Source organism: Suncus etruscus, chromosome 7 (assembly GCF_024139225.1).
Source record: "Suncus etruscus isolate mSunEtr1 chromosome 7, mSunEtr1.pri.cur, whole genome shotgun sequence".
Taxonomy (NCBI): Eukaryota; Metazoa; Chordata; class Mammalia; order Eulipotyphla; family Soricidae; genus Suncus; species Suncus etruscus.
In genome coordinates this window covers 59582664-59726081 of record NC_064854.1, presented here as the reverse complement: position 1 = coordinate 59726081, position 143418 = coordinate 59582664, and the positions used below count along the sequence as shown (strand labels likewise).

Here is a 143418-nt window from a genome sequence, read left to right as displayed (position 1 = left end):
AAAAAAGTATTTTAGGGGCCAGAGTAGTGGCACAAGTCTTACATGCACTAACCTAGGACAGACCACAGTTTGATCCCCCGGCGTCCCATATGGTACCCCTAGCCAGAAGTGATTTCTGAATGCATAGCCAGGAGTAACCACTGAGCATCACCAAGTGTGGCCCAAAAAACAAACAAAAAAAAGTCACTAAAAAAGTATTTTATATATCCCTGAACAGGGCAGGGCCCAAGCAGCACCACATCGTTGCAGGGCCCGAGCTTTTAAATCATGTAGTTCTAAGCATTGCTTGGGACCCCTCCTCCCAACAACAGAAAATGAAGGCAATGAGACATCCTATAGGTAACATCCTAGCTTTTCCTCTTGGGAATTTCCTTGCTTTTCTCTCAACACACTTCCCTCCTGATACCACTGATCACCCAAGGTGAAGACATCACCCACAGCCGCAATCCCTGTGACCACTGCTTCAAGGCCTGATGGGAGAAAGAAACCATCTCAACACAAATGTGGACAAAACTAAAGGTGGAGGAAACCATATTGACACCTGTGTGCTAGCTGCACAAGCATCACCTAGAGATATAGATTGACAACACTGATTCTGCCATGTGTGTCTAGAGCCAAAGAACCATGGGTAGTAGGAGCCTAGCATCTAGTACAGGAATGCTGGAATGAAAGTAACAAATTAAGGGCCATAGTAATAGCACAGTAGGTAACTTTTGTGTTGCATGTGGCTAACCCAAGTCCAACCTGGGTTTGATCCCCGGAATCCCATATGGTCCCCAAGCCTGCTAGGAGTGATTTGTAAGTGCAGAGCCTAGAGTAAATCCTGAGTGCCGCCAGGTCTGCTCCCAAAAGTGACAAATTAGTAAAAAGAGATGTTGAGAATCATCCTAGAGGTGTCAGATAGGAGGGGAGACTCCAGTATGGGCTCATAATGAGTTCCCCATGATGGCTGCATACAGAAGTATCAATGTGTACACACAGATGTTGCATACAGTGAAAAGGAAATAAAAAGCCACAATATCCCAGTACCCATAAATCACCACCAGTTACCTACAATCTTAGTTTTCACCCACATTTTTTAATTAGAGAAATCAAGGGCTTCTTTTGGGTCTGTGGAGAAGGAAATACAAAAGATGATCTTACGCATCAGGTAAAAAGGAAGGAAATGCTCAAAATACTCAGACTCATAGAGTAGAAAGTTGTTATTCCCATTCCAGCAAGAGCTTGCTTACCAGTCCCAAGCTTAATACATAAGAGGTGTTAGAGAAACAGGGAAAAGAGACGAAATGATTTATTTTCCCCTGGAAAATGTTTAGCAGTTTGCTTAACTGTCTTACAACTTTACATACATCTTTTGTTTTGTTTTGTTTTTGTTTTTGTGTCACACTCGGCGATGTGCTAGGGGTTATTCCTGGCTATGTGCTCAGAAATCGCTCCTGGCTTGGGGGAACATATGGGATTCCCCAGGATCGAACTGAGGTCAGTCCTGGATCAGCCGCATGCAAGGCAAATGCCCTACAACTGCGCTATTGTTCCGGCCCCTTCACATAAATTTTTTAAGTAATTCATAGTCAAAGAAGGGGCAAGGATATGGCCCTATGGAACCTGCACATGTACCGCTGCATGTATGAGGTCTTAGGTTCTTTTCCCAGAACTCAAATGAGAAAAAATAAACTCAGGATGGTAGCCTTTACTCTAATTTTTTGGTATGTCCTGAAAAATGCATATTTAAAGCCAATTTGACTCTAGGAAGTAAAACATGTTTGTTTTCTTTTTTGTTTATTTGTTTTGGTTTTGTTTGTTTGGTTTTTGGGTCACAGCTGGCATCGCTCAGGGGTTACTCCTGGCTCTATGCTCAGAAATCGCTCCAGGTAGGCTCAGGGACCATATGGGATGCTGGGATGCCGGGATTCAAACCACCAACCTTCCGCATGCATGGCAAATGCCTTACCTCCATGCTCTCTCTCCGGCCCCCATCTGTTTGTTTTCTAAGAAAAAGAACCAACTGGGGCCAGAACAATAGCACAGCACTCAGTCAACCTTGGGACGAACCTGGGTTCAATCACCAGCGTCCCATATGGTCCCCAAAGCCTACTAGGAGCTGTAAACCAGGAGTAACTCCTGAACGCCTCTAGGTGTGCCCCTCCCCCCCAAAAAAGAACCAACTAGTCATTTTTTCTACTTGTCCAGAAATCCTGTTTTTATATTTGGAATGAGTTATTTCCATATAAGGCTGAAGGCAGCTTTAAAAATCAAAATCTTAAAATAAAATCAGAAATTACTAAGAACATTATTTCTAGCTTCCTTGTGAAAGTAGTACTATATCAATCTTAGACTTAAGTTTGGTCTCACAAAACAGACTATAGCCTAGGCCCAGTTCTCTTTGTTTTATATCCTAGAAAATAGCTCTGGTTTATGTTCCTGAATATTAACCCAAGAAAATAAGATAATGATGGGAAATCTCCTGGTGAATCATTTCAAAACAGCACCGTGTCTGAAAACCACCTTTACCTTTAGAGGGAAGCAGCATACATAGAGAAAAATGTGATTGGGACACATCAGAAATGAAAGGTACCACAGCATTTATTCATCTTTGCAATTCAGTTTGTCACACAAAATATAGGCAGACAGTTATGGCTCTTAGAAAGTATATTGATCTTTGTGGATATATTTTATACTTCATATTTAATTTAATTTTACATATGTGTATATAGAATACATCTATGCTGGCAATATGTCACTATTTTTTAAAATAAAATATGGTGGCTGGGGGCCAGAGAGATAGTATGGAGGTAAGGCATTTGCCTTAGAAGGACAATGGTTCGAATCCTGGCATCCCATATGGTCCCCCAAGCCTGCCAGGAGCGATTTCTGAGCATAGAGCCAGGAGGCACCCCTGAGAGCTGCTGGGTGTGACTCAAAACAACAACAACAACAACAACAAATATATGGAGGCTAAAGATATAATATAGAGGATAGGGTACTTGCCTTGCATACTGTCAAACCAGGTTTGATCCCTGGTACCACATATGATCCCCCCGACCCACTAGGAGTGATCCCTACGCAGATATTCAGGAGTAAGCCTTGAATATATCTGGATGTGGCACCCCCCAATGAAAAGAATTCTTAATTTTACATGTAAAATTAAAAGTTGACGGGCCCGGAGAGATAGCACAGTGGTGTTTGCCTTGCAAGCAGCCGATCCAGGACCAAAGGTGGTTGGTTCGAATCCCGGTGTCCCATATGGTCCCCCATGCCTACCAGGAGCTATTTCTGAGCAGACAGCCAGGAGTAACCCCTGAGCACCGCTGGGTGTGGCCCAAAAACCAAAAAAAAAAAAATTAAAAGTTGACAATATAAATTTATACCATTCAATTAAAACTATTGGTGGTATAATTAAATATTACTATATTTAATATGTTAGTTATGCACTAAATATAAAACTGGCTAAAGAAATGTTCATGTAAAATTTTATCATGTATCATCCATTTTATGATATTTTAAGTTCCTGAAGGAAAAAGCTTTATTTTCAGCATAATTTCTTATAAGTGCTGTGTGCTTGCATCTTGGATTAATGTTTTAAATATAAATTGAAAATGCAATTTGAGGGCCCGGAGAGATAGCATAGTGGCGTTTGCCTTGAAAGCAGCCGATTCAGGACCAAAGGTGGTTGGTTCGAATCCCGGTGTTCCATATGGTCCCCTGTGCCTGCCAGGAGCTATTTCTGAGCAGACAGCCAGGAGTAACCCCTGAGCACTGTGGCCCAAAAACCAAAAAAAAAAAAAAGAAAAGAAAATGCGATTTGAATCCCATCACCAAGCAAGCCATGTCCACATTTCATGTTGGGCCACTTCAGGCAGTTCTACACTCATGCTTCTCATGACAGCATTGTTGCAATCCACATATGGTGGGGTTACCTCTTTGTTCACTTAGCGAGCCAATGTTGTTCCTTGGAATAAATACTCCTCTTCACCATCAGGCTTTCAGGCTGCACACTCGTCTATTTTGAGTGCTTACAAATGTTCATTATTTATGATGTTTCTGTTTTCCCCTAACATATACAACTCACTTTATAAATAAATTCTGGCATCATTCATATTTTCCAAGGGTTTCCAACAAAGAAGAATTGACTGGTTTTCCCCACATGCTATGCAGCTGCTTGCAATAGGAGCAACTGAACTCACCTCCCTTCTGAAGATTTTGGTTACAAGACACATCCAAAAAAATAAAAGCACCTCCTCTCTATCATGAGGATGAATCCAAGATCAACCGTTGTCCACATGTCCCAATTCATGGACTTCTGCTCCTGTCTCCTTGCCTGCCTGTACTACAAAGCTGTTCAGGTCTTCTACCAGGTTCCTGTCCTACATACCCAAGTCCTAGTCACTGTGAGCCAGAGAGAGCAGGCTCAGAGATCATTTGCCTGTTGTAAACCAAGGAGGCAGCTCTTATACACCAGGCTATCTGCAAGCGGTGTACTGGTGAATCAGATGATGGTGAAATATTCCAAAAGACATGGTTGCTATGGCAGAAGTGAGGTGATCTGGAACCCAGTAGCACAAAGATTTGATAAATTTCCCAGCTACCCTCTTGAAGGCCACTAAGCCAATGGTTGGGGAATCTTATTTTAGGAGCCAGAGGCCCAAGGTCTAATTCTTCAGTCCTTCTTACAATGATTAGTAAATAATTGGATATGAGTTTACAGCTCTTTTGGATGGAGTGGGTTCCATTATCTGCAGCTCACCCACATTAATGGTAAATTAAGAAAATTGCACCAACATGTCCAGCTATTTCAACACTTCCAAACTCTCAAACCACTCAGGTAAATCTAGATCCTAGAGACCCTGTAAATAGCACCTAACATTCTTCCCTCAGCACTAGCACAACCACCTTAAACTCTAATAACCCTGTTATGGGATTTGGAACAATGGCGCAAGTGGTAAGGCATCTGCCTTGCCGGTGCTAGCCTAGAATGGACCGCAGTTCGATTCCCCCGGCATCCCATATGGTCCCCCATGCCAGGAGCTATTTCTGAGCACATGACCAGGCCAGGAGTAACACCTGAGCATCACTGGGTGTGGCCCCAAAAAAATAATGAAGACAAAACAAAACAAAAAAAACCAAAAACACTGTTACCCAACGTGTTAAATTAATATGTATTCTAATGCAGGAAGATCTGATACTTAAAAATGGAAGCTTAGTTCTGGAGTGATAGCATAGCAGGTAGGGCATTTATTTGCCTTACATGTGGCCAATCTTGGGTTCCATCTATGGCATCCCATATAGTCCACTGAACTCCACAGAATGACCCTGAGTAGAGTCAGAAGTAACCCCTGAGCACTACTGAGTGTGGCCCCAAAACAAAACAAAAAAATCCCAGAAGCTGGAAAGCTTGAGTTGTAGCTCTCAGATGGAGCACTTGCTGAGTGAAGCCCCACACTTCCAAAAAATTAAACACATAGGGCATTCAAACTATTCCCTTGCTGTCCTTTTCCCCCCTTTGGGGGGCATCTCACCTAGTATCCTCAGGGCTAACTCCTCACACTGAGCTCAGGGATTACTCCTAGTGGGGCTTGGGGGTCCATATGGGATGTTTGGAATAGAATTCAGGCTGACTTCCTGCAAAGCAAGTGACCACCCTGCTACTATTGTTCCAGCCCCTCACTTGCTGAAGTGAACTGAGTGGTTTGGATGACGTGGGGGGGGGGAGGGTTTGCCGCAGATTGCTCAGCCATCAGAAGGCTCCTCGGAAGATAGGTGAGCCAGGGGTCGGCATAACAAAAGACTCAAATTCTTGGGTCCTGGAAAGTGGCTAAGAGCTTTGGCTTGAGCCTCCACTACAGAACAACTGCATTTATTTCTCTAGGTTGTTTTTTTTATATATATACATTTAACAGCAGGATATTGGGAAAAAATCAAAATACATCAACTTACAGGTTCCTCATTTCAACACATTATTAAATATTTTCTAAGCATGCTGACCTCATCAAGAATCAAATCTTACATGACTGAAACCCAACTATAATCATATTTGTAATCAAGGTGTTTAAATAAAGATATTAAAAAATCGGGGCCAGAGAGATAGCACAGCGATTAAGGCTTTTGCCTTGCATGCAGAAGGACCGTGGTTCGAATCCCGAATCCATATGGCCCCCTAAGCCTGCCGGGGGGCAATTTCTGAGTGTAGAGCCAGGAGTAGCCCCTGAGCACTGCCAGGTGTGACCCAAAAACAAAAAAAAAAACAAAAACAAATCAATAAAAAAAAGATATTAAAAAATATCAGATCTAATCTTACTATTTTTAAACAATGTCACTCTGGTGATTGTCTATATTAACTATATGACCTAAGACTAGTGGTTAATCTTTACTTGATTTTAGAAACCTGACCAGGCTAAGCTGTGAGCAGGATTTTGATTATATTTAATATGTTATAAATCCACTATTTTAAATCTATGTCTGGAGGTCCAGGTTTAGGTCTCCAATCTTGTACTGATTTGGTCCAAGCCTTTCACAGCCTCCTTTATTTGCCTTTTTAGTAAATCCTTATGTTCCTGTATAAGATAACATTAAAGAGGCATTGCTCTTATTAATATTTCTAAAAAGGGCAATTTATAAGATGTTCTTTTTCCTTCATGCACCACTCCTCTGTTACCTGCCTCATCATACACTCCTGTATAAGGTAAGGGATCAGGTGTAGTTAATCCTATGTTATGTGGGTCACAGTCTAGTCCTATATATAGGTGGTTCCCATCTTTTACCCTGTATTAGATATAACCATCGCGTGACTTGCTTTTTCTTAGGAACATAAGAAATCCTGTTTCCTTTACCTGACCTATTTCTGCCTTATTCTAGGGACACTCATATGAATCTGTCATAGTCTTTCAAGTATCTCCAGCTGTCAGGTTTTGTGCTATGGGCTTTACCCTAGATTCTTCTATCAGACACTTTTCTGTGTGTGGCTAAATGATTCTTATTATTATTATTCCTTTTTTGGGGGGTCACACCGGCATCGCTCAGGAGTTGCTCCTGGCTCTACGCTCCTGGCAAGCTAGGGAGACCATATGGGGTGCCAGGATTCAAACCACTGACCTGCAAGCAAAGCAAACGCCTTACTTCCATGCTATCTCTCCAGCCTCCACAAATTTGGTGATGGGAATTCCCCTGATTCTATGTTAATATGTACCTAAAATATTACTGTGAAAGATATGTAAGCCAATATGGTCAAAATTTATAATTAAAAAAAAAGAATATTAGAGAATGCCATCTAGTCCAACCTTTATGGAAAGTGATATGGAGATTCCTCCAAAAAGTGAAATTGAGCTCCCAAACGATCCAGCTATACCATTCCTAGGGATATACCCTAGGAACACAAAAATACAATACAAAAATCCCTTCCTCACACCTATATTCATTGCAGCGCTATTTACAATAGCCAGACTCCAGAAACAACCAAGATGCCCTTCAACAAATGAATGGCTAAAGAAATTGTGTACATATACACAATGGAGGGGCCGGAGAGATAGCACAGCGGTGTTTGCCTTGCAAACAGGCGATCCAGGACCTAAGGTGGTTGGTTCAAATCCCATATGGTCCCCTGTGCCTGCCAGGAGCTATTTCTTTTCTTTTCTTTTCTTTTTTTTTTGGTTTTTGGGCCACACCCATTTGACACTCAGGGGTTACTCCTGATTATGCGCTCAGAAATCGCTCCTGGCTTGGGGGCACCATATGGGACACTAGGGGATCTAACCGCGGTCCATCCTACGGTAGCGCTTGCAAGGCAGACACCTTACCTCTAGCGCCGCCACCTCTCCGGCCCTGCCAGGAGCTATTTCTAAGCAGATAGCCAGGAGTAATCCCTGAGCACCGCTGGGTGTGGGCCCCCCCCCCAAAAAAATAACCACATATACACAATGGAATATTATGCAGCCATCAGAAGAGATGAAGTTATGAAATTTTCCTATACATAGATGTACATGGAATCTATTATGCTGAATGAAATAAGTCAGAGGGAGAGAGATAGACGCAGAATAGTTTCACTCATTTATGGGTTTTAAGAAAAATAAAAAATATTTTTGCAATAATTTTCAGAGACAAAGAGAGGAGAGCTAGAAGGTCCAGCTCACAAAATGAAGCTCACCACAAAGAGTGGTGAGTGCAGTTAGAGAAATAACTACACTGAGAACTATCATAACAATGTGAATGAATGAGGGAAGTAGAAAGCCTGTCTCAGATGGGGGGGAGGAGAGAGATTTGGGACACTGGTGATGAGAATGTTGCACTGGTGAAGGGGGGTGTTCTTTACATGACTGAAACCCAACTACAATTATATTTGTAATCAAGGTGTCTAAATAAAGATATTAATAAAATACATTTAAAAAAGAATATTAGTGATAGCTTTTAGGCAAAATTCCTTAATTTTCTGTTAAAGGCTTCTTTTCTATAAAATCATTCTCGGAAGTTTCTGTGTGATTTGTAAAATTATTAACATACTCTCAAATAATCATGTTGTGGGTTTTCTATAGAACCCAGTATTCCCAGGTTACTGTAGCATGGAGTAAGAAAAACAATCATCATTTTTCCCAGAAGCTGTACATGATGTGAGGAATATTTTCTTGCTCAGGGACCACCTGCGGCTGTTCCAGGAGATAAACTTCCGTGAAGCTTTTGCCTCAGGTCTGAGAGCATGGCTTCCGCCATGTCACATAGACTCCACTGGAACTGCCGTGGATTGAATGATGAGAATTACAAAGTGAAAAATCAAATGTATTAGCCTAAAATGCCTAACTGTGCACATTCTGGCAGCATAGAGAAGGACTCAATAGTAAGATTTCAGGAAATTTCCATCAAGGTTGGAATAGTTCAAAATGTACCCAAGGAGAAAGATGAAAAGCATTAAAGAAAAACCCTCCAATACTTAAGTACCCCTAAGGAATCAATATACTTCTATGGGCAGTAATGACATCTCTTTCTGTGCCAAATCACAAGAGAAAAGAAGTAAGCTCATGGCCCTAGTCTCCCACATAGAGGGCCATTCAGGCTCTGCTCAGATCTTTGCAAAAAGAGCAGGGCAATGAACTCTGCCACTCAGCATTAAGTCCCATCTCTAAGTCTTGCAGGAAACTGTGGTTAGGCTGATTCACCTGTAGCACCTGGTAGACTGGACCCAGGTCACCTTTACCACTGGTATTTTTCATAAATCGGTTTTTGCAAAGGAATTCAAGCCATTCCCAACTTGAATTTTATTTTGATTTTGTTTTTTGTTTTTTGTTTTTGGGCTCAGGGGTTACTCCTGGCTTTGCATTCAGACATCATTCCTGGCAGAATCGAGCCACATGGGATGCTAAGGATCAAACCCGGATCTGTCCCAGTTTGTCAGCATGCAAGGCAAATGTAAGGCACAGCCTTACTGCTGTGCTATCACTCCAGCCCCTTGGAAATATTTTTGTTTGTTTTTTTTGTTTTGTTTTGTTTTTTTTTTAACTTGTTTTCTAACTTGAAAATTTGTTTGTTTTAGATCACACCCTGAGGTGCTCAGGAGTTACTCCTGGCTTTGTGCTCAGAAATCGCTCCTGGCTCGAGGGACCATATGGGATGCTGGGGCATCGAACCCTTTGGTCCTGGATCAGCCACATGCAAGGCAAACACCCTACCACTGTGCTATCACTCCAGCCCCTTGGAAAAATTTTTGTTTGTTTGTTTGTTTTTTTGGGTTTTTTTGGGGGGGGGCCACACTCCTGGCTCTACACTCAGAAACCACTCCTGGCAGGCTCAGGGGACCATATGGGATGCCAGGATTCAAACCACCATCCTTCTGCATGCAAGGCAAATGCCCCTACCTCCATGCTATCTCTCCAGCCCCTCCTTGGAAATTTTTTAAATGCTAAAATGTCCAGGAATCTTCTCCATGATTTTATGATCTTTCAACCTGTGTCACAAGTTTTATTAATTGCCAAGGAGAGGCCAGAAAAGGGAAATAAGACCAACCCCCATGAAAGAAAGAGAACAGGGGTGGGAGATCTTGACACCACCCCACCCCTGCCCAATTACAAGCAAGGCAAATGAAACACATTTAACTTTCCACAGACTATGCCTAATCTTCCGAATGGCTGGACAGCTGATCTTGAAGCCCCTTTATTTTGTTCTTCTTTGTAAGGTATCCCTTCCCCCAGTGCCCTTACCTAAACTTCCTTTTGAAATTGTCAGACCCAAGTCCAGAGATATATTTTGAAGTTAAACTATAACTTTATTTTTAGGCTCTCTCAGAACCTCATTAGGCAGCCAAAGATAAGGTAATTTGCTCCAAGGACTATGCTGGGAATCACTATCATTGTCTGCAGGGGGGTATGAACCAGAGAACTAGCAAGTGAAGGAATGGCACACAAGGCAGTGGAGTAAGGGAAGACCCATGCCAAAAGACCCCACACTCATCTGCACTACATTTATCATCAGCCTGCCTGAAACTTTACCACAGGGCCAACCTCATAGAAATGAATGAGGCAATTCTCTTCTTGGGAATTTGTATTTCTCGGCTCAACAGCTAAATGTCAAAGAATTGGGTTAATGAGAACTCAGGGTGGAGGGAAGCAGCCAAAGAAAGAACCAAAGGCAGAGACATGGGTGTCGAGGGTAGGCACAGAGGCCTGACAAAAACTACCTTCAGTAGAGGTACCTGGTACTTGATGGTTCTTTTTGAGAAATACTGAGTTTCTAGGTTATCTGTATTCCTACATGTGTCTTCTTGCTTTAGCATCTACCTTGAATGATTTAAATGGAAATTAGCACCTCTATAGGGGCTGGCGAGGTGGCGCTAGAGGTAAGGTATCTGCCTTGCAAGCACTAGCCAAGGCAAGATCGTGACCGCTGTTCGATCCCCCGGCGTCCCATATGGTCCCCCCAAGCCAGGGGCAACTTCTGAGTGCTTAGCCAGGAGTAACCCCTGAGCATCAGACGGGTGTGGGCCGAAAAACAAAAAAAACAAAAAACAAAAAGGAAATTAGCACTTCTATAAAAGATGAAATGGGAGGGCCAGAGATATAGCACAGCAGTAAGGCGTTTGCCTTGCACACAGCCAATTCAGGACAGATGGTGGTTCGAATCCTGGCATCTCATATGCATATGGTCCCCCGTGCCTGCCAGGAGCAATTTCTGAGTGCAGAGCCAGGAGTAACCTCTGAGCACTGCCAGGTATGACCCCAAAAAATTTTAAAAAAAAGATGAAATAGGAAGGGAGGTAAAGGAAACAAAAGATAGCCTAATTTCTACACTTAGCAACAATAAATCCAACCCTGCTCCAAAAATGCATATTATAGAAAAAGACAAAGGTGGAGTCCTCATCTTGGGTAAATTCAACTTCTACACATAAGACACTTCAATGAAGGTGAATTTATAATCCTTGGCTTTAATCCTTGTAATCCTTGGCTTTAAACATCTGTTTGAGAATCTGGGAGATGGCACATGCATTGCAAATGGATGATGTACTTTTGGTCCCCAGTAACAGCCCACATGTACTTAAACACAGTCCAGGCAACATTACCATTTGGAATCCCTGACACCATAAAAAAAAGTACAGAATCAATAGTGAGAGAAATAGTACAGTGGAGACAGAGCTTGTCTTGAATGCACTTCCTATGGTTCAATCCACAGCATCCCATATGATCCCCTAAGCCTCCCAGGAGTGATTCCTGAGTGCAAGCCAGGAGTAACCTCTGAGCACCACCAGGTGTCGCCCAAACACACACACACACACACACACACACACACACACACACCACACACACACACACACACACACACACACACACACACACACACACACACCCTCTCTCTCCTCTCTCATCACACACACACACACACACCCTCTCTCTCCTCTCTCCTTTCCTTTCTTCTCCTTTCCTCTCTTCTCTCCTCTCCTTTCCTCTCTTCTCCTTTGCTCTCTTCTCCTCTCCTCTCTTCTCTCCTCTTCTTTCCTCTCTTCTCTCCTCTCCTTTCTCTCTTCTCCTCACCTCTCCTCTCCTCTACCTGTCTCTCTCTGTCTCTTCCCCTCTTTCTCTCCCTCTCACAGACACACACACACCTTTATCATCTCAGGAAAGATGAACACTTGGTTATTTGGCAGTCTGGTCTGCATCATGATTATAACTTGGAAAATAATTTCAAGTTCAACTTTCTCCCATTCTGTGGGTGGTTTTTGTATCCTAGGCATTATTTCCTTTGAGGTGCAGAAGTTTCTCAGCTTAATATAGTCCCATCTGTTTATCTCTGCTTTTACTTGTCTAGAGAGTGCTGTTTTCTCTTTTATGATGCCTTTAGTTTCAATATCTTGGAGTGTTTTACCTACATGCTGTTCTATATATCTTATAGTTTCCGGTCTACTATCAAGGTCTTTAATCCATTTGCATTTGACCTTTGTGCAATGTGTTAGATGGAGATCTGAGTTCATTTTTTTTTTTTTGCAAGTAGCTGACCAGGTGTCCCAACACCACTGTTGAAGAGACTTTCCTTACTCCATCTTGCATTTCTTGCCCCTTTATAAAAGATATAATTTATTGTATATCTGGGGAGCATTCTATGAATATTAAGCTATTCCACTGATCTAAGGGTCTATCTTTACTCCAATACCATGCTGTTTAATAACTATAGTTTTGTAACACAGTTTAAAGCTGGGGAAAGTGATGCCTCCCATATTCCTTTCCCCAAGGGTTGCTCTAACTATTTGTGGGTGGTTATTGTTCCAGATGAATTTCAGGAGTGTTTGATCCATCTCTTTGAAGAATGTCATGGGTACTCTTAGAGGGATTGCATTAAATCTGTACACTACTTTGGGGAGTATTGACATTTTTATGATATTAATCCTCCCAATCCATGGGCAGGGTATGTGTCTCCATTTTCTTGTATCCTCTTTTATTTCTTGAAGCAGAGTTTTGTAATTTTCTTTGTATAAGTTCTTCACATCTTTAGTTAAGTTGACTCCAAGATATTTGAGTTTGTGTGGCACTAAAGTGAGTGGGATTTTTTTTAATATCTATTTCCTTTCTGTCATTATTGGTATATAAGAAGGCCATTAATTTTTGTGTGTTAATTTTGTAGCCTGCCACTTTGCTATATGAATCTATTGTATCTAGAAGCTTTTTCATAGAGTCTTTAGGGTTTTCTAGATATAGTATCATGTCCTCTGCAAACAGTGAGAGCTTGACTTCTTCCTTTCCTATCTGAATGCCCTTAATATCTTTTTCTTGCCTAATTGCTATAGCAAGAACTTCCAGCACTATGTTGAAGAGGAGTGGTGAGAAAGGGCAGCCTTGTCTTATACCAGATTTTAGAGAAAAGGCCTTTAGTTTATCTCCTTTGAGAATAATATTTGCCATTGGCTTGTGGTAGATGACCTTGACCATATTGAGAAAAGTTCTTTCCATTCCCATCTTGATGAGAGTTTTTTTTTTATCAACAATGAGTGTTGGACCTTATTGAGTGCTTTCTCTGCATCTATTGATATGATCATATGATTTTTATATTTTGGGGGGGCCACACTGGTGATGCTCAGGGGTTACTCATGGTTATGCACTCAGAAATTGCTCCTGGCTTGGAGGATCATATGGGATGCTGGGGGATCAAACTATGGTCTGTCATAGGTCAGCTGCGTGTAAAGCAAACACCCTACCACTGCGCCATTGCTCCGGCCCCTATTTTTCTTTTTGTTGATATGGTGTATTTTGTTGATTGATTTATGTATGTTAAACCATCTTTGCATTCCTGGAATGAAACCTACTTGGTCATGGTGTATGACCTTCTTGATGAAGTATTGGATCCTATTTGCTAAAATTTTGTTGATCACCCAACATCCACCAGATAAGGGGCTAATATCTAAGATATACAATGTACTGACAGAACTTTATAAGAAAAAAATCATCTAACCCCATCAAAAATTGGGAGAAGAAATAAACAGACATTTCCTAAAAAAATAAAGATGGACAAAAGACACATGAAAAAATGTTTGACATCACTAATCAAAGCAACAATGAGGTACCATCTCACACCACAGAGACTGGCACACACCACAAAGAACTAGAACAATCATTGCTGGTGGGGATGTGGGGACACTCTAATTCACTGCTGGTGGGAATACCATCTATGTCTAGCCCTTATAGAAAACAATATGGAGATTCCTCAAAAAACTGGATATTGAGCTTTCTCCATATGATCCAGCTATACCACTCATAGGGATATACCCTAAGAACTCAAAAATGCAATACAAAAATCCCTTCCTCACATCTATATTTATTGCAGCACTATTTACAATAGCCAGACTCTGGAAACAGATAAGATGCCCTTCAACAGATGAATGGCTAAAGAAACTGTGGTACATATACACAACAGAATATTATACAGCTGTAAGGAAAGATGAGGTCATGAAATTTTCCTTTGTATAGAAATACATGGAATCTATTATGCTGAGTGAAATAAGTTGGAGGGTGAGAGCTACAGAATATTCTCGCTGATCTATGGATTTTAAGAAAAATAAAAGGTATCATTTAAATAATTCCCAGAGATGAGAGCTAGAAGGACTGGCTTATGATATGAAGCTCACCATAAAAAAATGGTGAGTGCAGTTAGAGAAATAACTACATTAAGAATTATAAGCCAGAGAGATAGCACAATAGTGTTTGCCTTGCAAGCAGCCAATCCAGGACCTAAGGTGGTTGGTTCAAACCCCGTCATCCCATATGGTCCCCCGTGCCTGCCAGGAGCTATTTCTGAGCAGATAGCCAGGAGTGGGGCCGGGTAGGTGGCGCTGGAGGTAAGGTGTCTGCCTTGCAAGCGCTAGCCAAGGAAGGACCGCGGTTCGATCCCCCGGCGTCCCATATGGTCCCCCCAAGCCAGGGGCGATTTCTGAGCACATAGCCAGGAGTAACCCCTGAGCATCAAACGGGTGTGGCCCAAAAACCAAAAAAAAAATAAAATAAAAAAGATAGCCAGGAGTAACCCCTGAGCACCGCCGGGTGTGGCCCCAAAACCAAAAAAAAATTTTTAAATAAAAAAAATAAACTTTGGTCCGGAGAGATAGCATGAAGGTAAGGCATTTGTCTTTCATGCAAAAGGATGGTGGTTCGAATCCCGGCATCCTATATGGTCCCCTGTGCCTGCCAGGGATGATTTCTGAACCTAGAGCCAGGAGTAACCCCTGAGCACTGCCAGATGTGACCCAAAAACCAAAAAAAAAAAAAAAAAAAAAGAATTATCATAACAATGTCAATGAGTGAGAGAAGTAGAAAGCCTGTCTCGAATACAGGCGGGAGGGGGGAAATAGGGCCATCGGTTGTGGGAATATTGCACTGATGAAGGGAAGTGTTCTTTTTATGACTGAAACCTAACTATAATCATGTTTGTAATCACAGTGTTTAAATAAATATATTATTTATTTTAAAGAAGTTCGACTTTCTGTTACAAAAGAGCATTCTCTTGAGATTCCAGGAAAATGATACTGCTTGGAGTCCTAACTCAAATGTGAATGTTTCTGCTATTTTCCCTAACCTTCCTTCAACCCTCTAAGAATGTCTTATCATCTCTCAGATGTTCCCCATGTCCCAAACACACACCTGAGTTGCCCAAGAAGCAGAATGCAAGTTTGAGGGATAATTGGGACCTGTGTACCAGCTGGAAGTTGGCAGTGTGGAGGCACCTTGCCAACTCTCAGATAAAGGGAGAGGAATAAAGCATAATAACCACCAAAACCTGCAGGCTCTTTATTTCTAGAATAAAGCATAACTGGTGCAGGACCATTAACTCATTAAGACTAGCATTTCCCATACTCTTTTTTGGCAGGTAGAAAGTAAGTCTAATAGTTGAGACTGGAGCTCCATGACAGAGTACATGCCTGTTGTCTCCTGACTCCCATGTGGAAGGCTCAAGTTCAATTCCTGGCACTGGGGGAGAAATAAGAGTGGGTCACAAGTGTGATCTCTGAGCACAAAGCAAGGAATAAGCCCTAAATATCATTGGGTGTGAGACATAAACCAAAAACTAAACAAAAAATTTTTAAATAACTAAAATTTCTAAAATTTAAAGTCATAGGAAATACAATTATGCTGTATCGCTACCCCACATTTGATTACCCTGCACTAGCGCAAAGTAGTGCATTTGGAAGCTCAGGTTTCCCAAAGTACTCCTGCTTGGGAAATATCTACCAACTAGACAACTATCCAGTACACCATGTAGTTTTCTAATCTGTAGTGGCACATTCATGTCAGTGAAATAATCTCAATTGAAGCTTCACTCAATTCCTAACACTAATAAAGATGCAGGCAACACACTAACTTTCCAGGAGAACTGTAGAGACCATGTCCATTGAGAGGAGCCTGCATTTGGTTTTGCTTAAGAGCCACTGAGTTTTTAGTTTGCCTTTTCTTTGTTTTGTTTGCTTTGTTTTTTTGTTTTATTTTTTTTTTTATTTTTGGTTTTTGGGCCACACCGGTGACCCTCTGGGTTTACTCCTGGCTATGCATTCAGAAATCACTCCTGGCTTGGGGAACCATATGGGGCGCCGGGGGATCGAACCGAGGTCCATCCTAGGTTAGTGCATGCAAGGCAAACACCTTACCTCTTGTGTCACCATTCCTGCCCCTTGTTTGTTTTTTAAATCAGGTCTGTCACAGTAATGCATCCATTTCTTCTTGGAGTTATAGGTATCAAGAAGAGGTGGTGAATACAAATTTGATTATATTTCTGGCACCCCATTTCTCAGCCATACATCCAGGTTTCTCCCTGATTTCCCTCTATCTCACTGACCCACATAGCCTCTCTTTTGATGATATCTGGGGAAAACTTGTGATTTTTAGTATGTGAGGTCACTCAGAATCACACCTCCTTCAGCACATACCTAGTCTCTGACCAAGCTCTTCCCTGCAACTCTAGACTTCTCCATGTTTTGAGTGTTTGTGCATGCCATTCCTTCCCCAGACTCTCTTCCAACTTTCTCTCTTCCCAAACCCCTAAAAGGCTTCAGGCCCACCCAAGTCATTTTCTAGTGAACTTTTTTCTTTTCTTTTCTTTTTTTGTTTTGGGGCTACATACAAAAATAATGAGGATTTAGTCCTAGCTCTGCACTCAGGAGTTACTCCTGGTGGTACTCATGGGACCCTATGGGTTCCAGGCATTGAACCTAAGTTGACTATGTGCAAGGCAAATGCTTTACCCACAGTCCTATTGCTCCAACCCCAGAGAACTTTCTGGTTTTTTTGTTTGTTTGTTTGTTTGTTTTGAGCCACATCCGGCAGTACTCAGGGGTTACTCCTGGCTGTCTGCTCAGAAATAGCTCCTGGCAGGCACGGGGGACCATATGGGACACCGGGATTCGAACCAACCACCTTTGGTCCTGCATCAGCTGCTTGCAAGGCAAACGCTGCTGTGCTATCTCTCCGGGCCCCAGAGAACTTTCTGAAGCAGGCTTTCTGTTTGTACTGTTTCCCTCTAGATGAGACATAGGAGACAGGCTTCTATGCTGGGACACAAAGGAATGAATGCTTTTATTTTATTCTACAGTTTTAGGCTGTCTTCTGATTTGTCCTATCTTATCTTTCCCCCAAAATAATATCATTTGTAGTGCAGGGAACAGATTCTTTGGGATTCCTCGTCTACTTTGTAAAGTAGTGGGAGGACAGTCAATATCCAGTCAAAACCTGCTTACCTAGAGCTTAGTGCCCCACCTTCTCCTTCAGGATCTAAGTGAGGACTCTGCAGAACATGAGCAATGCATGAATAACTTCAGAGGTGAGGGGCCGGGTGGTGGCACTAGAGGTAAGGTGCCTGCCTTGCCTGCGCTAGCCTTGGACGGACCGCGGTTCGATCCCCCGGTGTCCCATATGGTCCCCCAAGCCAGGAGCGACTTCTGAGCGCATAGCCAGGAGTAACCCCTGAGTGTCACTGGGTGTGGCCCAAAAACCAAAAAAAAAAAAAAAAAAAACAAAAAACTTCAGAGGTGAGCAAGGACCACAGTAAGAATTGCTGGTCATTAGCCTGTTTGCAATGAAAATATGAATAGTGACTTTGAACTGACCCAATTAATGTTCATGTTATATAATGCTTTTTCTTAGGGATACAGGAGGCTTTACTTAGCATAGCAAATATAGTACTTGCCTTGCATGTAGTTGACACAAGTTTAATCCCTGGCACCCCAGATGATTCCCTAATTCTTGACAGGAATAAACCCTGAGCACAGAGCCCGGAGTAAGCCTTGTGCACCATGGCATGTGGCCCAAAAAGAAATGAATGGAATGGAATGGAGAGATAGTACAGGGATCAAAGTACTTGCTTTGCATTCAGCTGTAATCCCTAATACTTCATATGGTCCCCCAGCATTCACCGTGAGTAATCTCTGAGCACAGAACCAGGAGTAAGTCCTGAGCACCCAAATCCCCCATTCCCCTCAAAAAGGAAGTTACTCATGAAGGAAGTAATTGGGAACTTTTTTTACTCCTTCTTGCTCTGTAATTGCTCCATCAGTGAGAGAAACTCAGTTCTCCCCTCCACAGAGCTCCCTTGGCTACATGCATTATGGATACATACTATAATTTTGCCTGCCTGAGTGGTCTGAGGGGTGGCAGCCCTATTTTTAAACTGCACAGGGGTTTGGGAAGGCATGGCAGAAAGAGGCTGGAGCAATTCTAGCACAGCGCTGTCTCTTACTGGAAAATTTCCACTCCTTCACGGCAGGCACAAGTGGCAGCATCACAATGGGAAACAGGAAAAATCGCTTGAGTTGGTTCCAAATCCTGGAGGGCATTTCCCTGTCTGCCTCTTGGCCCCAGGCAGAGCACAGAAAGGAGAATGCATGGCATGCCATGCACTGGCTATGCTCAGGGACTCACTTTCAGCTTTGCTAGGGAGAGTAGATCCTGGGGCCAGGATGGGGGGATTCCCAAGTAAGACAGATCTAAGAGACTGTCTACTAGGAAGTACCATCTCTCTCTTTTCCCTGAGCCCTGAGATGTGTCCTTGTAAGAAATGCCTCTCTGTCAACACTCTGACCAGGTAGAAAGATCAGGACCTTCATCTGCATGGAAGAGAAATGGACCAGTGAGAACCTGTTTGGGGAATAAGTCATCCATTGACTTCAGTGTTTGGGGCCACAACTAATAGTGTTCAGAGACTACCCCTGGCAGCCTAGTACCCCAGACTACCATGGTTGGATGCATGAACCCTGTATTTCTGTCCAGCCTCCAGGATCTTTTTTGTTTGTTTCTGGGTCACACCCAGCAATGGTTAGGATTTACGCCTGGCTCTCTACTCATGAATTACTCATAGCTGGTGGTACTTGAGAGACCACAGAAGAAGGCCGGGATTGAACCCAGGTCAATCCCCAAACAAGGACAAGGAATTTCCCCAACCCCTAGGATCTTTATGTTTGGAAACTATCTATTCAATTATTGGTATTACTACAATTATTGGTATTATCTACAATTATTAGTAGATACTTCTTTTCTATGACCTTATATTTGCTTCTACTTGACTTTATCATTTAGTTTCTGTGGCCAATGTCTCCATAGAAATGAAGAAATGAGGCACATGTGCTACCTGGGTACATAGTACCTAGGCACATATGGCCCATATATCCCTGTTGTCATACATCTCTTTACATCTACTTTTTACTTTAGTCTTTTATGAGTTAATTAGCACAAGTACCATTAATTATGTCAACCCAGAGCCTCAGGAGATAAACTCTGGCTAATAGAAGTGGCAGAGAAAGCAGCAGAAAGCTAGAAGCGTGGCTATCTCAATAAGATCCAAGAAACTGTGCAACACCACCACCACCCCCTGGCCGAAATGCATCTTTCCCCGTAATTTTATCTGATTTCTTGTGTGAAACTGCAAACTGAGACCTCACATATACTTTTCTGAGATGATGGACATTTTTACTTTCATGTTGCCTGTGTACCAGCATTCTCTCCACCATTGGTGAAGCCCACGTTCTCTCTTGAGCACATTTCTCCTTACTCTTTTTCTTATCCTCTCCTTCCCCTTCTTCAGTATTCTGTACCTCCAAACAAACTGTCTTTATTTAAAAAAATAAATGAAGAAAGGAATAACTGACATGTATGAAACTACCTCAAATCTTTTGTAGGAAAGCAATATATAAATCAATTTTAAATTAAATAGTTTTCTGTGGGGCCGGGCGGTGGCGCTACAGGTAAAGTGCCTGCCTTGCCTGAGCTAGCCTTGGACGAACCGCAGTTCGATCCCCCGGTGTCCCATATGGTCCCCCAAGCCAGGAGCAACTTCTGAGCGCATAGCCAGGAGTAACCCCTGATCGTTACTGGGTGTGGCCCAAAAACCAAAAAAAAAAAAAAAAATAGTTTTCTGTGCAGGGAGGAAAACTCACTTCTTAAGAATTAAAGGACAGCTGCTCTTAAATTAAGGAGACCTGCAAGATTTTAAATAGGGAATTATTCATTTCATTATATGAAATTATTTAGGCTTAAAAAAGTGTTTTCAATTAGAACTGCAAACTACAGGGGCTGGAGTGATAGCACAGCAATAGAGCTTTTGCCTTGCACTCAGCTGACCAGGATGGACACAGTTTGATCCCTGGCATCCCCCCTGGCATCCCCCAACCCTGCCAGAAGCAATTTCTGAGCACTGAGCCAGGAGAAACCCCTCCAGTGTGGCCCCTCCCCCCAAAAACGCCAAGTTACCTAAGGAAAAAATTGGAGACTAGAGAGATAGCACAGAGGTTAATGGTGCTTGCTTCGTATTGCATATGCCCCCCCATCACCACCAGGAATGATCCCTGAGCACTACAAGATGTGACCCAAACAATAACAAATCAACAATATATACGTACATATAATATATAAACATATATGTATATGTATAAAATCATCAAACAAAGGAATAACCATAGGTTTCAACTATTTCATAGGCATTCAACCATTCAGAGATGACACATTAAGTACATTTCTTTTCAGGAGGGGGCAACCCCCCGGTGATGCTCAGCAATTACTTCTCCCTCTGTGATCAGAAATCGCTCCAGGCAGGCTTGGTGGACCATATGGGATGCCGGGAATTGAACTGAATCCCTCCCGGGTCTGAAGCATGCAATGCAAACACCTTACTGCTGTTCTATCTCTTCAGCCCCACATTAAGTACATGTTTCTATGGCTGTGTAGTAGTTCTCATACATAATGTACTAAACCTCAACACCTCATGTAAGTTTTACAACAGAGTAAAGTGTCATTGCCACCTGGAATGTGCTCTGAGACTTCTGTTAAGGTGACTGCAAGCATAAAATACATATCATGTCCTCTGAGTAGTCACAATCCATGGTATGAGAAACAGTGCTCTAGACCAGTATCAATCCCTGCCCTCATCTACTTTGCTAAAGGGAGAAAAACATAGTTGGGGGAAGTGTTTTGTACAGAATCTCGGGGTGAATGCATTTAATCGGCTTCTGTTATATACCCCACATAAGGGAAAATGATAAGTGAGGCATACCTCCCAACTTCACAGAAGCGGACGGCAGAACTCTGAAAGATAAGGACTACTGAAAAGGAGTCTCTGCTCAGGGAGAGCAGAAGAGGTTCAAGGAATCATGATGCAGACTAGTTCAGCCAGCTCTCACTACCCCTTCTCCTAGATTACCAGGCTATTTCTTCCACCCCTAGATAGGTATATACCAAACCTACCTCAAACTACTACTCACAAACACACTAACTTTGGAGTGCTAAGATCATCTGGGTTACTCCTTCAATGCTCCCTACAAGAGACAAATCCACTAATCCAAGTTTTCTGCCCCTGAGTTCTTCAAGTTAGAAAATATTCAAAAGGGGCCAGAGAGATAGCATGGAGGTAAGGCATTTGCCTTGCATGCAGAAGGATGGTGGTTTGAATCCCGGCATTCCGTATGGTCCCCTGAGCCTGCCAGGAGCAACTTCTGAGCGCAGGGCCAGAAGTAACTTCTGAGTGTTGCTGGGTGTGAACCCCCCCCAAAAAAAAAGAAAAAAAGAAAATATTCAAAGAAGATCAATCCAAAGTCTCACACACACACACAAACAAGAAATTTCAGGGGGGGTATTTTTTACTTTTTGGATAAAACACAGTATCTTAGAATCCATCAGTATCACGAGTGTACAAATTGCTTAACAAGGGGCTGGAGCAATAATACAGAGGACAAGTGCTTGCTTTGTAGATCCCTGGCAATCCATGTGGTTCTCTGAGCCCACTAAGAGTGACCCCTGAGCATAGCTGGGTGTGGGTCCCTTTCCCTAACCCACACACAAAGCGAAAAAATTGCTTAACAGGTCTTTCTAGATAAGAGTGCAAAAATAATGGGGCCAGAGAGATAGCATGGAGGTAAGGCATTTGCCTTTCATGCAGAAGGTCATTGGTTCGAATCCCGGCATCCATATGGTCCCCTGAGCCTGCCAGGAGTGATTTCTGAGTGTGGAGTCAGGAGTAACCCCTGAGCACTGCTGGGTGTGACCCAAAAAACAAACAAAAAAAAAAGTGCAAAAAAAGGCCACCAATCTGTTTTGTTTTTGTTTTTGGGTCACACCCGGCAGTGCTCAGGAGTTACTCCTGGCTCTATGCTCAGAAATTGCTCCTGGCAGGCTCAGGGGACCATATGGGATGCTGGGATTCAAACCACGTTCCTTCTGCTTGCAAGGCAAATGCCCTACCTCCATGCTATCTCTCTAGCCCCATGTAACCAATCTGACTGTTGCCCAGGACATGGTACTCAAAAGATTATGAAGATGAGAGATCCAGAAAGCAGACTGTAGGCCTTTCCCCTCCCTTCTTTCCAATGGATATAAACAAGGCTCTTGGGTTTTGTGAATCAGGAAACTAAAATGTATGCATGAGAGTACACACACATCCCATACACATACACAAACACACCAAGTCCTAAGCCTCTCCTACAAAGAGATCTGAAGTCAGTCGTACACTAACCTTTTGAAGCACACCTACCGTCCCACAAAAATAGTTAACTAGAAGCTATCCCTATTATCCCAGATAATTTGAGTCTCGATGGAATCATCTAATTAGAAGACAAACCTCATCTCTTCACCAACTCATCTCTTTCCTAAAAGTCACAATTTACTCTGCCAGATTCCTGATTGAAGCCCAAGAAACAACCTGCTCTCTATCTCTTACAATTATACATGCAGCAAAAGGTAAGCTATTTCACAGCCAGTCCTCTGTTGAGAGTCATAATGAAGGGGTGACAGATGGGGATTTTCCAGTGGGAGGCCAGATCAGCCCAATGGAAGGGCATGTGAAATGTAGGAGGCAGTGTACAGTGTGAAGGAGACACTGGCAAACAATAAGAGGAGACACTTTAAAACAATAAGGAAGACCTTGAACTCATGCCACGTCTCCCCGTCCTGAACATCCCGTTCCCAAACTCAACACTCCTTAGCTCGGTCTCTGCATCCCAGTGGAGTTCCAGGAAGGGGGCAGAAATGGAGCCAGTAGAACATTTCTTCCAGAACGCCCTGTAAGATGCCAGCCTGTGCTGCCAATTACAGAAAAGCAAAGCTCCCTACCACCTCCCTCTTATCCCCCCCCCCAAATTCTCAGGTGATATGAATAAACCCTCTAATTTGCTCCACAAAGTCTGACTCGAGCAATATGGTTCATTTCATGTCTGCCTCTCTGCATTCATTTCCCCAAAACACAAGGTTTCAGGCCAGGGAGATGGCTCAAAGGGCTGGAACACAGAGATTGTATGCGGAAGTTCCAGGTTTGATCCCCAGCACCTCCTGGTGCTGGAAAGAATTTCCAAGCATAAACAGATGTGCCCCCGCTCCCATAAAATAATATGTTTCTCAGGCTTGCCCTTGGGACATTTTCCGTGATATTTTTGGGGTTTTTTTTGGGTTTTTGTTGTTGTTGTTGTTTTTGGGTCACACCCCTGAGCTGACTCTGTGCTCAGAAATCACCCCTGGCAGGCTCCAGGGACCATATGGGATGTCTGGATTCGAACTGCTGACTGACGTGCAAGGCAAACACCTTACCACTGTGCAATTGCTTCGGCCCCCATTTTGTGTAATATTTTTGCCTTTTACTGTGCAGCATTTATTAAAGACTATTGAAAGAACAGATCCCACCTCACTAGAGAGGTAGGAAGGTGAGCCCTGGAGAAGCACCTGTACTGGAATCTGACCTCCCTTTATGCACCATCCTTGATGGAACCTGCTTGGCATTTTTCATCTCTTCGGCCCCTTTTCTTGCCCATGGCTCTTCTCTAGGGTGTTCTCACACCAGTGTGCCGTGTTATCTCTCAAGGATAAGCATATTTCAATTCAATGCCTTCTTGTTGAATTAGGCGCAGATCACCACCTCCCTGCTTTGACATGGATACTTAGGCCCCACAGTCTTGAGCTGAAACAATGTGGGCTGCCCTGTGACTCAGGCACATGGCATCAGGATATTCTCACTTAGTTTCCAATTCCAGTTTAGATGTTTCCATTTTTTTTAAGTGGAGTATGTTATTTTAGTCCCTTTAGTTTCATTCCACCTAACTGCCTTTATTTAACAACTCATTAGAAAATGTTGGCTCACATCCTTTATGCCATTGGCTCTTTTATGATACATATGGGCTTTTTTTAACCTATAAATGCCCTTCTATAGTTTTATGTTTGATTGGTTAGTTAGTTTTGAGGATTTTCTTTTGATTCACAACTGGTGGTGCTTAGGGCTTACTTCTGCTTTACACTCCAGGGATCATGCATGGCAGGTTCTAGATAAAACCCAGGTCAACCTGGCAAATGCCCCACCTGCTGTACTATTTCTCTGGGCCCTCCCTTGTATGTTCTTACCCAGGAGAATGAAAACTCCAAGACTTGACTTATCCTTTGAGTTCCAGAGTCAGAGCCAAAGCTAAAGCCTACATTGATCACTTGCTGGCATAGGAACCTGCCCAAATTTATAGTTCCTTGAACCCTGAGGTTCTGTCCTGAAGGAGACAGGAGTAAAAAACAGGTCAGGTATGGAAGGCACAGTCTGTCTTAGCAATGTCTGTGTCTGCCACCACTGTAACTAAACCAACACTGGTCTCCTCCTACTCCCTCACATCTCAGAAACCTTGTTCAGAGTTTCACATGAGTGGGCAGTGTGAGCAGGAATAAAGACCACTTAGAGCAAGGCAGAACTTGAGCTACAGAGAAGGTAGTCCAAATTGGATTATTCTATACCATACATTAGCCTACAGCACTCTGTATATTGACTCTGAGGAAAAGGAAGAAATTTCTTTCTTTCTTGTTGCGTACATCCCTCTCTTAAAATTAAATTGTAATCATAAGTAAAAAAAAAAAACCAGGGCCGGAGAGATAGCATGGAGGTAAAGCGCTTGCCTTTCATGCAAAAGGTCATCAGTTCGAATCCCGGAGTCCCATATGGTCCCCGGTGCCTGCCAGGAGCAATTTCTGAGCATGGAGCCAGGAATAACCCCTGAGCACTGCTGGGTGTGACCCAAAAACCACAAAAAAAAAAAAAAAAAACACATAATTTTGGAGAGATAGCACAGCAGCGTTTGCCTTGCAAGCAGCCAATCCAGGACCAAAGGTGGTTGGTTCGAATCCCGGTGTCCCATATGGTCCCCCGTGCCTGCCAGGAGCTATTTCTGAGCAGACAGCCAGGAGTAACCCATGAGCACCGCCGGGTGTGACCCAAAAAACAAAAAACAAAAACAAAAACAAAAAACCATAATTTAATTCTAATTCTTAGTCCTGAAAATATGCTACTTGAGAAAAAATATCTAATATAATAAATGGGGCCGGGAAGGTGGTGCTAGAGGTAAGGTGTCTGCCTTGCAAGCGCTAGCATAGGACGGACGGTGGTTCGATCCCTCGGCGTCCCATATGGTCCCCCCAAGCCAGGGGCGATTTCTGAGCGCATAGCCAGGAGTAACCCCTGAGCGTCAAACGGGTGTGGCCCAAAAACCAAAAAAAAAAAAAATCTTAAAAAAAAAAATAAATAAATAAATGTACCTTGGGTAGGTAGCCAACCCTTCATCTATCATGGTTGATTATTAATTCCTACTCCTCCAAAGTTATGAATGACTGTCCAACTACATCCCTAATAAAAGTATCAAGTGCATTTTTTGATATTTGTTAATCATAAGTCAGTTTCAAAATGGAACTAATCCTATCTGGTTAAGTGCAACTAGTAGTACTGTTGCTCATATGTTATTAATAAAAAGATAATCAATTTAGGGGCCGAAGAGATAGCATGAAGGTAAAGCGTTTGCCTTGCATACAGAAGGTTGATGGTTCAAATCCCGTCATCCCATATGGTCCCCCGAGCCTGCCAGGAGCGATGCGATTTCTGAGCGTAGAGCCACGAGTGACCCCTGAACGCTGCCATGTGTGATCCCCCCCAAAAAAAGATAATCAATTTTTAACTGAAAATCTATGATAATCTAAAAGCATATTTTGATTTTTTTTTTTTTGGTTTTTTTTTTTTTTGGGTCACACCCGGCGTGCTCAGGGGTTACTCCTGGCTGTCTGCTCAGAAATAGCTCCCGGCAGGCACGGGGGACCACATGGGACACCGGGATTCGAACCAACCACCTTTGGTCCTGGATTGGCTGCTTGTAAGGCAAACGCCGCTGTGCTATCTCTCCGGGCCCCATATTTTGATTTTTTTAAATGAAAATTACTTCCTTGTTTTTCAGCAACATATTTACAAATAACCCATATGAAAATGTAAAAAAAGCATATTACATCTTCACATGCCCTCTGTATTAACTGAATAAAGCTTAGTGATATTATCTGCAAATCTGTAGTTAATTGTACTGACTTTTTTTTTTTTTTGGTGGTTTTTGGGTTACACCTGACAGTGCTCAGGGGTTATTCCTGGCTCCACGCTCATGAGTTGCTCCTGGCAGGCATGGGGACCATATGGGACGCCGGGATTCAAACCGATGACCTCCTGCATAAAAGGCAAACACCTTACCTCCATGCTATCTCTCCGGCCCCTGTACTGACATTTTATGCATTAAAATATACATAATTAGGGGCCGGCGAGGTGGCGCTAGAGGTAAGGTGTCTAACTTGCAAGTGCTAGCCAAGAAAGGACTGCGGTTCGAATCCCCAGAGTCCCGTATGGTCCCCTCAAGCCAGGGGCAATTTCTGAGAGCTTAGCCAGGAGTAACCGCTGAGCATCAAAAGGGTGTGGCCCGAAAAACCAAAAAAATAAATAAATAAATAAAATAAAATGTACATAATTTAAAATAAATGACATAACACAATTTATAAAGTGACATCAACAAAATTTCTCAAATCTCTGTAACTATTTAAATAAAATAAATATTTAGGTAATTAAATTAATAAAAAACAAAACTAGAGTATTATAATTTATAGAAAGGGGTTACTCCTGGCTGTATGCTCAGTAATCATTCCTGGCAGGCTCGGTGGATCATATGGGATGCTGGGATTCGAACCAACATCCTTCTGTATACAAGGCAAGCGACTTACCCCCATGCTATCTCTCTGGCCCTTAATGTTCATTTTTAAAAAATAAATTCAGGGCTGGAAAGAAAGCATAGTAGTAGGGCATTTGCCTTGCACACAGCCAACCCAGGATGAATGGTGGTTCTAGTCCCAGCATCCCATGTGGTCCCCTGAGCCTGCCAGGAGTGATTTCTGAGTGTAGAGCCAGGAGTAACCCCTGAGCACCACCGAGTGTGACCCCAGACCCAAAAATAAATAAGAATAAAAAATAAATTCAGGGGGCCGGAGAGATGGCATAGAGGTAGGGCTTTTGCCTTGAATGCAGAAGGATGGTGGTTTGAATCCCAGCACCCCATATGGTCCTCCCCTTGAGACTGCCAAGAGCAATTTCTGAGCGTGGAGCCAGGAGTCACCCCTGAGCGCTGCCAGGTATGATTCAAAAAAATAATAATAATAAACTCAGATTTCTGAATAAATAGTTGGGAAAAGTTTAATTATTGAATTCAAAATAGGGTATCTTAGAAACTATTGCTTAAAAAAAACTCTACAGGGTCGGAGAGATAGCATGGAGGTAGTGCATTTACCTTGCATGCAGAAGGATGGTGGTTCAAATCCCAGCATCCCATAGGGTCCCCCAAGCCTGCCAGGAGCGATTTCTGAGCGTAGACTGAGGAATAACTTCTGAGCACTGCCCAGTGTGACCAAAAAAAAACAAAACAAAAACTCTACAAACATAACATTAAGATTGACAGCCAATTATATTATGAATGTTTTAATTTATAAAAGCCACAATTCCCAGAAACAAAAGAAAAATCTGTTTTAAGATCTGACTTGGTAGATAAAGCATAACAATTAAGTCATTTAATATTTATTTTACTCATTCATAAAAGCATATTTTCTAATGCTAATTTAGCAAAACAGTCTTGGAAATTTTAGGTTCTAGCAGCTCATTGTTGAAGAAAAAAATTTGTGTTTCTAATAATTTATTTGAAAAAACTGTATTGGTTGATGGTGTGTTCATGTTGGCACTAGAGGTAAGGTGCCTGCCTTGCCCGCGCTAGCCTTGGACAGACCACAGTTTGATCCCCCGGCGTCCCATATGGTCCCCCAAGCCAGGAGCGACTTCTGAACACATAGCCAGGAATAACCCCTGAGCATCACAGGGTGTGGCCCAAAAACCAAAAAAAAAAAAAATTCAGTCAGTGACTCTTAAAAGAGTGCCCATTATGGGGCTGGAGCAGTGGCCAAAGCAGTAGGGCATTTGCCTTGCTACACACTAACCTAGGACAGACCACGGTTCGATCCCCAGTGTCCCATAAGGTCCTCCAAGTCAGGAGCAATTTCTGAGTACAAAGCCAGGAGTAACCCTTGAGCATCACCGGGTATGGCCCAAAAATAAAAAAAAAAATTCATATCACCATTCATATCACTTTGACAATGGCATAAAATGGCTCCCTTTTATAGTTCTTCTAAAAAACAACCTTAATTAGACCATACAACCAAACACATTTATATTATTGGACTGTTTCTACACTGATAAAAAACTTCTCTCAACAGAGTCACTTTCTAAAATTCTTTCCATAGGGTAGCTGGAGAGACAGTACAATAGGTGATTGTCTTGCAGTGCATAAAGTTCCCTGAATACCATCAGGAATAATCCCTGAGCACTGAGGCATTAGGAAGCATAGGTGCTCACCCTCACTTCCATGAAAGCAATAACAATAACAACAACAACCAGAAACAAACAAACAAAAAAAAAACAACCTCTATTAGTTCCCACTAATCAGAAAACCTACTCATATGAATAAAACTGGAGTCTATTTCCCACTCAGACTAGACTAAAACTTGCAGAGTCATCTGCCTATATAATTAGCAGGAAAGAACTTATGTCTAGCAAGTATATCATTAAAAACATGTACACATGAGCAACCAGTACAGTTTTTCACTTAGTACTTTTTTTTTACTTAGTACTTTTATAAACAAGTTATAGGCACTCGAAACACATACTTAAACAATCCAATTATATCCTAGAGCATCATTCAAGAAGCTGTAATATGGCAAAGGAAATACATATCTTTTTGCTGGGGGGTTGGGCCTTACCTGGTGATGCTCAGGGGTTACTCCTGGTTCTGCGCTCAGAAATCGCTCCTGGCAGGTTCAGGGGACCATTGGAATGCCAGGGATCAAAACCAGGTTGGTCACATCAAGGCAAACACCCTAATCACTGTGATATCAATCCAGCCCCTGAAATACATACCTTTTTTTTTGTTTATTTTTGAGTCACATCCAGCAGCAATCAAAGGCTACTCCTGGCTCTATGCTCAGAAACTGCTCCTGGCAGGCTTGGGGACCATATGGGATGCCAGGATTTGAACCACCATCCTTCTGCATGCAAGGCAAATTCCCTACTCCATGCTATCTCTCTGGCCCCATGAAATATATATCTTTTTTTTTTTTTTTTTGGTTTTTGGGCCACACCCGGCGGTGCTCAGGGGTTACTCCTGGCTGTCTGCTCAGAAATAGCTCCTGGCAGGCACGGGGGACCATATGGGACACCGGGATTCGAACCAACCACCTTTGGTCCTGGATTGGCTGCTTGCAAGGCAAACGCCGCTGTGCTATCTCTCCGGGCCCGAAATACATATCTTTTAACTAATGTAACTTCTACCTCATATCCTTCATGAAATGAGTCAAGATAGAAATTCCGGGGCTGGAGAGATAGCATGGAGGTAAGGCATTTACCTTTCATGCAGAAGGTCATCAGTTCAAATCCCGGCATCCCATATGGTCCCCCGTGCCTGCCAGGAGCAATTTCTGAGCACGGAGCCAGGAAATACCTTGAGCACTGCCGGGTGTGACCCACAAAAAAAAAAAAAAAAGATAGAAATTCCTAAATAGGGGCCGGCGGGGTGGCGCTAGAGGTAAGGTGTCTGCTTTGCCAATGCTAGCCTAGAACAGACCGTGGTTCGATCCCCTGGCGTCTCATATGGTCCCCCAAGCCAGGAGCGACTTCTGAGCGTATAGCCAAAAGTAACCCCTGAGTGTCACCGGGTGTGGCCCAAAAACCAAAAAAAAAGAAAAGAAATTTCTAAATAAATAGGAGCAAAAGTATATGTATAGAGCAAATTATTTATGTAGGCAATGCTTTGAAGTATAGTCAAATGGACTAAAGTATTTATCAGAGGACTTGATAAAATATAATATGAAGGGAGCTATATGGTCCTTCACAGTTTTAGAAGTGAGGCTGGGCCGGAGAGATAGCATGGAGGTAAGGCATTTACCTTTCATGCAGAAGGTCATCAGTTCGAATCCCGGCGTCCCATATGGTCCCCCGTGCCTGCCAGGAGCAATTTCTGAGCATGGAGCGAGGAGTAACCCCTGAGCACTGCCGGGTGTGACCCAAAAACCACAAAAAAAAAAAAAAAAAAAAGTGAGGCTATTGGGCCCAGACTTCTCAAGTTCTCAATGCCTTACTTCTCAATGCCACTATTCTTTTTTTTTTTTTTTGGGGGGGTGTGGGGGTCCACACCCTGCAGCACTCAGGAGTTATTCCTGAGCCCGGAGAGATAGCACAGCGATGTTTGCCTTGCAAGCAGCCGTTCCAGGACCAAAGATGGTTGGTTCGAATCCCGGTGTCCCATATGGTCCCCTGTGCCTGCCAGGAGCTATTTCTGAGCAGACAGTCAGGAGTAACCCCTGAGCAACACCGGGTGTGGCCCAAAAACCAAAAAAAAAAAAAAAAAAAAAAAAAAAAAAAGTTACTCCTGGCTCTATGCTTAGAAATTGCTCCTGGCAGGTTCAGGAGACCATATGGGATGCCGGGATTCGAATCACCATCCTTCTGCATGATGCAAGGCAAACGCCTTACTTCCATGCTATCTCTTCAGCCCCTCAGTGCCACTATTCTTGCTTGTTTTTGTTTTGGGGCCACACCTGGCGTTGCTCAGAGGTTACTCCTGACTGACTGCTCAGAAATAGCTCCTGGCATGCACAGGGGACCATATGGGACACCGGGATTCGAACCAACCACCTTTGGTCCTGGATCGGCTGCTTGCAAGGCAAACACCACTGTGCTATCTCTCCGGGCCCAGTGCCACTATTCTTATAATAACATTAGCCATCACCATGTCCTAATTCCCTAAGTCTCGATTTTCTCTCCTGTGTAATAGATTCTTAACATACATTCTTGGAAAAATAAAAGACATTATTGAAATAATACCCAGAGACAATATAGAGATGAGGGCTGGAAGAATCAGCCCATGATATGAAGCTAACCACAAAGAGTGATGAGTGCAGTTAGTGAAATAACTACACTAACAACTATCATGACAATGGTAATGAGTGAGAGAAATAGAATGTCTGTCTCAAATACAGGCAGGAGTTGGGGCCAGAGAGATAGCATGGAGGTAAGGCATTTTCCTTTCATGCAGAAGGACGGTGGTTCGAATCCCGGCATCCCATGTGGTCCCCTGTGCCTGCCAGGGGCAATTTCTAAGCGTAGAGCCAGAAGTAACCCCTGAGCTTCTGGGTGTGACCCAAAAACCAAAAAAAGAAAAAAAAAAAAGAAAAAAAAATCAAATACAGGCAGGGGGTGGGAGAAGCAGGGGAGGCATTGATGGTGGGAAGGTTGCACTGGTGAAGGTGTTTTTTGTTTTTTGTTTTAATAACTGAGACCCAACTACAAACATGTTTGTAACCAAGGTGCTTCAAGATATTATAAAAAATACTTTCTTGGGATTTTTATGGGAACTAAAAGATTATTTGAGGCTGGAGAGATTTTAGTATACGGGTTAAAGATCTTGCCTTGCTTACGGCTAACCTAGGTTTGAATATGGCACTACATATGGTTCCCCAACCACCACCAGGAATGATTCCTGAGCACAAAACTCAGAATAAACCTTAAACCCCATTGGGTTGGACCCCCCTGAATAAAACAGAAGTAAAAAGAAAAAAGAGGTTATCTTTTTTTTTTTTTTTTTTTTTTTTTGGTTTTTGGGCCACACCCGGTGACGCTCAGGGGTTACTCCTGGCTATGCGCTCAGAAGTCGCTCCTGGCTTGGGGGACCATATGGGACGCCGGGGGATCGAACCGCGGTCCGTCTCCTAGGCTAGCGCAGGTAAGGCAGGCACCTTACCTCGAGCGCCACCGCCCGGCCCCTGAAAAGAGGTTATCTTTATAAAGGCATCTAGAATAGTATTGGTACATAGCAAGAGCCCAATAAATGTTAAGTCCATGGTGTTTCTATCTTGTTCACTATTGGATTATTAAAAATTAAGAAAGGAATGTAGGGGCCGGGCGGTGGCGCTAAAGGTAAGGTGCCTGCCTTGCCTGCGCTAGCCTTGGACGAACCACGGTTCGATCCCCCAGTGTCCCATATGGTCCCCCAAGCCAGGAGCAACTTCTGAGCACATAGCCAGGAGCAACTCCTGAGCGTTACCGGGTGTGGCCCAAAAACCAAAAAAAAAAAAAAAAGAAAGGAATGTAGAAGAGGTTGAGTCTAATTCTTGCATATGCAGAAGTCAATGGTAGGTCACGAGCCACCATGTAAATCCTTATAGTCAGACCCTGAGCCTCCGCTCTTTCACTAGACCTTCAGCTCCCATTCTTTGTCAAACTCTATCTCCTAAAAGAATAATCTAGTTTCCCATACTTGTCACACTAATGATATGCCCATCCCTTCTGTAAGAAAATCACAAACTAGGGGTTGGAGCAGTGGCTCAAGCGGTCAGGCATCTGCCTTGCTCATGCTAGCCTAGGACAAACTGTGGTTTGATCCCTGGGCATCCCATATGGTCCCCAAAGCCAAGAGCAATTTCTGAGCACATAGCCAGGAGTAACCACTGAGTGTTAGCAAGTGTGGCTCCCCCGCAAAAAAAGAAAATCACAAACTAGTTCATTCATTATGAATTAACTCATTTTTATTCATAACATGGCTCATTTTTATTCATAACAATCTCAAACTTATTGCCACCCTAATTTGGGGGGGGGGGGGGTTGGGTCACACCTGGCAGCGCTCAGGAGTTACTCCTGGCTCTGCACTCAGAAATCGCTCCTGGCAATGACCTTCTTCATGAAAGGCAAACACCTTACCTTCATGCTATCCCTCCGGCTCCTTGCCACCCAAATTTGACTTTTCCAGCTATAGTTCAATTAAGTCAACAAATTTACATCCAAATCCTATTGGGAGCATCAAAAAGAATAAAATATAAGCTAACTATTTGAGAGGTTAGTCCATGCAACATGGATGGTTTAATCTTGTAGAGAAAATGTTACTCTAAAGTGAGAAGTGAGGAGCTAATATCATTAATTTACACAGCAATGAGGCCTGACTGAAGGACTATACAGGGGTCTGAAAATGAAAGCAGCTCCGAAGAAAAGAGGCTGGTTCCATTCCCGAGGACAGCCTTATCTTTGTGTGTGAGCAGAAAGGACCAACTTTTTAGATAATTTAAAAAAAAATAAAAAAAGAAGTAAGGCTATAATAGGATTACAGATTTCTCTATCAAGGATAAAAATTTTTTTGTTTTGTTTTTGGGTCACACCCAGCCATGCTCAGGGGTTACTCCTGGCTCTATGCTCAGAAATCGCTCCTGGCAGGCTCAGGGGACCTTGATGGGATGCCGGGATTCAAACCACTGACCATCTGCATGAAAGGCAAATGCCTTACCTCCATGCTATCTCTCCAAGTCCCTCAAGGATGAAATTTTTACCTAAGTAGAGAACTACTTCTTCCCTAAGGTTGGTCTATAACTAGAAATTACATTTCTCAATAATTCAATTATCATTTGATTATTTATTTTTATTTTTAAAATTTCTTTTGTTTTTGGTTTTTGGGTCACACCAGGTTACTCCTGGCTGTATGCTCAGAAATTGCTCCTGGCAGGCTCAGGGGACCATATGGGATGCCAGGATTTGAACCATCAACCTGCTGCATGCAAGGCAAACACCTTACCTCCATGCTATCTCTCTGGCCCCTGACTGATTATTTAATTAATTCAATTATTTAAATGATATTATGACCTTTTAAATTAAAACTTCTAATGTATCAGCTCTGTTAGGGAAGTGTCATTTCTTTTTTGTTTTGTTTTGTCTTTTATTGGGTCACATGCAGCAGCGCTCAGGGCTTACTCCTGGCTCTTCACTCAGAAATCACTCCTGGCAGGCCCAGGGAACCATATGGGATGCCGGGATTCGAACCACCACTCATCCCAGATTGGCTTCGAGCAAGGCAAACGATATACCGTTGTGCTATCTCTCTGGCCCCATGGCAGGTGTCATTTCTACAGATAATAAAGATAACATATACATATCAAATTAATTACTCCCTTTATATTCATTCTTTTCTTTGATTTGACGATCTACTAGTAATTGTGGGTAAAACTTTAACAAGCACAACAGATCATAAGGCATTCAAGTAAACTGACTTGTGTAATATTTTAATGAATCTATTTTTATCTTCTCTTAAAAATTGTTAAAGCAAAAGTATTTAACTCATCTATACCTCTTTCTCAATTCAAAAGAATATTGCTGTTGAAAGGGCATGTGTGCAACTTTTATTATGGCTCTAAGAAGTGCTTTAGGATTTGAAAACCTGAGGAGTGCCTCGATTAACATCAAGCTCTTGAAATTAAATATAAGACATATAAAACATGGAAGTTGCATCTGAAGTACATACACTCGTCATCTTTAGGTATTTGTTTAATAAAAAAGAAAAAGAAAAACAGTTAAATGAGTATTTTGTTAGCTGCTCTGGTATTGGAAACCAAAAAATAAATTAAAATTAAATAAAGAAAACAGCTACCAAACGTAGGGTAGGCACTTGAAATTCCACACATTTCGCTAAAATTTGAGCAAATCGCTGGGGTCTGTGTCTGCTGTGAGCGAATGACATCACTCTTTCATCCATCCCTGGGGCCACCAGACCAAGGTGACGTCGACACAACAATTCCCCGTCACTTTTCTCCCCACTCAAAATAAATGATTGCAAGCACAGCTCTAGAGATGGCAGATTAAACCCTCAATTTAAAAAATGCAAAAACAAAACAAACAAACAAAACCAAATAGGGGGCCAGGAGCGATAGCACAGCGGGTAGGACGTTTGCTTTGCACGCGACCGATCTGGGTTCGATTCCCAGCATCCCAAATATGATTCCCGGAGCCTGCCAGGAGCCATTTCTGGGTGCAGAACCAAGGATAACCCCTGAGCGCCGCCAGGTGTGGCCTAGAAACTAGCCAACTAAACAACCAACCAACCAAAACTGTATCTGAATTCAGCATCGTTGCTTTCTTGCTGGTGCTGGAGACAAAAACAAACAAAAAAAAGCCTTTTCATGAGAGAGGGATGGAGCATGAGATCAGGGGGAGCGCAAGGGAGCCGGGAGAGCTCCAAACCCCCGAGCACGACTCCCCCACTTTACCCCCGCACCAGCCAGCAAAGAAGGCTCGGGACCCCCCGGAGGGAGCCACCCCGCGCCCCTGTATCCCACTAACACCCTCCGTCTCAGAGAGATGCTCTGGGCAGAGCCGAGGTGCGCCGACACCCTATTTTCTCTCCTCTGTCTCGCAGCTGCGGGGAGGGGGACACGGACGCCACCCGCGAACACACCAGCGCTTTTCTTCGCCTCAACAAACGCGGGCTCTGTCGCCAACGGCGAGGCGGGCGAGCAGCTGAGGGAGGCTCAGAGGAGAATCGGGGACCCCCCCCCCAACCCGGGCTCTCCCGGGGACCACGATCCCGCGCCCGCCCGCGAGGAGCCAGGGATCAAACGGCTGTCAGGCCTGAAGGAGACCCCCGGGGGCCAACCGCCCCCAAAGCTCTTCGGGGCGGGGTGGCCGCGCGCTCACCGGCCCACGAAGTTCTCGAGCACCGAGCTCTTGCCGGCGCTCTGGCCGCCCACCACGGCGATCTGCGGCAGCTCCAGCAGGCAGCTCTGCCCCAGCGCCGAGAAGGCGTCCTGCAGCCGGTTCACCAGCGGGATCAGCTCCTCCATCTCCCGGTTGCCCATCGTGTCGGGTCGGTCGGCGCTGACAGCCCCAGGATGCCGCCGCCGCGTCCAGCCTGACAGCTAACGGCCCGCAGGACGCTTGCGCAGGGAGAAGGGGCGGGGCCTGGAGCATTAAGCCCCGCCCCCGGTGCAATAGCAGCACCCCGGCCTCCGGCGGGAAGTGGGGTGTGTCCAAGGCTCGGGAACTGGAGCCCGAGCATAGCACAGCGGGTAGGGTGTTTGTGTTGCTGCTTTCAGCCGACCCGGGTTCTAGCTCGGCATCCCCAGTCTGCCAGGTATAATTTCTGAGCACAGAGCCAAGAGTAACTAAAAAAACAAAACAAAACAAAACTAAAATGGGCCCCGGTTCCTAGTGCAGTTAAGTGGCAATTCTCTCGATCTACGCACTCAACTGTAATCCTAATCAAATTCCCAGACTTTTCTTTGTGAGCAGCAGGATTTAAAAAATATTCCAACCTGAAATGACAAAAAAAAAAAAAACTATAGGGGCCGAAAAATAAATTAAAAAATTTAAATTAAAACTATAGGGGCCGGAGCAGTGGCACAAGCGATAGGGTCTTGCACACGAATAACCTAGGACAGACCGTGGTTCAATCCCGCGGAGTCCAACATGGTGCCCCAAGCCAAAAGCAATTTCTGAGCGCATAGCCAGGCATAACCCCAATGGTCACCAGGTGTGGCAAAAAAACAAAAACAAAAAACTAGAAAAGCCAAACTTTGAAAATAAAGAGACTAGTTTGTGGAATGATTTCTCTCATCTAAAGGACATAAAGAAACTTCCAAAGGGAATAATATCAAATGCCCAAAGGCAATAAATAGAAGGAAGAGCTAAAGGACTGGTATTAGGTAGGAAGCTTGCCACTGTGATGGGGGATTGGGAAGATAATTTAGGAAAGGGATCACAAAGACAATGACAGAATGGGAAAGTGCCACTGAAGCAGGCAGTGGGTGGAGGGGGGGATGCATACTGGTGAAGGGGTTGGAGTTGGAACACTGGGTGCCTGAAATGCAATCGTGAATATCTTTGTAACTGTGATTCACAATGATTCAATTAAGGTGGAAAAAAGCCACGTGAGTTTGGAGAACTCATACTATTTGACTTCATAGCCTACAGTAAAATGTTAGTCCTCATAATTCGGTGGAATTGGTGTAGAAAAGCATCGTGTGAGATTAATGGAACAGAAGGTCCAGAAATAGAACCACATGCATTTCAACAATCGATTTTGACAAAAGTACAAAGGCAATTTAATGAGTGGGAGAAATGTCTTCAGCAAATGATACTGCAGCAATTGGGTAGCTATCATAAATTTATTATCCATATACAAAATTAATTTATAATGGATCCTAGACTAAGTATAAAAACTCAAACTAGGTAGGAATATGGTTCAATTGGCTGGAGCACATGCCTTTTAGCATGTGGGAGGCCTGGTTCTATCTCCAGCACTATATTGTCCCCCAAGCACTGCTAAGGGCAACTCACAGCACCACTGTACCCCCAAATACCTAAAGCCAAAAAATATATAAAAAACTTCTGTAAGAATACAAATTAGACCACCTTTTTTTTTTTTTTGAAGGCACACAGATCATGCTCAGGGATCATTTTTGCCAGTCTTGGGGTACCATACGTAGGTCAGCTATGTCCAATGTTTGTCTTCTCTGTCCCGAAAAGACAAACTTAGTGACTCTGAATTAGTCAAAGATTTCTGAGATGTAAGTTTGTGTTGTTTAACTTTCTGTAAAGAACCTCATCTTGATCCCTGCTCCCTTAGGAGCTATCCTGGCCTAAAATTTTTGAATGATTAAAAACATAAAACTTGGGGCTGGGCGGTGGCGCTAAAGGTAAGGTGCCTGCCTTGCCTGCGCTAACCTTGGACGGACCGCGGTTCGATCCCCCGGTGTCCCATATGGTCCCCCAAGCCAGGAGCAACTTCTGAGCACATAGCCAGGAGTAACCCCTGAGCGTTACCGGGTGTGGCCCAAAAACCAAAATAAATAAATAAAATAAAATAAAAACATAAAACTTAAAAAAAAAAAAAGGGCCCGGAGAGATAGCACAGCGGCGTTTGCCTTGCAAGCAGCCGATCCAGGACCAAAGGTGGTTGGTTCAAATCCCGGTGTCCCATATGGTCCCCCATGCCTGCCAGGATCTATTTCTGAGCAGACAGCCAGGAGTAACCCCTGAGCATCGCCGGGTGTGGGCCCCCTCCAAAAAAAAAAAAAAAAAAACTTAAAAAAAAAAAAGTTGGGGCCCGGAGAGATAGCACAGCAGTGTTTGCCTTGCAAGCAGCCGATCCAGGACCAAAGGTGGTTGGTTCAAACCCCGGTGTCCCATATGGTCCCCCGTGTCTGCCAGGAGCTATTTCTGAGCAGAAAGCCAGGAGTAAGCCCTGAGCACTGCCGGGTGTGGCCCAAAAAACAAAACAAAACAAAACAAAAAAGTTGAAGGACCGGTGCGATAGTACAGCAAGTAAGGCATTTATTTGCCTTGCACATGGCTGAACTGGATTATCTCTGGTATCCCATCTGAGCACCACCAGGAGTGATTCCTGAATGCAGAGCCAGGAGTAATCCTTGAGGATTGCACTGTAGTCCCCAAATAAAGAATGAATGAAAACGCTTTGTCAAATTTTATGAAACCATGTTAGGGCAAGCATCTGTCCCTAATAAATCTCTTTGACCCTATTTTCTACTTCAGTGTTCACAGCAATGAAAAGTACTGGCATCTGATTACCTCAAATTTCCCACTGAAACTTACACTACTACTTTAAGAACTGCTAAGTAGAAATATCAAAAGAGTGAAAGCATGGAGTGGTTAAGGTGGGGGTACTCTGAGACTGGAGCACAATGGGGTGAAGGCCCAGTCTGATTGCGAGGGGCAATTCCCCAGCACTGTGAGGCTCACTCATCCCTCCTACCTGATTCCCTCAGCACCTCGAAGAGTGACTGCTGAGTACCTGTGGCCTCTGAAAGAAAACAACACTGATGTGTGAGTTCCACCTGATTTCTCCACAGGTCTGGAATATGATCCAGAACGTGTGTGAGTGGGTAAACGGCAGCTCAGTGGGCAGAATTACTTCTATGCCTGTGCTGCTCAATACAAATCTCCCAAGCAGGTCAGAGAGACAGGGAGAGGTTAAAGTATTTGCCTTGCCTTGCATGAGGCCAACTGATGTTTGATCCCCAGCACTGCATATGCAATTGGTCCTCCAAGCCATGCTAGGAGTGATCCCTTGAGTACAGACCCAGGAGTAAGCCCTGGACCCAGATAAGGTCCAAAAAACAAACCATACACACACACACACACACACACACACACACACACACACACAAAACAAGAAGCTAGAGCAGAAACACAGCAATTAAGGTGCTAGCTTTGCATGAACTGGACTTGGTTCCATATGGGATGGGTCCCCAGCATCCCATATGGTTCCCTGAACACTGAAAGGAATGATCCCTGAGTATAGAGCCAGGAGTTAGCCCTGATCATCACCAAGTTTGGAAGAAAAAAAACCCACAAAAATAAAAAGCAAGCACAAAAAAAAAAAAAAAAAAGTTAAAATAAACTAGAGCTTCTAATCACAGAACTTGAGACTTCCTTGCTAATCAGAATGGAAGAAAAACATCCCAGTCCAAGCCAGCTGCCTACATTCTTAACACCTGAAGCGCCAAAACCCTCAGTTCCCTGAATCAACCCTGAATTGAGGTATGGGACATGGGACCCCTGGATGAGTCTCTGCACATCTTCTACACCAGAGACAATTAAGGCTCTGGCATCCCATACACAGGCAAAATTCTATCTTCTCAGTGAAGAATAGCATAGTTCATGGAGAGTAGCACAGTACACAAGAATGAAGAGAGCAAGGTAGGAACCTGGTCCAGGCTCAAGGGTTTGCAAGAGCTGAGCTTATTCTCCCCAGAGCCTGAATGTGGATTCTGGTGCCACCTGCTGGTGAGGAGGGGAACTGCTCACATGGGACCCAAAAACCAGCACTGGCAGTTTCACTGGGGGGAAAGGGCAGGTAGAGAGGCCCTCCTAGGAGTAGGGGTGTGTGAGGTCTTGAGTCGCTTAGCAAGACCTGGAAACCCTGCATAGCCTCATGCCTGGCTGCGATTCTAGAACTCAGCTCCAGCAGGGCACCTCCTCCTTATAAAACAAAAACAAGAGAAATAAGTAAGTACAAATTTGGTTCTCCTCCTGGTACCCTGTATTATATTTCACCAGCGTGAACTAATTTTCTTTTTGGCTCAAGTGGTGGTAAAAATTAAACAATACTTTCCTTTCTCAGTCTTCTGGCTCCGTTTTATTTGGAACCTTCAGAGAAACTCTTGTGTGCAGTGAGTTTAGGGAGACACAAGGGAGAAAATGATAAAGCTGCTGTTCCCCCAGAACTGCATCACCCCTGCAGCGCCCAGGGCTAACGCAAGGCCGACCAGCAGGAAGGGGGGGCGGTGCTGACCCCAAGAACAGGGACCTGTGTCAGGTTCCTACATGGAAGCAATGACCGGCTCCTCCTAAGGGGACTGAGAGAAACAGGCCCAGACCTCACACAATCCTCACAGACTCCAGCATGTCTGAGAGCACATAGGAGTTGTCCCAGCACCTCCCAGGCCTCCGCAGGGCACACTCCAGGGTGCGAGCCCTTTCCAGGAGCTCTGGCGTGCTCAGTTTGGACTCAGGGTACAGCTGGCAGAAGAGGATCTCGTTCACCTCGCCCTCGATGCGCCGCACATACAGGAGGGGGAACACAGCCTTGAGTCCAGCCAGCACCGAGTCCTTCAACGCCATGTCCCGGCATACAAGGTTAAGAATGAAGACACCTGCGTGGCAGGAAGGAAGGAGTCAGAAGGGCTGAAGATTTGCGTAGAAGGGTCAGCACAGAGGTGGCAGGGTGGAGAAAGGCAGCAGGTTGGTTAACTTTGTAAACAATGAGGTGGAACATGAGGCATGAGAGCCATATTCGTTCCTTGTGCAACATCAACCTATGGGAGGGGGAGCTGAAGGTTTCCGGTGATAGGTGCCCTCCATACTCCTGAGACCTTGGCAAGCCTGCCTCATTCCCGCAGCCTGAAAACAGGTGGTGCTGGGCACCTGCGTTCTGGCCTCGGCTGCAGAGAGCAGCAGGGGCAGGGATGGCCCCTGCTGGTGAGGATGTGAACTGCCACAGCCCCCATTTTCCTATTTCCAGGTTCTGTCCCCACAATGGCACAGCTACCCCCCAAAGACCTACAGACTCCAAACCACAGTTGTGGACTAAAGGCTCAAGGGCAACACTGCATACCAGGTATATGAGCAAACACTACCCAAGACCAGAGAGCCGAGGAGAAATGGTGGCAGTGGGGTAGCTGGGGGCCATATGAAGGGGTATGTAGAGAGTATGTGCCCACTTGGGACAAACATACTTTTCTCTGCAAAGGTGCTTGGCCGTCCCCTTCTTCCCCAGGCCTACCTTCGGGTCTCAGGATGCTGCTGACTTGGCGCAGGAAAGGCTCAGCCACAAAGGCAGGCGGAGGGCAGCTCATGCCCAGGCTGGGGTCCTTGCTATCCACGTCGAACATGACAGCGTGGTAGTGAGGTGGTGCTGGAGAGAGACTCCCCCCATCCCCTGTGAGTCTGGGCAGCAGGAACGGGTGCCATTGGCACCGATTATAATGAGAGTCGCATGCAGGAGGGTGGCTAGGAAGGCATATGGCTTGGTGGGCTTGGGGTCTAGGGTTGTCCTGAGCAGGCTACAATGTCCTGCCCACTAGATGCCACAAGTATCCCAAAAATCAGGACGATCCACAGATGCAGCTAGTCATGTGCCCAGTGCTCAAGCCAGCAAGAAAGCTGGGCCATGTGCATGTAGACCCCTATCCTCACACCCCAGGGCCCTGTGGTTCCAATTCCGACACAACCCCATTCTGGAAACACCCCCCACCCCATGCCCAGTTTCTCCCTCCTGGGACATGCTTGGAGGCTTGAGTTCAGTGGACTCTATATACGCCTCAGTCCCCCCAGTCCCTCCCAGGTCCCCTGTAGCACTTTCTCACCTTCTCCTCCAGCCAGCCCAGCAATGTGGTCCAGGCCATCTGCAATATGAACCTGCAGGCGTTCACTCGGGGAGAAGCCAAACCACTGGGCAGCTACCACCAACATGGAAGGGTCAAGCTCCACAGCATCCACGCAGGACTCAGGAAAGTGGTCGTGGATGAAGAGTGGGAGGCTGCCACCACCGAGGCCCACCACCAGCACTGCCAGGGGCATCTCTGCAATGGAAGCAGGGCCCTCAAATGATCTAGGGGAGTGCCCAGGGAGCCAGAGGGCCCCACCCCACCTGCTGGCCCTATACCTTGGATTTTGTTTTGTTTTGTTTTATGGGCCATATCCAGTAATCCTCAAGGGTTACTCCTGGCTATGTACTCAGAAATTGCTCCTGACTTGGGGGACCATATGGGACACCAGGGATCAAACCGAGGTCTCTCCTGGATCAGCCACACAAGGCAAATGCCCTACTGCTGCGCTATTGCTCCGGCCCTATACCTCAGATTTTTAAAAGAATCCAATGGGTTTAAGAGATAGGTAGGGAGGGTGCCTATACTAGGGTGTCTTACACTAGGCAGAACTGGGTTGGGTTATATCACCAGCATTTCATATGGTCCTGCAAGCACCACCAGGCAAGATTCCTGAGTGCCGAGCCAGGAATAAGCTCTGAACACCACGGAAGTGTGGCCCAAAAGCAACAAACAGACAAATCCATCAGAGGAAGAGTGTCCCCAGGCATGGAAGTCTCTTGGAAAAAAGTCCCTTGGTGAACTCGGAGAATGCCTGAGAAGGAGCAGTAAAGGCCTGTGTGCATGTCAGCCACTGGGTGTCACTGTCCATCACTTCTCCCCTCCCAAAAGTACCAGCTACCCCTCACCTAGCAGGACTTCTGAGCTTCGCAGCAGGGCCAGGCCAGCAACCATGGCCTTGTGATGCTCACAACACAGGTAATTCTTATCCACACACTGTCCAGGAGCTGCAGGAGGCTCCTCGGGAGGGTCTGTGGCTCGATGCTTCTTCCGTTGCTTCTTCCGCTTCTTCTGGTCTGAGGAAGACAGGGCCGGCATTAGGTGCATGAGGTCTTCAGCCCAAATCCCAAAGCAGAGACTGACTTCCAGACTCCCAGGGCAAAGACTACACAGAACAGATGAGTAGGTGACACAGCGTGGAGAGCCACGGTCTGCTATGTCTGAGAACATCTCTGATGCCACAGAAACTGGCAAACGGTTCCAGTGAGGGATTTGTCTTTGCTAATAAGACAGTCATTCCTCTAATACCCCAGAGGCAAGAGCCAGGGAAACCCAGGGGAGGAGTCTGCACCCAGCTCCTGGAGAGGGAGCACATAGGGGCTCATTTCTCTGCCTGTCTTGCACCCCAAAACCCTAGGTCCATGCAGCATCTCTCCTCACCTCCATGAGCCACGTCCTGGACCAGCCTGGCCTCCGACTGTACCACATTCCTACTGCTGAGGAAGATGAGGCGCCGGAAGTAGTGCCCATTGTCTCCCTGCACGTCCTCCACCACAAAGTCACCACTCAGGGGGCTATGGTCCTGGTGCCGGATGGTCCGTACTCCAATGTCCCCACCAACTGATAGAAAGGGCACCTAAAAAGCCACAGAGGACCAGGTTAGGGTAGCGGCTTGCCTGGTAGGAGCTGATCCTGATCTCTTCCCAAATTCTGAGGACCCCCTACTCCAGCCACCACTGCTCCAAATAGCCACTTTGGCCATTCCTTTGGGGCCTCTGACTAGAATTCCTAGGGTCACATTTGCCTTCTGAAGGCCAACTGAGCACACGTACAAATGAGCTATGAGTGAAGATACATGGACTCTTCTACAGTGACCCATATGTGTGGGGCTATGCAGGGTGCCCTCTTACCACTCATGGCCTATGGATGCTCATTTCTGCCCATTTAGCAATTAGCTGCAAATGCACCCCAGGAACTAACTATGGCCATGGGCTTCCCCTATATGCAATGCACCCTCCCAGGACCCAGTACCTGGTGCTGGGCCGGCATCCCTGCAGGAGCCAACTCCAGGACTCGGGCTGACAGTTCGGCCTGGATGCCCTCCATGCCTTTGTAGCTCTGCCCGCGGTGCAGGGCCACAATGACCAGCCTCCGAAAGCAAGCGCTGACCGCCAGCTGCTTCCAGCCTTCCTCTGTGCCGAAAAGCCACTCAGTCTCTCGTCCCTGGGGAACTTGAAAGAGGGGCCTGATGATGTGGCCTGTGCTGCCTAAACCAGGCCTACCGAGTTCTCCACGGCAGCACTATGGAGTTCGCCAAGACACCAGGGCCAGAGCTAAGAGGCCTGTGGAGGTAGGGGGTCCTGAGTGTGAGCAGATGTGTAAAGGGGGGGTACCGCTGGGGGTTCCAGAGCAGGAATTGCAGTAGGGGCAGAGAGATAGCATAGTGGGCAGGGTGCTTGTTCTGCTTGTGGCTGACCAGGGTTTGATCCTGGTCAAACCCGGCTTGACCAGGGTTTGTTCATAGGGTCCTCTGAACACTGCCAGGTATGATGCCTGAGCACAGAGCCAGGAGTAAACCTGGAGCACCAACAGGTATGCCTCCAAAAACAAACAAAAAAGAACGAATGGGGGCCGGCGAGGTGGTGCTAGAGGTAAGGTGTCTGCCTTGCAAGCGCTAACCAAGGAAGGACCTCGGTTCGATCCCCCTGTGTCCCATATGGTCCCCCCAAGCCAGGGGCAATTTCTGAGCGCTTAGCCAGGAATAACCCCTGAGCATCAAATGGGTGTGGCCCGAAAAAAAAAAAGAACGAATGTAAGTCTGTGTCTTCTGGCCACCCCCCCCACACACACACACTGTTCCTCCATCCTCTGCCCCCCAGAACTGGGCCTGGGAGAATTGCTGTTCTGCATCCCTGTATAGATCCTCCCTCACTCCCAACCCCTAGTCCCTCCAGGATATAGAGGCCAGTGGGATCCCGACTCACTGATGAAAATGGCAAAGTGACTGTCCCGCGCTGCCTTCCCGGTGGGGCTGTCCACCACATGTAGGGTGTAGCGTGGTTCCCCCGAGTCCCCATCGCACAAGTCCAGAGACACGGTTCCCAGCCCAGCTTGGCGGTGCAGCTGGCTGCAGAGCCAGGCATAGCGCTGCCTCTCACGCACCGCCTCTGCCAGCAGCTCTGCGCTGTCCAGCCGCAGGGGCCGGCCCTGTTCCTGAGTGCAGAGCTCAAAAACGGGTTGGCTGGGGCCAGCTACAGGTCTGAGCTTGGTCATGATGAAGGCAAAGACTGGCAGGGGGAAGCGGGACTCCACTCCACATCCTGCAGTCTGGCCAGCAGTCACCTGATGCACTCTGACCATCCACCCCTCCCGGGAAAAGTGCCCCACGGCCTTCTTCAGCACATGCGCCTGGGCCAGTGAGATGCAGAGGTAGCGGCCGCCCACCTGCAGGACCCGGCCCACCTCGGCCAGCATCTGGTCTACCCGCCGTGCAGTCTCCTCCTCCTCGTCGGGAAGTACTGCATCCAGGGTGCCTTTGTCCAGCACTACCTGAAAGGCGGCATCAGGGAAGTCCATGCGGGTCATGTCCATCTGGAGGAAGCGCAGATGTGGCCGGCGGGTGGTGTTGCGCTCCTGCATCTGTCTGATGACCACCTCGCTTATGTCAATGTTCACCAGGTCCCGGTAGCCCACATCATACAGCTGCTCGCTCAGTTCTGAGTTACCGCACCCAACCACCAGCACCTGACACCGGAGCGAAGCAGAGACTGAGTCTCAGGTCAGAATGTGAATGAAGTGACCTGCATGCAGAAGCTCCCAGCAAGGGGTTCTACCCCCAACCCATCCCCATCTGCCAGGAAAAAAAAAAATTATTTTTTCTTCTTCTTACTAATGAAAACCATGTGTAAAGACAACAATAAAAAGGAACACTGGGGGTTGGATAGATCTAGTACAGCAGGTGGACACTTGCCTTGCACAACACTGGTCACTGAGCCTGACAGTAGTGAACTTTGAGTGCAGAGCCAGGAGTAGTAATACCAAGCATGGCTGGGTGTTCCAGATAGAACTGAGATAGGCTACCCAAATACCTTTTCCTTTGCACTTCCTCTCCAGCACTTCACCTGCACATATCATGGTAGTTCCTCTAATGATGGGAACACAATAATGCGGGCTCCCCTCCCCCCAGTCCTGGCACTTAAGTTTCTATGAATGTTCCATTTCTACCTTTCCTCCCTTTAGTAACTTCCAATATCATATTCCTATTCTGATCCGATCATTTACCAGGGCTTGGAAGCTGCCCAAGGCTTATATCTTTTTGTTTTTGTTTTTGAGCTACACCTGATGGCGCTTAGGGGTTACTCCTGGTTCTACGCTCAGAAATTGCTGATAGGCTCAGGAGACCATATGGGATGCTGTGGATTGAACTCAGGTCGACTTGTGCCAGGTAAACGCCCTACAAACTGTGCTATCTCTCCGGCTCCAAGGCTTATATCTTAATTAAACTGCTGTGCAAGGGCTCCGATCATAAATTTTCTGGCTATCTGTCAAAGTCAGGCACCACTTATGTAGGGCCAGCCCAAGAAGTGACTATTGTGGGGTTGGAGAAATAAATAATAAAACAGTTAGGGCTGAACGAAGGGTCGATCCCCATTATCTCATCTGGTCCCCGAGCTCCACCAGGACTAGTTCCTGAGTGCAAAGCCAGGAGTCACCAACCACTGAGCATCGCCAGGTATGACCCAAACAAAATTAAAGAAAGTGACTGCTTGGGAGTGATCCACCTGGATGAGCAGAGGCAGGAAGCGTTGCCACCTGAACACCTTGCAGAGACTATTCTACAATTGCCTTTCGCAGGCAAGAAATGCCTAAAACCAAGGACCAATCACCACCTCTACACCTCGACCCCAATCACTTGCCACTTTCTCAGAAGCAGGCTTTCCGGCTCTCCCTGGCACCCCACGACACCCCACACGGACCCCACACAATGGAGCTTGCCGGGCGGCGCTCACCTTTTCCTTGGGCTTTATATATTTATGCAGCAGCCCACAGAGCTCCAGGTAAGTTCCATACCACTCAAAAGCCCGTTTCCCCCGCTGCTGGAAGAACTTCTCCCAGTAGTCAACGGAGCCGAACTCTTTGGTGCTCCTGGGTAAGAGATTCATCGCAGTGGCGTCCGTCAGGTCTCTCCTACTTGCAGAGTGCCACCACCATCGAAGGGGTTTTCTCCACTAACGCTGGCCCCGGGATAGTGCACTGGTTGGTAGCTCTTTCCACGGGCAAACAGCCACATTTATTTGCCCCCGATCCCACGCTCCTCAACACCAGTCCGGGACTCGCGCCACAAACCAACTGCACGCGCGAGGGACGGAGCACAGTCACCCCACGCCGTTCCAGACTGGTTCCCAGCCGTCAACTGCTTCCGGGTGCGCGTCTTCGCGATTGGTCGACCTCACCTCGTCACGCCCCTATCTTTGTTCCTGGCTTCTCATTGGCTGAGCCGCACAAGCCTCACGCAGGCGCAGTGGGAAGGCGGGTGCCTTCCTCGGAACTAGGGGCGGAAGTGTTTCGGCTAGCCTGATCAGAGTTTATTACTATTCGGGCTCCGTGCCGAGGTCCATTTCCAGTCGGTCTTCGTAGTTCTCCCCAGGTGCTGCATGTGGCGGTGGGAACGCTGGAAAGGGAGAGCTCGCCCCGTTCGTAGCAAAATCTAGATTCAGAGACCGGAGATATAGATAGCATAGCGGTCAGGTATTTTGTTTGCCTTGCAAGCAGCCGATCCAGGATAAATGGTGGTTCGAATCCCGGCATCCCATAAGGTTTTCCTGGGCCTGCCAGGAGCGATTTCTGAGTGCAGAGCCAGGAGGAACCCCTGAACGTGGCTCAGTGTGACCCCCCAAACAAAACAAACTAGATCCACAACCCACAACATCGCATGATTCCTCCTGCGCTTTTGTGTGAACCCACAGTCCACCTTCATAACCCAAGAATGTTGCCCGGGGACCCAGGGCCAAAGACCTGGTTATAATATTATTTGTCAGGCTTGAAGAGGGATTCTATGCCAAGAATAGAAATTCTCGGGGATCGGGCCGCGAGAAGAGGACGGGGGAGGAGTCTCACAGAGAGAGCTAGGAGAAGCGAGACTGGGTCACAGAAGTTGCTGAAAATTGGTACAAGGGCCGGGCCGTTTCACCCATTCTTTCTGGGAATGAAAGCAGCCGGTGACCGACTGTATGTAGGGAATAAAAATGAGGCGAGAGCTTCAAAACTGCCCTCTGGACTCAAAAAAAAAAAAAAATGAAGGAGAAAAGGCGTCGGAGACCACAGCAGATCTATTTGTTTGTCGGAGATAACGAGATTGTCAAACTAGTAAAAGGCAGCCCAGAGGCAAATCCTATGCTCCCCACCCTTCCTGCTTGTCCCTGGAATAAAATATTTTCAGAGGTATCCAGCTGGAGCTGATAGCACAAGACCTCAGAATATTTCCTGAGTGGGATGTAAAACTTGTTTAAGAGAACATCTCCTCGGTATTCAAGGAGGGGCTCATATAATGCTGGAAACCATCTCCTGTTGGACCTCTTCTTTGCAAATCAGTTTCCCACATTTAAGAAGTTAAGAGGTCAGAAAGAATATAGTGGGGAGGTCATTTGCCTTGCACGTGGCTGACCCCGATTTGATCCCAGACACCCCATATGGTTCCTAGAGCCTGCCAGGAATGATCCCTGTGTACCCTCTCAGCACCACTGGGTGTGGAAAGAAAAAGAGAATAATCTCCAGTTATTCTGGAATAACAGAAAAATTTGATGATACTGTGCCATTTTATTGATGACCTGAGAAGCATTTCTCAAGCTGTATGAGTTCTAAGTTTGGGATAGCCATCAAGCCTTATTTTTCAGTTGGTCGAGTACTGGTGATTTTCCAAGAATGTTTCTCATATCTGATTGCCTTTCCCTGAGGTGTTTGTATGTCATGTTATACATTTCAGGGGCTGTAGAAACTCTAAGCAAGGAGATGGGGTGTTGGGTTACTGATCCTACCCTAATCAATAATTGTACTCCCCCCTAGGGTGTGATCTGGTGATAGTATATTGGATTATCCCTTACTTGGTATTCTCCTGCCCTGGGATGGGACCTGATTCTTGTTAATAACAGCAGGGGTCTGAGGAAGGCAGGGACTCTTTCTCTGGTCTTCTTCCACTGAGCTGTGTTCCTTCTTAGGAGCAGAAGCTTTTGTGGTTTGAATTCCTTGCTTGAGCACTGGATTTCCTGAACCCATTCTTGTACCTCTTCACTGTGTGAATTATTTCCTGGCTCTACAACTGGAACTGTTCCCCCTGTCCTAATCGGAGAAGGGAATGGGAACTGCCTTTCCTGTCTGGGAGCTCGGTGGGAATCAAACCTTAACCAATCTCCTAGAGAACGTGACACTTCAATGGGCAAGAGAACAAAATCCTCAAGGTCCAACAGAGTGGCTGTAGGCAATTTAAATCCAAAAATTCCCCCAGCAGCCCTGACTGGGGGGGGGGGGAGGGTTGATGCACAGGAAGCACCTCTTTTCCAGAAGCCTCCTGTACCTCCAACCTCAGCAGGCTTTTCCGGGATCCATGCATGCCCTATATCGTTGGGCCCCCAGAAGCCGCGCTGGTAGTCTCTCTCCTTCCTTTCAGATTCGATCCGCAAGCCCCGCACCATTCATTTCCTGCCTTTTGGATGCAGAGCCGAGAGGTCGGGGAAAACATCGATTCACTCGACGCTCCTCCATCTGACGTTGGCCTCACCCCCACGGCAACGCTTCCGGGTTCTGAGAGGAATGGGAGGAACCTATCGACTATCGATGATTCGGCAGTTTAGCCTCGCCCCCACAACGGTCACTTCCGGCTTGCTGAGAGGAGTGGGCGGAAGCTCATCAACGCTTCTTGATTTGACGACTCTCCCCTCCTGCGATGGCCTCTTTAGGGTTCTAAGAGGAGTCAAAAACAGCGTCATCGGCTCTCGACGCTTTGCGAACTCCACACTCGCCGCTGCTTCCGGATGACGAAGAGTCTGTCGATGTTTCGCGACCTGACTCCGCCCCCTTGTCGGCCACTTTCGGATTCTGAGACGTGTGGGCGGAGCTTATTTGGCGTCTCGTGTCCTGACCATTGACGGCCTCTTCCGGGTTCTGAGAAGTGTGGGAGGAGCTTATTGACTGGTTGCTCCGTGACCTGACTCCGCCCCCTTGACGGCCTTTTCCGGGTTCTGAGACGTGTGGGCGGGACTTATTGACTCTGTGGACGTCTCGTGACCTGACTCTGCCCTCACGACAGCCTCTTCCGGGTTCTGAGACGTGTGGGAGGAGCTTATCGACTGCCAGGGATCCTCAAACTTTTTAAACAGGGGGCCAGTTCACTGTCCCTCAGACCATTGGAGTGTCTGACTATAGTAAAAACAAAACTTATGAACGAATTCTTATGCACATTGCATATATCTTTTTTTTTTTTTTGGGCCACACCCGGTAACGCTCAGGGGTTACTCCTGGCTCTGCGCTCAGAAGTTGCTCCTGGCTTGGGGGACCATATGGGACACCGGGGGATCGAACCGCGGTCCGTCCAAGGCTAGCGCAGGCAAGGCAGGCACCTTACCTTTAGCGCCACCGCCCGGCCCCTGCATATATTTTATTTGCAATGAAGAAACAAAACAGATACAAATACAATTGTGGCCCGTGGGCCATAGTTTGACGCTCCGTGGCCCGACTCCGCCCCTTGACGGCCTCTTCCGGGTTCTGAGTCGTGTGGGAGGAGATGATCGACTCTCCGGAGGCTCCGTGTCCTGACTCCGCCCCTTGACGGCCTCCTAGGCTCTATGGGGGAGTGGGCGGGGCCTATCGACTCTCTCGACGCTCCTCGGCCTGGAGAGTCGATGGGATCGATGCTCGGGGTCGCACAGCTGCGGAGTGGCCGCCGCCGTACCCCTCTCGTTCCCTGCAGTCCTGGTGACGCTTCTGCCCGCTCCCGGGAGCTGCCCGGCGCTCCCCGGGACACGCAGGTACCCCCTTTCCCAAGACCGGGCGGGAGCGGACGTGCGGAGGCGCGGTGAAAAGGCAGATGACACGCGACGCCCCGCCCGCCGCAACCCCCCAACGTTCGCAGCGGCCTGAGACTGGCCCGTGGGGGGGGGGTCCCCGCGGTGGGAGCCTCGGAGCCACCCCGTGCGGGAGGAGCCCGCGATCGCCCTGGGGTCTCCCCGGCTCGGCCTGGATCGGGACATGCGCATTGGGGGCATGCTTTTCCGTGAGGCGCTGGATAGGGAGGATAGGACCGCACTGGGGGCACCCTGAAACGGGAGTGGACCTTGTGGTGGGTACCCCTGGGTGGGAATGAGACGTGGGGCTTACTTCACCCAAACTGGGACGGGGTTTATTGGGTGAGAGAGCCCGCGCTTGGGGGCACCTCGAGATGGCGCTGGGTCTTGGGGGGCACCTCCGGTTGGGGGGAGTTGATGTCGGGGTGCGGATGTTTTCATTCTTTGCTGCCTGGGGAGGTGCCTCCGCCCTCCTCGAGCAGATCCTGTGAACGGCGCCCCCTGCCGGTGTCTGGTTTTTCTACAAGCATCCAGGCTGGGAAAAGGTGGACCCCCTTCTCCCTTGCACGCAGCCAGTTTGGTTTTTTCTGCAAATCCCAGAGGTGGCAGCACCTTGAATTGTTCATGCAGAACCTCCCTGGTTTCTACCTTCACACACAGTCCTTTGCTCAGCACACTCAAATTCAGCTTGTTCCCGCCGCTAGGAAGTTCTGAATCACTTGTATTCTCAAGTGTTCCCTTAGAAAATGAGGTGCTGGCCAGCATGGAAATGGCTTTTGGAGCAAGAACAAAACCAAAACTGGGTTCCTCTAACCCAGCTCTTCGCACATAAAATTTGCGGTTGTTTTTAAAAAAAAAAAAAACAAAAAAGAACTGCCCCGACTGGGGCTGGAGTAATAACACAACAGATAGGAAATTTACTTTGCACAAAGCTGACCCAGGTTTGGTCCCCATCATTCTGTATGGTCCCCCAAGCCTGCACCAGGAGCGATTTCTGAACACAGAGCCGGGAGTAACCATTGAGAACTGCCGAATGTGCCCCCCACCAAAAAAAACTCAGCCTATACTGTGTTTTAGAACAATATTTGATAGTTTCTTTAAAAACATATATATTGGTTTTTGGGCCATACCCGGCGGTGCTCAGGGGTTACTCCTGGCTGTCTGCTCAGAAATAGCTCCTGGCAGGCACGGGGGACCATATGGGACACCGGGATTCAAACCAACCACCTTTGGTCCTGGATCGGCTGCTTGCAAGGCAAACGCCGCTGTGCCATTTCTCCGGGCCCTAAAAACATATTTTTAAGTAAAACAGTGTTTAGAGATTTGAGGAAGGAAAGAGACAGCTGGGCAATGGAGACTCGCTTCCCCTAGTGGGGAGGCACCTCTAAACAGATTTTGCATTATTAACCTATTTGACTATCGTCAACCCCATTCTAAACTCTAGAAATCCCTGTTTTACTATTGTTTAAGCAGATAAAGGAACTGATGGAACTGAAGTAATAGATAGAACAGCAGGTAGAGTACTTTTCCTTGCAGGCAGTGTACCTGAGTTTGATCCCAGCAGCACATATGGTCCCCATAACCCCTCAGGAGTGATTCCTGTGTGCAGAATTAGGAGTAACTCTTTTTTTTTAAACTGTCCAGGTAGGAGTAACTCTTTTTTTTTTTTTTTTTTTTTTTTTTTTTGGTTTTTGGGCCACACCCGGTAACACTCAGGGGTTACTCCTGGCTATGCGCTCAGAAGTTGCTCCTGGCTTGGGGGACCATATGGGACACCGGGGGATCGAACCGTGGTCCGTCCAAGGCTAGCACAGGCAAGGCAGGCACCTTACCTTTAGCGCCACCGCCCGGCCCCAGGAGTAACTCTTAAGTGCTGCTGGGTATGGCCTCAAAAACAAAACAAACAAAACCAGTTTCACATCTGATGGAATTTCTTTCTTTGTTTAGGGGCAAATCCTTTATTCTCTTGGGAAAGCGGAAGCGCGCTTCCTGAGTGAGGAATATGCCTCCCAAATTCAAGCGCCACCTGAATGATGACGATGTCACTGGATCTGTGAAAAGTGAAAGGGTGAGACCTGACACCCAATATGGTTCCCGCAAACCCCACCAGGACTGATCTCTGAACATGCCCAGGAGTAGTAAGCCCTGAGCATCACTGGCTGTGGTCCCCAAACAAAACCTGAAACTAAACAAGTAAGAATTCCTAGTAGACTGGACCTGTTCTGCTCTCTGGTTCTCAAAACACACATCTTTTTTTTAACAGAGAAATCTCCTAGAAGATGATTCAGATGAAGAAGAGGATTTTTTCCTGTAAGTTTCTTTCTTGGCAGCTTTACTGTGTGTGGATGATGTGCAGTGAAATGTCTGTCAAGTATACACTGAGTTTTGACACCTGTCTGAATCCTGTGCCTGAACTTCCCTCCAGTTTCCTCACACCCACCTGTCATTCTCCCAGTGTTCAGGCAGCCTACAACCTGCTTTTTACCACATTATCTGCATTTTCTAGAATTTTTGTGTTTGGGGCCAGAGAGATAGCATGGAGGTAAGGCGTTGGTCTTGCATGTAGAAGGACGGCGTTTCGAATCCCTGCATCCCATGTGGTCCCCCGAGTCTGCCAGGAGCAATTTCTGAGCATAGAGTCAGGAATAACCCCTGAGCACTGCTGGGTGTGACCCAAAACAAAACAAAAAAAAAATGAATTTTTGTGTTTGGGCTATACCTGGCTGTGCTCAGTCTTACTCCTGACTCTGCACTCAAAGATCATCCTGGCAGTGTTTGAGGGAACAAATCTACATTGGTTCCATGCAAGGTAGAACACTTTTTTGTGGGGGTTGGGTCACATCCAATGGCGCCCAGGCTCTATGCTCAGAAATTGCTCCTAGCAGGCTCGGGGAACCATATGGGCTGCCGGGAATCGAACCCAGGTTCATCCCTGGTGAGCCCTGTGCAAGTCAAATGCCCTACCACTGTGCTATCACTTCGGCTCCTAAGAGCCCTTTTAAGAAAAAAAAGCACAACTGCAATAGGAGCCTGTTTGATAATATAGTGGGGAGAGCATTTGTCTTGCTCAGGATTTAACTTGCTTTCATAACTTTCTCATTAATGATATGTCCTTGGTATCTTATTTGCAGAAGGGGGCCTTCTGGACCAAGATTTGGACCTAGAAATGATAAAATTAAGCAGTAAGTTGCTGAGATTTATCTTTATGTGATTGTCCTCTTTCTGTGTAGAATAGAAACTTGGCCAAGGGGCCAGAGAGATAGCACAGTGGTAACGGATTTGCCTCAGACACAGAAGGAGAGTAGTTCAAATCCCGGCATCCCATATGGTCCCCCGAGCCTGCCAGGAGCAATTTCCTAGCGTAGAGCCAGGAGGAACCCCTGAGGGCTTCCGGGTATGACCCAAAAAAACAAAAAACAAAACAAAAAGAGAAGCCTGGGCAAATACAGCCTTCCAGTCAAGTTCTGCCTATTTTGTAAATAACATGTACACAGCCATTTCTATCTTTTTGTGTGTGTGTGTGGTGTTTTGGGTCACAACCGGTGATGCTCAGAGGTTACTCCTGGCAATGCACTCAGAAATTGCTCCTGGCTTGGGGGACCATATGGGACACCGGGGGATCGAACCACTGTCTGTCCTAGGTTAGCGCTTGCAAGGTAGATGCCTTACCATTAGTGCCATTACTCCAGCCCCTACACAGCCTTTTCTGCTTCTAAACTACAGTGACAGGATTCAGCCCTCATGGCCACAGAATCTGAAATACACATATATATTTTGGGGGACTTTTGGGGGGGGGGGTGTTTATTTTTAGAGTCATACCTGGCTGGACAATGCTCAGGTATCTCTACTCTGAGATCACTCCTGGCTGTGCTTCGGGAACCAAAATGATGCCAGGGATCAAACTCAGGTCGGGTGCATACAAGGCTAGCACTGTACTATCTCTCTAGCCCCTAAAATACCTCTATGTGCCCAATCTGTCACAGCAAACAATTTCATAGTCCTGATGTATATACCATTTAAACTAATGGTCACAGGAACCCAATGCTTCTTTTTTCATACAGGTGGCTCTGAATGCTAGGTAAGGAAAAGTACTTGGTGGTTTTGGTTCCCCCCACCCTTTCTATTTTGCAGGGGTGGTGCTCCCTGCAGTGCTGAGAATTTAGCAGAGCATGTGGCCAGTCCTTGGGCCATCTGTTCAGCCCGATTGTCCTTTGTTTTTTCTTTATGTTTGCCAAGTGCATTTTTTTAGCATAAACTAGAGATGTGTTTGGTTGTAAGGCTGTAGCTTGGCTCCCATGTCCAGAGGATTAAAAGAGAAGAAGCACATCACATCAACACAGAGATGCTGTGTTATTGCTCCTCCATTTAGTGCCCTGGTTTTCTGGCCAAGGTCTGGTGAAAGTGTGTTGTCTGTGTTGTCACTGGGAGGAGGAGGGTATTGAGTCCCACAGGAAGTGAAAAGGTGTGATGGGAGCCACAAGGTCCATGAAGCTCTGGTCCCCATGAGTGGGCGTCAGGAATGGTGATATTGCCAGCTTAACTCATCCTACAGTCCCTGCTTGTAGACATAGGGACTGAAGACCTAAACTTCCCAATCATTAATAGTAGTGGGAAAGGTGTTCTGTATTCCTTTGATATATTGATCAGAATCACCATGTGTCTAGAGCCTGGGTAGACAGAACCTGGGTATCCAGGGACTCGTCTGCTGTCCCTGCAGCCCTGGGTCTGTGGATTCCACAAGGCTCCCATGACTAGTGGTGGGATTTTGCCTGGGTCTCCTGTGGTGAACTTCTCCCGTTCTCCAATCAGTGTTCAGAATCAGGTGGATGAAGTTATCGATGTCATGCAAGAAAATATCACCAAGGTAATTGAAAGAGGAGAGAGACTAGATGAACTACAGGACAAATCAGGTACGCTGAGCTTCATCCTGGGTCTTGTCATCTGTGCCTTTGTAGCTTCTGTGGCTATTTTATTTATATTTTTTTAGCCAATAGAATCTGGGTTTACAAAGAAAGGGATTCTTAAGTTCATGAGTTTACTGTTTTACTTTTAACTCCCTTTACGTTGAATTGTCTCTTGTTTTTCAACTGTATACCTGAGAACAAAAAATTTAAAAAATATACTGAAGACTGCCTTTTTTCTCTTGTGTCACTCAGCTTTGCATTGATCCTGCTCTCTGGGAGGAGAGAGTGAACAACTTCATACCTGTGTCTAACTTACCTGATATTCACCTATGTGTAACAGAAAGAATAGGAATCTAGCTACCGTATCTTGTTTGCTCATGGGACACCCCCCTAGTGGTGCTAGGGGTTACTCCATATCTGAGTTCAGAAATCATTTCTGGTGATGCTCAGGGGACAATCTGGGATGCCAGAGATTGAAGCCTGTTCGACTACATGCAAAGCAAATGCCTTTCCACTTTCTTATTGCTCTGGCACCAACTATTAGAATTTTTAGAGAGTATCTTCTGACCCAAATTATAATTTATTCAAAAGCCTCAAGGCTCTGAGATGTCCTTAATATTTTGGTAAAAATGGATCAAGCAATGGAGCTGGAGTGGTGGCACAGCGGTAAGGCATTTGCCTTGTATGCAGCTAACCTAGGACAGACAGAGGTTCGATCCCCAGGCATCCCATACGGTCCTCCAAGCCAGGAGCTATTTCTGAGCACATAGCCAGAAATAACCCCTGAGCATCATCGGGTGTGGCAAAAATAAAAAGCAAAAATAAAAGGATCAAGCAGGACCAGAGAGATAGTACAGTGGTAGTGCATTTGCCTTGCACGCAGCCAACCCAGAATGGACTGTGGTTCGAATTCTGGTATCTCATATGGTTCCCTGAGCCTGCCAGGAGTGATTTTTGAGTGCAGAACCAGGAGTAACCCCTTAGCACCACTGGGTATGACCCCCCCCCCCCCCAATAAAAAAGGATCAAGCAAGCAAACTCTTGTGCAGCTCTTTTTCTTTAATTGTCAACAAGCCAGAATGCTAGTTTGCATGTGGAAGGGCAGGATGTTGTTTTCATGCATAAAAGGGAATAAATGTGGAGAGGTAGGCATTAATACTTTCTTGTCTCTGCGACTAGATAAAAGAATCCCGTTATGTCGTTTAATCCTTCTCTTCATCCTCTGTGTGATATACAGAAAGCTTGTCGGATAACGCAACTGCTTTTAGCAACAGATCCAAACAACTCCGAAGGCAGATGTGGTGGCGGGGATGCAAGGTATGGGACAGGCTGGCTGTTGGTGGGTGGTACCCCTTTTCAGTGATGGGAAGCAAGAAGTGGATTTAGTGCTGAATCCTTAGACAGGGTTTGGAGGAAACAGGGGAGCCCTGGGGGGAAGTGCAGCATCACTCAAACCCAATCACCTTGCAGAGAATTGGGGTTTTTCTGCATCACCGTAAAGGAACTGATGCCAAACAAAACCGTTCTGGTCTAGGACCTGCTGTGCTTTGTTATACAGTGTGGCCCAGGTGCTTATTGGCAGCATTTCCCACATTCTCTCACTTCTGTCTGCCTTTTGGGGTCCTCTATGGATTTTTCTTAGGCAGTAATATCAAGTTAATGAAAATATTTTTGATGGCAGTGTCCATATTTGGGGAGGTGTTAGCATACTCGGGTGCTTAGAGGCTACACCAGGCTCTGTGCTCAGAGGCTCAACAGGCTCTGTGGGCCTGTGTAGTTAGTGCAGGGGTTGAAGCTGACCTACTCTCCTGCATACCCATTGGGCTCCAGTTCCTGAGCCATTTACACACACACACACACACACACACACACACACACACACGCCCTTAAGTCAGGAGAATTCCCTTTATAACAGGATCACTCACACACACACACACACACACACACACACACACACACACACACACACACAAAACACGTGCGCGCACCTTTAAGTCAAGAGAATTCCCTTTATAACAGGATGCCAGCAGCCTGCCTGACTATGCACTTGAGAAATTACTTGAGAACTTACTTACTATCATGTTCTTAGTATGGCGTTTCTGAAAAATGGCCAGAGTCTGAGATAATCCCAAGCTAACACCCTCCTTTTTGTGTGTTATAGATAAAAGCCATCATGGCTCTCATTGGTATGACCATTTTGATAGTGATTATCGGTGAGTATTTACCAGATTATTTATGGAATGCTGCTTGTGGGCTCCCAGGAGTTCCCTTTCTTTCCATTGGGCATTGGCTGATGGGTGTTCGAGATTGGGCAGTGGCCACTGCACCACTCAGAAATTCTTCCCCAAGAATCTGGAGGTATTGGGCCCGGAGAGATAGCACAGCGGCATTTGCCTTGCAAGCAGCTGATCCAGGACCAAAGGTGGTTGGTTCAAATCCCGGTGTCCCATGAATCTGGAGGTACTTGGGCCGGAGAGATAGCACAGCGTTAGGGCATTTGCCTTGCATACAGCTGATTCTTTTGTGTGTGTGTGTGTGTGTGTGTGTGTGTGTGTGTGTGTGTGTGTGTGTGTGTGTGTGGTTTTTGGGTCACACTGGCAGTGCTCAGGGGTTACTCCTGGCTCCATGCTCAGAAATTGCTCCTGGCAGGCGCAGGGACCATATGGGATGCCGGGATTCAAACTGAGGACTTTCTGCATGAAAGGCAACGCCTTACCTCCATGCTATCTCTCCGGCCCTAACACACAGATGATTCAAACAGATGGTGGTTCTAATTTCGGCATCCCATATGATCCCCCATGCCTGCCAGGAGCGACTTCTGAGCGCAGAGCCAGGAGTAACCTCTGAGAGGCTCCAGGTGTGACCCAAAAAAAGTAAAAAAAATCTGGAAGTACCACAATGTGCCCTTCAATCCCACATAGATTGTGCTGCGACACTGCACGTGTGCATCGATTCTGGGAACTCCACCCACCTGGACTAGCCAGGAATCTGAAAGGATTCTATGTGTTTAGTTTTGAGGTTTTTTTTTTGGGGGGGGTGCTCAGTGATTTTTTCTGGGGATGCTTAGGGAACCATATGGTTTGCTGGGGATTGAATCCAGGTCAGCGCATGAAAGGCAGGTTACCCCCATATTGTGGTATTGCTTTGGTTCTGTGGTCTTAGAATTCAGTCCTATGGCTCCTTTCTAGGAGCAGACAGATGCATTAGGAAAGCTATTTCTAACATCAAAAGTGTATTTGAGGGGGTGGGGTGATAGTAGAGTGGGTAGGGCCCTTGATCGCATATTCCTGGCATCCTGTATGGTCCCCTGAGCCAGCTAGTAGTGATCTTTGAGTTCAGAGCCAGGAGTAAGTTCTGAGTACTTCTGGGTGTGGCCCAAAAACAAAATAAAAAAAAATTTAAAGTGAATTGGATTTTGATGTTTCTTTTTTCACCTTTTTTTTCTACAGTTCTTATATTTGTGAAATACAACGCCTAACTTAATGCCCATTGACTCTGGGACAGTAAGAGAAGATGACTGTATAATTGAAATGAAATTTGTGTACATACCTTTGAAACCTTTCTTTCCCAAGGAAGTGCGAGGCAAGCTTCACTTCAGATTGGAAGACTGTGAATGTCCCCTTCTCTTCTCTTCCCCACCACTCCCCTCCCTTTCCTTTTAACAAAATGTGCTTGGAATAACTTTGGAAGCAGCTAAACCAACTTCTCTTTTGCCATATTCCAAGCATCTGATTTGAAACTAGACACTTGCCAATGCATTCTTTATGTATATAGTTCAACACTGATAATGAGATTTCATACTGTGATTTTAATGGCATAAGGACTTGCATTATTGCTTTGGGGTGGAGCACAGCAGCTGAGGGATGTCAGATCATTCCGCTAAAGGAGAGGCATAATTATCTTGGCAATACTTGCAAGGTTCTTCTCCCATTATAATTGCTTTGCAATTTCCACATATTTATGGGTGTTACAAAAAACTAAAATAAACTAAGTGTTATTAATGTCACTACCTTCAGCTCTAACAAAAAACATTCCAGTAAACCTATTTTTGACTGTATACAAGAATGTGTACTAATTTTTCTTGGCAGTTGGGTGATGGAAATGGAAAGTTTCAATATTTGGGAAGTTTACTTTGGCACCACGAATAATTGGAGATAATAAACTAATTGGAGAACATCTTTGGAGTTATTTGAAGTAGAACAGCATAATACCAGCTCAGTGCCCTTACAAGATGTGGTATAATAGGACCAGTTCCCTCAGGTACTTTGAGACTGATTTGGGGAAGGAGCTGTCTGACACTTAAGGCATTTTTATTCATGTGGGAATTTTAGATTGTACTCAAGTTGGAGAAATAATAATTCTTGTTTCCATACATATAGTTTGGATTTTTAAAACAGGAGCTAGAGAAATAGCATAGTGATAGGGTGTTTGCCTTGCAAGCGGCCAACCCAGGACCAACGGTGGTTTGAATCCTGGCATCCCATGTGGTCCCCTGAGCCTGCCAGGAGCGATTTCTGAGCAGAAAGCCTGGAGTAACCCTAAGTGCCACTGGGTGTGACCCAAAAACAAAAGGAAAAAAACTTCCTTAGGTTATGCCTGGTAAATCAGAACATATCAAGGAAGGGGGTTTTGGAAGTACAAACCCTGAGGCTTCTGCTAATCCTTTAATAACTTTTACTGCTAAGTTTATAGAAGAAAATCCAATGTTAATCCTTGAAGTTCAGGGTAGGAAGTTTGAAGGAACATTTGACTCTGGCTCTGAAGTATCTGTAACTGCTTTAAAATACTGGCCACGTAACTGGACATTGCAGGATATACCTTACAGCCTGAAGGGACTAGATGGCATTCTGCCTCCTACTTCTGTTTGCCAGAGCACTAGGCTTTTGAAGTACATAAGACTGAAAAATCAACAGGCTTTCTTTTCTTTCTTTCTTTTTTTTGTTTTTTGTTTTTTGTTTTTTTTTTGGCCACACCATTTGATGATCAGAGGTTACTCCTGGCTAAGCACGCAGAAATTGCCCCTGGCTTGGGGGGGACTCTTAACGGGGATCTAACCACATTCCAGAGCTTGCAAGGCAGACACCTTACCTCTAGGGCCACCTTGCTGGCCCCAGGCTTTATTTTCTTAATACTTGTGGCTCCAATATTAATAAACCTCTGGAGGTGCAATTTGCATAAGCAATGGAGGGCAAAGTATCACATCCCACACTCAACCTCCTCTCATTTCACCAGCTCAGAAGTTTTGCCTTTTTTGTTTGTTTTGTTTTGGAGCTACACCCAGAGGCACTCAAGCTCTGCACTCAGAAATTGCTCCTGGCAGGGGAACCATATGGATGTCAGGAATTGAACCCAGGCTCATCCTGGGTTGGTGAATGCAAGGTAAACACCCTACCACTGTGTTATCACTGTAGCCTCAGGTTTTGCCTTTATAATTGGGGCCACTGGGTTAAAGTGCCCAGAACCCATCCCAATCAAATGGAAGTCCAATGTTCCCATCTGAATTCCCCAGTGGCCCATCAACAGCACAAAACTGGAGGCACTGAGATTTTAATTAAAACACATTGAAACCTCATTTTCTGAATGGAATTCCCCAATAATTTGTCATACAAAAGGATGGAGATTTTTTATCTGATTTAAGAGTTGTCAATACACCCATGATTCTCATGGGAAAATTACAAAGTGGCTTACCTTCACCAGTAGCCATTCCAAAAGATTGGCTTTTGGGGCCCGGAGAGATAGCACAGCAGCGGCGTTTGCAGCTGATCCAGGACCAAAGGTGGTTGGTTCGAATCCCGGTGTCCCATATGGTCCCCCTGCCTGCCAGGAGCTATTTCTGAGCAGCCAGCCAGGAGTAACCCCTGAGCACCGCCGGGTGTGGCCCAAAAACCAAAAAAAAAAAAAAGATTGGCCTTTGATGGTAAATTGACTTAAAGATTGTTTTATAATATTTCCATTCACCCAAAATAAAGTGCTTTACCATTTTAGTTCCTTCTCTCAATAATTAGCCTAGTTTCAATGGATGGTTTTACCTCAGGGAATGTCAACCTCACCTACCATGTGTTAATATTTTGTTGATGTGGTCTTATGTCTAGCACACAAAAGGTTTCCCCAGACATATTGATGCATTATATGGATGACATTCTGATGGCCTGCTCCACCCACGGAGAATTACAATGTTTGTATAAATATGTCATCAGCTGCTTACAGGATGCTAATAGCCACAGAAAAAAATCCAGATTTTTGCCTCCATTTCAATACTTGAGCTTCATATTGGAGTGTACTTCAGAGCATCCCCAAAAGATTAATATTTATCAGAAAAATATGGACTGGAGAAACAGCACAGTGGTAGGGCATTTGCCTTGCATGCAGCCAACCCAAGATGGACCCTGGTTCGATTCCTGGCATCCTATATGGTCCCCCAAGCCTGCTAGGAGCAATTTCTGAGTGCAGATGGAGGAGTAACCCTAAGTGCTGCTGAGTGTGACAAAACAAAACAAAAACATCTAAGAACTCTTAAAGACTTTCAAAAATTGGATCTGTTCCTCCCTAGGGATTCCAAACTCTGAACCCAGTAACTTATTTAGTACTATGGAGGGAAATCTGGTTTTAAAAAGCCCCAGGTATTAACTCAAAGGCCCGGCAGGAATTGGATTTTCTCATGGACCAGCTCCAAAATTCCTCTTTCTAAGTTCAAACCTGGAGGGGGAAGGTGGGACTATAATTTTTGCAACCCCTCATTCTCCTATGGGTGCTATATAGTTCAGCTGTCTGGGCCCCTAGGATGGGTTTATTTACATAACAAGCAACCTCACATTTGTGTGAGGAATTGATCACTGATTTTATCATAAAGCAAGACTCAGAGCAGTTTCTTTGTTAGATTTTGATCCTTAAATAATAGTGCTGCCCATAGGAAATAGAATTCATACTGCCTCTCAGTGAGCCCCTTCAATGAGCCTTATCTGATCTTTCAGGAGAAGTTTCCTCCCATTATCCTGCTGGAAAGGCCTGAGACTTATTTAAAAGAACACATTTCATGATTTTCTATATTATTCATTCCTCCCCTTTACATGATGCCAAGTTTTTTTACATTGATGTCACCATCCGGAAAAGGTGGTATCACTGTCCCTTCACTGACCACACAGTGCAAATAAATTACAAGTCTGCTCAACAAGTGGGACTTGATACTTTAAATTACTTACTATCACATGTTTCAGGGACATGCAATATAAGTTACATAACTTACAACATAGCTTGCAATTCAGCTTTACATGGTAGGATTGTTCCCAGGCATAGTAGTAATCATCTAAATGCTCATAACCTGTTGACCCTCCCCTGATTCCATGTGCTAATATCACCTGGATGGTCATACCCACAGCTGGGAGGGGTTTGTGGTTGGGAATAAATGTGTTGCCTGGGGAAAGGGAGAGAAAAAAAGGCAGCAAGGGATCATTGAAGGCAGCAGGAAAGAGGCTGCATGAAAATCTTAGCTTAGAGGGCCAGAGAGATAGGACCGTGGTAGCTTTGCATGCAGAAGGACCATGGTTCGATTCCCGGCATCCCATATGGTCCCCCGAGCCTGCTGGGGGCGATTTCTGAGCATAGAACCAGGAGTAGCCCCTGAGCACTGCTGGGTGTGACCCCCCCACACACACACACACAAAAAAAATCTTAGCTTAGAAACAATGTGAAGCACATGGTGGTTAGGGCCATATAATGAAATTGTCTGTCTCCTGAAACTTCATCTTACTGCTTGTGAATCTCTCCGCCATTGTCCTACAATCTTCAGACCCGCTGGCCCAGGGCCTACAGGCGCTGTACCAAGAAAGGCCTCACCCCAACACTAGGAATCTATATTTTATATTTATACAACAATAACCAGGTTATTCAAAATTTGCTGCAGCAACTACAAGCCCTTCTGCATAAAACGTTTTGAACTGGGGCCAAAGAGTTAGCACAGCGGTGTTTGCCTTGCAAGCAGCCAATCCAGGACCTAAGGTGGTTGGTTCGAACCCCGGCACCCCATATGGTCCCCTATGCCTGTCTGGAACTATTTCTGAGCAGATAGCCAGGAGTAACCCCTGAGCAACGCCAGGTGTGGCCCCCAAAAAACAAATAAACAAAAACACATTTTGAACTGATTTTTCTTGTTTGTTTTGTTTTTTGGGTCACACCCGGCAGCGCTCAGGGGTTACTCCTGGCTCTATGCTCAGAAATTCATCCCTGGCAGGCACAGGGGACCATATGGGATGCCAGGGTTTGAACCACCGTCCTTCTGCATGAAAGGCAATCGCCTTACCTCCTCGCTATCTCTCCGGCCCCTTGAACCGATTTTTATCACTCAGATGAAGACAATTCTGACCTCCCAGGAAATGAAACTGTCGAGCCTACCACCTGCATGTAAACTATCATATTCCATGAAGTTAAGCAAGACAAATTGTCGATACATGTACCATTTTCACACCTTTGAATAAAAGAACTCATGTAGATGGGCCAACCCCCAAGGTTTACAGACAAATGAATTATGGCAAATGGTTTTTCCAAAGACTCTATTTCCATGTAGTGGTAGACACCTATTCACATTTCACATGAAGAGCACCAATGACTTCTGAAAGAGCTAAGCTGTTTAAACCTTCATGTTACAATGTTTTTCTGTTATGGGTGTCTCCCAATCCATAAAGATGGAAAATGGCCCTGTCTACACCAGTAAAACTTTGAATCATTTTGCAAAAAATGGCAAACTAAACATCAATGGAATCCCCTATAATCCACAAGACAAGGTATAGTTGAAAGAGCTCACAGAACCCTCAGAACTCAATTATTAAAATACAGAAAAAGGAGGGGCCAGAGCGATAGCACAGTAGCAGGGCATTTGCTTTGCACACAGTTGACCCAAACAGACCCAGGTTCAATCCCTAGTATCCCATATGGTCCCCCGAGCCTGCCAGGAGCGATTTCTGAATGCAGAGTCAGGAGTAACGCCTGAGCACTGCTAAACACCAAAGCAAGCAAACAAACAAAACCAGAAAAAGGGTATACCACCGATGGACATCTTATCCTTGACATTACTTTTATTAAACTTTTTGAGTTTGCCCCAGTGACAGTCCTATAAAAAAATGCTCAGATACAAAAAAATTAATTCACATATTTGGGTAAAAATGGTTAATAAATGGATTGCTGATAATCTCATCCAAGTAAAAGGATATGGGGGCGGAGATAAAGCGTTTGCCTTACATGCAGAAGGATGGTGGTTTGAATCCCGGCATCCCATATAGTCCCCCATGCCTGCCAGGAGCGATTTCTGAGCGTAGAGCCAGGAGTAACCCCTGAGCACTGCCGGGTGTGACCCAAAAACCAAAAACCAAAACCAAAAAAAACAGACAAACAAAAAAAGAAGCTCTTAAAAGTATCGAATAGGGCAAAGAAAAACATAAAGGAAGGACTGGGAAGGTGGCGCTAGAGGTAAGGTGTCTGCTTTGCAAGCGCTAGGGTATGACGGACTGCAGTTCGATCCCTGGTGTCCTATACGGTCCCCCCAAGCCAGGAGCAATTTCTGAGCGCGTAGTCAGGAGTAACCCCTGAGCGTCAAACGGGTGTGGCCCCCCCCAAAACAAAACAAAACAAAGGAAGCACAATCATCAAAAATGCCAAAGTGGGCTCCAGTGATAGTATAGTGGGGAAGGTGCTTGCCCTGTATTCAGACAACCTGAGTTTGATCTCCATCATCCCATATGGTCCTCTAATCCCACCAGAAGTGATTCCTGAGCACAGAGCCAGTAGTAACCCCTGAGCACCATCTGGTGTGGCATCAAAGCATCATTTTTGTAAAGGACTCAGAGTCTATGCACACATACAAACACATATACAACTCAACATTCACCCGTTAGAGATGATCTAGGAGTCCTCAGGGTATGAACACCAGGGCAGGAACTACACTATCAATGCTTGGAAACTTCTGCCGGACACCAACCCTTGAGTAAAAGTGGGGAATGGGAGAGTTAATTCTGAAGCTGGAGGCAGCTGTCAGACTCACCAGGGGTGTTATGTCCCTGGGATCCCCTGTTCTCACACAGCAACCGGCTCTGAGCAGACATAATCAAGTTGTCAGGGAATGTAGGAACAAAGCACAAAACTGAGGCTGAAGTGGAGTCACATATGGCTGGGATGGAAGCGTACATAGTAGGGCTTGGGAGTCATAGGTGCATGTACGTGTGTGTGTCTGAACTTGCAAAATGAGGGTGAAACGAGGGGCATTCACACAAGGACATGGGGGATATATCGAGGGGGTGATGAGTTCTTTTTGTTGTTGTTTTTGTTTGTTTGTTTTTGGGTCACACCCTGCAGCGCTCAGGGGTTACTCCTGTCTCTGTGCTCATAAACCACTCCTGGCAGGCACAGGAGACCATATGGGATGCTGAGATTTGAACCACCGTTCATTCTGAATCAGCTGTGTGCAAGGCAAATGCCCTACCATTGTGCTATCTCTCTGGCCCCTAATGAGTTCATTTTTTTGTTTGTTTGTTGTTTTGGGGTCATGCCCAGCAGCACTCAGTAGTTAGTCCTGGCTCTATGCTCAGAAATCACTCCTGGCAGGCTCAGGGAACCATATGGTATGCCAGGATTTGAACCACCATCCTTCTGCATGAAAAGAAAACACCTTGGGGCCGGGCGGTGGCGCTAAAGGTAAGGTGCCTGCCTTGCCTGCGCTAACCTTGGACGGACCGCGGTTCGATCCCCCGGTGTCCCATATGGTCCCCCAAGCCAGGAGCAACTTCTGAGCACATAGCCAGGAGTAACCCCTGAGCGTTACTGGGTGTGGCCCAAAAAACCAAAAAAAAAAAAAAAAAAAAAAAAAAAAAAAAAAAAAAAAAGAAAACACCTTACCTCCATGCTATCTCTCCAGCCCCCAGTGAGTTCATTTTTAAAGAAAATTCCAAACAACACTCCAAAGCCAGTTTAATAGACTGTTCTGGCAACAGCGAAAAACCCTGTGGAAATCGTGGCCCTGCCCAACTTCTCATTTCCTCCCCTTCTCCCCTCATGCATGCTGGCTCCCTAGGTATTTAAACCGCCATGGAGGGGCCGGAGAGATAGCACAGCGGTAGGGCATTTGTCTTACATGCAGCTGACTCAGGACCAATGGCTGTTTGAATCCCGGCATCCCATATGGTCCCCTGAGCCTGCCAGGAGCAATTTCTGAGCACAGAGCAAGGATTAACTCCTGAGTGCCGCCAGGTGTGACCCAAAAATCAAAACAAACAAACCAACACCCCCCCCCCCCAAACAAAAAACAAAACCTCCATGGAGCTGGAACATGAACCAGTGCCACTAGCTTTGAGAGGCCAATGGCTGTGTGTATGTCAGCTTGATGGCAGGCTTAGGAAACTAGCCCTATAGCTGCTGCTGCTACTGCTTCTGGGCACAGTGGCATGGGGCCTGGGAGCCAGCCTGGTCCACTATACCAAGCCACCAACGAGAGCTGCCCGTGCCAATGGGCCTTCACAGTGAGCAACCCCTATGGCTCCCTGTGCCCTGAGTTGGGCCATGCTTTGTTGACCACCCAGGTTCTGCAGACAGAAAGCAGTGCCCAGCATGCTGAGCTGGAGGCTGCCACACCCACCTCAGTGCCCTGGAGAGCTGTGCACTCTGGCAGACCTCAAAAGCGGTAGCCAGGCCCTGAGGAGGGACCAGACACAGCTGGAAGCCAGGACAAGCAAGCTGGAGATGGCCTATAGCCAGCTGCTTGGGGCCCAGGTGGCACTGCAGGAGGGGAATCCGAACCAGAGATGCAGTCCTTGGGTCACTCGGACATGCCAGCAGGCTCCAGAGAAGCTATGAAGGCGGGTGCATGTTACCCCTCCCCCAATCCATATGCTAATACCTGGAAGGTCAGACCCACCCACAGCTGGGAGTGGCAGTTGATAATTAAGGGGTTGCCTAAAGGGCGGAGGAGAAGCTGGAGGAAGGGTGCTTAGAGATCATCTAAAGAGACTGTAAGAAAATCTTTTTTTTTTTTTTTTGGTTTTTGGGCCACACCCGTTTGACGCTCAGGGGTTACTCCTGGCTATGTGCTCAGAAATCGCCCCTGGCTTGGGGGGACCATATGGGACGCCGGGGGATCGAACCGCGGTCCGTTCCTTGGTAGCGCTTACAAGGCAGACACCTTATCTCTAGCGCCACCTTCCCGGCCCCTGTAAGAAAATCTTAGCTGGGAAGCCATGTGGAGAAATGCACATGGCTGATAGGGCCCTGAAATAAAGCTGGATTTCTCCTGAAACTTCAACTGACAAACTGTGGTTCATTTCTTCACCATTACCCTGCAACCTTCAGATCTTCTGGCCATAGAGGCTATAGGTGCCAGGCGGAGCCGAGAAAGGTCTCACCCTCCATACCCTAGGACTCTATATTTTACGATTAAACAACAGGTGCAGGGCACTGGGGTGGGGACCCGGTGTGACTGGGCTCTCTCTGCCTGTCTTTTTGTTTTGTTTTGTTTTTTGGGTCACATCCGGCAGTGCTTGGGGGTTACTCCTGGCTCTAGGCTCAGAAATCGCCCCTGGCAGGCACAGGGGACCATATGGGATGCAGGGATTCAAACCACCGTCCTTCTGCATGAAAGGCAAACACCTTACTTTCATTCTATATCTCCGGCCCTTCTCTCTGCCTGTCTTATTTGTTCGAGGCCTGTATCCATCTGGGCCAAGTCTTTAATGACTAAAGTCCCAGTTAAATGGTGTCCTGAAGGGACTGACTCCAGGGTGGTTAGGTCAGACTGCCTTTGTAAACTCCCTCCAGCCTGAGTCCATCACTCAGATGTGGAACAGAGCACAAGGAAGGGTCTTGAGCTGGGCAACAACGAGAACATAGGCTGACACAGGATTGTCCTGGTCTGGCTTCTCTCTGCTCAGAATGGGGCGAAAGTTGCCATTGTCCCACCCCTCAAGAGCCAACTCTCAGATAGTACCAGTCTCATTAGGCACCAAGGTCATTGAGGCCAGGAGCAGAGAGAAGACTAACCGCCCCCCCCCCCAATTCCCGCCAATGCAGGGGACCAAGCAAGGAGCCATCAGATATGACTCATCGTCCTCCACACAGTGTGGGGACAGCTGCCTGCCGCTCTACCTGCCAAGTGAGAACTGGCCTCCAGTCCTTCTGGAAGCTTCTTCCACACACATTGTCTCACAGGCTCCCAATTTACTCCAAGGAGAGCACATGAGGTGTGGCTGTTGCCATGGAAGTCATGAGAGGGGTTGGCAGGAGGGAAGTGGAAGTAGAAAGGGGGTGCGCTTAAGAAAGGGGTTGGGGGCCCGGAGAGATAGCACAGCGGTGTTTGCCTTGCAAGCAGCCGATCCAGGACCAAAGGTGGTTGGTTCGAATCCCGGTGTCCCATATGGTCCCCCGTGCCTGCCAGGAGCTATTTCTGAGCAGACAGCCAGGAGTAACCCCTGAGCACCGCCGGGTGTGGCCCAAAAACCAAAAAAAAAAAAAAAAAAAAAAAAAAAAAAAAAAAAAAGAAAGGGGTTGGGAGAGCCGAGAGGGTGTGGGTAGGACCAGGTAACTGAAGAGGCACGGGACTTGTGATAAGGATATGACAGAAGCAGGGAGCTCCTGAGACTCCAGGGAAATTATGTGTGGGTACCTCCTGGCAAGGGGTCCATACCAGCACAGTACGGGGCTTCTAGGTGCCCCTACCTGCAATCAGGAGTTGCGGGATTAACCACTGTGCTGCAATGCCACTTGCAGCCAACAGGCCTAGGGCGCCCCCTGCTGGAGCCTTGGAACATTGCGGTCCCAGGATGTGGCCAGGGCTGGAGCTAACTCGCTCAGTGACCCTGGGAGGACTGTAACTGTCATCCAAAGTAGTCCCATAAGACATGGTGGCGATGACAAAGTCTGACCCAGGTAGCCTGCTTGCACCTTCTCTCTCCACCGTCTGCCTCTCTGAATACACTTTTTTTTTTTTTTGGTTTCTGGGTCACACCCGGTGGCACTCAGGGGTTACTCCTGGCTCTGTGCTCAGAAATCGCTCTTGGTGGGGCCGGCGAGGTGGCGCTAGAGGTAAGGTGTCTGCCTTGCAAATGCTAGCCAAGGAAGGATCACAGTTCGATCCCCCGGCGTCCCATATGGTCCCCCCAAGCCAGGGGCAATTCCTGAGCACTTAGCCAGGAGTAGCCCCTGAGCATCAAACGGGTGTGGCCCGAAAAACAAAACAAAACAAAAAAAAAAACAAAACCAAAAACAAAAAAAAATCGCTCTTAGCAGGCTTGGGGGCCCTGTGGAATGCTGGGATTCGAACCACCATCCGTCCTGGATAGGCTGCGTGCAAGGCAAACACCCTACTGTGTATTTTCTCTCAGATCCCTGAATCAATTACATTTGGGGGGGGGGGTTACACCTGGCAGTGCTCAGGGGTTATTCCTGGCTCTATGCTCAGGAATTGTTTCTGGCAGGGTTGGGGGACCATATGGGATGCTGGAATTCTAACCACCATTGTTCTGCATGCAAGCCAAACACCCTACCTCCATACTATCTCTCTGGCCCCATGAATAGAATTAAAAAAAAAATAGTTTATTTAGGTTTTTGGGCCACATCCGGTGGCACTTCAGGGCTACTCTGGCTCTGTATTCAAAAATCTCTTCTGGAAGGCTTTTGGGGGACCATGTGGAATGTCAGAAATCAAACCTGGGTCCATCCTGGGTTGGCCACGCTCTACCAGTGTGCTATTGCTCTGGCCCCTCTCTGAGATTTTTACATGGGATTTGGAAAATATGGAGCTCCAGGAACTGAAATCCGAGCTGGCTGAGCATCCTGCTTTCAGAACCTTGGGCACCCCACCAGGTGGTCCTGAGAGGGAAGAAGCAAAGCTGCACTGATCATGTCTCTCACTGCCCACTGTCCTTCCAACCTTGGGCCCTTTGATTATCTCCTGCTCTGGTGCCTCCTGGGGAGGATGACAATGGAGCAGCATCTCATCCTCCTCCCTCTGCTCTGTAGGATGCAGTGAGCTTGTCTGGGTGTCTAAGTGCAGCTGAGACCCTCAGGGGCAAGTATGGCTTGTGAATGAAGGATCTGTGGTTTCATCCCACAGGCCCAAGACCATGTGGAAGATTGACACAGCGGGCAGCAGAATTCCAGCGGCCTCAAAAGTTCACCCAGGGCTTCCTGTCGCAGGTGCACAAGCTGTTGCAGGTGCTGGAGGGCACAAATGCCACCCACAGTCTGAGAGCAGTCTTTACTTTCAGGTGGCGCTGACTCCACTCTGGGTTGACCTGCAGGTCCAGGGTGTGCGGGCAGAGTACGAGTTCACCAGGGCCAACTGTCATGGCCAGTTAGTTCCCCTACTCCTGGGTGGCTACAACATAGACCTGGTGGTGGACAAGATAGGGCTCTGGGCCATCTACGGCATTGAGGCAGCCAAAGGGGTCACTGTCCTGTCCAAGCTGAATGAACCCTGAGCACCTGGGGCTGGAGCGCACCTGGACAATCAACATCCTGAAGGCATCAGTGACTGTGGTCACCTGTGGCACCTTGTACCAGCTACACAGCAATACAGGCGGCCATCACTTTGCCTTTGACAGGGGCTCGGGTATAGCTGGAGCACACACATGCCCATCCAAACTACACCAGCATGCCAAACTACAGCTCCCATAGTCACCTACGTCAGCCTCTCCATGGCACACCGGCTCAGCCCTGCCCACAGGGCTTTGCTGCACATCTCGAGTACCTACCCACAGGAACATTCTCTTGGCACTGTCTGAGGGAGAGGGGGGGTCCCAAGTGGTACTCAGAAGTCTATGGATCCCACTGATCGATCATTCTTGGCCAATAAATGCTGAGGGTACAGTGTGGAGCAGGAACAGAACCTGGGGCAGACACATACTAGCTCCTGGCTTCACTCTGCAGCTTCTGAGCACATTTAATCTTGCAGCTTCTGGCTAAACCTAGAAGTTACTTTGCATCTGGGACCCCAAGACGTGTGACAGGGTTTCTGGAAAGGGCCCCACAGGATATGTTGAAAACAAATGTGGGATCCAAGCCGGACCTGCTTGCTTCTGTCACCATTTGTGGGGGTCAACCTACCAGGTGTCTCCTGCTGTGGGGGAGCTGCTAGCCTGTGTGACCCACCTTTGGTGTCTGCAGTAAAAGGATCTGAGAGCCCTGATCCTGTTGAACTCTACTGTGTCAGACTGACCCTCTGGGGTGGGATCCGTGGAGTAGAGTATGAATGTGTATCTGTGCAACACGCATGTGAGGGATCTGTATCTGGGGTTGGTTGCTTCCTCTCCAAACTGAGCGTTTAGAAGACAAGCAAGGGGAAGGACTGAATCCTCTTTTGCAGCTTAAGTGTCCAGGTATAGCCTCAGATTTGTGGTCAAGAGGATGCATCCTGATGGGGCCGGAGAGATAGCATGGAGGTAAGGTGTTTGCCTTGAATGCAGAAGGACGGTGGTTCAAACCCCGGCATCACATATGGTCCCAAGTCTGCCAGGAGCGATTTCTGAGCGCAGAGCCAAGAGTAACCCCTGAGTGCCGCCGGGTGTGGACCCCCCCCCCCAAAAAAAGAGGATGCCTGATGTTTCTATTCTTGGAACATACAAAAGGGATCCTCCCACCCCTCAACAGAGGTGAAAAACAAACCAGCAGCTCGAAGATGCATTATTTAGAGAATACTTTATTAGTTTCTGTAATCAAACCCACGTAGATAAGACCTTACATATTTAATACAGTGCGTTAACCCCTGTACAAATGGAAAAAAAATGATACTCAACGTTTCTAGACCAATATGGCTGTTAATCTCTGTACAATGCCAACCCAACACGGTACAACTGGGATACTTTTTCCAAAGTTGACGGCACAGCTAGTTTCCAAAAAATTCAAATTATATATATATATGTATATATATTTATTTATATAAAAAGACCAATAGCAGTAAGTTATGCATCAATAGCAGCAACAGCGTTTCCAGATTCTGCAGTCTTCTGAACGAATCATACACATCAGCACACCCCATTAAAAAAAGGGAATAAAGGTAAAAAAACAACCCCCAGAAAACAGCAAAGTTCTGTCACTGTTGTGGTACCTGGCACCATTTAAAAAAAATTATTAGCTTCTCAATCATCATCTGGAAGAAAACATTCTAGAATAACGTCATTACAAACAGCTTTAATAAAGCACTGTCACTGTCAGGTCATAAAGCAGGTCCACGGGACTTGACATTCACAGAGGGGTGACACAGAAAGGGGGTCCAAGGCTACACTACTAGAGGGTACAATTCAAGGCATTATTGGAGACTTGATTCTATGCATCTGGCAGAGGACCACGGGCTAGCACTGCGGCTGTGGTGAAGAAAGGTGCCTTCACAGACAAGGTTTCTGCTCGTTGACACAGCCAGTGCCCAATGCCCATATGAACGTCAGCTGAGAACCGTGTGTGTTTTTTTTTTAAAAAAAGGGCAAAAGCAAAAAAGGAAAAAGAACCAAAAAAAAAAAAAAAAAAAAAAAAAAGAAACACACAGAAACCTGCCACTGGATTCGTCCAAAGATAACCGAGTGGAGGCAGCAAGGCCCAGCCTGCCCAGCACCTAACAATCAGTTCCGGGGTGGCCAAGGTGTCCAGGCAGCGTCCAACACCACAGGCCCAAGTGGAGGTTGCTCAGGGGCAATCCCCGTCCTTGGGAAGGGGGCCACGCAGTTTGATTGTGTGCGACCCCTTATGGGTCATAGGAACAAGCTGCTGTGTCAGGAACAGCTCCCCTTGCCCTTACAGGGCCATATTTCTCCGTTAATAGCCTGGGTCTAGATCTGGTGCAGGTGATGTGCTGCCGGAGAACCAGAGGACCTGAGGCCGGGAACAGAGAGGTGACAGCATGTCCTCTGAGCAGAGCCTCTGAGTTGTCCACACTCCTTCCCTTCCCACTGCTCCTCTCCCTGGGCCCTCTACAATTTTGTCTCCTCAGCTTTGATGGCCTGAGGTTTAATTGGTCCAGTTCGAACAGGCTTGGCAGCTATGGCAGGCGCTGGGGGTAGCTTTTCCTCCACTTTCTCCTGACAAACTCCTGGGGGCTCGGCCAGTGCTTCCGGGGCTTTGCTCGTGTCACTGTCCACTTTGGGGCCTTTCCCACCTATCTGTTTGCTCTGCTGCTGCTCGGAGAAGAAGCGCTGCGTGGACTGAAGAACCTCTGCTCTCTGCTTGGCCTTTGAGGAAGAGAAAGGACAAGAATTGCTGTGGAAGCCAAGGTCAGCTCAGTGGCTTCCAAGAATCACAAAGCACGTCCCCAACCCCAAGCACCGCCTCGTCTCGCCTGGCTTTGCCGCTGGAGTGCTAGCGACCAATGTCTTCCTAGGTGACTGCAGCTAATCGTGGGAGACAGGTTCCTCCTCTCCTCCTCCCGCCAACCTGGGCGAGGTGCCCTCTCAGGAAAGAGCCCAACAGAGTGTGCTGCTGGCTCATACAGATCATTTCTGGAACATACTACGGGTAGTCTGATAGGGGGATCCTGCTCGCAAACTTGAGACATATAAGCAACAAAACTTCTACTGGCAGTGGGCTACAGGAGAAAAGGAAAGGAAGCACTTATATTGCGCATTACCAACACCTAGGACCAAAGGTCTTGTGGCTGAGTCCTCTTCCCACCGCTCTCTTCTGCAGGAGAAGAGCAGCAGAAATTAGTGACTGTGACCAGGGAGCACTCAGTTCGGATAACTCCGACCACGCCCTGCACTGCCTAAGTCACATATTTACTCCCACCCCTGTGGCTTACCACGGACACACACCACTACAGACAGCTTAGGCTCCTCCAGTTCCTGCTGCTAACAGAAACCTTCTAGGCTTCCAGGAAACTTTCCCCTCCAACCCCCCACCAGAGCACTGGGCTCTGGTGTCACTGTCACTCTGAAATAGGGACCATGTGGAGTTAGGGGTCAGGGCATCAGAAGCAGAAGTAGAAGCCATGTCAACATTTGCCAGCGGGGAGGTCACAAAAGCAGTCTTAGATCATATTCCTGAGGACCAGATACCACGGCTGTTGACCAAGAGCAAGCGCTTGGCCTGCCCAGTTTGGGTGAGGACACAGTGGCCACCCATGAAGAGAGCCCTAACAGGCTGTTTCGAACTCAGTGAGCTGCATGGCAGCCAGCATGCCTATCCTGAAGGTCCTAAGTTTTTGCATCTACCTGCACATAGCTAGTGTGGCAGCCCCCGAAGCTGACAACTACCTGTAGACCCCTGAGCTTGACCCACACTCCACATTCTCATACCGCCAGGATTCAGAGCTGAAGTTTTGGATCAGGGAGATGGAGGCAGCCAGGAAGGGGAAGAGAAAACGAAGGACACAAAAGGAAATAAAACAGGGAATTTAGATCAACAATTCTTACTACGCTCTTGTTGCTCTTGTTCTTCCAAAAACAAAAACAAAAACAGAGCAGCTAAACTCAGATTCCCTCAAGGACTATCAGCAATGAATCTGGCCAGATTTAAAAATGGTAATGTATTTGATTACTATAGTTAACAAAAAAACACAAAAAAGAAAAAATAACCCAATAAAATAAAAAAAAAATAAGGGGGTGGGAAGGTGGCAGGGAAAGGATGGGGAGGGAAAAAAATAAAGACATAAAAAAGGAACGAATGCAAGCAGGCAGCTCGGTGAGGCGGCCAAACAAGGCCTGGACATACGGTTACGGTCCAGAGACACACTCGCTGTCGGCTGTGAACACGTACTAACCTTCATGTCCTGTTCAGCCTTCAGCGCAGCCTGGGCCTGATTACCTCTGACTCCAGACAGGGCTCCACAAGGGCCCCCAGCTACGTGTGGCAAACGAGCATGGCTCATGAGGCCTGTGGTGAGCGGAGGAGGCATCGGACTGGCCAGGGCCATTGGTGGCCGCTGCACAGGTGCTGGGAAGGTGTTAGTATGTGGGGCTCTTACCAATGGAGGGACCAGGTTAGGCTGAGAGAGAATCTGAGTGAAAAAAACAAAACATACAACATCAACTTGTTAAAAAAAAAAAATAAAGCCCATCAGCAGCGGGTCGGCTTATCCCAGTCAGTCTGAGCCCAGTGCCAGGGAGGGCCCGCTGGGGCCACGCTCAGGGACAGAACCCACAGGCCACATTGGGGTAACACAAGCAGGAAGGCTTGCTACGGTGCTTGGGTTGGGTAGGAATCAGGCACAAATTCTGAAGGGGAGATAGAGAGGCTAGGAATTAGGAGATCTTCATTTTTAAAAAAGCAAACTCTGGAACAGCAGGAAAGGCACACACTTCTAGGTTAGAACAGTGTGGACTCGACAGACAGGAAGCGCCCAGTGGGTGGGAGTCTCTGTGGCCTTTAGTTGGACCTTCCACATGATCCATCACCATGGGAAGAGAAGCCAACATGGGTACTAGGACACTGTGGCTGCTCCTCCAGCACAGCAAGTTTAAAAACGACTCTAGCCTACAAGACCCGACACATTGGGCCCCTTCAGAAAGTTGCAGGCGGAGCTGGGGGGGGGGGGGGGGAGAGGGAGCCCAAGATGCATTTCCAGTGTCTGCTTCCAACTCCCCAGCACACGCAACTCCTGCCTGCGTGACTATCTTGGTCACTAACTGTCACCCAGGACACGGTCCCTCCTGGGCCCCGTGCTTCCAAACTGCTCCGCATATGTATGGCTAGGTTATCACGCAGACCAGCCACGCTAGAACGGCTTGCAGGTAAACAGTACTCATTTCTCACTCGGATCTGCCCACCTGGGGTGCAAACTGTGTAGGAAATGGCGGGGTCATTCTCACAGTGGCAGGGGCTGACTGGAACTGCTTCTGATAGACAAGGCCGCTCATTTTGCCGGACTGGCTGTTCGGACTTGTGGAAGTAGCCCTTGGAGAGAACCATCACCGGTCAGTATGGAGGCAGTGCCACATCAAGAATGTGCTCAGAGCTGAGAAGTGCTCCGGGGAGATTCACCGACAATGGACCCAAGGGAGCTAAACATAGCAGGAGAGACACTGGGAGGGCAGGTGAGGAAGGAAGCCAGCTACACCTGCCCTGGATTGAAGCCATTTTCTAAAAACACAGCAAAACAATTACATTCAAAGGACTTAAGGCGGAGCACTTTAGGTCACCAGCCTGGTAACAGTGTGTATCTAGCACAGGAGGCATTAAGTAAGTTCTCTGTAACTAGAGACACGTATTTTACCGAAAGGGACTGGAGGCGGCGGCGGCGCTTCTGCCACTGACAGGAGGCGTGCCTGGCTTCATGTCCATGCCACTCCCGAAGGCTTTTAGGTCCATGTCGGACATCTGAGGAAGTAGACAGTAAACTCAGGCTAGAATCCCAGAAGCTCACCGATAGCCTCTTTCTGAATACTCATCTAGCTCAGAGCAGAGGGCCTGAACTATCAGGGAACAGGGGCTGGAGTGTGCACAGGGCAGGATGCTAGCCTTGCACACAGCTGATTTGGGCTCGATCCCTGGCATTAAACATGGTCCCCAAGTAACACCAGGAATGATCCCTGAACACAGCCAAGTGCAACACCCCCTCCCAATCATGGATTCCTCAGTGGCACCTTTGGGACTGTTTAATTTGAATTCATCCACAAAGTGGAAGAACTGTTGGGCCAGAGAGTGCAGGGTCCACATTCCTTGTGAGGCATTTCCAAGGCCTGGCCCCTAAGTAGAGCGAGGAACAAAAAATTATGAGACTGAAAAACATCCCTATGGGGTTAAAGTCATAGCATCAGCCTTCATGACTAGGTAAGCACTAGGGGGTAAATATGTTAGAAATAAAAAGAAAGAGCAAGTTCACATGGTGCCTTGGTTTCTGACGGATGCTGGGTGAAAGCAAACGTGGCCCAGAGCCCCCCTCCCCCAACTCACCTTTCCTGGGGCTGCCATTATACTGTGCTGCGGCCCGGCGGGGATCAGCCCCCGATATGGCTGGCTCACTTGAGCAGGGCGGCTCACGCTTTGAGGTTGGGCGGCTGGGGCTGTGTGCTGCAACGGGGGCTGCATGGCCTGAGGCAGCGCAATTAGGGGCTGCCCTGTGGATCCGAAATTGGGCAAGGAAAGCTGGGACGCTGGCAGAGGCACCGTGACCTGCAACAGAATCGGAGGCTGCAGCAAGTTGCCTGCAACTGCTGTCCCTGCAACCCCTCTTATAGCCAATCTCTCCTGAACCGGAACTGACAACTGTATTCTTTTTTATCCAGTGCCCAGCAACTAAGCCCACTTCTTAAAAATGCAGAAAAAGTACTTTAAACAAATGAGTATCTTCAAGGTATCCACAGTATATGTTAGAGAACCACCAAAATAAATAAATAAGTAAACAAACAAATAAATAAGAGAGTTAAGCAGTTGGAACTCCACCAGCAAGGCAGATGCCTTACCGCTCTCAGAGCCACCACTCTAGCCCGTACCAGGATTTCTTTTTTTGTTTGTTTTTGGGCCACACCTAATGGCGTCCAGGGATTACTGCTGGCTATGTGCTCAGAAATCGGCCCTGGCTTTGGGGGATCATACAGGACTCCTGGGAACGAACCAAGGTCTGTCCTAGGCTAGCCACGTGCAAGGCAAATGCCCTACCGCTGTGCTACCACTCCAGTCCCCAGCCTTCCAAGATTTCTGAGCACAGAGCCAGGAGCAACCCAAGTGTTGCCAGATACCCAAAACAAAACAAAAAAACCCCAACAAAATAAAACAACAAAAACACCCAAGTAATCTTCCAGTTTTCATTTAATCCTCAATAAGGTCTCTCTGTGTGCTGTCTCCCCCTAAGTAGGCCACCAAAGGTAATTAAGAAACTAATGATTTGGGCCCGGAGAGATAGCACAGCTGTGTTTGCCTTGCAAGCAGCTGATCCAGGACCAAAGGTGGTTGGTTCGAATCCCGGTGTCCCATATGGTCCCCTGTGCCTGCCAGGAGCTATTTCTGAGCAGACAGCCAGGAGTAACCCCTGAGCAACGCCGAGTGTGGCCCAACCCCCCCCCCCCCAAAAAAAAAGAAACTAATGATTTGATCGGTTGTCTCACTAGTCCCGAAAAGGCTGAGCAAGCCTGGAGGGGGACAAGGCACTTGTGCCATGAATGTAGTTGACCTGCATTCCATCCCTGACACCACACGTGGTACCTTCGAGTCCTGCCAACTCTGGAATCCCCACCCCCAAAAAAAGAGGAGCCAAAGAGATTGTACAGCTGGGGTTGTCCTGTGGGATCCTCCCCCAAAATGCTGGCCAATGACATTTCTTAGACACATTTTCCAGACATTTCCCACTAGAATTATCCCTGCACCCATCCAATTCTGGGTGCACACTGTCCTTGACCCTAATATACATCCCTCCTGCTGGGAGAACCCTCCAACCTGTCTAGATGCAGCACCACAGTAGTCTGCCAAAGCCGAGTGTACTGTTCCTGCTGCTCACTTCTCTGGCTATCCTCAGACACTGAGGGAAGCATTTGGAGAGGCAAGAGACCAGCTGGACTGTGGCAGGAGGGACTCCAGGCCTGACCCAGCCCCCACCTCACCTCGGTTCTTACTGATACTCCCAGCAATAACAGAATAACTGTAACAACAACACAACAATGATAAGAAAAAAGAAAACGGAGGAAATTTACCATGCCATAGTTTACCTGCTGGAGAGCACTCGGGGACTGGGCAGTGTTGTAGAAATTGGTCTGACCAGGCTGTTGGACTTGTCCGGAATAAAGTGTCGAAGCCTGGGTAAGATTCGCTCTAGCCTAGAAATATTTCAGAATAAAAAGCCATGAGACTGGAAAAACATCCCTCAGGAGTGAAAGTCATGGCATTGGGCTGGGCACCTCACCTGGAGAAGGTGCGTATCGATCAGCTGTGACCCTCCGAGACCCGACGCCTGACCCAGCTGGTGCTCATACAGAATAGGAATCGGCTGTGTGCTTGATGTCTGTGGAAAGGCAAGACCCGACTGGGCCTTGGCTAACTCCTGATGCTGGACAGCAGGGAAGTTATGAATGGCAGTGCCAGAAAGGACCACGGACGGCTGTGATAGGCCGCTCTGCATGAAGGCCGGCTGGGACCTGGGCCCACATGAAAGGAAGAAAGAGGGCCACTGTGAGAAGTCTGGGGAATCTTAAGGTAGAAGACTCCAATCTGGCAGACAAGGCCCAACCCCGCTATGTTCCTGTGAGCTGTGAGCAGCCAGCGTACCTCCCCAGGTGGCCCCACAGTTTCTGGGGCTCCCTGTGGCCTCTCTATACAAGTTCTGCAGTCAATTGGTTCCCAAAGTCTGGCTGAATGGCTGTGGTTCAAGACACACTGTCAAATGCTAATAATTCAGGGAATCATGTTTCAGCTACTCCCAGAGCTGTTGTAGGGACCACAAAGTGCCAGCCAACGATCTAGGGTCCTAGCATGCACTCAACTCGTTCCTCTCTCTAGGGTTCTAAACCAGAATCTAATGCAGTTTAAATAAGCAGTCCCTCATTCCTCAGAGGAAGAAGCCAAAGCATGGGGCACTTTGGCCTGGTGACCAGCCACAGCAGTCACTGCACTCACCTGTATGGCTGAAGCGAAGAACTGAACAGCTCTTGGGCCTGGGAAACAGGAGGGCCGGCCCCCAAACTCAGTTGGGCCTGATGCTGACCTTGCAATGGAGCATAGATAGGGATGGGGATCTGCTGCACAGACGCCGGCTGTGGGCATAGGAGGGAACATGGGAGAGTAGTATATACACTGCACATGGCACACAGGCACTCGCATATGCACTGATGTACATGAACACATATGCACAGACACATGCACTTGCAAATAACTGCTAGGGACCAGCTTCCTTGTAAAACAAAATCAACAGAAACATCTAAGTTTTGCTGGACTCATGAGCTATTTTTATTTTAATATTTTAATAGCTGACTATTCTACCCTGGTCCATGTGGGAGCTTCAGAGCAGCCTCACAAAAAATCAAGGCCATGGGGATAAGGAGGGAATCTTGTGTGAAGCTGACCCTGTGGCAGAAGCATGAGCACTTACTCACCTGGGAAAGGCCTGGCTGGAAGCCCTGCTGCTGAGCCAGGGATGGTGGGCCCAGCCTGGCGTGCTGTGTGTTGAATAAGTGACTTGTGTCACCTATGTAGAAAGCCGGGATCTGAGCTACAGGTAGTAGGAAAAACCAAGAGTCATTGCTACATTCCCAAGCGTAAATGCCTTACCTCCATGCTATCTCTCCGGCCCCTCTAAATAGGTTTCTATGTATTTTACATACATGCTAGTTTGTGACTGTGCTTTAGAGAATATCCCATACTACTTTTTTTTTTGGTTTTTGGGCCACGTCCGGTGACGCTCAGGGGTTACTCCTGGCTATGTACTCAGAAATCATCACTCCCAGCTTAGGGGACCATATGAGATGCATGGGGGAGGATGTCAAACTGCGGTCTGTCCTAGGTTAGCGCAGGCAAAGCAGACACCTTACTGCTTGCGCCACTGCACTGACCCCTCCCATACTGTTTCTAACTTGTGACCAGCATGCCAATAAATTAACAATATAATTCTTTTTTTCTTTTTTTTTGATTTTTGGGCCATGCCTGGTGACACCCAGGGGTTATTCCTGGCTATATGTTCAGAAATCGCTCCTGGCTTGGGGACCATAAAGGACGCCAGCGGATCGAACTGCAGTCCATCCTAGGTCAGCACGAGCAAGGCAAATACCCTACCACTGCGCCACTACTCTGGCCCCAAATATAAGTAATTCTAACAAATACATTCACCTGTATAAATTTTCTAGCTATGAAACTATTACTATCACAATTATCTTTTCTGAAACATTTCTCCAAAAGAACTATGCCAGGGGCCAGAGCGAGAGGCCAGCGGAGAGGGACTTGCTTTGTGGGAGGCTGATTTAGATTCTATACCTGGCATCTCAAGGTTCCCCAAGCAATACCAGGAGTTATTCCTAAGCATTGCCTGGTTTGGTCCCAAACAAAAACGAACAACCCCATTTCACTGGAATCACCTTTAGGGGTGTGTGAAGTGGGGGCTCCCAACACCCGGTGATACTCAGGGTTTACTGACCCTTGGCTCTACACTTATATGTGGTGCCAGAGAGGGAACCCAGGTCATTTGCAAAGCAAATGCCTTCCCTGCTGTACTATGGCTCCGGTCCCTGACTGGAATATCATTCCAATGATATGTAGAATATATGATGTGACTACCCCAGATGGAACCTCACCTGCGGCTGATTGTGGCACATAGACCTGGGCCGCCTGCTGCTGTTGTGGGAGAAGGGGTGGCACACAGCCCAGTGGCGCAAAGTGGCTGGCTGAGGGCAGACTGCTGGTCTGCAACTGCTGCGGCTTCACCTTGCAGATGTTGGGTGGATCTGATGTGGTTGTGGACTTTGTACTCAAAGAGGAGGTAGTGTAGGTACCAGCGCCTGTTGTGTGGGAGACAAGAGCTCAGAAAGGGAGCTCAGACCGACCAAACACTGGGTTTCTACACAACACAATACTCCCTACAGAAGAAATGAACATAGGGACTATAAAAGGAGGAAGGGAGGAAGGGAGAAAGGGGAGGGAGGAAGGGAGAAAGGGGAGGGAAGAAGGAAGGACGGACTACTACTGACCAAGTCCATACCTGAGGGACTACAAAAAGGAGGGAGGAAGGAAGGAAGGAAGGAAGAAAGGAAAGAAGGAAGGAAGGAAAGAAGGAAGGAAGGGAGGGAGGAAGGACTGCTAATGACCAAGTTCACACCTGAGGACAGAATTAAAGAGAAATAGCGGCACAGGAAAATGACCCTAGTTTAGACAAACTGAATCCAGGGCTTAAGTGCCACTCAGTACACATGCAGGGAGTGGCTGTGCTTAACAGACACCCCTGTTCCTAGCAGGGGTATGACCCGAGAACACCAGTTGGTCCAAAACCAAAAAACAAGTAAAGGTCTATTTCTCCCCTTCCATGGAAAATACCTGGCTGCTCCTAGTCACTAAAGTGAGTTTCTTCTAATTGCAGAACTGGCACAGGGCAGGGCCAGAGAGGAGGGCAGGGTCAAGGTGCATACCGTGCAGTCAGCACAATGCCTCCCTGGTACACATGGAGCCCTGAGCATCACCGTAGGCCCAGGGAACGTTTGACATTGCAGAGCTCTGAACTCTGCCAGGGGAAACCGGTTTATTGAACTTAGATGCCAGGAGGGGTCCACAGGCCTTCTAAGCACTGTTAAAAAGACACCAAACTCCCCCCCCCCCCAAACTAACATAAAACATCCCTAAATAATCTAATAAAAATAAAACCAGATTATGACCACATGCTGTGAAAATAAGAGGCCAAGTGCTAAGTGGAGCCAGAGACATAATTCAAGCACCATCATTCTAGTGGCCAGTGAGCTACACTAATTCCAAAGGGGAACAGAGAGGTGAAAGCAGTGCCTTGGATTATCATCTGTACCTGAGAGACATGCTGTAGGTGTGACGGAGGCCACAGGAATTGGGGGCACCGATGCACTGGAGAAAGAGCTGTAGCTGCTAGGGCTGGGCGCGCTGGTGCTGCTGCTGGGCCCGCTGGCGCTGTGCGGCACAGCAGACGTGGCAGGAGAGCCTTTGTCCCGCACATTTGGTGAGTTTTCCCAGGCCTTGCGTGCAGATTCCATCTGCAATAAAGCGGAACTCTGACCATGCAAATACGTCACCATCCGCTCACAGCCAACACCAGGCCTCACACAATGTTGTGCACGCAGCTACATGTCTATAGTATGTTACGTCTCAAACCCACACGAGCCAGGGCAGGAGCTCCCCCTTCTCTAGGGAGGCAAGGACAGAATGACATGTCCAGAGGCTGCTGTCAGTGGGGTGAGAAGTCTCAACTCTCTTCCCTTCTAGTTAGTGAGGAAGGACTCAAAGGCACCAGATCCTTGTGAGGCTGGCCCTGGGCCCTAACCCTCGAAAGGCCCTGCTCCCCCATTACTCTTCTAAATGGCAAGTGACAGGCATCTTTTTTGATGCCATAGTCCTTCATGCCATAGTCCTTAGAAGGCAAAAGAAATAGCATTCTCACTTCAGTTTCAGTGGAAAGAACTTTTGGCTTATTTCACACAATTACTGAACTGCTCTTTCTCTTTGTCTCTGGGCCACATGCAGTGGTACTGTGGGCTTAGGGATCACTGGTTCTGCACTCAGGGATCACTCTGTGTGGAGCTGGGGGACCAAACTGGATGCCGGAGCTCAAACCTGAGTCAGTTCTTCCTGCTGTACTGGTCACCCTGTCCACTAATTTAGCCCTAATTTTGAAAAGGCACAAATTTACCTACCTAGGGGTCAGAGAGATAGCACAGAAGTAGGGTGTTTGCCTTGCACGGCAGACAGACACAGGACAAACCTGGGTTTGATTTCTGGCATCCCATATGGTTCCCCAAGCCTGCCAGGAATGATTTCTGAGTGCAGAGTGAGGGGTAACCCCTAAGTGCCACCAGGTTTGGCCCAAAACATGCCCCTCCCCAATTTTTTTTTTTACCTACCTAGACCAATGCCTTCACAGAAAATGATAAACACATTTTCATTTCTAGAAGACACATTTAAAACAAAGCTGGGCCTAGGTGATGGTCCAGGAGGTAGGGCACTCACCTATAGTTCCGCCAGGTGTGATCCTTGAGCACAGTCAGCCCCAAAAGCAAACCCTGGCCCCATCAGAACAAGAACGTGGACTAATTCTGGCAACATTTAAGTCGATGTTCAACACAACTAACACACAGTCCCACGTGAGAACAGAGCAATCTGTATTATTAAATAGCAATCTTGTGGGCCCTAAGAATAGAGCTCATGCCCCAACATGAACATGCATTGTTCAAGTACTCAATGAGACAAAGGAACCTCAACTCTCTGAGACAACAACAGCTGATCAGGGATAAAACGCTAAATACCCTATACATTTAAGGCAGCTACATGGCAAAAGTTAGCACAGCGACAAGGCATTTATTTACCTTGCACCTTATCAAACTGGGTTCAATCTCTGGCATCACATATTATCCCCCGAGCACAATGGGGGTGGTTTTTCAGTCATAGTGATTATAATTACAGGGGGATATGTTGGACAATGTTAGCATTCAGGGAGGAAGGGACTCCCAAGTAGTACCAAAGAAGTCTGGGGCCACCACTGGTGCTTTACCCTCTGGAATGAAGGCCTTGGCAACCCAATATTGGGAGAACTGAGTGAGCCTTGGACATCCAATCACTCTCTACCTTTTTCTCAGTAACTGTGGTGGTTGGAGTGAACTAGAAACACAGAACATCTTCTTGAGATTTGTTCACCCCAAACCCTCAGGCTGATCCCTATACAGTGAGCCAACAAGCTCAGCGATTTCAGACTACCAGGTTTTGCAATTAGCTTTGAAGTAGCAAAAACTCAAATTACAGCTTATCAGCTCTATATAGCGCACAGTGACACACACCGAACTCACATCCACTTTTTCTTCTTTCTGAGAAGGCAGATGTGGTGCCTGCTCAGGGGCCTCTACTGGCTATGACTGGGGTCACACATCTTGGGATGGAACAGACAAGCATATCTGCAGCCTTGTCTAGCTCTCTGAGCCTCATTTCCTTTCTTTTATTTTTATTTTTTGTTTTTTCTTTTGGGGGGGGGGTCAGACCCTGTGATGCTCTGCGCTCAGAAATAGCTCCTGGCAGGTTTGGGGGACCATATGGGAAGCCAGGATTCAAACCACCGACTTTTTGCATGCAAGGCTAACACCCTACCGCTGTGCTATCTCTCCGGCCCTCTCATTTCCTTTCTTAGGCAGAAAGAAAAAAATGGGAAATGGGGGAGAAAATTCAAGAAAATAAAATTCTAGCTATACTTATCTCCTCTATGACAAATATATGGGCACTAATATCCATATAATAGTTTTCTATACTTTATGTACTATGTCTTGTAATATTAGGAACATTGTGTAGAAGGAAATGTTGAGGTTTTGTTTTGGGGTCACACCTGGTGATGCTCAGGGGTGACTCTGGGGACAATATGGGGTGCCAAGGATTGAACCCAGGTCGGCTGTGTGCAAGGCAAATGCATTACCCATTGTGTTATCACTTCAGGTCCAACAAATGCTGAATTTTCTGAAGAATTGGCCTAAAGAATATTGAGTGACAACACAGTATTTGTGGAATAGGTTAATCCTGGATAATAAAAGGGTGGAAGCACAAGACAAAGCCCCATAGGTGCAAGTAAACAACAGGGCTCGAGTAAAAGTGGCATAAACACTAGGGACTGGGGAAGGCAGGGTGAGCCAACCCACAGAGATGGGGTTCTGGGAGCATTTCATTGGCCCAAACATTTTAGTTTTCTTTTCTCCTGAAGATAATCCGAAAACTCCCTGGCCGCCAACCAACAGAGCACTGAGCATCCCTACCCGGATGTGAAGCAACGGTATAAATGAGATGCTCTGATGCACTTTTATGTTCCTCATCTAAAGCCAGACTCCTTCAACCACTGGCTAATCTTGAAATGAAAAACTGATGCAAATGTGCAATGTAACTTCATTGTAAAAATGCGTTACAGGTCAAAATCATAAACAACCAGATAAAGCAAATTTAAGCGTGATGTTGAAAAGTATGTGCTATTTAAAATCTTTTTCTCTGATCAAAATTAAAACAAAAATATCTGTATTATATATCAACAAAAATCAAATCCACATCACTTGCTATAATCAATTCCCTAACATTTTAACTACCATATTGCAATCGACTCTCCTGTGACTTACAGGAATGACATTTCACATTCTTATAATTGTCTGAATTTAGAAGAACATGCAACACCAAACTAGTTGAATTTTGGGACACACAGCTAATACCTCTATAAACTCAGTACAAAATGGAAAGTAAGTGCTCTTCTGGATTTTCATCAGCTTCCTGGGCCTCACTTAGGAAGCAGAGAATGCAATCTTAAGGTGCATCTGACAACACCCAGGTCCTCAGCTGGCCTGGCTATCTGGCACACAGAACAGTGCTGTTTGTTAGCAGTGACCCCTGCATGCAACCACAGGCCCTGTAGAGACAGATGCTGTACATACCTTGAAGGTGAGGCTGAAAGTAGTGGGAGGAACTGAAGTGAGGCTGGAGCTCGGGTGTACAGTCTCCCTCTTAGGGAGGGGAAGGGTGTTGGGCAGGGGCACCTGAAAAGGCAGGTAGGCAACACATATCACAATCCAACTACCATCAAGTACATCCTCTGACGCAGTTGAAGGGTGTGTGTGTCACTTGGGGCAGCTGAGACAAACCCTCAGAGGAGGAAGGCTGCTTGTTTGGTAATGCAGGGAAAGAGTCAGTCCCTGTGTGAGGCCACTGTGCACTGACCGAGCCCCAAGCACTGCTGCGGCAGGCCCAGGCCCACAGGCACCCAAGAACAGCCCCCACTCTGAGGCCAGACCCTAAACACGACAGTGGCAAGGAAGAAGATCCTTCCGCCACCCACCTTACTTCTCTGTAAATGCAAAAACTCAAAAACCAAAACAAAACAAAAAATGGATCGGAGCAATAGCACTGTGGGTAGGGCATTTGCCTTGCACATGGCGGACTAGGGTTCAATCCCTGGCATCCTCTATGGTCCCTGAGTCCTTCAGGAATGATTCCAGTGTGTAGAGCCAAGAGTAAATCCCTGAGCACTGCTGAGTGTGACCCCAAAATCAACACCAAACCAAACTAAATAATGCAAAAACCGATTTGTGGAGCAAAGTATGGACTAATCCCCCCCCCCCCCCCCCGATGGTGCCACGGAAGAAAGTGTCTTGCTACAGTAGTAAAGTAAGAAAATGTGCCACCACTCTCTTTTTCTTAGGATCCTGGTTCTTGAATTTTAGTAGGCAGGTAATTAATACGGTAGAGACAGGCTCATTCAGTTACTCTGGTAAAGTGACTAGGGCGTGGGATTCCAAGCTGATCCTAAGACACTAAGGCCTTTCTGATGGAGATGTGTGAGAAAGTAGACCACTCAATGAAAATGATAACCTTTACTATAGCCATCATTATGAAACTGCTGTAGTGATTAAAGAACAACATTAACACTAGTCAGCAACACAAGATGTAAAACACAAATACAAAGCACAGCTCTGATTAAGTGCACCAAACCTCCATTGATATGGGAAATGTCTTCTTTAATAATGTTCAAGCACACAAGACTGGCAACAGACTAATGAATGAAAAAGAAAACATTCCCAATGAACATATGATCGCCACAATGCTTGGCAGAAAATCAGAACCAAGACTCCTACCCCAATCACACATATGCCACATAAACAGAACAGTCTTTCTGTTTCCACCTCCAGATGTGCTTGCTCTGGATATGCCAACTACTGAGTCATGGGCTGCCTCTCCCCTTCAGCAGGCCCCGAGTACACATAGGCCCTCGTGGACAATTCAGGTTCCTGAGATCTTTCAGTAACTTAAGATTCTGAGCATGGGGCCGGAGAGATTGCATGGAGAAAGACCATTTGCCTTGCATGCAGAAGGACGGTGTTTGGAATTCCGGCATCCCATGTGGTCCCCCGAGCCTGCCGGGGGCAATTTCTGAGCGTAGAGCCAGGAGGTAACCCCTGAGTGCTGCCAAGTGTGACCCAAAAACCAAAAAAAAAAAAAAAAAAAAAGTTCTGAGCATGGTACTTCCCTAAGCAGAGGGTAAGCTGGTGGCTTAGAAAGCAGCCTCTTAAAAAAAAAAAAAAAAAAGGCAGCCTCTATGGGGGCTGGAGCGTTGGTGCAGTGGTACGATGTTTGCCTTGCATGCAGCTGACCTAGGATGGACCGCTGCTTGATCCCCCAAGACAGGAGTGATTTCTGAGCACATAGCCAGGAGTAACCCCTGAGTGTCACCGGGTGTGGCCCCCAAAAACAAACAAACAAAAACAAGAAAAGAAAGCAGCCTCTATGCCCTTGGAAAAGTAACAGTGTTTGTGCTTAGGGGACCATAGAGGTGCTAGATTCTAACCCGTGTTGGCCTCATGCAAGGTGCACACACTACCTGTGATACTATTGCCCTGACCCACTGCTGAAGCCATTTTAGCCTTTAATGTGTAAGGTGCTGGGCATCACTGCCCAGGACAGAGAAACACCTTCAACATAGTCCATGGTTTTATTGCATAAAAGATGCCACAATCTAAATATAACTGGGCTCTACTGAGGTGTTACTAATCTTTTACCATCTCCATAGTGGCATCAAAACAAAAACTCCAAAGTCTTTCCCCTAGTTTACTGCTCTCGACAAAGTTAACAGCTATTCCCCATAAGGTGTGCATGGAGGGGAGGACTTAGCACAAAAAAACCAAGTTTTAGGTCCCTCAGAGTTGGGGAACTGTATCAGTGAATTCAAGTCCCCTCCTTCACTAGAAGTATCATTCCTTCCTCTCCCTTTCACTCAGTTGATACAAATTCCAATGAAGATCTTGAAATGCACCTCACCACCTCGCCTGTCTAAAATCCGACAGACTTATGTGAGGGATGGTCTGTTTCCAATAACCAGCACACAAATCGGGGGCATCTGCTCCTTGCCCAGGCCCAGTATCCCAAGTTTACAATGCCCAGCAACAGAAGCCCACCCAACTCAGGACCCTTAGATTCTCACTCTTGTCTGCAGCCCAAAACCAGGCAGAACAATGAGCTGGACCAATTTCCAACACAGTCCTGAATCAAAACTGGGGACCTTATCTCTCTCAACTGGGCCGACTACTGCCAAGTGCACACATATTCTGTAGCTGAATATGCACAGGCCAGTTTACTGGTCGGTGGGGAGGACTGAGATCAAGTGAGTATGGTGGGTGGGTAATGTGATGCTCGGGACTGACTGTGGAGACCCCTCAACCCCCGTATGCCAGGTATGTCTTATAAACAATCTCCCAGACTACTACTATTATTATTTAGGGCTGGGAGAGGTTGGGATACACCCGGTGGCACTCAGGGGTTACTCCTGGCTGTGCTCAGAAATCATTCCTATAGGCTCGGAGGACCCTATGAGATAGATGCCAAGGATTGAATCTGAGTTGGCTGCATCCAAGGCAAACACCCACTGTGCTATCACCCACTTCCTATTTTTTTTTTTTTATTTTTTTTTTTATTTTCTTTTTTTAGTTTTTGGGCCACACCTGGCGGTGCTCAGGGGTTACTCCTGGCTATCTGCTCAGAAATAGCCCTTGGGAGGCACAGGGGACCATATGGGACACTGGGATTCGAACCAACCACCTTAGGTCCTGGGTTGGCTGGGCTGCTTGCAAGGCAAACACTGCTGTGCTATCTCTCCGGCCCCCCACTCCCTATTTTTTATAAATTATTTTTGGCTTTTGAGCCACAAGCGGAGGTGCTTCATGTCTCCAAGTGGCCTACTGGGACTGGGCAGTGCAGGGGTTAGAAGCTGTGCACCTGGCCAGCAGGACCTGTGCTCAATCAAGGTGCCATCTCACCAACCCAGTAATAGCATTTACTTTTTCAAGGGTGAGGTGCACAACCCTTGGTGTTCGGTGCTGGGATTAAACTGGGGTTAATAAAGTGCTGTGCATAAAGTGCTTATACCATCTCTTCAGTTCCCCCGTACTACAAAAACAAAATCTTTAGAAACACCCCACTGATCTTTAGTGAATAGGTATTATTTCAGAAAAGGATCTAATGTAAGAGAATCAGAGAGACAGTACAGGAGGCGATAAGTTTGCTTTAAATAGGCCACACTGTTGGACTCCTAACAGGTCCCTGAAGTAGTGCCAGGAGTCACTCCTGAGGATGCCACGTATAGTCCAAATGCATCCCTCCCAAGAACAAGTCACCGACTGAATAAAATGTTTAATGAACAAACTTCTTACACAAACCAAATTAATAACACTTATAAAATCAAGCCTCTGAATCACAAGCCAGCAGAGAATTAAAAAATATAAAGCTGGTGACTCTTGGGAGAAGTCTCAATATTTACTACTTTACTTTTGCCAGTTGTACCACAAATGTGTCACCAACTTTCCCCAAGCTCAGCACAGGCCATACAGCTTCCTAACCAAATGCATCACCTCAAGGTTCATTACTTACATTAGTAACCAAAGTCTCCTCCATCTTTGCATTATTAGTAGCCACAGTGTTAGGCAGAGAAGAGGAAGGTGTAGTATAGTCGGTTACAGACTCCTGTGGAGCAGTAATAGAAAAAGAGGCATTTTAAATAGAACTAATGAATGATTTTCTCACGACAACTTGATCACTACAAAACTGCTTCTGGACAAAGTAGGAGAGAAGAGACAGTTACACTCTATTCCCTCAGACATCCAGGCAGTGAGAGTGGGAAAAACCCTGAAATAACTACTCCACTCCCATGAGGTCCTGTATATCAGACAAGGCAGGGCACAGGACAAAGGGGCTAGCAACACTGAAGTCCCATTCGAGGGATGGGCACATTCATAGTATGCAGAAAACAGGGCTCAACCTGCAAGTTTGCACAGAACAAACAACAGAGGTGGTCTCCAGCATTGCCGGGTGTGGCAGTACAAAACAGCCAGATGTCCCAACCTAAGCATCTGACCAGCCATCAGTCTCGTTAGGACCGATTACTTACATGTGTGCATAGCAGGAAAAACAACCACCAAAGAGTCTACCTGGCTTCTCAATGAGTTTATGCTCTACGCAGTGGTTCTCAAACTATGGCCCTCGGGCCACATATTGTATTTGTATCTGTTTTGTTTCTTCATTGCAAAATAAGATATATGCAGTGTGCATACGAATTCATTCATAAGTTTTGTTTTTACTATAGTCAGACCCTCCAATGGTCTGAGGGACAGTGAACTGGGCCCCTGTTTAAAAAGTTTGAGGACCCCTGCACAGGCAACAAACATGGAAAGGTTGGTGAATAACTATGTCACACAGTTGTAGCCCCTTGTCACTCTCTGTCACTTGAACGAGCATTTAAAATTTTTCCCTTCAAACAGTGCTTGGATCAAACCCAGGTCACATTAATGTAAAAGCACAAGCTTTGCTGCTGGGTCACATTCATCAGGGAAATAAATAGCTTTCACTTGGGGCCGGAGCAATAGCGCATCGGCAGGGTGTTTGCCCTATAAGCAGCTGATCCAGGACAGACCTGGGTTCGATTCCCGGTGTCCCATATAGTCCCCCAAGCCAGGAACGATTTCTGAGCATATAGCCAGGAGTAACTCCTTGGCATCACTGGGTGTAGCCCAGAAACCAAAAACCAGGGGAAAAAAAAAGCTTTCACTCTACTACTTCATCTACTACTCATTGACCCAAGAGTCAATGAGTACTTAGCCTGGAAATGAACGTGCACATTGGCCCTGCTGCCTGCCTTCTCACTACAGCAGAATAACAAAACCCTGCTCTAACCTCACCAGCAAAGCATGGCACCTCTTTGAACACCTGTCTACTCAGGAAGCAGTAGCATCCTAGCTATCAGCAGACATGTTTGTCTCACTTGAAGTCATTGCTCAAACAGTAACAACAAATGGCTTTAGATTACCATTCCTCAAACCCCACAAGTCTTCTCCAGAGGAAAAAACCACCCAGAGGGCTACATGCAAGGTATCCCTACCTTAGCGCCTGTGCCGTAGTCTGCTGCAGGGACAGATATCATGGAGCCAAGCTCCGCAGGCATCTCTGGGGTGGCTTTGGTTTCTTTTGTCAGCACTGGGTCAGCAGTTCGGACAGGACCTGGGCTGGGCTTCTCCTGCCCATCTGGCTCCACCTGCTGTATATCTTTTGCTTTTCTATTTTTTAACGAGCGCTCCTTTCCAATAGGACCAGGCTTATGTTCTTTGTTTTCTATAGGACTCAAATCTGGAAGCTAGATTCAATATTGATGACAAAATTCATCAAGATTAAAAGCATTCCTCAAAAATTAAGACTCCCTCTGAGAGAACCTCCCTGTATTCCCCTAGCAATGGCAGCTTTCCTTGGTCTCAATGAGGAAAATAAAAGCCAAGTTTACCTTTTGGGCTTTAATAGGGCCAGCCCGGGACTGCTTCTGCCGCTGTTCTTTAGGTTCAGGGATTTTGTCCATGGTCTTTTCCGAAAGCACAGGGACAATTTCGTTTTCATTCCCATTTGAAGCTGGAGCACCAAACTGAATTGTATCCATTCCAATTTCCACTCCACTTTCTGGACCATTCTTTGTTCCCTTCAAGAGAATATTTAAGAGGCTGCTAGTAAGTTCAAGTCTGAGAAAATGATCTAGAAAAGACTTTTAATGTTTTTCCTTCCTTCTTTTCTGAGGGAGTCACTCTTGGATGAGCTCATACAGGCTGCACAAAGCCCAAGCCTCTGACATGCCAGCATGCCCTTGGTCCTTGCCCTCTTGCAGTTGTCAGTCTGCCACATTCTTTTTCTAGTGTATATATGTTTTAAGTATAATAAGAGGTCTGGAGGAATCCATACACTACCAAGATTATCTTGTTAATCCAGACTTTGTGTTAACAGAAATATCTGCTCTTTTGGGCTAATGGAACTTTACATTAACCACACAGATGAACTGTGTAAGAAACACAGCAGAAAGGCTGAGTGAGAAAGTAGTACCTGCATTTATATTTTGTTTACTGCAAGGCAGTAAATTTGGAAACTTGCTAAAAAGCAGCAGCCTAACAATCAGTTTAAAAAGCTGTCCCTAGCAGCTTTCCTATAGGCCCAAGTCTGAGAAACTGAGGAAAGAAAACCTCCCACAATCATCACCTGAAGGCAGCCAGGAGAGTCAGTTCAGTTCCTACCTCTGCTGAAGCCGTTGATGTGAATGATGTCAGGGGTTTATTCCAGGCGCTGACTGAAGGTGCCTGAGGTGGGCTGATGGGACCTACTGAAAGGAAGGAAATGTGATTTTTTTTTTTGGTGGTTTTTGGGTCACATCCGGCAGTGCTCAGGGGTTACTCCTGGCTCAGAAATTGCTCTTGGCAGGCTCGGGGGACCATATGGGAAGCGGGGATTCGAACCAATGACCTTCTGAATGAAAGGCAAACGCCTTACCTCCATGCTATCTCTCCGGCCCCGGAAATGTGACTTTTAAATCATGATGCAGCAGGAGAAAGCCCAATAGGGAAGCCTGGCTCAACCTTAAGCACCACTAGTAGCCCTGAGTACTGCTAGGTGTGAGCTCTCACTGTGAATCAGCTAAGAAACAAACTACACACCCACACACATGTCCAAAAAACCAAAAGCATCCTAATCCATTCTATCCTTGAGATAGCTAGAAAACTTTCTGGGGGTCATACCTGGCAGTTCTGGGAACTGAACCTGAACTGGTGAGGTATGAGGCAAACACCTGAACCCATCGGCACTATCTGGTCCCAGAAAAAAATTTTCATATCATAAAACAATTCTTTCATAGCACACAAAATAAGCCAACATTATTATTTTGTTAATACAAAATAGATTTTTCTATTAATTCATAAGTTTCTTTTCTTTTTCTTTTTGGTTTATGGGCCACACCTGGCAGTGCTCAGGGGTTACTCCTTGCTCTGTGCTCAAAAGATGCTCCTTATAGGCTCAGGGAACATATGGGATGCTAGAAATCGAACCAGTCTGTTCCCAGTTGGCCACGAGGAAGGCAAACACCTTACTGCTATGCTATCACTCCAGCCCCATATACGTTATTTTAACAAACACAACAAATTTGTTTTTTAGAAACAAGTTGTTTTTTTTTTTTTGGGGGGGGGGGGTTGGGCCACACCTGATGACGCTCAGGGGTTACTTACTCCTGGCTCTGCACTCAGAAATCACTCCTAGCTTTGAGGGACCATATGGGACACTGGGGATTGAACCCAGGTCTGTCCTGGATCAGCCATGTGCAAGGCAAAAGCTCTCCTGCTGCGTTATCGCTCGGCCCCCAGAAACAAGGGTTTTAAGAAGGCCAAGAAAAGTTTACTATTACCCTTCCTGATGAAGAGGAGAACAGCGAGAGAAAAAAAAAAAAAACAAAGCCAGCTGAGCACATAAATGAAAGCACAAAACAAGCCCATGTTTTTGCGCCCCGCTGCTTGCTGCTTTGTCCGTACTTACATTTCTTAGAAATGTCATTCAACACGGCTGGAGGGGCCACCTTGTTGTCCCACAACTCAGCAGCCAGAGTGCTGTGCGACTGTGGAGCCTGGAGAGGTTTTCCTGATGCTCCGAAGTCTGTGCCGTTTGAGGCCTGAGCTGAAGGGAGGCGAATGGACGGTGGTGGCTGCTTTGCAGGAGGCGCTGCTGCTGGCAGTGAGCTCTGGGCTGGCTTGTGAGCCTGTCCCGGAGTCTGGGCTGGGATCAGGGGAGCTGGGCTGGGTAAAGGGCCAGAGGTGGGGGCTGAAGAGGGTGTTGGGGAGGTGGAGGTAGTAGGAGCTGAACTGGATGGGGCTGCTGGAGCTGTACTGGTTGGGGCCGAGATTGAAGGTGAAGCTGGTACAAGGGCAGGTGCAAGGGCAGAAGCAAGGACAGGTACTGGGGCTGTGGCCAGGACAGAGACTGGAGCTGGTGGGGAAGCTGCAGCTAGGATGGGTGTTGGAGCTGGTACTGAGGGAGTTGTGGGTGCGGCCGTGGCTGAGGTGGCCGGAGGCACGGGGGTAGTAGCAGGAGAGGTAAGGGCAGGCAGTGCGGCGGGGGCTGCTGTGGAGGCTGTGAGAAGTGGCGCTGGAGCCAGGGCTGAGGGCGAGGTGGATGGAGGAGCAGGAGCAGAGGCCCCTGCTGGAGCTGGGTGGCTCCCGGTAGCCCGTTTCTTGGCAAATCTCGGTGGTAGCTTAGAAGTCTGACTTCTGCCTTTTTCATTTGTGTTCTTTTTGTTCCAGACCTTGAAACAAACAGGGATCTTTATTTCACTGAGACTGCCAGGACTTGGTCTTCTTTAATTTGCTCTGTAACACTCTTCTCTGGGAGTGCTGCTGGGTGTGTGTAAAGGTTCAGTTCTCTACCTTCCTAGGTGTCGAGACACCATGCTCTCACCATGCTAGAGTGCCTGCTAAGTACACTAGAAGCCACAAGTTTGACCCCAAACACTGGCCATATGATCCTAAGTATGTGGCTCATGGACATAGCAGTGGAAGGGAGAAATAAATTTAAAGTATCTATCCCCATACTGGAAAATAGCCAAGAATTTCTAAAAATGCTCAGGCTGATAGAAACTGCGACCATTTGCCAACACATGTATTTGGGCAACAGTCTACCTCAGCAACTAGCAAAAGAAAATCAAAAGGCGAAAGAAACCTGTACGATCTGTTCTTCCTTTTTCCGGCGCTCCTCATCCTGTAACCGTTTCTGCTGTTTTTTGGACACCACTTCTGTAAAGCCATCATCATTAAGATTTGACTGGGGGTCTTCAACAACCGTCACTTCAGGGTGGTCATCAATGATCACAACACCTGTGAAGGAGAAAGATCTGAAATGGTCATTTCGTCCAACTGAGAAAATAGTTTTAGTTCAATGGTGCTCAAAGAAGTAAGTCAGTGTCTTACATATGTCACATCATAAAACCTACTTCCTCACTGTGATGAACTGAAAACAAACCAACACTATAAAGAAAATGCCCTAACACCCTCTACCCCTTGGCAATTTAAGTCCTGACTTAGATGACCTGACTGACTTGAAAGTATATGAGCTAAAACAACTTTTTTCTTTGGCTTTTTGGGCCACACCCGGTGATGCTCGGGGTTACTTGTGGCTATGTGCTCAGAAATTGCTCCTGGCTTGGGGGACCATGTGGGACACCGGGGGATTGAACCGCAGTCTTTCCTAGGTTAGCTGCATGCAAGGCAAATGCCCTATCACTTGCGCCACCGCTCTAGCCTCAAACCACTTTTTTTTTTCAATTTTAATTGCGTTGGGGTGCCTGTGGTAGTAAGGGCCATACAACAGCATTGCCCAGGACCTACTTCTGGCTCTGCATTCAGGTATTATTCCTGGTGTGCTCAAATGAAATAAAGTAGGAAGAAGCCAGTCAAAATCTAGAGAAAGCTCAACTGAGACCGTTAATTTTAGTCTGACATCAACTTTCACACGATGAAGTATTTGTAGAGGACTGTTTTCAGCAGTTTCCTCAACTATTATCTTGGAGCACTTAGGAGTCCTAGGGACTACATGGACCTCTGTCAAGTGCCAATGGCTGCTAGAAACTGGTGTTAAGAGTCAAGACCAGCAGCTGTGGTCCTGACCATAATCCCTTTCTTTGCCTGACTTCTTTTCTCTCAAGCACCTGAGACAAAATAAACGAAAAGCAACACATACTTGCATAATTGTTGAGATCAAATTGTGACAGTGCATCGACTTTCTCTTTGGGCTTTTTGGGGCCTGGTTTGGGGTCCTCCCTCTTTTTCCCCGCAGACTCTTTGGAGCTCTTCTGTCCTGCACTATTAGGTGGCCCTTCCTGGTGGTGTGCAGAGGAGGAGCCATTGGAGGGATCAGTACTGGACATGCTGGTGACATGGTCATCCACAGGCCTACAAAACAATCAAATGACACATTTTACCCCCGGTTGTGACACAGGAGTGCACCAAGGGAAACAGCTACAGCTCGAGCTGAAAGAACATCAGGACAGGAGGTGACTCCGGCAGCAACAATACTTTTTTTATTCTATTGTTCAGAACATCATCACTAAAACTCAGAATCCCAATAAAGAAAAGAGACTACTTGCTTTTCCCAGCAAATTCTAGAATTCAATCATCACCTGAAGGTTCTTAAGAGTTATTTGTGTATACCTTACACAGCTAAATTATGAGACATTTCTCTGATTCAAGCTAGTCTGAAGTAGAGCTGACTCGACAGCATTAAGCTTTTTCACATGCTGTCTCAAGCTGTGAACTCAAGGAAACTGATCTGAAGGGACTTGGCACGAACAGGTTCTCCCAGGCAGGGGTCAGGGTTTAGGGTGGCAGCCTCTTCCTTTTGGGCAAAAAGGCATTTAACCCCCAGCATGGACTGCATGGTGATGCCCAAACCGCCCTGACAAGCCACCTAACTAATAAGGGCAGGGAGCAGTGACTTCCCAATGAAGCACACTGCACAGGGCTTGCTTCCCAGCTTGCCTCCCAAAACTACTCTTTCACCAGGATTCTTCTGGAAGCATGAGACTATCTGAGACGTACAAGCCCTGCATCTGCACTACAGACGCCCAGAAAACCAGGAAGGGAGGAGCATTTTGTGGCCTCCTACCCAGGGTACTCACCCTCTCTTTCCACCCTTAACTGGTGGGCCGCTTCTCCTCTCATTCCTGGGACCTGAGAAATTCCGGCCTGACTTGGGTGGGCCACCGTTGCCACGCCGGTTCTGCCGATCAATGCCAGGCCTCTGGCTTGAGAAGCTTCTCTTGGCTATCTCCCGCTTGGTGGGTAGGGCACTCTCTCCGGCCTTGGTAGCCACCTGAACATTCAAATCTGCATTATTCTTTTTCTCGTCCCGCTCACGTCTCTCATTGAAATCGCTGCTCTCAGACGCTGTTTCCCATTCCTCATTTGCCTGGTCGGAGGAGTTCTGGTTGGACAAGTCTGGTGTCTTATTCCCAGAGGTCTCCCCAACCGTATTCACAGGTTCTGGAGCTGAGGTGCCTGCAGGGCTGGTGCCAGGCACTGCCACCTCGCTACTTTTGGAGGCGGCCTCCCTCTCCCGCAGTCGCCTGAAGCGAGGAGGTTTATCTTGCCTGGGAGGCCGGGTAGGACGCTGCCGGCGGGGCCTCTCTCTGGCAGGGTCAAACTTGCGCTCAAACTTTGGAGGCCGTTTATCAGCTGGCATGGGGGTGAACTGCTCATGCCTCCGGAGCAGCTCCCCTTCCTCCGTCTTCGGCACCTCCACGTGTCTGGGGTTCCACTGGTTGTCCCGATATGCAGGCCTGCGCAGGGTGGTGGGGCGTGTGGGACGGCCCCCGGGGTCCCGGCCCCCGCGCCTAAAGGTGCCACCACGGCCCCTGCGTGTGGGCTCCCCTTTGGGCAGGAAGCCAGGTTTGGGCTTCTCATCATCCCGCACATAGGGCTTCTCCAGAGGCCTATTCTCGGGGCGCCCATGAGTCTCGGGCTTGAAGGCAGGTGGCAGCTTCAGGGGCTTCTTGGCATCAGGCCGCTCCTCTCTCCTGGGGACTTTGCCTTTGCTAACACTGTCCCTGTCACTGGTGCTCTCATGAACATCACTGTCGGTATCTGTCTCAGACCCACGCTGGCGGCGCCTTTTGGGAACGACCTCAAAATCAGAGCTCTCACTCCGTGTCTCACTTTCTTCACGAGGCCTAAGAGGCCCTGGGGGCCCAGGCTCTGGCCTGGGCTTATTGTCCCTGTAGTGGGGAAACTCTCGGGGGTGGCCCCGGCCCCCCCGGCCACGCCCCCCATAGGAGCCTCGATAGCTGCGGCCCCTGGAGTAGTACTCGCCGCGGCCCCGACCCCGGTAGCCCTGCTCAGGGAACCAGTCCCTCTCACGAGTGTCCTTCCAGTAGGTGCGTGGGGGGTAGGCTGAGTCCTTTCTGAGTACAGGCCGAGTATCAGGGCGTGGTCTCTCTGGGACCAGCTCTTTGCCATTCACTTTCCCAGCTGCTTTTTCTTCTTTGGCTGCTGTGGCTGTGGCTGCTGGTTGGCTCAGACTTTTGGTTGCAGGCTGAGCCTCAGCACTGCTCACAGATTCAGGGGTCTTCTCTGTCTCAGGAGAGGGCTTTGGAGATGCAGAAACCACATCTGTAGGAGGAGGTTTCTCGGGATCTGGCTGGGCTGATGCTGGAACTGCTGGGGGCTGTGGAACCGCAGCAGCAGGAGGCAGGGCAGACGGGAGTGGGTCTTTCTTCTCCATCATCTTCTCAGGCCTGGCAGCTTTCTCAGAGCCTTTCTCAACCTTTTCTACATCCTTCTCCTTCCTCTGCTCGCGTTCCTCCTTCATGTCTCGTAGAATGGGCTTTTTAATGGGCCCTGACCGCCTAACTGGTCGGTCACCCCCTTCGTCTCTTCTGTTAGAGCCTGGCCGTGGGCCCCACCGAGTTTCTGATTTGGGTTTATACAGTTTTTCTGGTTTTGGTCCTTCCAAAGTTCGCATGTAGCTGTCCTTCTTGGGTTTTTCTTCTGGCCTCTCTGCTGGTTCTTTTGCATCAAGGCATCTGCTAGCTGCTCTGGGAATGTTAGGCTGCGGCTCACTTCTTTGCTCTTCAGGCTTTGGGGGTTGGCTAGGCCCGTGGGAAACACTCCTTTTCCGGGGAGGCTGGATCTCCCCAGCTGGAGCCCGTTCCTCTGGGGTGGAGACAGACTTTGAGTCAGATACATCTGGAACAGCAGGCTGATCGGTAGGCTCCACTGGGTATGGCCTCAAATCCTCCACAGATCTGCCTAGAAGCTCCCGAGCTTCTGTCTCAGACTCACGGCTGAACTTGGCTTTGGAAGGCATCTCTGCGGGACCTCGTTCAGCAGCAGGAGTAGCAGCCCTCTGCTCTGGTTCCAGAGGCACTTCAGGCCTATGGTAAGAGAATCGAAAGAGAGATCTGTCAAAACAAGTCTTTCTCAAATACATATGAAATAAAAAGATAATTCCCTCTAACCTGGTCTGCACCATAACCTGAACAGTCATGCTAAGTAACAAACCAAAGGACAACATCAGCTGAAAAGAGCTACACAATAGATGCAGCTGCTACTCAAGAGGCAGAAAGATTCTAACAATATAAAGACAAGGCTCTCTATAGTCACCAATACTGTACTGAACAAGTGTGGAACTGTTTGATGGGTAAATGTGATGGTTTCTTCACTCAGCTAAAAATTTTTTTTGCTGGCAGATGAAGTATCAATCAAATTAATATGAGTCCTAGATGGTGCTGGATGATGGTAGATGGATGGCAAGGCCTTTCTCGGGCAGTCCAGGTGCCTGGGTACCTTCCAGCCAGCGGGTCTGCAGGTTCAGAGTAAGCGGCGAGGAAAAGACTAAGAGCCAGTCAGTAGAAGTCAAGCCCTAGCAACCATGTATGGCTTCTAAGCTAAACAGCCTCTCTGCATCTTTTCTGATCCCTCCATCCTGCCTCCTTCCCAAGAGGCCTCTTTCAGAATCTCTCACTGAAAACCCCCCCCCATCATCCTCTGAATCTCTTCCTCTGGCCCTGAGGCAACCCCTTTATTAGCAACTACAGACCCCTCCCTCTAGGTGAGCTAGAGGGATGTTGGGAGAAGGGTAACATCTCTGGGTTCTCTGTTAGGAAAAAAAAGACAAGCTTTGTTTCCACCAGTCAAAGAAGTGAAACCCTAATAATCCCCAAAGCATAAAGTCCAAAGTGTAAAATTAAAATATCAGGCTTTTCCATAAACAGAACTGTTCTGCTGTCGCTTAAAAATTTTTTTTCTTGGGCCGGGTAGGTGGCGCTGGAGGTAAGGTGTCTGCCTTGCAAGCGCTAGCCAAGGAAGGACCGCGGTTCAATCCCCCGGCGTCCCATATGGTCCCCCCAAGCCAGGGGCAATTTCTGAGCACATAGCCAGGAGTAACCCCTGAGCGTCAAACGGGTGTGGCCCAAAAACCAAAAAAAAAAAAAAAAAAAAAAAAACCAAAAAAAAAAAAATTTTTTTTCTTTGTGGGGAGGTCACATCTGGCAGCAATAAGGGGCTACTCCTAGCTCTACACTCAGAAATCGCTTCAGGCAGGCTCGGGGGACCATCATCCTTCTGCATGAAACGCAAACACCCTACCTCCAAGCTATCTCTCTGGCCCTGCTTAAAATTTCTTAATGCTTATTTAACCAAGCACTATTATCCTGGAAATTTCCTTGTTCCTTTATTATTAAACTTCCCTAACAAAATGATAAGAACATTTACACACACACACACACACACACACACACACACACACACACACACACACACACACACACACACACACAAGTTTGAAAACAGGCTACTACATTAAAATACACAGTAAAACATGCAACTGAAAACATCATGGAAAACTATACATTTAAAATCAGCAAGAGAATGATGCAACTAAAGGGTTAAGAGATAACCCAAAACAGTTCACATGCAGGAGGTTTTTAAAAAAATCAACTTCTCAGTTGGGCTTTGCTAACTTCTCCCTTTTTAATTTTTTTGTTTGTTTGTTTTTTTGGTCACACCCAGCAGCACTCAGGGGTTACTCCTGGCTCTATGCTCAGAAATTGCTCCTGGCAGGCTTGGGGGATCATATGGGATGCCAGGATTTGAACCACTATCCTTCTGCATGCAAGGGCAAAACCCTATCCCCATGCTCTCTCTCCGCACCCTTTTAATATTTTTATCCCATCACTAAATTGTCTAGACGCAGATGAGCTGTGAGTTTCCCCAAGTCGCATGGGCTCACCCAGTGGCTATGTTCCACAGAACCAATTCCTGCAGGACTGGAGCCGAGTGGCAGAAAACAAGGGTCTCCACCATGTTTAGAAAAGGCACCATGTGGCCCATTAAGTTCTGGGCTCACTCCAGCTGAAAAGAGCCAAAATAAAACACCAGAAGAGGAATCTCACCATCATCGCTGTCTTCTTGGGTCTAGGGTTCAAATCAATTTAGAGTGCCAGTTGAGGTATCAGTTAAATTAATAAGAGTTCTTCAACTGGCACTCGAACACTGATTTGAACTCTGGATCCAAGAAGACAGTGATAAGGCCGAGATTCATGCTCTTGTGGTCAATCTTGGCTCTATTCAGCTGAAGTAAGCCCAAAAGCCTTGGCCTTTTTCTAAGCATGACGGAGTCACCTTCTGGGGGCAGAAGGGATAGTCAAGGAGGGGAGCTGAAAGCTTGGAGTACTCGCCTAAGAGGCCTAGGGCTGCGACTTTTCTGCAAAAAGCCCTTTTTTCCCAAGGACCTTGGCCTCCTCCGAGACTTATGGAGACGATTGGAAAAGGACCAGGAAGAAATGGCTTCACTGAAAGAACTGATTTCTGATGACGACTTCAGCCCAGACTACCTTGGTTACTTTGAGCTCCCAGATAAGTGGCTGCAGTGACAGAGAGCTGCCGGGAGGGGCAGAGAGACAGCTGTGGCAAATGTGTGAGCGGACCCTGCCCTAGAATGGCTGAGAGCCCCAGGTTCTGCTGAGCTTTGGGTTCTGTGAAGGAAAGCCATATGACAAGCACATGCGGCCTGGAGAAGCCCACAGCGTTTTCACATCAGAACAATTTGGTGATGGGATAAAAAATTTAAAATGGGGAAAAAAACAGCAAAACCCAACTAAAAGGTTGATTTTTTTTTTTTGGTTTTTGAGTCACACCTGGCAGCGCTCAGGGTTATTCCTGGCTCTGCACTCAGAAATCACTCCTGGCAGGCACGGGGGACCATATGGGATGCCGGGATTTGAACCACCGTCCATCCTGGTTCGGCTGCTTGCAGGGCAAACACCCTACCACTGTGCTATCTCTCTGGCCCCAAAAGGTTGATTTTTAAAACCTCCTGCATTTGAACTGTTTCAGATATCTCTTAATCCATTGTATAATTTTCTTGCTGGTTTAAATGTTTTATAGTTTTCCCTAGTTAATGTTTCCGATTGCATTGTTTTACTGTGTATTTTAATGTAGTAGCCTGTTTTCAAACTGTATTTTCTGTATAAATGTTCTTGTAGTTTTGTTTAGGGAAGTTTAATAAAAGGAACAAGGAAGTTTCAGGATAATAGTGCTTGGTAAATAGCATTAAAGAATTTTAAACAACAGGCGTATTTTGCAGAAAAGTTATGCTATGGAAAAGGCTGATATTTTAATTTTACACTTTAAACTTTGTGGCTTATGGGAATATTAGGTTCCTGCCTTTGGCTGGCGGAAGTCAGGAAAATGAAGCTTGCCCTTTTTTTCTAACAAGGAACCCTGAACTGTATTCCTCCCCCAACTTCCTTCTATCTCTCCTGGAGGGAGAACAGCCCACATCTGGGAGGGGGTCTATGGAAGGTAACAAAGGGGTTGCCTAGGGGTATAAAGAGGATTCAGTGGGAGATTCTGCAGAAGCCTGAGCAGCAAGATGCAGGATGAAGAGATGGGATAGGGTTGGGTGCAGAGAGACTGATGAGCTTAGAAGCCACATATGGTAGCTAGGCTAGGGCCTTATAATAAAGTTTCATGTCTTCTGACTTATGACTGCTTATGGATCATTTCCTCGCCGTTACCCTGAACCTGCAGACCCGCTGACTGAAAGGGGATGCAGGCGCTGGCCTGTCCGAGAAAGGCCTCTCCCACCATCCATCATCATCCAGCACCATCCAGGACTCTTACTAATTTAATTCTACAGCAGGTAGTGCATATAATTTACACAGGTTCAATCCCAAGCATCCAGAAGGTCCTCTTAGCACTGCCAGGAATGAATCAAGTGCAGAACAGGTTGAGTAACTGCAGAGCATTCTACAATACCCTTCCCAACCCCAGCCCCAACCAAAAATGCACCATTGTCTAACCATTGCTGACACAAATAATCCATCAAGACTAACAATTTTCACTAAATGAAAGAGGACATTAAAATAGGATACTTTTGCACAAAAATAAGAATCACAGGGGCCTGAGATATAGCACAAGCCAGGGGTTGGCAACCTTTAAGACACAAAGAGCCACTTGGACGCATTTCCGAAGAAAAAAAAAAAACTGGGAGCCGCAAAAATCGTGACATTTAAAATAAATATAGCACTGCATACATTGTGTTACTTCTCCCCCAACTTCCACCTAGTTCAGCTGGATGGAAGGGGTCTGTGGTTGCTAATAAAGAACTGCCTCAGGGGTGAGGGGGATTCAGAAAGGTTCAGCAAGAGATCAGCAGAGGATTCACCAAGAGAAACCTCAGAAGGTCGCAGGATGGAGAGGTATTAGATGCAGGGGAGCTTCAGAGAGGCTGCTTAAAAGGTTAGCTTAGAAGCCACATACAGTGGCTAGGGCCTTATTAATAATAAAGCTTCTTGTCTCCTGAAATGGACTGTTTGTGGATCATTTCCTCGCTGCTACCCTGAACCTGCAGACCCACTGGCTGGAAGGGGTTGCAAGCGCCTGGCCTGGCCATAAAAGGCCTCTCCATCATCCAGCCCCAACTAGGACTCCTTTTTTTGTTTGTTTGTTTTTTTGGGTCACACCCGGCAGCATTCAGGGTTACTCCTGGCTCCACGCTCAGAAATCGCTTCTGGCAGGCTCAGGGGACCATATGGCACGCTGGGGTTGAACCAATGACCTTCTGCAGGAAAGGCAAACGCCTTACCTCCATGCTACCTCTCCAGCCCCAACTAGGACTCTTTTTAACTTAATCAATTATACACATTGTTCCTTATCTTAATGCTAATACAGGATCGTGCAGTTAGCTGTGGACCTGAAGAAAAAAGAACTTTTTCACTTAACAATGTAAAACATATATTTGTGCAAGTTAATAGCCAATTAAAGTATTTAAGCGATCCTGCCCACGTACCCCTACTACTGGGGGTCCTACTGTCAGAGCCACAGCAAAGAGCAAAAGATCCGCGGGTTGCCGACCCCTGGCAGAGGCCCTTGCCATACATGCAGCAAATCCGGATTCAACTGCCAGCATGCCATTATGGTGGTCCCTGACGTATAACCAGGAGTAAATCCAGAGTGCAGAGCAAGGAATAATGCCAAGTGCTCCACCCCACCACACACAGTTCATATCACACACTTTAAAAATCAAATGTCTGTATTATTATTAGTCAATTATTAGTCAATTCTCTGTCATGTCGTGTACATTAGAATTTGTTCTTGGTTTTAAAAATCTTCCACAAAGTGTGATCATTAAATGCCTATGTATCATCAATGGAGGAACTGTACTTACACTAGGGCCAGACTTTGTGACAAGTACCCAACCTTCAGGAGAAACATACCAATTCCAATACCCAACACTATGTGTCACCATTCAGTTTACTGTACTGAATGTACTGTACTTAAATGTCCTGCTGTAGTGCCAAGTGTATGTGCTAAAATAATAAAATACAACAGACTAAATTAGGACAGCAGACTCGGAGCTTTGGTTCACCAACAATTACCTTCCATCTTCAGTTTCTTCCGGGGCCTTAGAAGCAGTGGCCTGCTGGGGCTCGGCACTCCACATAGTCCGAGGCTCAGAGAGGGAGACAATTCGATCTCGTGCTGAGCGTGCCATGTGTTCAAATGACTCAGCACCATTTGGGGACCCTTCTACCTGATCTCGTCTCAGCAGTGGCTTCTGGGGCATCATTCCTGTAAAGAAAGGTCAGGGAAACATAGATGTGGCGCCACAACACAACATGTGTTATTATCTGAGTCTGAGCTCTAGAAATGGGGTAGGGGGACAGAACATCTATTTGGTTCCAGCTAACCTATGATAAAATTCCAGAGGCACACAGATAAGTGGAGAAATCGAGAACGCTAGATTACACAAAATTAAAATAGTAAAACACACAAGTCTAAGAACAAATTACCGTATATACTCGAGTATAAAGCAGAGTTTTTCGGCTCAAAATTTGTGCTGGAAAAACCGAACTCTGCTTATACTCAGATCATACAGGTTATTTGATTCGGTGCATGTGCACCGAATCAAATGCGTGTACTCTCTCTAGTCATCTTCTGCTGTCTGCTGGAGGGGGTGATGCTTCAGTTCAGTCCACAAGTCACAGCTGAGCTGAAGAGGTAGGTGGCTGAACTGAACTATTTAACCCACAATATTCTGTGCTTTGTATGAGACCGACAGTAGTGATGATGACAATGTCTATGCTGATACCCTCACGTCAGATACAGCTGAAGCTCTGTTTGGACATACAGATGAGGAGGAACCCAGTTTTGAAGGATTTTAACCTTTGTGATTTAGCTTGATTACCTGTTAAGCTACGGTTTTCTGCACTTTATATTTAAAGGTTTAAAGTTATTGTTTCTAGTTTAGTTTTTCTTTAGCAGTAAATATTGAAAAACACTGAACCTACTGATTCCTCAATTATTGTAATTGTTTTGGGTATATATATATTTTTTGTTTTTTGTTTGTTTTTGGGCCACACCCGGCGATGCTCAGGGGTTACTCCTGGCTGTCTGCTCAGAAATAGCTCCTGGCAGGCACGGGGGACCATATGGGACACCGGGATTCGAACCAACCACCTTTGGTCCTGGATCGACTGCTTGCAAGGCAAATGCCGCTGTGCTATCTCTCCGGGCCCGGGTATATATTTTTATTTTTGAAATTTACCAGTGGCTGTTGCATTTTCCACCTTGGCTTACACTCCTCACTAAGTTTTCCCAGTTTTTAGGGTAAAATTGGGGGAGAGGGTTGGCTTATACTCGAGTATATACGGTAGCTATCTGGCTTTGCCATGTTGTTTAGAGAGTCTGAATTTAATCACCTTGTCTGGAACAAAGTTTAGTAGAGAACCCAAAGTGCTAGTGACATTCTAGCAGGGGATTTCCCTTGAGGAGACTGAGATGCAGCAACCCTTACCAGGATGGATGGGCGGCATGTCCATAGCGGGTCTCCCTGACATCACTCGAGGATCCATGTACGATTGCATCATAAGCCACCGTGGGTCAAAACCCATGGAAGCTAGATGCTGAGGGTGTGGCTGCATTGTCTGGTAGAGAGGTCTGTGTGGGGGCACAGTGCCCCCTGCTGGCTGAGAGGGAACCGGTTGCGGAAGTGCCTGCTGCTGCTGCTGCTGTTGCTGCCACTGCTGCTGCTTCATCTGCTCCTGAGACAGAAGACCTTAGGTTTAGTCCCAAAATGAATGACCAATACTTGACCCCACAGAAAGAAAGGGTTCTGAATCAGTGAAGCTATACTCAGCAACTTCTCAATCTCAATCTCTAAAGACATGAGGTCGAGGGACAGGACAAACAATACAGAAGAGCACAGTTAAAATCATCAGCATAGGATTTCATCAAAACCAGAAGAGGCTGGGGTAATAGTGCTGTGGGGAGGACACACAAGGAGTGATCCCTCAATGCAGAGCCAAGAATAAATCCTGAGCACCACCACGTGAGGCCCAAAACAACACCCAAAGTGAAGCCATATTGGGGGCATGTGTGGACTCTGTATTTTTGGTTTTAAGCTAACTTAGTCCCACTTCACTAACAGGCCCTTGTGCTGTCCCCCAAGCACAGCAAGGCTGTAACAGTTACCTGCTGCCGCTGGAAGCGAGGTGGCAAAGATTTCTGAAACTGTTTGAAGTAACCAGATAACACAGCGGGCCGAGGCTGGGCCCCTGGCTCTGGCTCTGTCTCCGGGGCCAGGGATGCCGTCTCCTTCTCACTGTGACTATCCTGTTGGCTGACAGCACGGTCCTCCTCTGCCCAAAGGAAAGGGAAGATTTGTATGATGCCAGCATGAAGCAAGGGGGGGGGGGGATGTCTGGCACTCTCCCAACAGTTGTTCTAGTGCTAACAGCCAACAAGGAGAACAACGAGGAACCAAGAATGTGTCCAATTTCCCTAACACCAGATATTTGAAATAGAGGTCACATATTGGGGCCAGAGCAACAAGGTGTTTGCCTTGCATACTGCTGACCCAGGTTTGATCCCTGGCATACTATAAGGGTCTCCTGAGCACCACCAGACATGGCCCCTAAACCAAAGAGTACAGGCCACCCAAATCTTTTATGCAAGAAAGTCTGTATCTGACAGACTATGGTACCAAAACATTTTACTACTATTTTCCATGTCTCCATAAATATCAGTATGGCTAACAATAATGACCATTCACTAGGACTCATGAACACAGATTTAGTAGTATTTTGATTAAGGACGCCATACAAGAAAACTAATGGAGGACAAGGCCATATGACAAATTGGGGAACTTGGATTCACCTACTAGCAATTACTGCAAAACTATAATCCACACTGATTTAACCTAAACAAATGGACAGAGAACGGCTTTCCCCGCAAGGACAGTCATCACCGGGAGGACTGGACTTTAGTTCTAGAGAACAGAGACAACATTAATGCTAGAAAAACAATAGGCCCCAGCTGTTGGAAATGGAGGTTTTGTGTTTGGAAATGAGCTTCTGTGAAAGTGGGGGTGATGGGTATAACACTGGTGTGTACACATGAAAACGAAGTATTATAATCCCTGTACCTCAATTAAAATGCTAAAATAGAAAAACCATTTACCTTTTTTACAGTTGTTCTCATTTTCTGATTTTTCTACTGTAGGTTCCAAAGTGAGTTCTTTTTGTTCAGTTATTTCCTCTATGCCCTCCCTTTGCTTCTCCAACTCACATTCCTTTTCCGGTTCTTTTGTTTTTTGCACTTCTTTTTCCTTTTCCTGCTGTTCAAACTCTTTCTCTTTTTCTTGCCTTTTTTCCTTCTCTACTTCCCGCTGTCTTTCCTGTTCCCTCTCCAGTTCCTTCTCCTTCTCCTGCTGCTGCCTTTCCCGCTCCTTCTCTCGCTGCCTCTCCAGTTCTTTGTCCCGTTCCCTGTCCCGGATCCCCTCTGAGGACAGCTGCTTGTCCACAATGCCCAGCTTTTCATCTAGCCGCTTCAGTTTCTCAGCACAAGCCGCCTTCCGCTGTTCTTCCATCCTCCGCTCTTCCTCCTCGCGGCGTTTCCGAGCACGCTCTACAGCTGCAGAGAGTTCTGACTGTTGTCGTCTTCTTTGTTTCCATATTTCATCTTCACCAGGTACTTGCTGCTTGGAGGGGTAAGGACCTGGCCTTCCGGGTCCGGCCTGCCGGTCTGGAGGAGGAGGATGCTGAAACACCATGTATGATACAAACTATTAGATGAGTCTGACAAATCCACTTCCCACCAAGGCTGTCACTATCATGGGCAGGAAGAACCCCCTACACCAGCTTCCAGATCAAAAAGCCTAATAAAATATTCACTTTAAGATACAAACCAGAGGGGCCGGGTAGGTGGCGCTGGAGGTAAGGTGTCTGCCTTGCAAGCGCTAGCCAAGGAAGGACCGCGGTTCGATCCCCCGGCGTCCCATATGGTCCCCCCAAGCCAGGGGCGATTTCTGAGCACATAGCCAGGAGTAACCCCTGAGCGTCAAACGGGTGTGGCCCAAAAACCAAAAAAAAAAAAAAAAAAAAAAAAACCAGAGGGGCCGGAGAGATAGCATGGAGGTAAGGTGTTTGCCTCTCATGCAGGTCGTCATCGGTTCGAATCCCGGCGTCCCATATGGTCCCCTGAGCCTGCCAGGAGCGACTTCTGAGCGTGGAGCCAGGAGTAACCCCTGAGCACTGCCGGGTGAGACCCAAAAACAAAACAAAAAAAAAAACAACAAAAAAAAGATACAAACCAGAGGGACCGGGCAGTGGCGCTAGAGGTAAGGTGCCTGCCTTGCCTGCGCTAGCCTTGGATGGACCGTGGTTCGATCCCCCGGTGTCCCATATGGTCCCCCAAGCCAGGAGTGACTTCTGACCGCATAGCCAGGAGTAACCCCTGAGCATCACCAGGTGTGGCCCAAAAACCAAAAATAAATAAATAAATAAATAAACAAACAAATAAATAAATAAAAAGATACAAACCAGAAAAGAAGGAAATATTTAATCTAGATACATTTCCAACTAAGACCAAATACTCAAGTCACCTTATATTTACTGAGCATGTATCTATTTATTGTGCCAGACATTACTGCTCATACTGTTTGCTCAGTAAAATTATGCACTGTCAACATTACTTTCATAATCTAATTAGGAAACAATGTAATCTGGGGCATGTCTGTTGCAGCAGCAGGTTGCCAGGAAAAAAAGATACCCACACATAGTTCCAAGAGGACAAGCACATAAGCCCAGAGGGAACCAACATTCAATTAAAGGGAAAAGCCATCTGACAGGCCAAAGGAGACCTTCCTAAATACCACCTGGCTGTGGAGCACAACCCAGTCCACAAAGTACCCAGAAAGGCTCTATGGAATATGCAGTTGAGTGGGAAGAACATCTGGGCTTGAGTAAATGTCCCATCACTGCCACGTCTAAATTCACTGCCAGTGACTTTGCAACGACAAGAAAAAAGGGATGGACACCAAGCACAAAGGAGGAAAGATCTGCTTTAAAAAGGCTGACCTGATGGGGCCAGAAAGTTATCACAGTGGATAGGGCATTTGCCCTGTATGTGACTGACCTGGGTTTGATCCCCAGCATCCCATTTAGTCCCCTGAGCTGCCCAGGGATAATTCCTGAGCACAGAGCCAGGAGTACCCCATGAACACTGCTGGGTGTGACAAATAAATAAATAGATAAATAAATAAATAAATAAATAAGGTGACCTGAAAGCTAATGGGAAGAAAAAAGGTCTGAAAATAGAAGCAGTTGAAATCCTAATGAAACAAAAAATAATGGTTCGATGCAAAGGTTAGAGACAAAATCACAGTGTAAGCGCATGCTTTGCACATAGGAGGCCCAGGATTGATCCTTGTGTGCACCACATGGCACCCAGAGCACTGCAGGATGTGTAACTTACTTCATATCTGCATGAACACAGATGGTACATACCTGCTGTGCAAGCAACTTGGGAGGCGGTGACAGGTGTGACGAGGAACCACGCTCCTATATACACAAAATTGTAGAATCAGATAGTGTTTATTATAACTAGAAATACTTGTGAATATGTGAATTTTTTTAAATTTGGAACTCAAGGTTACAGAAAGTAACCTTTTATTTATTTATTTTTATTTTTTGGGCCACACCCGGTGGCGCTCAGGGGTTACTCCTGGCTATCCTATGCTCAGAAATCCCTCTTGGCAGGCACGTGGGACCATATGGGACGCTGGGATTCGAACCAACCACCTAAGGTCCTGGGTCGGCTGCTTGCAAGGCAAACGCCGCTGTGCTATCTCTCCGGCCCCAGAAAGTAGCCTTTTATGTCTTTGTGTTGGGGGATGTTGAACCCCTTGTTGGTGATTTTTGAATCCAGAAATATCTCCCAGAATGAGAGATTAATTCCCATTCTTAAGTCCCCCCTTTTGGGGAAACCTAAGTGATAATTCTCCGCAGCAAATAATCCAGACGGATACAAAGGTTGGGGGACAAAAGTTTGGCAATGAGTCTTTTAACAGTTCTGATGCCAACTCCAAAACAACAACCGAGCCAGCAATCTGCTCTGTCAAAAAGCCTCCTCTCGCCTCACCAACAAGCTCTTTATTTTCTCCTTAATTGCCCCCTCCTGGAAGATCCAGGTGGGACGACTGGCAAAAACAATTACGAAAACACACTACATCTTTGTCCTTTTTTCTCTTTAATAAAGTTCACCACTTACTATAAAGTACCTTTACAATCTACAAAATCACTCCTTCATGGTTACAAGGTTAGTGTCAAATGAACTCTGAGAACAAAAAAAAAAAAAAAAAAAAAAAAAACCCAGCAAAAAAAAAAAATCAGGGTGTAATTTATGTATGTAATTTATGATATTTGATATTCACCTACTATTGATTATTTATATTAATCTATTACTTTTTTTTTTTTTTTGGTTTTTTTTTTTTGGGTCACACCCAGCGGTGCTCAGGGGTTACTCCTGGCTGTCTGCTCAGAAATAGCTCCTGGCAGGCACGGGGGACCAACCACCTTTGGTCCTAGATTGGCTGCTTGCAAGGCAAACGCCGCTGTGCTATCTCTCCGGGCCTAATCTATTACTTCTTAAGAAAAAAAATTACCAATCTCCTGTATGCTAGGAAGTTACACAAAAATGGCTTTACAGGGGCAGGAGAGACAGCAGTGTTCACCTTGAACGTGGCCAACCTGGGATAGACCCGGCATCCCATATGGTCCCCTGAGCCTGCCAGGAGTTATTTCTGAGCAGTCAGCAGAAGCCCCTAAGCGTTGCCGGGTGTGGCCCAAAAACCAAACCAAACAAACAACAAAAAACTGTTTTTTAAAAAAATAAAGTTTGAAAATATTCTTCAGAATTCAGTGTTTTCTACAATGGCTAATCTGTGTCCTAACCACACACATGCACACAGCATAAAGATGCAGCAGCGGTTTCTACAGACATCTTACTCCTTTGTTCATCTCAAAATTACTGTATCCCTGAATGTTCCAGGCTTTCACACACCTCCACTTTACATGTGCCCAAGTGACCCTTCCCTCCCAAAAATGACCGGTTCTTTCACCTGTGCCAGTGAACAAGAACTAAGGCCAACCATCCTGAGCTGAGCGAATGGTCCCTCCATCTATCTGTCCATAGCTGCTCTATTGATGACTTATTAATAAACAATAAGACAGTGGCTCAGATTTTGAGTTATTTAAGAAAAAGCCCCCACCTTGCTGCCTTTCTAAGCCACCTATCTCCTTCCTGGATTGCATACTAGCCAAAGAAGCATGGAAAGGGCATGCAAGTGTCCAACCAACCTGAGTGAATGGAGGGCCTTTCCCAGGAGGACCTTTTGTTACTGAAGGCTGAGCAAGTGCTTGAGAAGATGCTTTCGTATTAGACGTTTCATCTGCTTCTTTCTGGCTTTCACTGTTTTCAGAAGCCTTTGAACCTTGTTCCTCACTGAAGAATCAAAATCCAGGGAAAACAAGAAAGTGGATGAACTACAGTGCTAGACAATAAAGTAGGTCCATGTAAACAAATGACATTTCCATATGGTTTTGACAGGACAAATGGATCAATGCACATGACTGATGCTTGGTGGTAATTGATTCACTCAGCACTTGTACCACAGATCTTTAGAGAACATGCTGGGAAATGTTTGGTCTGATAATCACAATCCAGCAGCTAGCTGTCCAATATGACCATACACATGTGAGATGCAACCTACAAAGAATGATTAGCCCACAAATTCCTGAACATCCCGTCTCCCCCTTTCAAGTACTAACCATGCTGCAGTGTCAGATTCCATAATAGGGTATGGCCCCAAGAGTTCTGAGCCCTGCCTGCTAGCCTTGTACCTCCAAACCTTAAGGTCTCATACACATGCAACCTGGCAACTTAGAGGGAACACTCACTATGAAGCATCCCATTTCATTCTACTTCAAGAACAAAAACTGAAAAATTAAAATCAAACAACAACAACAACAACAAAAACCACAGTATTTTTAAGTCACAAGAAATTGCAGCCATCTGACAAGAATAAAGAAAACACAGGGCAGTGCAGTGACACACTGAAACCACCACCAGATGAGCCAGCAAATTTCTGCTTATCTCGAATCTACATAATAATTTTGATGCTACATAATTCATTTATTTTGGGTGTCTGTAGTTCCCTAGACCATAATGATGCTAGCACAATTAGAATAAAAAGGACTTAAAGAATCAGTAACTCAAGTAATATTCTCCAATTCTACAAATCCAGATGGGGTTTAGCAAATAACAGGAGTAAGTGGTCCTTGTTGATTCAATTAAATGTCAGGCACGTGGGCTGGAGTGATAGCACAGCAGTAGAATGTTTGCCTTGCCTTACACACAGATGACCCAGGATGGACCCCGGCATCCCAGGAAGTCCCCTGAGCCTTCCAGGAGCTATTTCTGAGTGCAGTGCTAGGAGTAACCCCTAAACACTGTCAGGTATAGCAAAAAAAAAAAAAAAAAGAAAAAAAAAAGAAAAAGAAAAGTCAGACACATTTTTAAAAATATATACCAGGGGTTAGAGCCATAGAGCAGTGGGTTGCGCACTTGCCTGACACGTTGCCTGCTTCCTAGCATCATATATATAGTTCCCTGCCAGTAGTGATCCCTGAGCTCAGAGTAGCACAGCTGGGCATGGCCAAAAATCCCACCACCCAAAACTACCGATTTTACAAAGGATCCTGAACCCCCTGACTGATACAGTAATGTTTCTCCCCAGCAGTGTGGACAGAATAAGGAGGGACGGCCATAACACAATGCTGCCACGAGCTGATTCGTAAACGTTAACCCACCTGCCACTCTCCTTAGGGCTACTGCTTCCTTGCTCGTCATCATCACTGAAATTCAGCTGCTCTGTGTAATCTACTTCCATCTGAGCACCTGTCAAAGGAAGCAAAACTCTCAAATTATTTGTTCAAATACATATGAAGCTGGAAAGTTTGCAACTATTTTGGCCGCTTACCTGCCCAGCCCTCGTCAGCCTCGGCATCCAGGTTGTCAAATTTATCAAGCTCCTTCAACTCAGAGGCACTGAGGATGGATGGGCGCTCAGGCTCCACAGCCCAGGAGGGAGGTGGGCCTCTTCCTCGAATGCTCCTATCAACCAAGATTTAAAAGGGAAAGTGTTCAGGCAGGAACTATTGAAAGCACCAAATTCATTAACTGCGCAATACTTTACAACATGGAAGTGATGCCAAATGAGACACCAGAAATTGTGAATGACACAGACATGTAGGCCATTTCCTAATTCTTCAAGTGTTTAATAGCCAACATAAATTTTCATTCTCAATGATTTATAGTGAGACCATGTATGCAAAGAATAACTTGGTTATCTTTTTTTAAAACTGGTATTAATCTTGAAAAAGTAACTTTAAGAAAAACCCATCATTTGGGAGGATACTCTAGTTTCATAGTAAACAAAAAATTATCTTCAACACAAGGAAGAGGGAGAAATGTGCCATCAAGTTTTACACCCACAGATCTCAGTTTTTACTTTATAAGTCTGCTGGTCCATTAATGGGAATTTACCAACAGAAGTACATCCCTCACAACAAACTTAACAGGAAATCCTGATGAGTGATTGTGTGTATGAATGTGTGCATGCTGTATGCATGTGCCACAGAGTTGTCAATATGGAGTCTTACTTGTTTGCATCAGACAGAGATGGTGGGAACCTCAAAGAACCATGGAGTGGAGGATATGCCATCTTTGGATACTGCTGAAACATCTGAACGAAGAAGACAAACAGTAATAGATACATTTAGGAGCAATGTAAAAAGACAAAAAAAAAAAAAAAAATATATATAAATATATAACTGGCTCAGTCTGACATCACTAGCTACAAAAGAATACTCAGAATCATGATGTAGAAGAGCCCTGATCACCCAACTCCACCACGTGGTTCATCAAGGGCCTCAGCTCTCTGAAATATACATTTATCTAAACTAAATAATCTTCATATAATTTCAAAGTGGGCTGAGAAAAATAAAAAAGGGATCAAATCGGGGCCGGAGAGATAGCATGGAGGTAGGAAGATAGATAGGTTCATGCAGAAGGATGGTGGTTCAAATCCCGGCATCCCATATGATCTCCTATGCCTGCCAGGGGGCGATTTCTGAGCATAGAGCCAGGAGTAACCCCTAAGCGCTGCCGGGTGTGACCCAACCCCCCCCCAAGGCATCAAATCTACGATCAGTTTATGGGAAATACATATGGTAAGAAGTACATATTAAATGAAACTACAATGGTGAAATAAATTAAGTCAGACTATGAGAAAATTCCCTAAATTACAGATTACAGATAATGTGTAAGAGATAAACTAGAGTTGAAATTCACATAAACAACAAGGTTCTTGAAATATCAACCAACACAAGGGAAGAAATGTTATGTGGGGATCCTAATCATGAAGCATTCAAAGAAACTGGAATTAAAAAAAAAATCAACGTTGAGGCCGGAGAGATAGATGGGGGTAAGGCATTTGCCTTGCATGCAGAAGGACGCGGTTTGAATCCTGGCATCCCATATGGTCCCCCGAGCCTGCCAGGAGGGACTTCTGAGCGAAGAGCCAGGAGTAACCTTTAAGTGCTGCCCAAAACAAAACAAAAAACAAAACAAAACAAAACAAACCAAAACCAAACCAAAACCAAAAACCAAAGAACAACCCTACTTCCAGGGTACAATAACAGTATTGTTGCTTTTCCCCACAGACATTTCTTTTAAAATAAACCCAATGTATCTAGATAAAATAAAGTTCAAACTATCATTTCTATTTTATGTGCTTAAAAGTATCTGCTAAATTGGGGGTGGAGACATAGCATAGCGGTAGGGAGTTTGCCGTGCACACAGCCAGCCCAGGACACAGTGGTTTGATTCCCCGCATCCCATATGGTCCCCCCCCCCCCAAGCCTGCCAGGGGCTATTTCTGAGCACAAAGCCAGGAGTAACAGAGCGCCACCGGGTGTGACCCAAAAACATAACACAAACAAACAGAAAAGTATCTGCTAAATAAAAAAACAAAGGTCCATCTGGAAACAAACAAACAAACAAAAAACAAAGATCCATATGAATCACTGTTTCAGACCTGAAATAGATGTTGGCCTTCTGAGGCCATGAACGACTCCAAGTTGCAGTGCAATCTGGTAAATCCTATGGCAGTTGAAGTGTATCATTGCAAACAGAGTACAGCAACCAGTGAAAAATTCTTTGGAAATTGCTACCAGAATATTTAAAAGGTAAATCTGAACTGGTGGTGTGCAGGTTTCCTTATTAAGTCATGAATGACCAGAGTGAGCCCAGGAGTAAAGGGGTGAAGGCCATGCCTGGCCTGCATGATCCTCAGAGTGAGTTGCAGAGTGACCTATAGAGCAGAAGCATAAGAACCACTCCACTCAACACAACTGGATGTGGCCCCAAAAAATGCCCCCAAGAGGCCTACCCAAAGGATTGTTAGCAGTATCTAAAACATACTGCACTATGAAAACACCATGATTGCTACAGCAACAAAAACACAGGGTTTGCAGATACTCCTGTGATTTCCTGCATTCCTAATCAAAAACTGTAAATACTATATTTCACTGCATAATTGCTGTAGACTTTTTTTTTTTTTTTGCTTTTGGGCCACACCCGGCATTGCTCAGGGATTACTCCTGGCTGTCTGCTCAGAAATAGCTCCTGGCAGGCACGGGGAACCATATGGGACACCGGGATTCGAACCAATCACCTTTGGTCCTGAATCGGCTGTTGCAAGGCAAACACCGCTGTGCTATCTCTCCAGGCGCATAATTGCTGTAGATTTTACATAATTTTACCTCTTTAAAAAAATTGTGGGTGTGTCATTATATGGAACTATACTGCTATTGTCAAAGAGTGCCAACAAGACAGTAGGGCCCCAAATAGTATTTGCCTTGCACAATGCCAACCTGGGATTCAATGCCTGGCATGATCCAAGTGCAGAGCCCTGAATGCTGCCAAGTGTGACCCCCCATTAAACAAACAAACAAACAAACAAACAGATATGTGTCAGGGGGAAAGAAGGGTACAATGACCACAGGGGCAGCATCTAATAGCAAAACTGGCAGAGCTGACCCAACAGAAAGCTTCACTCACCAGGCTTCCATAGGGCGGCAGCGCAGCGCGGTGCTGGGCCAAACCAGTCTGCTGACCATTAAGCTTGGCCTGTGGAGGGCCGCAGGCAATCCTCTTCTCCACCACTTTGAGGATGTCACTTTGTTCTGAAGGCCCAGACAGACTTTCCTCCTGGCCAGTGAGTTTTTCATCTTGATCAGATGCTGAAGGTGGGCCAGCAGACTTACCACCGTCCCTCCAACAAGTAACATCTGGCAAGGAAAAAAAATTAGATGGGGGAAGAGAAAGAAAAGGAGGAAGGAAAAGGAGGAAAGGAAGGGAAGAGGGAAGGAGGAGGAAGGAGTAAACCAAGCCAAGTGTGGTTCAGGAACACATAAGCTCAAAAAGAAGTGACAGAATCTAGTCCTTTCTGATGCTTTCAAGGACACAGTGGCTTCAAAAGCAAAGGGTTAGGCCTAAAGGTGCCAGCATAGGTAATACCAGGACTTGGGGAAGAGAGGACTGACTTCACGGTTATTCTGTTCACAGTCACCTGAACAGAGACAGTAGGAGCCCCTAGTGCCTGGGCTGAGCCATGTCCTGTGTTCATTTCCTGTGCTGACCCTCCCTCTTCCCTCCCTCACATAGTGGATCTAGAGAAAAGGCAGGCATGATGCCAGTCAAAGAAAACTGGTCTTCCATCCTAGGCAGGAGTCATCTATCCTTCCTTCCTTTGCCTGGGGGTGGGGTGGTCAGGCTGTGAACAGGCTACACATAAAGGGGCCACAGAGTGACCCTGGAAGATGCCAGTCAAGTTGGTTTCACTGTGCCTCTGCTGAGAGTTCCTGTGGCCGAGAATCTAGCTAAAGGGTCTGCAATGCTCCTGAGCTTGAGACACTAAAAGAAATCAAACATCAGCTCTGTCTGCCTCAGCTTGTCAAATTCACTATGCAGCACTAGGTAACTGGTGAAAACTAGAAACAAGAAACCAGAAAAACCACCTTGTCTACTCAGCAGCAGAGAAGCAGTGGGAGAAAATAGGCTCACTCCAGCAGCACCGTAATACAGTGCCAGAAGAAACACAGCTCTTCAACAAGCAATGCTGAGTGGAGGGGCATTGCCCACAGCCAGCTGGGTGGGCCTGGCTCTCCGACTAAGTGCTGTTCAAGTGAAACCCAGGCAAGCAGCAGGAAGTAGGAAGCAGCTCCTAGACTGCTCTCTTACTTGGTGGGCGCAGACTGGGGCCAGGTCCATAGTTGTCATCACTCGCTTCTTTCTCTTTTTTCTCCTGATCCCCAGCTGCCTGAAGGCTGGGAAATTCCTGCTGAAAATGACTATTCACCTGGATTCCTACAGTATTAAAAAAAATTCAATGAAATATGCTGAAGTTGATTCAAATAACCCTCCCCAAATAGTTCTCTCTTTGTGGCTAAAAATTTATGCCACATTTCAGTAGTGGCTATTCATATCAGTAAGTTCATCCAGAATTAGAAGCTCAGGAAAGTTAAGGAACTGCCACGAGGAGAGAAATCTAATCAAGATAGATGCCAGATACTCTTCCAGAGGATGTTAAGATGCTGTGGCCAGGGCTGAGAGATGTCCATGGGTCCAGAACACACTTTACAGAAGGGGTCTGGGTTCCATCCCCAGCACACCTCCAGAAGTGACCCCTGAGCACAGAGCCAGGAGTATCTCTCAAGCAGCCAGTTCTGGGCCTCCCTCCACCTAATCCTTTACTGTGAACCCCCAAATGTCTTTTCTAATAACCCTGAACCTTACTGGGCATAGTTTGTGAATGCCCATGGAAATGATCAAGATGAGGCAAAAATGCCTTCACTCAGCTTACCTGCTTTCACTGCCCAGATACTATCTGTAACTCACTATTTGTCCACTCATCTACCTTCCTGCCAGCCTTTTTACTTTTATACTTCTGGAGACTTAAATTAGTTTGAGGGACATAGAGGGTTCCCCCATAGATTGTTTCAGTTTCCTACTTTTCAGCTGGAAAAGTAAACTTTTGCCAGGAAGCCACTCATTCCTATGTTTTCCACTACTTTTCCACCCAGGAAAAGCAGGATGACTAAAGGAAGTCAGGGCACTGATGTATGGTTTCTGCCAATTCACACAGAAACTAGGTACTCTGAAGTCTCCAAGAGCTTATAGCAAAGGTTCTCTCTATAGTTAGTTGTTCAGGTTGGTCACCAGTGGCAGATGGTACTTCAAGGGTTCCTTAAGTCCCTATCTCTGCATAGTTAATGGATGTAGACAGTCAAATTGAATGAACCCAAGAAACTTTTTAAAATTATTTATTAGGGCCCCAAATTGTTCTACACTCACCCAAAGATAAGGATTCCCCCTTCTCTCCTGCATGGCTGTTCAGTAACCACCAAGCCTAATCAGTTCCCCAGCTCATGTCCACTTACCATCTCCTTGCCCACCTTGCTTGTTACTGGCCCATGATTTTGGAGCAGGCGCTACTTCTGGGGGAGCTGCAACCCCAGGTTTTGGCTGTGCTGGTGGAGCTTCTGGTGTTCTTTAAAAAAACATGAATCCATTATTTCAGATATGTATTCTTAAATTATATCAAAGGTCAATCTGCAAATTATTTTGGATGTGTATTGTGTTGTTTTCCTTCAACATTCTTTTAAATTAATTAAAGCTCTTTTTATCCTCTTTCATCTCTACCAGTGAATAACCCAAGAAGGCAGTTTTGCTTGTTGTCAATTGGGAAAACAAAGATTCCTGAATTTAGCTACAGAAAATCTATTTGAGGGTACAGCAGATAGGGCATTTGCCTTATGCATGGTCGGCCTAGGTTCATTCTTGGCATCCCACCTGGTCCCTCGAGCCTACCAGGAGTAATTTCTGAGAGCAGAGCCAGGTAACCTGAGTGTTATTGGATATGGCCCCAAAACCAACCAAAAAAAAAAATCTATTTGAATGGGCAGAAATGCATAATTAGAAACAACAGAACAGGGGTTGGGCAGGTATCTCTGTGGCAGAATACATCTTTGCATGAGCAAGTCTCTGAGTTTGATCCCTAGCCACATAAGGAATAACAGGGGAGAAGGAACTGGCAGCCAGGGCCAGGGCATAAGCTCTCATTCTAGTAGTCATGAAGGTCATATTGGCCTCATCTCTGACAAAAAAGAGGCAACAAGAAAGTGCATGAGGGTTCCATGAGTGAAACATGCCTTTTCAAAGAGTCAACTCTTTGATTTAATGCTTGAAACGGATTAAAGCTTTAGATTAAATAGGCAGTTAACAGACCTAAATGCAAATATTCCTTCGAGGCGCACTCAGACTTGTAGTTGACTTATTACCACAAAATAATTCTACAGCTAAGAAGCAGACAACAGTCCTTGCTAAGCTTAAGACAAGTAGTCAAACTTTATCAACAACAGTCTAAAACTTGGCAATAAATACAGGCAAAAAAGTACCAGGTCCCCGACTGCCCAGTCTTAGCAGACTCATTCAATTTTAACTAAGTTCGGCATAGTACTTGATACTCAGAAGGCCAAACATTTGCTGGATGATGACTAAGGGGCTATTATTTAGTCTTTCCCAGCTTCAACACTAAATATGACAACGAGGGTGGGAGAGGTGGCTTAGCCAGCTGTATACAAGATGTTCAAAATCAATCCCCAATATTACATGGTCTCCCAAGCACCACAAGAAGTAACCCCCCAGACATTAAACCCTGGAGGCTGTGCCCCCAAAACAAGACTATTACAGTAAGTATTAGACACACAGAAATGACCTAACTCAACCCACTCAGAAATATCCAAAGGCCATGCCTGATTTGGTGGGATGGGGTGAGGTATCTGAAATCAAGTAAGGGAAGCTCGACCAGAATTCGGTCACATAGTCTCGGCTGACTGAGAATCCCAACAGGAGCTGTCAGAGCACATGAATTGCACAGATACCCCAACCATCAAGTGAGCACAGACATTCAAAGCCAAGTTTCCAGTAACCGACTCACTTTTCTTCTTCATGCTGCTCCTGCTTTGATGCCCACCCAGTGCCATCTTTCGGAACAATGTTCACATTTGGGTCATTGCCTTTGTTTTCTGCTTTGAGGCTCGGCAGGTTGGCAGGTGGAGGCATTCGCCGTGAGACACCCACTTTCCCAAGACTCTGTAACCCATGTCGAGCTGCAACTAAAGGTCAGAAACATCAACATTGACTCAAACCCCCACTGAAGCCCTGACTTGATATTTCCTAATCTTTTAAAAATTTAAAAGACATGATTTAAACACAGTCACCTACTTGCAACCCAGTCCAGTGGAGGAATGTGAAGAAACCGAGCTATGGGCCAGGGCCCCCCCACTTTCCATGCAGAAGGCCTTCATTCAGGCCGGGCCCCGAGCACCACTGGACAGAGCCCAACAACCCATAACAAACACTCTCTGAATAGACATAGGCTTTCAAAACCCCAACTGTACACCCCTATACATTGTGACAGAGATAAGGAAGGGGCTGAATACAGAAGACAGAGGGTAGGGCTTGATCCCCAGTCTCTAACGGTTCTCTGAGCACCCCTGGGTAGTTCAGAGGACAGCAGCATTAAGCTATGTGTGACTAACAAAATCTAGTAAAAGAAAGAAAACATCATAATGCTAGTTTTATCATTTACTAAGGGAATCTACTTTAAATTAAAAAAAAAATGCAGACTTTTTTTTGTGGGTTGAGGAGGAAACTCAGTAACCTCACATCTGTCAGACAAGTACTCTGCCACTGACCCATATGGGTGACAGGATTCAAACCACCATCCATCCTGCATCACTGGCTGCATGCAAGGTGCTCAGGGCTTACTGTGCAAAAAAGCCCAGTCTTTCCATTCAGATTCTAGATTCTAGTATGTGGAGAGTTTGCTGGCTTATGCTCCCAATAACAAACACTGCAGCCATTTCCTGCCCATTGTAAACACTGGATTCAAGACATAAGAAACAAAGGAGCATAGAGCCCATATGTTGCATCCATAACCAGAGTAAGAGGCCTTTTAGGTTCATGGATCAAAATGGGGTTTCTCTTTGAAAACACTGATTTCCCACTCATTTTTCAGGAGAGACACTGAAAAATGCGCATATATGAAAAGACTAATGTTGGCTTACTGGAGTTACAGTACAGGGGTTAGGGAACGAGCCCTGCAGAAGCTGCTTAAGAGCTCCTACCTTAGATAAAAAACACAGCTTAATATTACAACAAATGCTGGTTAAATCAAGGATTTGTCCTAGTTATTGCATGCAGTAACTTAGGCCATTTGTAATAAAACAAAAGCATGAAAAATTCAAATGCTGCTTGAGCTGACTGTACTCACCGGTGGTTTTCTGGGTCTCTAAGGATTTCCCCTTGTACGTATTAAACAAACTTAGTGTCGCATACTTCTTCCCATCCTTTGCTTTTGTGCTCTGGCCTGACTTCTCCGACATTTCGGTGGAAACTCATCGAGTCCAAAACCTCCAGCCACGTCCCTTAAAACCAGTCCTTAGATGTACCTGATGGGGGAAAATGAATAGCCAGGAGTGACCAAAAAAAATCAAGACAAGAGGTGGAGGCAGCTGACCCAACTGAATCACAGGTTGTACAGGAGTCCTGGGTTCAATGACAGCATCACCAGGTTCAAACCCAGATCACACACCCACCTAGAGAGAGATTCAGCAGAGGTCACAACTGTGCAAATTACAGCATTCTGAAGCTGTCAGAATGACAGCAAGACTCAGATCATATTTGTTGCTATACAGTAAAGCTAAGAATACCACCATATGTTAAATGCCTCTCCTATATAAAAGCACTATGGCAAAAACATCGAAAATTGTTTTTTTTTTAAAAACAAAGTGTAATATAAATAAATCTGTTAGTGGTCTAATCAGAATGATAGAATGAACAGCTCAGGCTGTGCTTGGAAACAGTAATGTGCACTGAGCTTCTAGAGAAGAAGGAAGCCGAAACAACCAGGGCAGAAATGCAGCCACCCAATCCTCTTGAGCAACAACTGTTCTCCCAGAGCTACCTGTCTGCCACTGATTCAGCAGATGAATGCTACAGGACAACCTATAGCACTTTTACTTTCCACTTCCCAATCAGTCCTTTCAAACTATTTACTTTAGACTGATTAGTACCGCAGATAGGCTCAAAAGTCTTGCAGGTGGCCAATGGAGTTTGATTCTCAGCACAGCACCCAAGCTCATTAGGAGTGATCCCTAAGCATTACAGGTGTGGCCCCCAAACAAAATGAAAGTGGCACTCCTGGCTCTGTGCTCAGACATAGCTCCTGGCAGGCATGGGGACCCATATGGGGTGACGGGATTCAAACCACCATCCATCCTGCATCACTGGCTGCATGCAAGGCAAATGCTCTACCGCTGTGCTATCCCTCCGGCCCCTCCAGCTCTAACATTTAAGTGATGTTTTTATATTTGCAGCATATGTATATTAGAGCACCTATGACCACTTTTATGATCTAAAACTGACTTCCCCCTTTTAATTTTGGACCGAACAGTGGTGCTCAGGGGTTACTCCTGAGTAATGGCTCAGAGAACCATATGGAATGCCAAGGGGAATTAAACCCAGGTTGGCTACATGCAATGCAAATGCCCTACCCACCGTACTATAGCTCCAGTCCTTATTCTGAAACTTATTCTTCACTGATGGGATCTATCTTCTATTACACATTAACATGTGCAAAGCTCTTATAAAATAGTGGCTGGATGGAACCAGAGAGGTTGTGTGAAGGGATAAGGTGTCTGCCTTGCCAGTGCTAGCCTAGGATGGACTGCGGTACAATCCCGACGTCCCATATGGTCCCCCCAAGCCAGGGGTTATTTCTGATTGAATAGCCAGGAGTAATCCCTGAGCATCACCGGGTGTGGCCCAAAAAACAAACAAACAAAAAATAGTGGCTGGAACCTAGTAAGGTGGTAGTGACATTTCCAACATTCACATAATAGGAAAGTTTTTTTAAGCACAGGAGAGTTATCTCTTGGCATCTAGCACACCCGCTGACTAAAACTCGCTCACTCTTCCAGATGCTCAATGGCCTCTTCAGTGTTGCTGAGCTCTGAGTTTGCTTGCAAGGTAGAAGTGTCACTACAGCAACTCCCAGACATGTACAGGGTGTTCTTCTACTATTATACTCGCTTCTCAGATATGCTGTTTTCTACTTTTTATCTTTCCACGTTTTCATAATCCAACTATACAACTATTTTTGTCATTCTGGTGGGGAAATGAGGCAATAAGCACTCAGGTTGTTGTTGGGTTTCCACCTCCAACCCACTAGCCACTCCCTCAGTGGAAGAAAGCCTGTCTCAGCCTTCTCAAGTAACGGGCCACCAGTTCTGTGGTTGGAGCTACTGAATCTTCCTATAGTCTCTGTCCTCATTGTAGCACAGTTTAAGGAAGCTATGTTGCGCTACGTTACACTGCTCACACCCACTGGTTACAGACTCCAACTATAATCATTTAAAACACATATGAAAAAAAAACCCACATGACAGGCAAGAGGATAGTACAATGGAGAGGGCATTTGCTTTGCATTCAGCCGATGTGAGTTCAATCCCCAAGACACCCTATGGTTCCCTAGCACTGCCAGGAGTGATGCCTGAGCAGAGGTAGGAGTAACCTTTGAGCATCACAGGGTGCAATCACAAACAAACAAACAAACAAAAACACTAAAAATACCCTTGGGGGGGAGGAGGGAGTGTGGAGCAGTAGCACTAGTGGTGAGGCGTCTGCCTTGCAAGCACTAACCTAGGAAGGACCATGGTTAGATTCCCCAGCGATCATATGGTCCCCCAAGCCAGGGTCGATTTCTGAGTGCATAGCCAGGAGTAGCCTGTGAACGTCACTGGGTGTGGCCAAAAAAACAAAACAAATCCCTGGGTTGGTGCAGTGAATACCTAGTTGACACCAGAGACTAAATCACCAGGACAGCTAAAAATAAATTAAAATTTTGCTCTGTTCTATTTCTCTAACTTAATTAAGAGCTACAAAATTTGAACCTAAATATTAAAGGTAGTGAAAATATAGACCAAATACAAATCATATTATGAAAAACCATCATTAAAATAAATTAAGTTGTGGGGCTGGTGTGGTGGCGCTAGAGGTAAGGTGACGGCCTTGCAAGCGCTAGCCTAGGATGGACAGCGGTTCGATCCCCCTGGCGTCCCATATGATCCCCCAAGCCAGGAGCAACTTCAAACTCCTGCCACTAAGCAGGCCGCTAAAACAGGCCAGAACATGTCCCCTGCACCCAAGCATACCATAGGGCCCCACTACTGTAGAGCCCAACATGGAATTATCCCTAAGAACACAAAGTGAGGTCCTCTGCTTCCCAAATAGATTACTCTGGGCTCCTCTCTTCTCCCACTACCTCTGCGTTTCTCCCTCCATTACAACGGGTGGCAACTTAGCTTTCAGGCGCTACAGTCACCACCCCATTTTGAAGATGAGGGGAAAGAATAAAAGAAAAGGAGCAGCACAGACCAGGTAGCAAGAACTTCGTCCATTTTATTTGCGATGCGGCAGCTCCTTCCCTCCACTGTCCCCCCACCGCAGCGCCCCAAAGGAGTTAGCATCCGTCTTCCGCACCTTGCAACACTTTAACCCTCACGTGCAATAATGTTTCCAAATGGGAAACTGCTGCGTTCAGAGACAGGGCCGTGAGAACTCGGGGGGGTGGTGGTGGTGGTAATCTGAGGGTCTCGGGGCCCCAGGACCAGAGCTCCGTGACCTTGGGACAATGACTCCATTCTCTCCAAAGATCCCCCTCCTCACCCGCACAACGGAAAAGAGAGGCACATTGCCTTCCCCGGGGTTCCAAACCCCTAGTCCAGGCATACACCCACCACCCGCCCTCTGCGCCAGGGTGCCAACGGGCCCCGGTTCCTAGCCCACACCTAAAAAATGGCTCCAGACCCAGTAACGCCTCCCGCACCCTGCTGCCCGCATCTGCAGAATTAGCACCCATCCCTGGGGACCTCCTCCACCCCCAAATAAAGAAAAAAAAAGGGGGGGGGGTGAATCCGATTCTTCGGGTGTATTCCAAACGCCCTGTGTCGGAATAGGCACGGCAGCCTCAAGATTCCAGGCCACCCCGGCGGGGTTGGGGGGCCGGTGGCCTGAGCCAAAAAAAGGGGGGGCGATGCGGAAATCCGGGGCGCTATGAAGGCCGAGGGCAACGCCAGGCACCTCGGCCCCTGAACCCCAAAAAAACCCTACGAATTTAAATTTAAGCCAAGGAAACAACCAGTCCCATCGATGCAAAGCCAATAATGCACCCCCACTAGGAAGAAAAAAAAAGACCCAGTAGGGCCTCCATCACCCTCTTTACAATCTAAGCTTCCTCTTCTACTTGCAAGTGGGGGAGACCTGGACCGTCACCCCGGAATGGACTGATTACAAATGCCTACTCCAAGAAGGAGCTGAACCCCTCAGTAGGGCCTCCATCACCCCCTTTACAATCTAATCTCCCTCTTCTATTTGCAAGTGGGGGGGGGGGAAACCTGGACCATCACCCCCGGGGTAGATTGACTGATTGCAAATGCCTTCTCCAAGAAGGAGCTGCATTCTTGCAAAAACAAGAAAAGCAAAATGCAAAATCGGGCCCAACACTGGGTCGCGCGGATTGGAAATGAAAAGTGGTCCAGGTCCGGGGTGGAGGAAGTGGGGCCTACAGAGCGGAAAAGGCCCGAGCCCGGCCTCAGCCATGGGGCCAGCACGCCCAGAGAGGGGGGCACAATGATGTGTGGGTGGGTGGGTGATCTACTCAGCCCCCCCCATCCAAATCCTGCACCCCAACAATCCCATCCACAGTCGCGGGAGGACAACAGGCCTCAGAGCGCAGGCCAGGCCAAGAAATCGGGGCTTCTTCGGGCGCACATGACCCCCAGCAAGGAATCCCCCGTAGCCTGCTAGCACCCCCTGATCAAGAAGCCTTTCCCCTCTGTTCCCAACGCCCCCCCCGGACAAGCACCCCCAAAACTCCCCTGCCCAAAAGCCCGATCTGCGGGGCTGGGAAACGCACGGAGGAAGCACGCGGGGCAGCCCCGATCGCCAGACAGAGGTGCCAGCCCTGATGTACCCCGACATCAGATCCCCCGGGCCGCCCGCCCTGCCGGGTCCGAGCGCACCCCCGCCGCCCTTGCGCCTTCCTACCGGCCGGAGCGCGTTCTCTCGGGCGGCGCGCGTGTGCGCACTTCGGGGTGGGGGGCTCCGCTGCCGGGGCGGGAGCCTCGAGGCGCCAGGGGAAGTCCGGCGGGCCGGGCCGCCTGACCGGGGAGCCCGAAACGAAGAGGATCCCCCAAACGGCCAAAGCACTCCAGGCGGCAGCCGTAAGGGAGCGAGCGAGGCGAGGAAAAAGAGGCAAGATGGCGGCCAGCCAGCCGCGACGTGCTACGTCATCACGCAGCCTCCGCACGGCCCAGAGCGTCGCCGCCCCGCCCGAGCCCTCTCACGTGACGCGGGCTGTGGCGACCCCTGCTGGACGGAGGGAGGCAGTTGCGTCTAGCGTTTCCCCGCTCCGGAGCAGCCCCGCTGGCTGTTTGATTGATTGGTTGATGGGCGTCGGGGACAGATGTGGGCACTCTCGGAGGCGTTGCTCGCGCCTCTGGAAATAGGGTCTGTCGGCTTGCAAAGCAGTTCGACAGTTGGTCGCTAGAGGAAACGATCTCTCCAGACTTGAAGCTCGGAATTTGGAGCGTTATTTTGAACTTTTCCTTTTCTGATTTTCAGAAATCAGTCTGCATAAAAGCAATGTTGAGGGGCCGGAGAGATGGCATGGAGGTAGGACGTTTGCCTTGCATGCAGAAAGACGGTAGTTCGAATCCCGGCATCCTGTATGGTCCCCCCGTTGAGCCTGCCAGGAGCGATTTTTGACCGTAGAGCTAGGAGTAACCCCTGATCGCCGGGTGTGACCCCAAAACAAAACCAAAACACACAAAGAAAAGCAATTTGATAGCACAGCGGGGAAGGCGTTTGCCTGGCATGCGGCCGACCGGGGTTCGATTCCTGGCACCCCGTTTTCTCTGATCACTGCCAGAAGTGATTTCTGAGTGCAGAGTCAGGAGTGATCCCTGAGCATCTCTGGGTGTGGCCCAGAAAAGAAAAAGAAAAAAGAATTTCCTGACTCCTCTCCTGGTAAGAACTGTCCTCGCCACCAATCGGCCATCAAATTGTCCTAGCAATACTAGAATAAATTAAACAAAATAAAGTAAAAACAACAGGTTTATATAGGCTCCGCATCAGGGGAAAGGAAGTAATTCTTTAGTTGACTCTTCCATGATTCACTAGGATCTGGTCTAAAATGCCTTAAACTCAGAATAATTTGTTATATCTTATTTTTTGGATTTGCTTTTGGGCCACACTCAGCCATACTCAGAGGTTACTCTTGACTCTGCACGCAGAATTGCACAGGGGACCCTGCACCAATGCAGGGTTCAAACCTGAGCTGTCCATGTACAAGGCAAACCCTCCCTGCTTTTCTATGGTTTAGATTCTAAATCTTTTTTATTTAACAATGCAGATAAAAGCCGGCAAGTAGAGGTGTTTACAGTGACCACGGACAAGAAAGAGAATGACATATCCAAGCAAGAAACCAGTTTGCTCATTTCCAAAGAATGCCAAAGAATCAAGAAGACTGCAAGGCAGGTGCATTTCCTATAAAGCCAAACCTACTCAAGGAACCCAAGAGAGTTTCAGCAGGTGCCTCGTTGCACCAAAATTTAGATCAAGCAAAGATTCTGCGTCTAGGCCGATTCTGCTTGGTCCATTTCTCCGAGGGGTTGATTTTATTCTGTTTCCTGTATTTACAACTTTTCATTGATCTCTGATACAATAGCGACATCTTGCTGCACTGTAAGCCCAGAACCTGTCTCCTTGCGTGCCCTTGGCTGGGCACCGGATATGAAGTGGCCTGGGTGCGTCTTTCTCCGTTTCCATGACTACCCAAGCCTCTTAGCAATATTCTTGCAATAAAAATCAACTTATAGTCAATCTTCCCTGTGGTGTTTCCAAGGTGACCTGGCTCCTTTCTTCTTTTTCTATTATGACCTAAAAATCAGGGGCTCAGGGAACCCACTGGTACTCTCCATTTCCAATATTGGCAGGGAAATCTGGTACCCAAATCTCTAGCTATCCAAAGAATTTCCAAAGCCAAGGACTAGTCTTTAAAGTACAGCTTAGTCTTGGGTTGATTGCACCTCCCCTAACAGTCCCTTAGGCAAGGATAAATGTGTCATAACAATGTCTTCTTAGTGGAGAGGATGAAAGCTTGTTATTGAAAACTGTTTTGAAACTCTTCATTTTTTAGGGTAATGCCATCAAATCATTTAGGGGTGGTAGGAAATGAGGCAAACTGTTTCTCATAAAACAAACAAACAAACAAACAAACTCCAGGGGGCCGGAGAGATTGCACAGCGGTTAAGGCATTTGCCTTGCATGGGGCCAACCCTAGACAGACCTCGGTTTGATTCCCGATCCCTGGCATCCTATATGGTCCCCTAAGCCTGCCAGGAGCGGTTTGAGCCCAGAGCTAGGAGTAACCCCTGAGAGCCACTGGGTGTGGTTTAAAAATCCAAAAAAAAAAAAAAATGTAGCCAAGTTGTAAATGATCATATATGTCTGTGTTTAAACAAAATGTTAAAGAAGTGCTGTAGGCGAATAGATAGCTAGATTGGCAGAGAGGTCTCTGCTAAATGTACTTTGGGGGAAACAATAAAACTTGAGAAGAGATTGTCTAAGAGCTGGAGAGATAATACAGCAGGTAAAGTGCTTGCCTTGCCTGTCGTTGACCTGGGTTCAATCCCCAGCATCTCATATGGTCCCTGGCAGTGATTCCTGAGTGCTCATCCAGGAGTAGTTTCTGGATATCACCAGGTGTAGTCAAAGCACAAAAAGAGGATGAGGAGGAAGAGGAGAAGGAGAAGGAGAAGAAGTGGAGAGGAGAGGAGGAAGAGAAGGAAAAAGAGGAAGAAGGGGAAGAAGAGGAAGAAGAAGAAAAAAGAAAAGAAGGATGAAGAAATAAGAAAAGAAGAAGAGGTAAAAGAGATTGGCTAATCTTTAAGAAGCCTCAAACATGGAGACCACAATACTTTAATATGCAAACCCTGAGCTCTTTGGATAGGAGGAACTGAGACACCACCTAGATACAGAAATCCAAGCCCTACTCAAAGAAGAGCAGACATTTCAGAAAAGGAAAAGCTATAGCAGACATTAGAATGGGACCATCTAGAGACCTGAAGAGTTTACAGCAGATAAGGCCATTTGATCCCTGATATTTTTGATCCTTGGTATCCCATATGATCTCCTGAGCATTGAATAAGTTAATCAATGAGTGCAGAACCAGGAGAAATTAATGAGCATCACTAGGTTTGGCCCCAAAACTAAAAAAATAAAAAAAAAATAAATCCATAAATAAGGGATAAGTTTATGGAGACCAACACTGCAGAATTTGTTATGACAGCACCCAGATTAATTTTTGTGTATGTGTTTGTTGGGCCCCAACCAACAATGACCAGAAGTTACTCATAGTTTTGAACCTAAGAATCACTTCTGTCAATGATAAGGGGATTATATGAGATGCTGGGGACATGTTGGCCACATGTAAGGCAAATTTGTTACCTGCTGTACTGGCTTCAGGATAAATATTCATTTTTTTGGGAAAATAGTCCAGTAGTATATTAATAATTGGTCTAACAAACCCTTTTTTGTTCCTAGTAAAGGTACCTTTGAGCTGAAAGGGCTAATCATTGGGGAGAAGAGGGCAATGAAGAGGTGGACCAAAGTGGAGCTATAGTATATAAGTGAGGTTGGTGAAATTGGATCCCAGGCAAGCAGAGGGCTTACAGAATCGAAAACCATTCATGACCCACATCAGGGAAAATATCTCCAACAACTCTTTGTTTTAGGTGGGGATGGAATATTTAAAATGTGTCTAAGTGGGCCCGGAGAGATAGCACAACGGCGATTGCCTTGCAAGCAGTCGATCCAGGACCAAAGGTGGTTGGTTCGAATCCTGGTGTCCCATATGGTCCCCCGTGCCTGCCAGGAGCTATTTCTGAGCAGACAGCCAGGAGTAACCCCTGAGCAACGCCGGGTGTGGCCCAAAAACAAAAACAAACAAAACAAAACAAAAAAATGTGTCTAAGCGAATCAGGTTAGGAGGAAAGAAAATAGGAAAAGGAGAAAAGCAGGATAGGTGCTCTGTTTAAAGGAAAATCAGAATGTGTACTTCATTTAAGGGAAAAACAGGATGTATTCTCAAGGGAATATGTTTAGCTACATATCCCCACTATTTGTTTGTTAAACAAAAATTTGAGAACAGGTCTTGCTCTCTGTATGTACTACTGTTCTCTGCAAGAGGCAAAATCCCAAAATCAGTAGTACCAGAGCTGCCAATGGAAACATGTGAGCAGAACCATTACACCCATATCAAAGCTTTTTGCAAAGGGATAAAAGTAGCTGTTATTTTGCATAGGCACAGTGAAAGCTGGGATTAAAACTCTTAACCTATATTTAGATTAGAGTAGGTTGGCCTTTTCCAGGAAGCATATGGTTATTTATTTCAGCTGCAGGTTTCAGGCCAGTCTTTAGTATACCTAATCCTATAGGGTCCTTCTAGATCTTGGAGAAAGTAAAGGTTCTCTTCCCCCCATTTTTTTCCAGTTAGAGGCTGTCACTTGAAGACATCACATGTGAATTCTTGAGCTCTCTCATGTCCCATTTCATTGCCGACTGGGGCACAAAGTCTGCCCCAATTCTATCTACACCCTCAATGGGACCCAGATTTTGTGGTGATAGGCCCATCTCAGTGCAACTAAAGCTCATGTCAAGCCAACAGGACACACGTTCAGCATTCAGGACCCACCTGTAATGTTTGAATTTTGGAATTCCTAGGTCTAAGTATGGAAACTCCTTTCTTTAAAATATTCCAATGTGTATATTTATGCAAAAAAGGACCTATGCAAAAACTGAATCTGTGCAAAAAAGGAATAAAGAATATTACCACAAAGTATTAGATATGTCAAAAGACCCTTGGGTGGGTGTGGCTTTAGACTGTAAATTGGTTTAAGCAGGGTGCTGTAGGGGAGAGAATGGAATAGGTCCATTAGGGTATACATTAAAGCACAGGGGATTATGGCAAGGTTGTAGTCCACTATCCCTGATTCATAGGTGTTAGGCCCAGAGCAGTAGGAGAGGTTCAGCAAAAGGTGATAGGAGCTAGGAGTACATTAAACAGCTTCTCCAGCAATTCGGCAGTTCCCAATCCAGCAGGAGCAATCGGTAGGAGCAGTGGCTATAGAGTCTTCTAGCCCCTCCTCCAATGTTCAGCCCAGGTTTATATACTCCCCGCAACTACCATCCTGCAGCAGATACAAGAGGAAGGTTTCTGGTAACTGAAGTCTCCACCATTAAAGGGACAATAACACTCTGACCAGGGATCATAAGAGTCTCTGTTTCCTTATATATCCTCCCTTTGCTGTAGTTAAAAAACAAACTGGGAGGAGGGCGAGGAATAAACAACAGTATCTAAGTATTATTTTTTACTGCCAATCAAGTTTCAAGTAGGTCAGATTTGAAAGATTTCAGCATATTATGGCACAGGGAAGTCAGGAAGTCATTGGTCCTCTGCAGTTCAAAAGCCAGGTCCTCAAGCCAAGACAACAGTTGAAGAAGCCAATTCAAATAGGTGGTGGACTGGTTGCAAGCAGCAGTTCTTTTACTCTCCCCCCACTTTCTTTTTGTTTTTTTGGGCTACACTTTGGCAGTGCTCAGGGGTTACTCCTGGCTCTGCACTCAGAAATTGCTCCTGGTAGGCTCAAGGGACCATATGGGATGGTGGGGATCGAACCCAGGTCTGTCCCAGGTCAGCTGCATGCAAGGCAAACACTCTGATACTGTGATATTGCTCCAGACTCTCTTTTACTCCTAATGGGGGGTTGGCACTCCATTTTCAAGGGACTAGAAAAGAAAAAAATTTTGTGTAGGAACAGTAAAATTGGAACTTGTTTTAAGAGATGTAGAACAAAAGAAAAGCTATTTAATATCTATAGAAGCAACCAAAACATAGAGTGCCCTGAGGTCATGACAATATAGGATCAGAAAATAGCTTAAAAGAAAAAAATTAAAACACCAAGGAACCACTTAGAACAAAAACTGTTATTTTAAAGTTGACCTAAGTGCAGGAGGTTGTTAAAACCTATACAAATAAAGCCAAACTTATAATTATCTTCCTTTAATAATGAAAACTCCAGGGGCCAGAGAGAAAGCATGGAGGTAGTGTATTTGCCTCACATGCAGAAGGTCGGTGGTTCGAATCCCGGCATCCCATATGGTCCCCTGAGCCTAATTTCTGAGCGTAGAGCTGAGTAACCCCTGAGTGCTGCCAGGTGTGACTCAAAAAACAAAACAAACAAACAAACAAAAACTCCAGTCTTCTAGAAACTGGGGTGACGAGATTGACTAAGTTTTGCTGACATGGGGCTTTGTAAGGTTGTCAGAGTTTCACTTTTTGATATCTACATAAAAGAGGATAGAAAAAATTATAACCTTAGATTTTTATTGAGTCCAAAAGATAAATAACTACATTCTGATTCCTGTACAGAAGTACAGCTAAACTGTTAAAAAAAAAAAAAAAAAAGCTAAACTGTTAAAAAAAAAAAAAAGAGGATCCTTCATATGATTTTTTTTCTTTCTTGGGCCACACCTGGTGATACGCAGGGGTTACTCCTGGCTATGAGCTCAGAAATCGCTCCTGGGTTCGGGGACCATATGAAACGCAGGGGGATAGAACCGCAGTCTGTCCTAGGTTAGCTCATGCAAGGCAAACACCCTACCACTTGTGCCACTGCTCCAGCCCCTATATGGTTTGTTTGGTTTTTGTTTGTTTGTTTGTTTTTGGGTCACATCTGGTGGCGCTTAAGGGTTACTCCTGACTCTGCACTCAGAAACCGCTCCTGGCAGGCATAGGGGACCATATGGGATGCTGGTATTCGAACCACTGTCTGTCCTGAATTGGCTGAAATGCCCTACGGCTGTGCTATCTCTCCAGCCCCCTATATGGTTTCTTAAAGTGATGTAAACTAAAATCCTTTCTGGGCTGGAGAGGTAGCACAGCAGCCAACCCAGGACGAACCCTTGTTCGATTCCCAGCATCCATTATGGTCCCCTGAGCCTGCCAGAAGCGATTTCTGAGTGCAAAGCCAGGAGTAACTCCTGAGAACCATTGGGTGTGACTGCCCCCCACTCCCCCAGAAAACAACAATAAAAAAGAAAAACCTATTGGTTTTTCGACCAGAGAGATAGCACAGCGGTAGGGCATTTGACTCGCAAGTCGCCTACCCAGGATCAACGTTGGTTCGAATCCCAGCATCTCATATGGTCCCCCGTGCCTGCCAGGAGCGATTTCTGAACAGAGAGCCAGGAGTAACCCCTGAGGCCGCCAGGTGTGTCCCCAAAACAGAAAAACAAACAAAAAAACCTAAAAGCCTTTCTGAGTCTTGTAGCTGTCAACTTCTGATAAGGCATAATGGAACCCAGAGTTTCTTTTTGGGATTGTCCTCTATAGAAATATAAACATAATCTTTCCCCCTCAAATGACTAGGTTTTCTGCTATCTAGTCTTAATCATTTTCCACCCAGATAGATGAATTGTTTTCTGATCATGTACATCTTCCTAAAGTTGTCTTTCAGCATCTGTATGAAGTTCTCATTATTATGGCCAATTACAAATTTTTTAAATAATGTTAAAGATGGGAAATAAAATGGAGGAACACCCCCTTTTCTGTTTTTGTTTTGTTTTGTTTTTGGGTCACACCCAGCAGTGCTCAGGGGTTACTCCTGGCACTACGCTCAAAATCGCTCCTGGCAGGCTCAGGGGACCATATGGGATGCCGGGATTGGAATCACCATCCTTCAGCATGCAAGGCAAATGCTCTACTCTATGCTATCTCTCCAGCCCCTCTGGAGAGTTTTATGGGCATGTTCAACAATGGCTTATCTTTGAAGATTATAGGGGATGCCAGTGATATGCTTATTTGCCTTTTTTTTTTGTGTGTGTGTGAAAATGGAGCACTTTTTGGAAAGTTTAACTAGGATAGGCTGGACAATTATCCATTTTGATGGTACTGAGAATACCCATAAGCAAAAAACTATAATAAAAAGAGACAAATGTCTTTAGTTCTTTCTGAAGTTAGAGGGAGAGCCCATATAAAATGAAAATAAGTATAAATAACTACATATATATACATATATATATAGTTTGCTTGGGAATAAATTAACATCAGTCACATCTATTTGCCATAATTTATATTCAGACCTTGAGGGTTAGGTCCCACATGAGATTTACAGTTCAGAGGAACACAAAAGAACAACTATGAACAATCTGTCTGGCTCTTCTTAGTGGGATGCTATATAGTATAAGAAGGTGACAGGAATTTGTGTGCAAAGCATTATGTTCTTTTATAGGTGATGTAAATATTGACATTACTAAGTGATCAGTTGATTCATTTCCTAAAGTCATTGGGCCAGGAAGACCAGAATGAAATCTTATATGAGTGATAAATAGACTCAGAGTGATTTTGTAACATGGCTCACAGTTGTTGAAGTAAATCTTGAACCACAGGGTTGTGAGCATTTATGGAAGTAATGACAATTCCAGGAAAAAGGCCAACTATATAGGCTGAATCACTTGCCATATTGCACAGACCTGACAAGTGGGAGAGTAGATAAATCAATGTGGCAAGTTCTACTTGTTGTGCAGAGTTATAATTGCTGCATACTGTTGTGGTCAGAGATGGGCCAATGATTCCACATTTTCCTGAGGATGAGCTGTCAATAGAAAATACCAGAACATTTGGAATTGGAGAAGTTAGAATGATGAAAGAGATTATAAAGGGACTCCTTCTGAGAAAGTCCCAAATTATTCTGCTGGATAGAGTGAGAAAAGTTCTGAGAAATCAGCCAAAGATCTTTAAAGAACTTTACTGATAAGTAATATTCAGTCTATTTCCTCTTTAGGAATGAGCAGCACAATGATATGAAGGTCATATCACAGTAAGACATGTGCTTGCAGTCTCTAATTATTAGAGTAGATATTAATTCCAAATATGATACAATACTGTGAGGCTATTTATTATGTAAGTAATCCATTCTAATGGAGCTCATAATTGAACGATCACAGCTGTTGGTGACTGGGGAGTTGCAAAAATTACTAAATATACCTTTTCTCGGGGCTGGAGAGATAGCTTGGAGGTAAGGCATTTGCATTGCATGCAGAAGGTCGGTGATTTGAATCCTGGCATCCCATATGGTCCCCCGAGCTTGCCAGTAGCGATTTCTGAGTGTAGAGCCAGGAGTAACCCCTGAGCGCTGCCGGTGTGTCCCCAAAACATATATATATATATATATAAAATAAGAAAAAATAAAATAAATAAGCTGAACATGGCAGAGTCCTTCTAGAGGCTTTCAACCTCAGTTTGAATGAAGACATGTAAAAGGTAATTGAAACACCACATCAATACATAAATATATATATATATACACACACACACACACACACACACCTTTTCTCCAGGTGTAAATCAATATAGTACTTCCGGAGGTGGTCCATAAAAAAACTCTAATTCTACTTTCTTCTTTGCCTCTGGAGTTAATTGTTTTGGATTGTTCAGTACCCAGGGAGTGAGAAACAAATAGTTTAATTCTGAGTTAGGAATACCAAGAGAGAGTCTGACCCAATTATTATCTCCCAGAAGTTTCTGAAAATCATGGAGTGTTTTGAGGTATTTCTGGTAGATAGAAATTTTCTGTGGATGTACCATAGCGCTCTAGAAAACATAACCCAAATATTCATGTGGGGGAAGCCTCTGAATATTTTATATTGCAACTTGTAATCCTTGATACCTTGTCCTGAAATTATAGAGGATACCAAGGACATGTTTGATTTGCCATTTTTTACAGAATGATTGAAAAATTTTACTAGTATGGGCTGGCCAATATAAATTTTGACAGTGTGAGGAACACCATGACAGAAAAGACATTGTAACAAAAAGGAAAAATAAATGGCTTTAGTTCTTTCAAAAGTCATAGGGACAGCCCATATAAAATTGGAATAAGTGTCAATGACTATATGAAGAAAAGATTTCTTTGGACAAGGTTGACATGTGTAATATCCATTTGCCATATTCATTTATCTATAGACTTTGGGGGTTAGCTTCAGCCACCTGGGGGATACAATGTAAAGGAGCACAGACAGTACAAGCATGAACAATTTTCTTGGTTTGACTTAATAGGATGCAATAATGTACATGAAGGTGGGAGGCATTTGTATGTAGGGCCTGATGCTCTTCTAAAGGAGAGGTAAAAATGGATGCCACTTATTACCTCCCATTTAAGGAAAACACGCACCAGATGTGGTTTTTTCCTTCCCTAGTGCAGTGCCTTCCTCCAAAAGAATTATTTGCCAAAAGGCCCGCTTAGCAAAGTCAATCATTTGACCCTTTGAGTGGATCATTGGCGGTAATTCCAACATGGCGGTAACATTACATTTTCTTTTTTTTTTTCTTTTTTTTTTGGTTTTTGGGCCACACCCGGTGGTGCTCAGGGGTAACTCCTGGCTGTCTGCTCAGAAATAGCTCCTGGCAGGCATGGGGGACAATATGGGACACCGGTATTTGAACCAACCACCTTTGGTCCTTGGATCGGCTGCTTACAAGGTAAATGCCGTTGTACTATCTCTCCGGGCCCAACATTACATTTTCTCTCTATTTGGCCACTATAGAAATCCAGCCTCAGCTCTCCTACAGACAAAGAAATGTCAGTACCAAAAGCCCGCCAAAAGTTACCTGCTGGCTAGTTCGTATAACCTGGTGCCAACAGCTTGTTTTTCTGAGTCTAGCTCTATGATGGTAAACAATTATTTCCATCCCCCCTAAAATCTACTACATAAACATCATAAATATCTCTGTCTCTCTCCTCCTGGTTTATTGAAAAATCTGCTTTTTGCAAAAACCAAAAACATCTCTAGCTCTGGTTTCACTGCCCTCCAGCAGAGTTCTTTCTCAACTGAAGAACGGTCTTTTAATATGTAAATTTAAGGCCTGTTTACCCATTGTACTGCTCTTCTGCTCTTTGAGGACACCCTGCATTCCTAAGCCTGTGCTTATAAAATGTCATCTGCTGAAAAGTAAATTTGTCTCTCGTCCCTGGGACTAGGGTCCCTATACAATGCATTTTGTGTGGTCTCATTTATTTCATTTTCATATTTCATATTCATCCACGTGTGCTCCTGCTTCTCTCCCTGTGAAAGGTTCCTGGACCCCACGAAGGTTCTGCTTATCAATGCAACACATCTGCAGCAGCCACTGGCAGTTTCATTTCCTTGAATCATCAGCCTAGGGAGACCAGAATGAGATCTAATATGAGTAATGAAAATAGGTTAAGAGTGTTTTTATAAAAGAGCCTGTGATTACTGAAGCTATTCTTGAACCAGATGGTCATGGGTATTTAGGAAAGTAGTGACAATTCCAGGGTATAGATCAACCATATAGGCTAAGTAGCTCACCATGTTATATGGACCTGATACATAGGAGAGTAAATAAAAGTGGCAAGTTCCATTTGTTAAGCATAATTGTAGTTGGTAAATACTGTTGTGGCCATGGAGGGACCATTGATCCTGCCTTTCCCTGAGGATGAGCCATCAATACCTGGGCATTGGGAATGGAGGACAAGTGAATGATGGAAGAAATTACAATAGGAGTCCTTTTGAAAAATAATCCCAAGCTTTCCCAACTGGGAAGTGGAGTAAATTTTTCCTGAAAACAACAACAACAACAACAACCAGCTAAACTCTTTGAAGAACATCACTTAGGGGCAAAATGGAGTATATTTCTTTCTTAGGTATGGAAAAGAGCAATGATATGAGGATCATATCCTAGTAAAGCATGCAATTTCAGTCTCCCTTTAATTATAAGGGTGCTATTAACTCAAAATGGAGTTTGTGTGTGAATAGGCCTGATTGTACGATTATAATGGGTTTTCCTCCTAAGCAAAGAAGGATTCCTCTTTACATGTTAAAGACCCACTTGGTCAGAAATAGTTTCTAGATAGGTGCTTTGCCTATCCTTTGCCCATGAGTGTGGTTTTAATTTCCCAATAAATACTGCAGTCTCTTCCTTCCTTCACGCACACATCACAGGGTGGAAGGCTGCTGATTGACATGTATTTCACCCTTGGCTTGGTTTAAATTATTTCCTGCAGGGACCCTTGTTTCAGACCAGTACTCCCAGGGGAAGGGTTACATAGTGTGGAGCATCTGGCACCCAGAACAGAGACCAGAGAAGAAAGAACTCAACAATAGTGAGTGATAGGATTTCTTGGTAGATCATGCCCATGACACCTTCATGAGTTAAGGCCATAATTCCCTGGTCAGATAATAAGATATTGTCTATTTTGTCCTGGTTTTGGAATGAAAGTACTAAGCCTTTTACCATGCCCTTTAACATATTTTTTAATGGAGTGGTAACATATATGCTAGATGACTTGATGTTACTCTGGTGAATTCCCATGCATTGCTTGCTCTGGAATGTACAGACAATATTTTGTAAAATGTCTTCTACATTAGAAAGTAAAAGTGCGGGGCCGGGCGGTGGCGCAAGAGGTAAGGTGCCTGCCTTGCCTGCGCTGGCCTTGGACGGACCGCGGTTCGATCCCCCGGCGTCCCATATGGTCCCCCAAGCCAGGAGCAACTTCTGAGCGCATAGCCAGGAGTAACCCCTGAGCGTTACCGGGTGTGGCCCAAAAACCAAAAAAAAAAAAAAGAAAGTAAAAGTGCCTGGAGCTGGAGAGATAGCACAGCAGTAGATGCATGTGGCCAACCCAGGAATGACCTGAGTTTGATTCCTGGCATCCCATATGGTCCTCTGAGCCTGCAGGACTGATTTCTGAGTGCAGAGCCAGGAATAACTTCTGAGTGCAGCCAGTGTTGTCCAAAACCACCACCACCACCACCACCACCACCACCACCACCACCACCACCACCACCACCATCACCACTACCAACAACAACAACAAAAACCAAAAAAAAAAAAAAAAAAAAGGAAGAAAGGTAGGAAGGAATGAAAGAAAGAAGAGAAAGTAAGTAAGAAAAGGGTCTGGAGAGATAGCACAGCAGTAGGGTGATTGCCTTGCATGCAGGAGGGTGGTTTGAATTCTGGCATTCCATATGGTTCCCTGAGACTGCCAGGGGTGATTCCTGGGTGTAGAGCCAGGAGTAGCCCCTGAGCGTTGCTGGGTATGACCCAAAAACCAAAAAAAAAAAAAAAAAAAAAAAAAAAAAGAAAGTAAGTAAGTAAGAAAATAAAAGAAAGAAGAAAGAAGGAAGAAAGAAGAAAAAAGAAAGGAAGGAAAAAAGGAAGAAGAAAAAAGAGGGTCTGAAGTGGTGGTACAAGGTGTGCACTAGCCTAGGATGGACCATGTTTCAATCCCCCAGGGTCCTATATGGTCCCCCAAGTGAGGAGCGATTTCTGAGCGCATAGTCAGGAGTAACCCCTGAGCATCACCAGATGTGGTTAAAAAATAAAAACAAAAAAAAAGAAAACGAAAGGAAGGAAGAGAGAAAGAAAAAAGAAAGAAGAAAGAAAAAGAAAAGAAGAAAGAAAAATATAAGAAGGGGCCGGAGAGATAGCATGGAGGTAGGGCGTTTTGCCTTGCATGCAGAAGGACGGTGGTTCAAATCGCGGCATCCCATATGGTCTCCTGAGCCTGCCAGGAGCAATTTCTGAGCTAGAGCCAGGAGTAACCCCTGAGTGAAGCTGGGTGTGACCCCAAAACCAAAAATAAATAAATAAATAAATAAATAAAGATAAGAAGGAAATAAAGAAAAAAGGAAGAAAAGAAGAAAGATAAAAAAGGAAGAAAGAAGAAAGAAAGGAGAAAGAAAAAAGAAAAGAAAGAAGAAAGAACGAAAGAAAGAAGAAAAGAAAGAGAAAGAAAGAACGGAATGAGGGGCCGGGCGGTGGCGCTCGAGGTAAGGTGCCTGCCTTACCTGCGCTAGCCTAGGAGACGGACCGCGGTTCGATCCCCCGGCGTCCCATATGGTCCCCCAAGCCAGGAGCGACTTCTGAGCGCATAGCCAGGAGTAACCCCTGAGCGTCACCGGGTGTGGCCCAAAAACCAAAAAAAAAAAAAAAAAAAAAAAAAAAAAAAAAAAAAAAAGAAAGAACGGAATGAGAAGTAAAGAAGAAAAGAAGAAAGAGAAAGAAGAAAAAGAAAGAGAAAAAGAAAGAAGAAAGAAAGAGAAGAAAGGAAAGAAAGAAAAGAGAGAAAAAGAAAAGAAAGAAGAGGGGCCAGAGAGATAGCATGTAGGCAGGGCGTTTGCCTTGGAGGCAAAAGGATGGTGGTCCAAATCCTGGCATCCCATATGGTCCCCTGAGCCTGCCAGGAGTGATTTCTGAGTGTAGAGTCAAGAGTACCTCCTGAGTGCTGCCGGGTGTGACCCAAAAACAAACAAACAAACAAACAGAAAAAGAGAGAGAAGAAAGAAGAAAGAAAAAAAAGAAGAAAAAGAAGGAAAGAAGAATGAAAGAAGAAAGTTCTTTCAAGAAAGAAAGAAGAGAGAAATAAAGAGAAGAAAGAAAAAGAAAGAATTTTCAGAATTCCCCTTGCTGATACCATAATTTTGAACTTTTCAGCCAAAGAACATTAAGAAAAATAAAACAGAACCCATGTACAATTACTTTGCCCCTCAAGTCCCCAGATTGTAGTACATTATAATATTTCTTAGCAGTACACAAAACAATCTAAAGCCATAAAACTTATGTAACTCCTTAAACATTGAATGCATAGTATTTTTTTTTTACATTTCCATGCACATGCATATTAGTTTAAGTTAACCTAAAAAGTTTAAGTGTTTTTTTTTTAAGGATTAGAGTCAAAGGAGCACAGTAAAAATGGTGTTAGAGTGGCAATTATTGTTTGCATAGGCCCACCAAAATATGAGGGACATGGAAAGGAAAAGCGTTGGCCTAAATACAAGAAGACCCTACCCCTGAAGTTTCCTGGCGTAAGACCAACTCTAGGCTCCAGGCAAACTAGTCTGTCCAATCCAAGTCATTGTATGTAGTGCCAAAACACTTTTATTTTTCACACAGTCTCTG

General features: G+C 46.2%; 4 protein-coding genes across 7 annotated transcripts in view; 1 reads left to right on the top strand and 3 right to left on the bottom strand.

Annotated features, from left to right (window-relative positions):
• The window catches only part of DNM3 (dynamin 3), a 348113-nt gene extending 311560 nt beyond the window's left edge, over positions 1-36553 (bottom strand). For both annotated transcript variants that reach the window (XR_007497526.1, XM_049776438.1), the window contains exon 1: positions 36289-36553. Coding sequence is in view for 1 of the 2 variants with exons in the window: in XM_049776438.1 (XP_049632395.1) it covers positions 36289-36449 (161 nt within the window). In the remaining variant the exon portion in view is untranslated. The remainder of the gene's footprint in view (positions 1-36288) is intronic.
• A 4169-nt stretch (positions 36554-40722) lies between these two features.
• METTL13 (methyltransferase 13, eEF1A lysine and N-terminal methyltransferase) lies at positions 40723-47990 on the bottom strand. The gene is made up of 8 exons (XM_049776465.1): positions 47450-47990; positions 45425-46184; positions 44472-44671; positions 43881-44076; positions 43349-43516; positions 42480-42695; positions 41897-42028; positions 40723-41267 (listed from the first exon to the last, which is right to left on the bottom strand). The coding sequence occupies exons 1-8, from the start codon at positions 47600-47602 to the stop codon at positions 40993-40995; spliced, it is 2100 nt and encodes a 699-aa protein (XP_049632422.1). The 5' UTR covers positions 47603-47990; the 3' UTR covers positions 40723-40992.
• Positions 47991-51252: 3262 nt separating this feature from the next.
• Positions 51253-60465, top strand: VAMP4 (vesicle associated membrane protein 4). Its single transcript, XM_049776619.1, has 8 exons — positions 51253-51460; positions 53444-53564; positions 53760-53806; positions 54628-54678; positions 56306-56406; positions 57638-57717; positions 58562-58613; positions 59850-60465. The coding sequence occupies exons 2-8, from the start codon at positions 53499-53501 to the stop codon at positions 59876-59878; spliced, it is 426 nt and encodes a 141-aa protein (XP_049632576.1). The 5' UTR covers positions 51253-51460; positions 53444-53498; the 3' UTR covers positions 59879-60465.
• A 12584-nt stretch (positions 60466-73049) lies between these two features.
• On the bottom strand, positions 73050-128579 carry PRRC2C (proline rich coiled-coil 2C). Of its 3 annotated transcripts, none has more exons than XM_049776379.1 (35): positions 128424-128579; positions 123589-123766; positions 122251-122428; positions 120692-120801; positions 119493-119618; positions 118311-118540; positions 115850-115932; positions 115168-115301; positions 114998-115085; positions 113486-113630; positions 111635-111688; positions 109308-109887; positions 108321-108487; positions 107644-107890; positions 106226-106418; positions 98465-100717; positions 97528-97739; positions 96511-96665; positions 95335-96097; positions 94050-94135; positions 93278-93466; positions 92882-93133; positions 91378-91470; positions 87396-87497; positions 83783-83984; positions 82569-82772; positions 81378-81493; positions 80902-81038; positions 80192-80423; positions 79983-80105; positions 78250-78468; positions 77570-77673; positions 77124-77250; positions 76118-76354; positions 73050-74591 (listed from the first exon to the last, which is right to left on the bottom strand). In XM_049776379.1, the coding sequence occupies exons 2-35, from the start codon at positions 123698-123700 to the stop codon at positions 74334-74336; spliced, it is 8511 nt and encodes a 2836-aa protein (XP_049632336.1). In that variant the 5' UTR covers positions 123701-123766; positions 128424-128579; the 3' UTR covers positions 73050-74333. The 3 variants fall into 3 exon arrangements, with proteins under 3 accessions (XP_049632336.1, XP_049632337.1, XP_049632338.1); XM_049776380.1 differs by having other exon boundaries at positions 79998-80105; XM_049776381.1 differs by lacking the exon at positions 76118-76354 and having other exon boundaries at positions 79998-80105.
• Positions 128580-143418: the final 14839 nt, after the last annotated feature.

Coding starts and splice junctions, on each gene's coding strand:
- METTL13 (XM_049776465.1), bottom strand. CDS start 47,602: ATGAATCTCTTACCCAGGAGCACCAAAGAGTTCGGCTCCGTTGACTAC. Junction 46,185..47,449: donor ATATAAAGCCCAAGGAAAAG/GTGAGCGCCGCC, acceptor CTCCGGTGTCAG/GTGCTGGTGGTTGGGTGCGG. Junction 43,517..43,880: donor CCAGGACGTGGCTCATGGAG/GTGAGGAGAGAT, acceptor TGTCTTCCTCAG/ACCAGAAGAAGCGGAAGAAG.
- VAMP4 (XM_049776619.1), top strand. CDS start 53,499: ATGCCTCCCAAATTCAAGCGCCACCTGAATGATGACGATGTCACTGGA. Junction 53,565..53,759: donor GATCTGTGAAAAGTGAAAGG/GTGAGACCTGAC, acceptor TTTTTTTAACAG/AGAAATCTCCTAGAAGATGA. Junction 54,679..56,305: donor AGAAATGATAAAATTAAGCA/GTAAGTTGCTGA, acceptor TTCTCCAATCAG/TGTTCAGAATCAGGTGGATG.
- PRRC2C (XM_049776379.1), bottom strand. CDS start 123,700: ATGTCGGAGAAGTCAGGCCAGAGCACAAAAGCAAAGGATGGGAAGAAG. Junction 111,689..113,485: donor AAGGCCCTCCATTCACTCAG/GTTGGTTGGACA, acceptor TTGTGTATATAG/GAGCGTGGTTCCTCGTCACA. Junction 83,985..87,395: donor CTTTCAGCCTCACCTTCAAG/GTATGTACAGCA, acceptor GCTTTATTGCAG/ATGGAATCTGCACGCAAGGC.